The sequence below is a fragment of the Gymnoscopelus braueri genome, assembly GCF_963280865.1.
Source record: "Gymnoscopelus braueri genome assembly, chromosome: 20".
Taxonomy (NCBI): Eukaryota; Metazoa; Chordata; class Actinopteri; order Myctophiformes; family Myctophidae; genus Gymnoscopelus; species Gymnoscopelus braueri.
Window position 1 is genome coordinate 41,709,069 of NC_137622.1, and position 144,179 is coordinate 41,853,247.

General features: G+C 43.0%; 7 protein-coding genes across 7 annotated transcripts; 3 read left to right on the forward strand and 4 right to left on the reverse strand.

Moving 5' to 3' along the window:
* Nucleotides 1-10,439: 10,439 nt before the first annotated feature.
* Nucleotides 10,440-20,054, forward strand: LOC308075707 (kelch domain-containing protein 3-like; the record flags this gene model as incomplete). The annotated part of the gene is made up of 2 exons (XM_080415654.1): nt 10,440-11,446; nt 20,012-20,054. 2 exons carry the CDS (start codon nt 10,440-10,442, stop codon nt 20,052-20,054), a joined length of 1,050 nt encoding a protein of 349 aa, XP_080271780.1.
* Nucleotides 20,055-36,664: 16,610 nt separating this feature from the next.
* LOC308075708 (protein cornichon homolog 1-like) lies at nt 36,665-37,105 on the reverse strand (the record flags this gene model as incomplete). Its single annotated transcript, XM_080415655.1, has 1 exon — nt 36,665-37,105. The coding sequence occupies one exon, from the start codon at nt 37,103-37,105 to the stop codon at nt 36,665-36,667; it is 441 nt and encodes a 146-aa protein (XP_080271781.1).
* Nucleotides 37,106-60,604: 23,499 nt separating this feature from the next.
* On the reverse strand, nt 60,605-62,617 carry LOC308075709 (SCAN domain-containing protein 3-like; the record flags this gene model as incomplete). Its single annotated transcript, XM_080415656.1, has 1 exon — nt 60,605-62,617. The coding sequence occupies one exon, from the start codon at nt 62,615-62,617 to the stop codon at nt 60,605-60,607; it is 2,013 nt and encodes a 670-aa protein (XP_080271782.1).
* Nucleotides 62,618-70,312: 7,695 nt separating this feature from the next.
* LOC308075901 (NADH-cytochrome b5 reductase 3-like) lies at nt 70,313-71,215 on the forward strand (the record flags this gene model as incomplete). The annotated part of the gene is made up of 1 exon (XM_080415888.1): nt 70,313-71,215. The coding sequence occupies one exon, from the start codon at nt 70,313-70,315 to the stop codon at nt 71,213-71,215; it is 903 nt and encodes a 300-aa protein (XP_080272014.1).
* Nucleotides 71,216-100,495: 29,280 nt separating this feature from the next.
* Nucleotides 100,496-100,960, reverse strand: LOC308075711 (polyubiquitin-like; the record flags this gene model as incomplete). Its single annotated transcript, XM_080415658.1, has 2 exons — nt 100,496-100,739; nt 100,794-100,960. 2 exons carry the CDS (start codon nt 100,958-100,960, stop codon nt 100,496-100,498), a joined length of 411 nt encoding a protein of 136 aa, XP_080271784.1.
* A 2,519-nt stretch (nt 100,961-103,479) lies between these two features.
* LOC308075712 (polyubiquitin-like) lies at nt 103,480-103,944 on the reverse strand (the record flags this gene model as incomplete). Its single annotated transcript, XM_080415659.1, has 1 exon — nt 103,480-103,944. One exon carries the CDS (start codon nt 103,942-103,944, stop codon nt 103,480-103,482), a length of 465 nt encoding a protein of 154 aa, XP_080271785.1.
* An 11,421-nt stretch (nt 103,945-115,365) lies between these two features.
* On the forward strand, nt 115,366-117,468 carry dcst2 (DC-STAMP domain containing 2; the record flags this gene model as incomplete). Its single annotated transcript, XM_080415660.1, has 1 exon — nt 115,366-117,468. The coding sequence occupies one exon, from the start codon at nt 115,366-115,368 to the stop codon at nt 117,466-117,468; it is 2,103 nt and encodes a 700-aa protein (XP_080271786.1).
* Between the last annotated feature and the right edge of the window lie 26,711 nt (nt 117,469-144,179).

A 144,179-nucleotide genomic window follows, 5' to 3' on the forward strand; every position in this document is an offset into this window, starting at 1 on the left:
TACCCTGTGTGTCTACAAACAGTTGAACACGCGATGGGATTTAGCGAGGTCTGTGGCGAGGTGATAAAGTAAGTGAGCCGTGACGTTCACATGGCGATACATGGTGTTTTTACACTGGGCTGAAGGAGAGAGACTCCGCCCCAATCGGAATGTTTGTTGTCTGAGCGGCGTGCACGACTCGCCTGTGTGTTTAGAAACGATTGGACTTGCGATCATAATGAAAAAAAAAATGTGATTTTTTTTAAAGTTATAAAAACACTAAATCGCTGGCAGTGGGCAAACACAGCCAGAATTAAGTCTGGCAGGGATTGAGTTAAATATTAAAACACTTTGTTTTCACAGAATCAAATGTTTTATGGTCATTATTCACCAGGATCCTGGATGGCTTGATTCTATGCTTAAAATAATTGATATGAATATTTTTGGAAATCTGTATGGGAAAAATGTATGGGGTCTGGAACGATGGAACCAGAACATTTCCTGCCACTGCCATGCTCTAGAGTAGACCTTCAACATCAGAAACAACACAAAAACACTGTAGATTCACATCTGCATTCCATTCAGAAGCCAGAAACAGTCACTGAACATGTTGTCATTGCCACCCAGTCGTTGGGTCCCAAAATGACAGCTTGAATCCCATTAGTAAACACACAGCATACAACACAAGCAGCAGCTGCAGCTGCAGCAAAAAAAAAACGAAACAAAAACACACGGTTCCTACCTTGAGCCGTCTTCTACTTGACGTCATCAGTGATGGCCAGGGTCAAACTGTGGAACCCATGCAGGGTCAAACTGTGGAACCCATGCAGGGTCAAACTGTGGAACCCATGCAGGGTCAAACTGTGGAACCCATGCAGGGTCAAACTGTGGAACCCATGCAGGGTCAAACTGTGGAACCCATGCAGGGTCAAACTGTGGAACCCATGCAGGGTCAAACTGTGGAACCCATGCAGGGTCAAACTGTGGAACCCATGGACGGTCCATTGCCGACGTGGCAGATCTTCTCCTTTGATGACAACGTGTGGGCCCAGCTGACTCCTGCTTCCAGGATGCCTCCATCCATGCTTTTGCAGTGTGGACCAGGGCTTGCGTGGGGGATTGGTAGTACCGGCTCTTGTACCTGTGCACATGGCTCCTATAGGGTCCGGAGTAGGTTGGTAGGAACACCTTTCTTACACCTTGAGTGTAAGAAAGAAAGAAAGAAAGAAAGAAAGAAAGAAAGAAAAAAGAGTTACATACATGTATTATGTACCCTGTCACACAACAACTCACTTCCTTCAACATCAGCCACAACACAACAATATACAGCCTAGTTTATATATTGTATCCTCATACACAGCCTATGTATACTGTATCCTGTCACAACATGCACAGCCATGTATACTGTATCCTGTCACAACATGCATAGCCATGTATACTGTATCCTGTCACAACATGCAGAGCCATGTATACTGTATCCTGTCACAACATGCACAGCCATGTATACTGTATCCTGTCACAACATGCACAGCCATGTATACTGTATCCTGTCACAACATGCACAGCCATGTATACTGTATCCTGTCACAACATGCACAGCCATGTATACTGTATCCTGTCACCACATGCACAGCCATGTATACTGTATCCTGTCACCACATGCACAGCCATGTATACTGTATCCTGTCACAACATACACAGCCTAGTATACGTATACTGTATCCTGTCACAACATACACAGCCTAGTATACGTATACTGTATCCTGTCACAACATACACAGCCTAGTATGTACGTATACTGTATCCTGTCACAACATACACAGCCTAGTATACGTATACTGTATCTTGTCACAACATAGTTTTCCAGATTCAGGTAGAGTCACTGAACATGATTCATTGCCAGACAGTCAATGGGGACGCGGTGAAGTTTATAGTGGAGATGGACAGGAAACAGGGAGAGAGAGAGAGATGGGGAGATACATGTAGTAAAGATCGTCGGGGAACGGGCCTCGAACCCGCGATGCACCGTGTCCCCGGACCTCTTGTTTTGGAGTTGACAGATTCAACCACAGAGCTAAAAAAGTACTACATTATAGTGGTAATTGCTTCTAAACTAAATGGGATAGACGCTAAAAAAAAATCTGCAGGGGGGTGTATTTGAGCACACCCTTTAGAATTATCATAAAAACATATTTGGAATATCTTACATGAATATAGCATGTTTACATTTTATGTTTTTATTACTGTAAATTGTGTAATAATTACTGGTAGAACAGCACTTACAAAATCATATGATCAAACCCAGATTGAGCAAAGCACTTGTTAACATATGTAGATACATTATGTAGGTAGACTTTTCCTTCATGGTCAAGTGACAAGGGTTGTAAAAAATAAAAGCATGCTTTTTCCAGCTCAGAAACATTGCTAAAAATCGAGCCCTTCTTTTTGTAATCATTTGCATAATTTTCACCTTGAAAAAGCCCTTCATGGTTTAATTTCATCAAACAAATAAGTAGTATAATTTTGGAAGTTTACCATGCCACTGACACCACATCCCCACACCCACATTCAACACAGTAGCCATAGGCATCATGCTAAAGACAGTTTGGCAGTGGTGGAAACAATATTTTTCAAGTATCTCAAATATTTTACTTAAGTAAAAGTACCAATACTGCAATGTAGAAAAACTCATGTTAGGGCGCGCTCCCACCGCACTTTCATTTTACCTCTGGGGCAGAATCTACCAATGCTTTGTCAATGCAAATGCGTGGATTCTTGGAAAAAATCCGCAAGCCCAGGAATCCACGCATTTGTATTGACAAAGCATTGGCAGATTCTGCCCCAGAGGTAAAATAAAAGTGCGGTGGGAAAAGTGCCCTTAGGGCGCGCTCCCACCAAGAGTTGGCTGGCCGCTGTTTGCAGAATCTGCCAATGCATTGTCAATGCAAATGCGTTGATTCACGCAAGAGCAGATTTTTCCGCTTGTCGCGCAGACCTTGCATTTATCTGCTCTCCGCGACTAAGCATAAAACTGCTGGAGGCAGGAGCCGATTTTATCCCTCTGTCCAATCGGGTGAGTGGAAGGCGGACTGTCTCAAGACTCAGGAAGCAACATGGTGCTCAAGGCAGCAGGCACAGGCGGTGCGGTCTGCGGGGAGGGTCCTGAAAGTGAGTGACAGGCGCGACACTCCCGTTTTTTAGAATCCGCTGGCTGCAAAAAACTGTGGCCGCGCACAACCTGCGTTTAACAGCGGCCAGCCAACTCTTGGTGGGAGCGCGCCCTTACAAGTAAACATTCAGAATAAAAAATGTACTTGAGTAAAAGTACACAAGTATTGGTATCAAAAGTAAAAGCACTTCTTACGCAGAATGTCCTGTTGCACAAGTTTTCAAATGTACAGTATAAAATTCATAAAAATCCTTTGAAAATAGCAGATCTACAAGCTATCAATGTGTCGCATCGCGACGCATTGTGATCTTGTAGATCGGCTATTTTCAAATGGCCGAAATGCATATAGGGCTGAAGTGGTTAATGTATGTTTTGTAATAATAATCCAAATCTACAAAATAACTAGTAACTATTGTCGTGGAGTAAAGGTACAATTTGTGCCTCTGAGATGTAGTGGAGTAGAAGTAAAAGTATTGAAAATTGGATATACTCAAGTAAAGTAAAAATATGTCAACATTTTACTTAAGTACAGTACTTGAGTATATATTTACACCACTGCAGTTTGGTGGGTGCACACACACACACTGGGCCAGCCGCAAGCAACTTAGGTGCTATAAATGTTACCTGCATCTAAGTTGCAATACCCTCCCCCTTGACAGCCCATTCATGAGACAGAAAAATACCCATCTGAAAATCACTCAACGCCCTGCGTACGCCACTTGTTAGGAAAATAGCACACATGGACGTGGAGTGATATAAAACAAAGAGGATAACCCTGGCTATCCATACAACCTGCAATATTGGTTGGTTTATCATGGTTTAAAGGAGTTCACCCAAAAAATGACTTATTTTCTATCAATTGCACACCCCATGAAGCCTTGAATTCATGGATTTATTTTTGTTTTTGTGGCATTCCTAAGCCAATAATTTGATGACCGGGTGTGTATTCGGTAGGAGACACAAATAATCTACTTTGTGTCTCCTACCGGATACATTAGCCGGTAGGAGACGGGAATCAAATTATTGGCTTAGGAATGCCACAAAAAAAAAAAAAAAAAATCCATGGATTCAAGGCTTCATGAGGTGTGCAATTGATAGAAAATACGTAATTTTTTTGGGTGAACTACTCCTTTAATACTGTCAGATAGGACTTCTCTGTTTGATGAATGGACTGTCAATGAAGGGTCTTGGAACCTTGATGCAGATAACATTAATTAATTGAATTTAGGTCGCTTGCGGCTGCTTTGCAAAACTACATCACCACTCACATTCAACACAGTAGCCAGGCAGCATGCAGTGGTGGAAAAAGTACTCAAATTCGTTACTTAAAGGTAGGGTAAGTGATATTTTTGGGTTAAAACAAAAAGTATTTTTTTTAAAGGTTAAAGCACTATATTCTGATAGTACTCATTGCTATAGAGTGTTTGTTCAGTAACAGGAGTCTCCCCGTCTCTCCAGCTCTTTAATAAACAGAAAATACATTTTCTGGTAGGTGTCAAAATCTCAGCCAATCAGAAGAAAGTACCCATTTTTAAGCTTTATTTTTTATAGTGTTCCAGTTCTAATTTTGCCTGCTCTTTACTTAGTGTCATCACTTCCAATTTAACTTGTTTAATCTATATCCTGATTGAGTTCTCTATCCTGATTGGATAAAATTGGAAATGAAACTGCTGAAACGAAAATGCATTTTCTGTTTTATAAAGAGCTGGAGAGACATGGAGACTCCTTATATGGACAGGACACTCTATAGTAACGAGCACTATCAGAACATAGACCCATTTTGCAATTATTTGAATAATTGCAAATCACTTACCCTACCTTTAAGTAAAAGTACTAATACTGCAATATAGAAATACTCTGTTACAAGTAAAAGTACATAATAACAAATTTACTTCAATAAAAGTACAAAAGTATCGGCATAAAAATGTACTTAAAGTACCAAAAGTAACAGTACTAAAAATATTTGAAAAAAAATATTGTAGATCGGCTATTTTCAAATGGTACTTAGGTACAGTACTCAAGTAAATGTACTTACTTACTTTCCACCACTGATGGTAGCCCTGAAACATGACTGTCATTATATTATATGACAGTCATGACGAAACCTGAACCTGGTGTTTGCACTTTCTCCATTTAAATCTACATAAACGTTCAGATTTCAAATATAAAGTGGCCCCATGGCCACGGATGTTCCAATTCTGTACCTTCCAATATTGTTCAATAAAAGGCATTAATCGGATCATTAATCGGTGGCCATTTTCCCATAGAGTTATAATGTATCAGAGTGCAGTACACCTCCCAACCAATAGGGTTGCATGGTTGAAAGCATAATGGAGGAAATATGGAGAAAATGGCCACCCACCGGATTAAAATGCTTTTTATTCAACAATATGGAAGATACGGGTACTTATGAGGGCCCTTACAGAATTCAGAAATACAGAAAAGCACTTTATATTTCGCCATGACGGTCGTGACAGAGGGCCATAGTGTGATCCATGGCTACTTGGTGGGTGCACACACTGGTCATACATTAAACAACATTTAGTATGTTTCCTGTTGTTTGTTTTCCCATAAGGTATAACAGAAATGATGTCACACAACACATATGGTTGAAGTTTGGAATCAAACCTTTTATTATTCAAGTGTTGCAGTGTTGACAATGTTTGACTCTGTTCTTACCACAGTGCTTCCTGGGTTCTGGGCAGTGGGAAAGGACCCGATTGTGAGGTCAGGCTGCTCTTTATAGTGCCTGTCTGAAAGTATAGGATCAGTGGTGGAAAAAGTAGTCAAATGTTTTCCTTTAAAAAGTATCAATACTACGGTGTAGAAATACTCAGTTACAAGTAAAAGTCTGGGATTCAAGATTTAATTGAGTCAAAGTACAAAAGTATTAGTATCAAAATATAAAATATAAATAATATATATAATAATATATATAATATAATAAAGTATAAAAGTTTAAAGTACTCTTTATGCAGAGAGTCCCATGTCCCAAGTTTTTAAATGTATAAAATGTATAAAAATCTAGCCAATTTACAAAAAAATAGCCAATTCAAAACAAAAATAGCCAATCCACAAGCTCACAATGCGTCGCATCATTGCGACGCATTGTGAGCTTAATATCGCAAATATTTGAATTTTTCTTTGTACATAAATCTTCTCTTCTTGGGGTCCCTGGCACACAACATTTTCAGACTGGGGTCCGCGGCCAAATATAAATCAATTTGGGGATCCTTGACTTGAAAAGGTTTGAAAAACCTCTGAGGTAGGGGGCATTCATTGCCGAAATACTTGAAATATGGAGGTATACTGTAGGTGGTTTCTGCCTCATAGCAGTGATCGTGCATTCAGCTCATATATAGGGCATCTCTGCTACCAGAGAACAACACTATCTACAGGTATGACGGGAACTTCCCAAGCATTATGAAGAATCACAGGCACTCACACAAAATGTTCTCATAGGGTATCTATTGTTTAGATAGGCACAGGCATAGCATACTTACAGTGGTGTAAAGTAACTAAGTACATGTTCTCAAGTACTGTACTTAAAGGAGAGTTCCGGTCATTTTAGCTTGTATGTTTGATGTGTCGCTAATCACTCACCAACATACAAAGGAACGTTGAATAATTCCAGATATGCCCCTGTTGTCCATTCTGCAGACCCCTTGCAGCGGCATAATGGGAGAGTGTGTAAGAGTGAAAATCGCCTATTTTAACATTTTAACTGGTTGTTTGTTTCTCTCACAGAACCTGGCGTCTGTGAGAGAAACAAGCAACCAGCATCATGTCGTTCTGCATTAGCGTTAGCTCATGGGGGACATTCACCGCATGTTTGAGTATCATGAGACTCCACAATGAGTACTAGGAGAAGAAAAACAGACTTTGCATTTGTTAAAATAGGCGATTTTCACTCTTACACACTCTCCCAATATGCCGCTGCAAGGGGTCTGCAGAATGGACAACAGGGGCATATCTGGAATTATTCAACGTTCCTTTGTATGTTGGTGAGTGATTAGCGACACATCAAACATACAACCTAAAATGACCGGAACTCTCCTACAGTTCACTTCTGTACACTTCTGAGGAATTTTTACTTTATCTGACTATTTCCCATTTCAGTACATTTATTTCTACTCCACTACATCTCTGAGGCAAATATTGTACTTTTACTCCACTACAATGTTTTGAAAACTTTAGTTACTAGTTACTTTGCATATATAAATTGTTATATTATGAAACATACATTAACCACTTTAGCCCTATTTTCTCACAACACGTCGCAATGCGACGCGTTGTGAGCTTGTAGATCTGCTATTTTCAAACCTTTTAGTCCTTTTACTTTTGGTACTTTAAGTACATTTTGATACCAATACCTTTGTACTTTTACTCAAGCACATTTTGAATTCCGGACTTTTACTTGTAACAGAGTACTTCTACATTGCAGTATTGATACTTTTACCTTAGTAAAACATTTGAGTACTTTTTCCATCACTGGACATGAGGCATATATACGGCATCTCTGCTACCAGAGAACAACACTATCAACAGGTATGAAGGGAACTTCACACGCATTATGAAGAATCACCGGCACTCACAAAAAATGTCCTCATAGGGTATCTTGTGTTTAGACAGGCAAAGGCATAGCATACTTATACAAGCAAACTTCGTGCTCGGAAATGACCCTTCTGAACCGTGCCTACGTCCTGCTCCTCCCTCCCAGCCTCAGCGGGCCCAACACTCCCTGCTGACAGGCTATGCCCCCACCCTGTAAGAGCAGTGTTGATTTTATCGACAAAAACTATGACGAAAACGAAATATATAAAAAGAATATTCGCAATTCTGGGAAATTTCAAAGTGTGGTTGCGCCGACGCCAGTCGCGTGTCGCGGTCAAAAAAAGCAGATATACAAGCTCAAAGCGCGGCACGTTGCGACGTGTCGTGAGCTTGTAAGTCTGACATTGTCAACGCGCAACACCGCCATACGGCGAAGCACAAATGAAGCTTTACACAGCGGACTGTCTGTGAGGTTGAGGCACAGCAGCAGCGGGCTGTCGAGAATGAACCCACACTGACACTGTCAGATCATGATAAAAAACTTTAAATGATTATGATAGGTTTTAATGGTAGTACTACTTTATCCAAATAATAATATTAATAATAGGTTTAAATGCTAAAGTAGCCTGTTAACATCATTTTCCCAACCGGCCACGGTGGCCGGTGATGTTTATAATTAACGGCCAATTAAACATTTTATATATATATATATATATATATATATATATATATATATATATATATATATATATATATATATATACACACACGTTTTATTGTCTTCCAAAGTTTGCATGATTGGTAAGTTTTGAACTAAATTGAATCATGAATTCAAGCGATTTCCTTGAAATTTTGTACGCACATTCCCACTAGGCAGAGGAAGAAATAGATCAGCCTCATGGTGGCTCTATAACAGGCCAATTTGCGTTTATAGCTTTAAAGGAGTAGTTCACCCCAAAAATTACTTATTTCCTATCAATTACACATACCATGAAGCTTTGAATTCATGGAGATTTTTTTAGTTTTTGTCGCATTCCTAAGCCAATAATTTGATTACCGGCGGAAAGATGCTAATGTATCCGGTAGGAGACATTAGCATCAAAGAGACTCAAAGAAGTCTCTTTGAGTCTCCTACCAGAAATACACACGGTCATCAAATTATTGGCTCAGGAATGCGTCAATACAAAAAAATCTCCATGAATTCAAGGGTTCATGGGGTGTGTAACTGATAGAAAAGAAGTAATTTTTTGGGTGAACTATTCCTTTAACTGCACCGATCTGCGTGAAACTTTGCACACAAGCTCCCTAGAGGCCAAGTACAAACCTCTGCCCTGCGTTATCAGCATTTTATAGGCACAGGAGGCAGATTTTTGCAAAACGTGTTTTGCTAATTTTTTTCAAAGAAATATATATTTTATATTACTCCTACAAAATGTGTCCAAACATCACACAAATCGGTACACATTATCTCTATAGTCATGTGATCAACACAGATCTGTCTGCCTTTTCTCATTCCATCTTGATTGGCTAAGATTGGCATCTAAATATTGCAGGGATGGCTCGTCTTGAACAAAATGCCTGAAATTGTAAGGAAGAAATTCCATCCTTTTCACATGTTCCTGTTATAGCGCCACCAGCACCGCCAACACATTGTTTTTATATTCATCCTACAAATTGGTACACAAATTGGCACACATAATCTGTATAGTCATGTGATCAAGTCGAATATGTCCGGATTGTCATATTCCACCCTGATTGGCAAATTTCGAACATTGCTGGCCTACAATAACCTACCTGACCTGGAGGAGACCTGTGCTCCGAGGAGCACCTTTTCTAGTTAATTCTAGTTCATTTCTCAATAATGACCTGCTTTCCATGATTATCGTTTGCAAAATACTGATATTATGAAGCTTGAATTACAATGTCTGCTGATCTGTTTTATCCTGTTAGGGAAGACCTACAGGCATTGGCCTTTGTGATTGGCCAATCCGACCGATGGACGTAAGGATTGGGCGAGCTTTGTGTGACAGTCTTGCCGTACCAATGAAAGTGGCAGCATGCACAATGGAACTGCATGCTGATAAATACCATCACACAACAAGATATTATTATTACAGAGACAGACGGACGGACGGACGGACGGACGGACGGACGGACGGACGGACGGACGGACGGACGGACGGACGGACGGACGGACGGACGGACGGACGGACGGACGGACGGACAGACAGACAGACAGACAGACAGACAGACAGACAGACAGACAGACAGACAGACAGACAGACAGACAGACAGACAGACAGGCAGGCAGACAGACAGGCAGGCAGGCAGGCAGGCAGGCAGACAGACAGACAGACAGACAGACAGACAGGCAGGCAGGCAGTTAGGCAGATATTGACCCCGCATGGAACATTCAGTTGCAGGAGGCAGCACAGCAGTTAGAGTTACAGTTAGAGAGGACGAAGTAGATACAGTAACGAGTAGCGAGAAAGGACAACTGAGAATTAAAATATCAATGAGTATCAACAACAGGAAAGTACATACCGAACCCCCCTCCCCTCTTACTCACTGGGAGCGACAGTAAGTGAAATAGTGTGAACACAATTCACCCATATAGTCTCGAACACGAGCACCTCTGCAACACGGTAGTGTCAAGAAGTGGGGGGGGAACGGTTTACATTTTCAGTGACCTATTAGGGGAGCCAAACGAGTTCGGTCGTCACATCTGTACGACAAAATGTACCACTGGACTGTTGATGTGAACGGAGCACCAGTAGGAGACCACCGTATTGCTGTGGCAGTGGGACAGGAGGTCTACTCCATCGGATGGTTCGTTAACGTTAATGAAAGTATGATGGTCGACATGCAGGTCTTCAACACAGCGTCTTTGCGCTGGACGAAGTTGCCTCCAGTGTCGACCGCGAGAGGAGAATGTCCTCTCGACCCTACTCTCAGGTACTTTCACGACACGGCCGTGTTCATCGGCGATCTCGTCTACATTTCGGGTTTTTTTAGCAACAGGGAAACAATTATCTTTACACTTTATGCGTTCAACGTGGAATCCCACAGATTGTTCAGGCCAGAGGTTTCAGGTAATGGTCCAGAGGTGACACGATGCAAACGTGCGTCCGCCTGTGTCTTGGGGCAGGTCATGTATGTCTGGCTGTCTGGAGGAAACACTAATGAAATCTGCAGGTTGGACACCAACACTATGGTCTGGTCTTTAATTAACGCCAGAGGCTCGCCACCGCCTCCTAACTATATGCGTACATCTGCCAACATCGCCAACATCATCGGGACAAAGATATTTGTAGTTGGGACGGGAGATAAGCTTGGGCACTACATGAAAGTGTTCGACATAGAGACCAACTGCTGGCTGAGCTCGCCTTGTGCAGCATCTTTTGAACCATCTTTTACAGACTCGGACACGTATGAATGCATCGCGTATGAATGCGTCGTTGCCTACAATGGAGAGCTGTACATGTTGGTGAGACGTTATCCGCACTATCTCACAAAAGAACTCTGGAAATGTAATCCGGTCACCTTCTCCTGGAAGAGGATCCAGCCCAAGGGGAAAGTCCCGTGTACAAGTTTTAGGATGTGCTGCTGTGTTATGGGAGACCGTATCGTCGTCTTTGGAGGAGACCCTAAGTTTCAATGTGCCAGTAGGCTGCACATCTTAGACAAAGACACTAGTCTGAAGACCTTATGTAAGCTATCAGTTATTCACTACGGCCTGGAACAGTCTGAACTTCCACACGACATCAGATGGGAACTGGCAGCCATGAAAACCAAAGAGGAGGAGGGAGAAGATTGATTCTTTTCTACAGCAATGTAGAGCCAAGCATCGCCCCTTGCACAGCTACTGTGGCATCAGCCTGACCTGAACCATCACAACAATGTGCAAACACATGATACTGAGTAGGATACGGCCACCTCAGAGGGGAAAACCACCTTAAACCAGGATCCTTGCCTTAAAGAGCAAGGCCACTTTGGTAGAGGTTTGGGTTGTGTAGTTATATTGCCATGATGTAACTCCAAAGGTGGACAAGAAATAAAACATAAGTGCTCCATTGATTAGAAATTGATCATTCTAAATATGCTCCTCATTGACTTACATTGTACAGTGAAACAGCTCTCAAAGGCACTTTTTTAGCCCGTAAACAAACGCAAACAAAGCTGATTCAGACAATATAGAACATCACCAAACCCAGTACTGTTTTTTTTATATATATAAATGTCAACTTCCTGTTGATTTTGTTATTTTTATTAAGAAGAAAACCCAGACTGGATCCTCGGATCCGGATCCGGATTTTCAAATAGCAAAATCAGCAGGAAGGTAGATTTCTCGTCGGATTCCGCTAAGGTGCAGCCTGCCATTTTCCTACAGAGAACCAGGAGATAACGCGATCCGAAGATTTACTGCTCCATTCATTTCCCGGTTAAATTATTTGGGAAATAACCTGTATCTCGGCTCCTGTGTTTTATTATGTTTGTACGAGCCATGCTATTTTTAACAGCGGATAACAAGCGAACGGAGGGGGTAGCGGTGACATTTTTTGTTTGTTGCAGAAGCACAGTGAAACCCTCTGTGATTAGCAACGATGGGATCGATCATTCTGGGAAGAGACATTGTGAATTCTGTACGTTGAGAACACTTATGCAACGTTTCAAATATAGTCGTGACTCGTGAGAATAGCAGATATACAAGTTAGTCAAAGACTCGTAAGGGTCCATTTGGAACTCCCTCAAAGAACCTCTTTGAGAAATCATTGTAATAAAGGTTAAGGCCCAGAGTACCCCACAACAGTGGCCCGGTCAGTTCACCATCTAAAGTATTTAACTAACAATGTGACCCCGGTCTGCTCAGCAGACGGTTTTCAGAGCCGCTAGAGTTGTCACCTGTCAGACGGATCATACCCCCGCTATGCTAGCATCTGTCCCCTCTGACACACACACACACGCACACGCACACGCACACACGCGCGCACGCACCCGCACCCGCGCACGCACGCACGCACGCACGCACGCACGCACGCACGCACACACACACACACACACACACACACACACACACACACACACACACACACACAGACCGTGCATGTGTGCGCAAAGTCAGTGATGATGTGTGTGTTGATGTCGGTATACAGTAAATAACTGCACTGCCTGGGGCTAAAGTTGTTAATGTATATTTTAAATGTTCTCTTTTTTTTATATCTGCAAAGTAACTAGTTACTAAACAGTTTTCAAATAATTGTAGTGGAGTAAAAGTACAGAGATGTAGTGGAGTAGAAGCAAAAGTATTGAAAATTGGAAATACTCCAGTAAAGTAAAAATCACACCCTGTGTGAAGTGGGCGATGTCTTGCTAGCTAATCACAATACTGAATGGAGTCAACCAATCATGTACAAAAAATAAATACATTTATTGAAAAACACTCTTTATGATGGAAGAAACTCACAGCGCAGGATTTGTTGTACAAATATCCAAACCTCACTTATAGGGGCGGTTTCACCGCCCAAAAACTGGTGCATCAGGTTGACTGAGTCACTGCCATGCACCAGAAAGACCTCAGGTCAAAGGTTGAATCTCCTGTAATGGACTTGGAATGGGCTCACTGCACACAAAGTAAATGACATCTGTGCTCTTTGTCACTGTGACAACTGACACAATACAGCACAGCACAGAACAGCAGCAAACATCTTGTTCCACCACTGTGACCAGTGGTGGAAAATGTACTCATATGTTTTTACTGAAGTAAAATGATCAATAAAGAAATACTCTGTTACAAGCAAAAGTACAAAATGTGTAAAAATCTTTTGAAAATAGCAGATCTACAAGCTCACAATGCGTTGCGATGCTCCATTTTAACCATATTAGATTCATCAGAAACACCCGTCCTTGGTTCTGGTGACTGATATTGTCAGACCCTTTTTTTTTTTGTATTACTTTTTTTTTTTCATTTTTTTTTTGGGAAAATTAAAAAAGAATTATACAATTAAAAAAATAATACAATAAAATTAATGAAAAAAGTTATCGATAAAACACGGCCCCCTCACGTATTAGGAGGGCAGGATGAGTCATCAGAACCAAGGACTGGTGTTTTTGATGAATCTAACATGTTAAAAATTGAGTTTGAAGTTACAATGTGTTTGTATATGAAGGGGGCGTGTCTGAAGTAAAATTTGGGTATTACCAAAATATAAATATACGGGTCTGGTCTGCTAGTTCCTACCAGACCCGCTCGAGTGACTTCCTGGCGCTCAAGGGTCCATTTGCTCATACAGAGCTCGGCAAGGCAGCATTCTCTGTTAGTGCTCCATCTGCTTGGAATGAGCTCCAGAAGTCCCTAAAAATCTGATCACTGCCTTCCTTGGGTCATGTTCAAGACTGTAACTGTTTTAATTAATGTCTGGCCTATCTGTTATAGTTCTTTGAATATGTTTGAGTATTCTCTGTCTTCTGATTCATATATTTAATATTGATGCATATAAATGTATATTCCTGATTGATTATTATGTTCTGCATCTCGGCTACATTGAAAATGAGGGCCTGCCCCTCAACTACTCCGAGTTGAAAAGGTTATGATCAGATAATGATCGCTCCCTCTAGTGTTATGGCTGTCACTGTGTCCCTCACTGTGGAGAAATAGTTAGACAGGTACAGTATGAAGAAATTGAGGGCACTCTCCCTCTTTGACTTGATCTCAACACCGAGTTGCCAGGTTCTGGGAGAGAAACAAGCAACCAGCGTTAGCTCATTCGGCACTAGCGTTAGCTTCTCAGGGACTTTCAGTGCATGTTTGAGTATCATGAGACTCTACAATGAGCAGTAGTAGAGAAAAAAATAACTTTGCATCGGTTATAATAGACGAATTTCACTCATACACGCGCTCCCATTATGCCAACGGAGGGGGTCGAAAAAATGACGACAGGGGAATCGCTGGAAAAACTCAACGCCACTTTCTACGTCGGTGTGTGACTAACGACACATCAAAGATAACACTTAAAATGTCCGGATCTCTCCTTTAAATACCAATACCGTTGATATTTGCTTAAAGGACAACTTTGTTTTGTTACAACCAAGGTTTATGTTTTAGCTTGTAATTAAAGTAAATAAAAGATGAGTGTTAACATTTTTCTTTTACTGCTTTCTATAGTTCTTTTTTACAGTGGGCGGGGGCATTCGAGCAGGTGCCTAAATATGTCTTTTTTTTTACACAATAAAAAAGGTCCCGTGGTCTTTGATGGCCAGATGTGAGTTATTGGGGGCTAGAAGAGATGCTGTACATAATAATAAAGATATTGCCGGGTTATTGTGTAAAAAAATATTTAGCCACCTGCCCGAATGTAAACTGTAAAAAAAGATTGCTAAAACTATAGAAAGCAGTAAATGAAAATGTTTTAACACATTGAATGCCAAAAACGGTCCGGACCGTTTTTGAGGATCCAAACGAGAAGTGCCGAAAACGGTCCGGACCGTTTTTGACCCAATTCTATTTTTATACATGTGGGCCACGTGGGGCGCTAAAACGAAACTTTGACATCACCCAAGGAGTTTCTGAGAAGAAGAGGCTGGATCTGGCTCCATGTCAAAAATCCTTCCGGTCGGCGTTTTCAATGTTATCTCCTTGACTAAAAGCTTAATATCTCCATTTCTTTTTAATGTGGTGGAAACGAGCCGTTTTCGATCGGCGATCACGCTGCAATGGAGGATCGCGTTAGAAATATTATTGTTCCAGGCGTTAGTCGGGACCCTCCGCCGTCTCGCACGCACGCTTTGTTTACATGCACTTCCACGTCGGGGCTTCTCACAGCACGAAACGTATAACGCAAGTGGATGGAAGAAATGCAGGCACTCAACGTATAATATTTTAATAAACCTCTGGCACCCAATGTGTTAACACTAATCTTTTATTTACTTTATTAATTACAAGCTAAAACATAAACCTGAAAAAAAACGTATGTTGCTATATCAAACTTTTTAATGTCAAGGACCAACAAAATTATATGTATTTGGCCTCGGACCCACATTTCAAAATATTTAGTTCCAGGGATCCCAGAAGTAAAGATTTGAGTTAAAAATGTTCGCTTTAAAAAAAATAATATATATATATATATATATTCAAAGATTTGTCACACATTTTCCAGATTTTACAAAAAATAGCAGATCTAAAAACTCATAGCTATGAGCTTGTATATCTGCTATTTTTTGAATATCCAACCAATCTGCTATTTCGATAGCTAAAATCTAAAATGACACAGCTTTCCCGGTTTTGGTGGGTTAACCCTGTCTTCTACCATGAGCCATCCCAATCATAGTCAATGGTGGAAAAAGTACTCAAATTCTTTACTTAAGTAAAAGTACCAATACTGCAATATAAAAATACAAGTGTTACAAGTAAAAGTCCGGAATTACAAAATTTACTTGAGTAAAAGTACAAAAGTATTGGCATCAAAATGTACTTAAAATACCAAAAGTAAAAGTACTAAATATTTGAAAATAGCAGATCTACAAGAAAAAAAATTGGAAATACTAAAATAAAGTACAAATACCTCAAAATTGTACTTAACTACAGTACTTAAGTAAATGTACTTAGTTACTTTCCACCACTGATCATAGTGAATGGGATTGGTGGCGGTCTGTGCTTTCCCTACAATGTCAGTATCAGTGTTACACTGATCCGTCTCTATAAAGAAAACGACATGAAAGACGGTGGATTATCCGCTGTCCTTTAATACCAGCTGCAAAGCTCTCTCACCCAGCGAGTAATGTGGTCAAACAAGACACGTCGTGCACGCTGTGTCCTCTATGTGATCTTGGTGCATCACTCAGCATGCAAACTGCTTGGACTCCTTGAACATGGTCATGTCTATAGGAGCCACTACATCATCTCCTTAAAGACGGGGTGCCGTGATTTTCAGGGATCCCCCCCCCCCCCCCTAAAACATAAGCATCAGGTATTATGGTTATACTAGGAGGAAGATTTTTTTCAAAAAAGTGTACAGATATTGTTAAAATTATGTTTTTATGTGGACACGCCTCCAGTTCATTAAGTATACCTGGTTCTCACCTTAGCACCTCCTCCACCACCTTAGCACCACCCACCTGTCCTAGTCCCTCCTCCTCCTCCTCATGACCTGTTGTGTTATGGTAATGAGGGGGAGGGTACATTTTTACTATGTCACTAAAGCGCTGTTTTTCTATTGGCACGTTTGACCCTCAAGGTTTCAGCCTCCAGGAAGGAACTCAAAATAGTCAGAGAAGACATAAAACACCATAAAAACACCACAAGGGGGCTTAATGAAGTTCTATCAACCTCATAGACACATGAAAAACAGAAAAAGTGCGAAACCATGGCACCACCTCTTTAAAGGGGCATTTCACCGCTGTGAAAGTTTTTCCATTCCCCGCTGTGAGTGACTGCAGTCACTCATCAATGTTAATAGTATGTGTAGTAGATAACAGCATCAACATTTGAAATGTGCACCCTATGGCCAGAAACATTATGAAGTCTGTGTGTTTGACTAGGGTTTGACTGGACTGCTGAATTACTACAATGACCATAATGGAGGTCCCTGGACCGCAGGTTGAGAACCACTCTCTGTGACACTGGGGTCACATGATGAAAGGTGAAAGGTCATTGTGGCCCCCCGGCAGTGGTGTAAAGTAACTAAGTACATTTACTCAAGTACAGTACTTAAGTACAATTTTGAGGTACTTTTACTTTACTGGAGTATTTCCAATTGTCTATACTTTTACTTCTACTCCACTACATCTCACAGGCAAATATTGTACTTTTACTCCACTACAATTATTTGAAAACTTTAGTTACTAGGTACTTTGCAGATATAAATTATTGCATTATAAAACATACATTAACCACTTTAGCCCCGTTTTATATTATTTATACCTAGGCTGTTTTTGAAAATAGCCAATCTACAAGCTCACAACGCGTCGCATTGCGATGATACTAATACTTTTGTACATTTTGAATTCCAGACTTTTACTTTTTAACAGAGTATTTCTACAATGCAGTATTGATACTTTTACTTAAGTAACAAATGTGAGTACTTTTTCCACCACTGCCCCCGACAACGTTAATGCTGCATGAGTGAAGTTTAACATGATTCGTTTTTCTTTAAAACCACGTTTTATCAACATAATTAGTCCTGTTTATTCTACTGAAGACCATATGACTATCATTATGAACTACACACCTCTCTCTCTGTGCGTGTGCGTCTGTGTGCGAGTGCGAGTGCGAGTGCGAGTGCGTGCGTGAGTGCGTGAGTGCGTGAGTGCGTGAGTGCGTGCGTGCGTGCGTGCGTGCGTGCGTGCGTGCGTGCGTGCGTGCGTGCGTGAGTGCGTGCGTGTGCGAGTGCGTGTGCGAGTGCGTGTGCGAGTGCATGCGTGCGTGCGTCTCTCTCATAGTGCTGATTACAGTTTTATTAGGAAACGATCTGGCATTATGAGTTATATTTACATCAGCTGAGCTCGGCGTGTTTAATTCAGGTAAATCACAATTAGCTTTGGTCGTGTGCGTGCGTGCGTGCGTGCGTGCGTGCGTGCGTGCGTGCGTGCGTGCGTGCGTGCGTGCGTGCGTGCGTGCGTGCGTGCGTGCGTGCGTGCGTTAGCTAATCCGTTCGTCCGTACTCTGCATGATGGCCTGTATTCACACTAATGATCTCCATTCCCCTCACATGCAGGCGTTTCTCTTGCACTCAGTGCTCGTTCCAGGCTCTTGACCTACTCTACTGAACTTTATGACTGCATTACCATATTTACTCTATTAACCCGCTAAGACCGGGAACGCATCTGTGTGTCATTGTAAGATTTATTTGGCCATTCAAAAAAAAAGCAGATATACAGGCTCATATAGCGCCCGCGCTATGAACTTGTAAATCATCTATTTTTTTAAAAATTGTTAAGATTTGTGGAAATCTTTGAATATATATATTTTTTCAAGGCAAACATATTTTGTAAAATATGTTGTTCCAGGGACCCCCCAGAAGCAAAGATTTGAGTTACAAATGTACGTTTAAAAAAAAGTAATTTGCACACATTTTCACGATAAAAATAAATAAATAGCAGATCTACAAGCTCAAGCTTGTAGATCTGCTATTTTTGAATGGCCCAACAAAATCTTAAAAAGTGACACACTATGTGTTCCCTTCCCGGGCTTAATGGGTTAACTTTGTTTGTGTTCACTTTAGCCTCTCAGTGCACACATCTCAAGCACCCACTTATTCCACAACATATGCTCCGTCAGCAAGCATAATTAAATTTACACATTACATTTTTCCCGGAGTGCATAAAAGTGATTTATTTTCTTTGAGAGGAAGCGAGGTGACTTGCTTTTCTTATAGCTTTTCCCCCTACACCCCACACCCCCCTTTTTATCGTTTCTTTGTTGTTGTTCTTTGTGCCGAGTCATAATTTCCTCCGATGCCGTGCCACCTCAACGCTCACATTGTTATGCGTAAATTGTGCCAATTTCTTTTTTGCAGATCTACAAGTTGCACAACCCGGTGCGGACGCAACATGTTTCAGCCAAACTTAGTTTAGTAGACTAAAACTAGACTAACAGTAAAACATTTCAGATGACTAAAATATGACTAAAACTAAATGGAAATTGATTCAAAAGACTACAAAAGACAGGTGTTCCTGTCAGCCAAAGCCATACATTATGATTTACCATAGACTGTAACAAATATGGACGAAGGCATTGGTTTCTACTACTCTACTCATGGTAGCTCACTCGTATTGAAGCCACTTTTTTTGGCAAATTCAACCATCCACCATCTTAGAATTTCCGGGCGCAAGAAGCAACCGGAAACGAACAAATGCTATTGGCTGGAAGGGCTGCAAGGAGGGCGGATCTTCACTCAGTAGAGCCAGTAGAAGCCCTAGAAACATTACCCTACTTTATTAATTATTTTCTAAATTAACACATTCATTGCCACGTATTAATTAATGAATTCATCCGTGGTTATACCTTATTTTGACGATCCACAGATTAATTTTTTCACACACACCCATCAAAAGGAAACACAAAACAAAGAAATCAACTCTCTCTTTTTGAGTGGGCCCGAAGCAGCCAGGAAAATGTGCCTGAGCAGGACAGAGTGCTTTCCAGCCCTCATTTACCCCGGAAAGTGTTTTGCATTTTGTAATAAGTACCAAGCACTTTGGCAGGGGTCCCCTCAGCCATCCTCAGAAAGGTTGTGCAACAGAAATGATGCCTGCATGTAAATGAGCTCCTTGTGTAAATGACAAGTCCGTCCCCGTGTGCATCACTGTCTGCAGAAACACAGGCGACACTCTGCTGATGCAGGAACCTTCGCCGTGACCTTTGTTTTTGGTTTGGTTTTGTCACCTATAGTCCAGCGGTTCGAAATTCACCGACAATGATAATATTCCCAAAAGTGGTTGAAAGGTTGAAAGTGGTTAATGGAGGTCTTCATATACGTATCTTTTTCCATTACTAAATATGACTGAGTGTAGACTCAAAAGTAGCATTAAAACAACAACGACTCTATGCTGCTGTCTGAAACCAAGTTACTGTCATGATCACTGGCGAATTCCATCAGTTGAATCCAGCACCATGGACAGAGTCACAGCTAGTCTCAATGCTACAACATGAATTCAGGACCATGGACAGAGTCACAGCTAGTCTCAATGTTATAACATGAATTCAGAACCATGGACAGAGTCACAGCCGTATTTTATTTTGGTAGACAGGGATTTTTTTTGTTGTTGTACATTGTAAAGCAAGAGGGCAATGCGTTTTTGCAGGTAAACACCACCACACTGAGGGAAATGATGGGTACAAAATATTTATATATTTAATTTTGTTGCAACAATGGGGGTCTGCGATGTATTTGAACCACGTTAACAACAAAAGCTCTGCAAGTGGCCCCATGCGCTCTGTGTCGTTATCCTACAGTTGCCAGGTTTAGCGAGAGAAACATGCAACCAGGTTAATGAAAACAACCCCAAAATAATGAAAACAACCCCAAAATAAGCGAGCCCTTCAACAAGTATCATTTGTATTGACAAGGACACATGTATCTCAGCAGCCTATAAGGCCATGTCAACAGGTCACTAGACTCCAAGCTTACACTCAACTGCAAACTGGTCACACTGATACAGAAATAATAAATTAAATCAAATGAATTATAACTTATTCAGATATCCTTAACAGTGCTCCCCTACGGTCCACTACTGCCTGTTTTCCAACGAGCTACTTACTCTTGCTGCTGCCTTGGGGTCGCCATGGCTACCGCGGAAAACAAGTGAATCAAAACGGTAGTCGTGGTAACGGTGGAGCCCACGCATGTCACGACCGACGGCTGCGGCGACGTCAAAAAGCAGCCTTGAGGTTCGCTGTGCGAAAGGAATACTGCACATGACACGCCGTTCACCATGACAACCAACATAATAACACAACACGGCACAGAAAGCTCGTATCTCCGTTCTCCACGTTGCAACTTCTTAGGTATTTTCCCGTAAATAAATGCTCAACTGCGTCATACTGCAGCGTCACGCAAAGGTAGCAAAAAAAGCCGATCTGCAAGCTCGCAACGCAACAGATCTGCTATGTTTTGTTATTTAAAAAGTGTATAAAATAATAATGAAAGTGGTTAGAGCAGCATTATGTAACTTTCCTCTTCTACCCTGAATTTGAACCTGGTTTCTTGCTTAACCCATTAAGACCTGAGGCCGATTCTACTAAATGTATGTTTTTAGAATATCTTCTAAAAACAGTTTTTTGAAAAAACTTATGTTACTATGTCAGTGGTTCTCAAAAGTTTCATGTCAAGGACCCCCACAATGATATGTATTTAGCCAAGGACCCCCATCTCAAAATGTTTTCTTCCAGGGACCCCCAGAAGCAAAGATTTGAGTTACAAATGTTCGCTGGAAAAAATATATATTCGATGATTTGCAAAAAATGGTACGATTTCTCAGAAATAGCAGATCTACAAGCTCATAGCGCGGCACTCGGTGCCGCCCTATGAGCTTGTATATCTGCTATTTTTCAATAGCCAAAGTGTAAAAGAATGCTTTTTTAGCTCAAATCTAAAAATGACACAGATGCTTCTCCAGGAAATAAGAATATTATGGGGATATAATCCTATAGGCTACATCATTTATTGGAAATGTATACTAATCGATAGAAAAAAAGTAATTTTGTGGGTGAACTATCCCTTTAATGGGCAACATTGTTTTCTCAATCAACAGTACACAAACTAACCTACAGTATAAGTGTATATACAGGGTATCTAAACATTTCTAAAGTGACCATTTAAGACCTTTTTAATGCCTCTAAAATAAAAAATAAAAAGAGAGACAGACAGACAGACAGACAGACAGACAGACAGACAGACAGACAGACAGACAGACAGACAGACAGACAGACAGACAGACAGACAGACAGACAGACACAGAGGCAGACAGACAGAGAGACAGACAGACAGACAGATAGACACAGAGGCAGACAGAGAGACAGACAGACAGACAGACAGACAGACAGACAGACAGACAGACAGACAGACAGACAGACAGACAGACAGACAGACAGACAGACAGACAGACAGACAGACAGACAGACACAGAGGCAGACAGACAGACAGACAGACAGACAGACAGACAGACAGACAGACAGACAGACAGACAGACAGACAGACAGACAGACAGACAGACAGACAGACAGACAGAGAGAGGAAGAGAGTTTAGGCGTTGGACAGACGGTTACCAACTGAGCTACAGTTTCCAGTCTTTCAGCGTGTTTCAAAGAGTCTGAATGTCCACAGAGCGGGCCAACAGGACACAGCCTGCCAAGTTAACTGTGGAAGAAAGAAAGAAAGAAAGAAAAAAAAGACAAACAAGCCAATAGTGCTGTGCTACTTTCTCCTTCACAACAGCTGAATGAGGGGAAAAAAATACACGACAACAGCGAACAAACGTTTGGCAACAACAAATCAATGGCAAAGATACAACAAAACCGCTGTGGCTTAGAGTCGTGGGGGGGGGGGGTTGACACAATGATCGCTGCTCAGGTGGATTTGTGTCACTCTTAGAAGAAAATGGTTTCAAAGACCGATAGAGCTGCCAGACTTGTGTTGTGTCACATAACCCCGCTCGCAATGAGGTCTTTTGAGTGGCTGCCGTCGTGGCGGGTGTGCAGTATATATACATACACTGTATTGTTACTGTCACACAGAAACCCTGTATCTCCATATTTTAACTTTTGTGTTTTTCGTAAATTAACACCTTGCTTGATCATACTACAGTGTCACACAAAAGTGGAAGATCGACAAGCTCGAAACTCGACGCGAAACGACACGTGTCGAGTTTGTCGATCTATTTTTTTTTTGTTGTTATTTTTTTAATTTGAATCTTGAAAAGTAACAGTTTTGATCATGCATGGTTTCCACCTGACAGCAATGATACATAACAGTATACACACAGTCTCTTGAGATGCTTGTGGCTTCTAACCCATTAAGGCCTCGAGGTTCCGATTCTACAAAATGTCAGATCTACAAGCAGATCTACAAGCTCAAAGCGCGGCACTCGGTGCCGCGCTATGAGCTTGTAGATCTGCTATTTTTAAATAGCCAAAGTGTAAAATAATGCTATTTTTTTTGCTCAAATCAAAAAGTGACACAGATGCATTCCCGGTCTTAAAGGGCTAAACACAATTCACAGCGACAGAAAAGCGACTCGACTCTGCCTCGACTCTGCCTCATCCTCGCCTTCACCAACAGAGGAAAACCTCTGATCTGCTGTGGTTTTGGAAGGAGCCTCGTCTGCTCTGTGTGTGTGTGTGTGTGTGTCATGTGGCTGTATATTTTATTATATACTTCAGTGGTTTTCGTTCAGTGTTGTTGTGTCTGTCTGCCATTCGCATGCCTTCCTTTCTGCCGTCCCCAGCTATCTGCAGTGGTGGGGAGAAAAGTATTCACATTTTTTACTTAAATAAAAGTAACAATACTGCAATGTATGTACATTTGATTTGATGATGCTCTTTTTATTCTCTTTTTGCTCTCTCTTTACTTTGAATCTTTAACGTTTTCTATCATCATTCTGTTGTTATTACCTATGCTGCTGCATTGTCTGAAGGAAGCCAAACCAAAATAAGTTTGACTTTTATGTACCTGTACACAAGATGTAACAATAAAGGTATTAAAGGCTGACACATCAAGGCCAGTGTGTGGCTCCTCTTCTTTGTTTTTGTTTTCTACATAAAACGGAAACCACCCTTGGGCGCATTAAATGCTCCCAAGGGTGCATCACCACACCTCGAAGTGTCCTTGAGCAAGACACTGAACCGCCTACATTTTAGGCGGTTCAGTGTCTTGCTCAAGGACACTTGGAGGTTTAGGTATGGGGAGAGTCGGGGATCAAACCAGGAATCCTTTCCGGTTCCCAAGCCAGCGAATCCTGAGCAGTGCTGGGTGTACCGCATTACGCTTAACACCGTTACCGTAGTCAGATTACTTTTTCGAGTACGCGTTAGTTTTGCAATTACTTTACTTGGGTTACCCTAGAAAGCCCCAAAATGTCTTTACTTACATTACATTCAAGACCTACATTTCCCTGTTCCTTCTGTTGCCGTACATTCTGATGTGCTGTCTGCAGTGGTGGGAAAAGTAGGCTACTCAAATCTTTTACCTAAGTAAAAGTATCAATACCGCAATGTAGAAGTACTCTGTAACAAGTAAAAGTCCGGAATTCAAGATTGACTTGAGTAAAAGTACAAAAGTATTGGTATCAAAATGTACTTACAAGTACCAACAGTAAAAGTACTAAAATATTCGAAGATAGCAGATCTAAGCTTTTAAAGCGGTCGGGGGATCGAATATACTGGAGATAAATATTCTATGATTGTTCAAAGGTTAGTGGAAACACTTGAAAATCGCTGGCAGTGGCTCTGCAAATTCTGTTTTATTTCTGGCGGTAATATGAGCTAGACTTTTCCTTCAACACTTGACTGTTCCGTTGGGGAGTCTAAATGTAGCTCCTCCGTAAATGTCAGACTCACATAGTAAGACAAACCCTTGTAGCTTCGATAGCATCGCTGTTAGGTGGAAACCTCATTATGTCCAAAACCGATCCTTTTTTTATAATTATTAAAACATATATGACCATATTCTTTGAAGGAGAGACAGTCTTCTCGCTAAAAGCCATTGTTCAGAAAAGCAGAACAAGTCAAACAAATACGTTTCTGTCCATAGTTAATAGCACCGCAAGACTCTTCACATACTACGTCTGACATAAATATCAGAGGTTAAATCGACCCATTGTGACCTTGTAGATCGCCTATTATCACTACTTTTGTGCGACACTCTTGTATGAGGAAGTAATACAAAAAGTTTAAAAAAACGAAAATATAAAGAGATATATGGAGATACAAGGTTTCTGACCAACAACTACGCTATGTCAGTCATACGCAGAGCTAAATGCCAAGTGTAATTGGGTGTTTTAAGCTGTGAAAGAGATGACTATCGGATCGGATCACTGACGATAACCATCGCCATTAGAGGCAATTACCATGACAATTACAATGGTAGGGCAACACTGTGTGTGTGTGTGTGTGTGTGTGTGTGTGTGTGTGTGTGTGTGTGTGTGTGTGTGTGTGTGTGTGTGTGTGTGTGTGTGTGTGTGTGTGTGTGTGTGTGTGTGTGTGTGTGTGTGTGTCTGTGTGTGTGTGTGTGTGTGTGTGTGTGTGTGTGTGTGTGTGTGTGTGTGTGAGAGAGAGAGAGAGAGAGAGAGAGAGGTGTGAAGACTTTTGAAAAATCCGCCGCTATTGTCCCAAAGGTTTTTATACCAAGTGAATGCAAAACATGACTGACATTTGTTTCAAAAGTTTATCCCAAGCTAACCTACCTACCTAGCTCACAACGCGTCGCATCGAGTTGTGAGCTCGTAGATCAGCTATTTTCAAACATTTTAGTACTTCTACTTTTGATACTTTAACTATATTGTGATGCCAATACTGTTGTACTTTTGCTCAAGTATCATTTTAAACACAGGGCTTTTACAGTTTATATTGTGGTATTGCTACTTTTTACCTTTAAGTAAAATATCTGAATACTTCCTCCACCACTGACTGAGAGAGAGAGAGAGAGAGAGAGAGAGAGAGAGAGAGAGAGAGAGAGAGAGAGAGAGAGAGAGAGAGAGAGAGAGAGATTAGATAAGATATGGAGATACAGTGTTGAAACGTTGTGTGACGCACAGATCTAGAGACGGACAATGACTCCAATGTCACTGAGCATGTATGTATGCAGGCTGTGCCTCTAGGGACACATGACATTGGGCGCACACACACAGCTAAATCTGCCTGAATGCATGTCCTCTGACACATACTCTGTATCTCTCACCCTCGTACACTTACTTATATGCGTGTGCGCGCGCGCACACACACACACACACACACACACACACACACACACACACACACACACACACACACACACACACACACACACACACACACACACACACACACACACACACACACACACACACACACACACACACACACACACACACACACACACCTCTGTCTGCAATGCTGACAAAAGCCCATGGCAGATGTCAATCTTTAGCCAGCAGACACGGTGGCCATGTGGGATTTATATAATACCGTATGAGCAGCATGCATAATACATTACAACTGCACAGTGCACACGCACACACACACACCCGCACACGCACACGCGCACACACACACACACGCACACGCACACGCACACGCACACGCACACGCACACGCACACGCACACACACACGCACACAGGAATCTTGATACATGACATTTATTAGGAGAAGATGTGGTGGTGCTGTCACGTTGCTCCTGTCTGAGCGTGTGTTTGCGTGCGTGTGTGTGCGCGCGAGTGTGTGTGCGCTGGAGAGGGGTGTGTGTGTGTGTGTGTGTGTGTGTGTGTGTGTGTGTGTGTGTGTGTGTGTGTGTGTGTGTGTGTGTGTGTGTGTGACATTTGCCTTGGCAGCATGAGGGACCTGCCAAACAGCTCACCTGTGAACAGAATGTTTAATGTAGCCTCAGTAAACATGGATTTCCACAAGTAAAGGACCAATGCTTCATCCAACTAAATTGATTAAAAAAACTAATAATACATTTTATTTGTAACGCACATCATATTTGACACACATCTCACAGTGCTAGATGGCATAAGTATAGAGGCCAAGTATATACGTATATAGGGGTCCTTGACATGAGAACATTTGGGATATTGGCTGTTTAACAATCTACTGTGTGACACACACACACACACACACACACACACACACACACACACACACACACACACACACACACACACACACACACACACACACACACACACACACACACACACACACACACACACACACACACACACACACCCCGCTGTGTCCATAATAATTGCTTCTGGCCTCAAATCCATTGATTATGTTTCCTAACAAGCTGCGAGAGTCGAGGTGCATGTTGCCGTTGTTCCTACGAGATTAAAAAAAAACTATTCTGTCCTCTATAGCAACCTTGTATTGTGGCTTTTACAAGATTAGAGAACATCGTTTTGTTTTGTTTTGCTTAACTGGCACGCCACGGCGTCCCCTGATGATGATGTCAGCAGTTTGAACGCGCCTCTGAGCCTTCGTTGCATGTCGTCAGTGGTGGAAAGTAAACTAAGTACATTTACTCAAATACTCTACTTAAGTACAATGTTGAAGTGTTTTTTCTTTACTTTACTGGAGTATTTCCAATTTTCAGTACTTTCACTTCTACTCTACTACATCTCAAAGGCAAATATTGTACTTTTACTCCACTACAATTATTTGAAAACTTGACTTACTAGTTACTTTGTAGATTTATATTATTATTACAAAACATACATTAACCACTTCAGCCTTCGGCCATTTGAAAATAGCCGATCTACAAGCTCACAATTGTGAGCTTGTAGATCTGCTATTTTCGAAATATTGTTATACATTTTATACATCTGAAAATGGTTTGTGCCAGAGAACCCCCAGTATGTTAACCTTTTGTTTAAATTAATTCCGTACTTTACCATTCTATGTCACACCAAAGTTTTTTTTAATTGGAATCCAGATTTCTTTTTTTTTGTTGCTATTTTTGGATTGGAATCCTGAAAAGTTACATTTTTAGTTAATTTCAAATGCATTTAGTTATACTTATGTTAACTTTATGAACTTAAATACAAATACATTGGACATAAAAATGACAATAGAATGTTAATACTAGTCATTAAGCTACTAAAATAGACTGAAGTAATTAAAGAGGGTCATGTTTGCATGCTTGGAATTGTAACAGCTGAAATCAATAATATATCAGTATTCCGATATTAACCTGCGGGCCTCATGTGGCCCCCGGGCCGCCAGTTGCCCATGTATGGATTAGGCAGACACAGGGATAAGAGAGCAAAGAAGCAGCCAGAAAAACGCTAAATACAAACAGCCAGAGCCAGACAGAGAGAGGAAGTCATCATCCACCTCCTCCGTCATTCCATCTGTGGGCGTTTGGCCTCCCGGGGACCCCTAGCTGGCACATATGATGGCATGCACCCCCTCTGCCCAGGGAATGAAGCACCAAGCTGGGCATAAGATGAAACCATCTACTGCCTTCAGCATGAGGCTCCAGAGCCCGGCTGCTTGTGCGTGCGTGTGTGTGTGTGCGTGTGTGTGTGTGTGTGTGTGTGTATGTGTGTGTGTGTGTGTGTGTGTGTGTGTGTGTGTGTGTGTGTGTGTGTGTGTGTGTGTGTGTGTGTGTGTGTGTGTGCGTGTGTGTGTGTGTGTGTTTGGCTCTGAGGGGAAGCTATTAAGAGAGAGAGAGAGAAAGAGAGAGGAAAAGAGAGAAATGATTATGAAATGGAATGGGGGGTGTGTGTGTGTGTGTGTGTGTGTGTGTGTGTGTGTGTGTGTGTGTGTGTGTGTGTGTGTGTGTGTGTGTGTGTGTGTGTGTGTGTGTGCGTGTGCGTGCGTGCGTGCGTGCGTGCGTGCGTGTGTGAGAGAGAGAGAGAGGAGATGAATCTCCTGACTAGACAGACAGACCTCCAAAGCGAGCGAATATTGTAAAAAAGACAAGACACCTAAAGAGACCACCGCTTATCCCCCTCCACACACACACACACACACACACACACACACACACACACACACACACACACACACACACACACACACACACACACACACACACACACACACACACACACACACACACACAGACCGCAGGCGACCAAGGAGTCGTCATCATCATCAACCAAGCAGCCACTTTGAACGCCAGGCCAGCCAATCAGACGCAGAGGTACATGAACAGACGAGGCAGAGTGGAGTTATATCAGTTCATACATTGGTTTGTTGCTTTTCCTCCTCATGTTAAAAGTACAATGGATCTCACAACTGACTGTGACCCACAAAATAAAAACTAAGCTATGATGACTGAAACTAAGACTAAATATATTGACGATTTCATAAACAAATAAAAACTAGACTAAAATGTCAGTGAGGGATCTAGTGGAGAAGAGATCCAGTAGAACTAAAAGACAAGTCGTTTTATGTTTGGTTGCGCTCGGGTGTTGCATGCTGAAAATAGCAGATCTACAAGCTCACAGCAGCGTCACGCTGCGACGCGTTGTGAGCTTGTACATCGGCTATTTTCAGTTATGTAAAACCAGCCATTACGACGCCATCAAGGCACCGCCAACATACATTTTAGTGTCGACTAAATCAACTGTAGATTTAGTCGACTATAATCTTATGATATTTAGACTGACTAAAGACAGACTAAAACTAGACTAAAACTAAAACATTTCAGATTTCTAAAATAAGACTCAAACAAAATGGATTTTTATTCAAAAGACTATGACTAAAACTAAATCAAAATTTGCTGTCAAAATCAACGCTGGTGTAGACCCAGTGAAACGGACATGGGTTACAACCAAACTTAGGTTTTGTTTTGTCGTTACCCTCCTCCTATAGGCTACTTCATTGCCAATGTTTCAACCTGGTGTCCACCAGTGGTGTAAAAAGGTACTATATTTTTCTACCTAAGTAAAAGTATCAATACTGCGATGTATAAATACTCTATTACAAGTAAAAGTCTGGAATTCTATATGCGCTTGAGTAAAAGTACACACGTATTGGTATCAAAATGTACTTAAAGTAACAAAAGTAAAAGTACTCATTATGCATATATTGCAAGAGTCAGAAGAATTATGTCCAAGCAAGGCCTAGAAACACTTTATACATGCTTTTGTTTCCAGTAGACCGGATTACTGTAATGGTGTGCTCACAGGACTCTCAAGCAAAGCGCTTAGACAACTCCAACTGATTCAGAGTGCTGCTGCTAGAGTCCTGACGAAAACTAGAAAATATGACCATATTACACCAGTCCTAAAATCTTTACATTGGCTACCAGTCCCCCAGAGACTTGATTTTAAAATGTTGTTACTTGTCTATAAATGTCTCTGTGGCTCTGGGCCCAGCTACATCTTAGACATGCTGGATGGAGCCATATGAACCTCCTCTTTTTAAAGTGCATTGTTGCACTTTGTATTATGATTTTTTATTCTGTAAAGCACTTTGAATTGCCCTGTGTATGAAAAGTGCTATATAAATAAAGTTGCCTTGCCTTGCCTATGCAGAATGCCCGATTTCAAGTTTTCAAATGTATACAAATATTTTGATTTATATATTTTGATATATTTTCAGCGCCTGTCAGCTCTCTCTCTCTCTCTCTCTCTCTCTCTCTCTCTCTCTCTCTCTCTCTCTCTCTCTCTCTCTGCTGGACTGGGGAGAGGAGTGGTGGTCCCACGGTGTGTTTAAGACCTGGCGATTTCATCCTTCAGTGGAGCCGTGAAAGCTCTTTAGATTTACATCGTCAACACATTAATCGTGGCGGCAGCCATATTGATTTTGGCCGTTCTGTTATGTATGGCAGCATATGAGCGAGGGAAAGGGGGAGAGAGAGAGAGAGATAAAGTATGAAAGAAAGAGGGGTGGCAGGAGGGAGAGAGAGAGAGAGAGAGAGAGAGAGAGAGAGAGAGAGGGAGAGAGAGAGAGAGGATTCTCCTGACTAGAGACAGACAGACAGACAGACAGACAGACAGAGAGACAGACCTCCAAAGCGAGCGAATATTGTAAAAAAAAAAGTGAGAGCATAGGCGACATAAAAACGAGCTTGTGGATCTACCAATGTTGCTGCTTTGGAATTTGAAAGGAGATTCAGTCAAGAGTTTTTCTAAATAAATAAATTTTGTTACTGAGGACACTGGTGGATTTTTATTGGCTGGCAGCCCGTGAACTCCCGTGAAGTTTTCACCATGATATCTAAGGATATTTTAGTTGGCGTCACACAGTGACAAAGATTTCAGACTTCAAATGATGTGAGATTTTTAGTACCTGAGTAGCTCACGCGTTGTGAGCTTGTAGATCGGCTATTTTCAAATAGCCAAAGTGTATATAGGGCTGAAGTGGCTATAATGTATGTTTTGTAATAATAATCTAAATCTATAAGTAACTAGTATTACAAAACCTTTTCAAATAATTGCAGCAGCACGTTGAAAAAAACGTGTCGCGCAAAATCCAGGGCAAAAACTGTCAACTCAAGATACAGCCGTTTTACTGAGAAAGTTAACGAGGAAGTGGACGGAAGCGGAAATCTTCGAATGACGTTATTTCTCGCCTTTGGGTGAGTGGAAAGTGAAAGTGATCACTCGGATGACAGAGAACAGCGCAATCTTTTATAAAACGATAAAAAAACTAAAAGTCGTAAAAGTCATCCATTGGCAGTGAATGGGTTAAGGCATGGCCTATTAGCCAGGGATCCTCTGAAGAAAGTTCAGATAATGACGAAAAGCTGATACTTGGGCGATAAGTTTGCAAGTTGAAAGTGTCAAATAGTTAAGAGTGTCCTCACTGTTCTCATCACCTCATCATAGAAGCATGAATATGAAGAGGTTTATAATGTTCTCATCACACACACACACACACACACACACACACACACACACACACACACACACACACACACACACACACACACACACACACACACACACACACACACACGTAGAAGCATGAATAAGAATAGGAGGTTATAATTGGATGCTAATGCGTGCCGGAGGCTAAGCGTTGTACACAGGACACGAGTCGAGAGGTGAGTCAGAAAAATCTGCTCCCATCTGCTCCACCACTTCTAGAGGGCACACAGGCTCCTGTGTGTGTGTGTGTGTGTGTGTGTGTGTGTGTGTGTGTGTGTGTGTGTGTGTGTGTGTGTGTGTGTGTGTGTGTGTGTGTGTGTGTGTGTGTGTGTGTGTGTGTGTGTGTGTGTGTGTGTGCGTGCGTGCGTGCGTGCGTGCGTGCGTGCGTGCGTGTGTGTGTGTGTCAGAGGGGACAGATGCTAGCATAGCGGGGGTATGATCCGTCTGACAGGTGACAACTCTAGCGGCTCTGAGAACCTTCTGCTGAGCAGACCGGGGTCACATTGTTAGTTAAATACTTTGTGATCCTCAGGGGCCGTTGATTCGTTTTAACCTCCCTGGCTGTGCCCAGGGGACAATGTTAATTCTATGCTTTTTTTTTTTTTTTAGAACTGGCTGTTCTCCACATTGCGGTCATGAATCATGATAAACGGGCAGCATGTTGAAGGCAGCTCCACCTGTAGCCCTATTAGTCCATGAGCCAGAGCCCCAAAATTGAGCAATGATTATCGAAAGAGTGGGCAAAATCAAACCTATATTAAATTGTTCATAGGGTCAATACGAGTAAATAAATATATGATAACCTTTCCACAGGAGTAGCTTTTTCATAGTTACAGTGGTAGCCAGTTGAGATCATCACGTTGGGTCACACATTTTGTTATTTTCCCCATACGTACATGACAGATGAAAAAATGACAACATTTAAAAAATAGCTATCATAATGAAACATCCCCAGTTGATTACTTACATGAAGACAATGATTTATCGTATTACAAGTTTTCTCATATATTTATTTACTCGTATTGACCCTATGAACAATTTAATATAGGTTTGGTTTTGCCCACTCTTTCGATAATGAAATCTTGTCTGGCTCATGGACTATATAGCATACGTGGGCAACTAGCGGCCCGGGGGCCACAAGCGGCCCCCCACCTTCACTTAATGCGGCCTGCAGGTTATATTATTGATTTCAGCTATTACAATTCCAAACATGCAATTATTATTAGCTATATTAGTAGCTTAATGACTAGTATTAAAATGCTATTGTCTTTTGTATGTATTTGTATTTAAGTTCATAAAGTTAACATAAGTATAACTAAATGCATTTGAAATGAACAAAAAAATCCTACTTTTTAGAATCCCAATTCAAAAGTAGCAAAAATAGCAGATCTACAAGCTCAAAACGTGTCACGCTGCGACGCGCTTTGTGCTTGTAGATCTGCTATTTTGCTATAGAAACACAGAAACACACAGAAAAGTAGCAAAAATAGCAGATCTACAAGCTCAAAACGCGTCGCACTTTTGCTACTTTTGTGTGACATTGAATGGCATTTACGAAAAAATAGTCAAAATACGGAGATAAGAGGTTTCCGCCCGACAACAGCGACATGCACATGCAGTGTGGCCCTCTGGAGTGAGTGTGGAACTATAGTGGCCCTCAACATCCTCAGAGTTGCCCAACCCTGCCCTATATAGCCTGGTAAACCAGCCCGGGTCGCGTGAATTCACATTATCATGTGTCTGCTTCTCAGTGGTGGAAAGTAACTAAGTACATTTACTCAAGTACTGTACTTAAGTACAATTTTGAGGAATTTGTACTTTACTTGAGTATGTTCAATTTCCAATACTTTTACTTCCACTCCGCTACATCTCTAGAGGCAAATATTGTACTTTTACTCCACTACAATTATTTGAAAACTTTAGTTACTAGTTACTTTTTAGATATAAATGATGATATTATGAAACATACATGAACCACTTTAACCCTATTTTATACCTAGGCTATTTGAAAATAGCCGATCTACAAGCTCACAACGTGTCGCATTGCGACGCGTTGTGAGCTTGTAGATCTGCTATTTTCAAACATTTCAGTACTTTTACTTTTGGTACTTTAAGTACATTTTGATACCAATACTTTTGTACTTTGACTCAAGTAAATTTTGAACAACAGCCTTTACTTGTAACAGAGTATTTCTACATAGCAGTATTGATACTTCTACTTAAGTAAAACATTTGAGTACTTTTTTCCACCACAGCTGCTTCTGCAGACCGATCTGGTCCCAAAGCGTTGGGTGGGCGTTTTGCAGAAACCAAAAAGTAGATGAGCCAATCAGCATCTGCACTAGTGTAAAAAAAAATCCTAAGCCCAAAATATATATACAGTTAAAGTGGTTAATGTATGTTTTGTAATAATAATCAAAATCTACAAAGTAACTAGTAACTCAAGTGTTCAAATAAGTGGAGTGGAGTAAAAGTACAATATTTGCCTCTGAGATGTAGTCGAGTAGAGGTAAAAGCACTGACAATTGGAAATACTCCAGTAAAGTAAAAGTACCTCAAAATGGTACTTAAGTACAGTACTTGAGTAATTGCACCTAGTCACTTTACACCACTGCCCATATACGAGCATATTGGTTGGATAACTGGATCTCCATATTTGCCCTATACCTTACTTGAGTGTTTATGGATACTTGTGACTCTCACAGACATATATTGTATTGTTGACTCCAGTACATTTTGTAGGAAGGGGAAAATCCGGCACATTATGAATTAATCACTTAAGCCCTATATCAAATATAGTGACAATAGCAAATCTACAAGCTCACAACATGTCGCGATGCGAGACGTTGGGAGTTTGTGCATCCGTTATATTGACTACAATTTAACTTTTTTTTTTTTTTAATTTGGTGGGCGTCAAAGTTTCATTACATTAATGCATTGATATTACAAAGAAAAACGTACATCGTAATGTGTACCTTTGAATACGTACATTTTAAAAGCATTTACTTTTGAATACTTAAGTATTTATTAACTTGTCGGTTAAACTGGCATCACAGATTGTAAATTTTACAGAATTATCGTCCTTTTTTTAAAATATATTTCCATGCAAAATGTGGTGTCTGTTTGCACCATATAATAATAATAATACTAACACACTTTAATTGTATAGCACCTTTCATAATATGAAATGCAGCTTAAAGTGCTTTACAGAGCAATAATACAATTACAGCAAAAGTACAAATAATTCAACAGTAAAGCAAAAAAGAAAAGCAAAAGCATAAAACAACATTAAGATAATAGCAAAAAAAGGCAGTGAATCGGGCAGAACAGTGAGAACATGAATAACAACACAGATGTTTAAAAAATCAACTAGAAGCAAGAGTGAAGAAATAGGTCTTGACTTGAGTTACTAGTTACTTTGTAGATTTTGATTATTATTAATCCACTTTAGCCCTATATACATTTTGGGCTTGGGATTGTTTTTAACACTAGTGCAGATGGTGATTGGCTGATCTACTTTTTGGTTTCTGCAAAAGGCCCACCCAGCGCTTTGGGACCAGATCGGTCTGCAGAAGAAGACACATGATAATGTGAATTCACGCGACCCGGGATGGTTTCCATGGCACCAGCCACTAAGAGCAGAGTGTTTTGGTTAAAGCAGATCCCTTTTTCCTTTGTTTTCTCTAACCACTTGATCCCCAGCATCCCTATTCTGGGGTGGGCATTATCCAAAGGCATTATCCATTATCTACCAGACCCAGAATGAAGTCCTAGTATGTGACATAATAATGATGTCATGAATAGTTCGTTTTTTGGCTGGGGCCGGGGGACAAAGTGACCATGCCCATGTATGGAGAAAACAGATACAAAGCCTCATGTAAGCCCGACCCCTTGGGTCTGGCAAAAAAAAATAGCAGATCTACAAGCTCTTGCTATAATATTATATGGCAACATATACTTTTTCAGACAACTCTTTTTAGATTTAGAACAGTGGTTTCTGGTTTAGAGCAGAGGTTCTCCAAAATAGCAGACATTGCATGTGCTGTGAGCTTGTACATCTGCTATTTATGAACATTGAAAAAAAATCTTGACAGTGTTTGAATGATTTTTGAATGATGTATATATATTTGCCAGACCCAGGGGGTCAGGCCTACATGTGGCTTTGTCGGTCCCCCTCTCCAAACGTTTTCGTCCTTACATGGGCATAAAAGAGGGGGTCAGGCCTACATGTGGCTTTGTCGGTCCCCCTCTCCAAACGTTTTCGTCCATACATGGGCATAAAAGAGGTCTGTCTTCTGTCCTCTTTTTGATTGGCCAAGCTTAGCGTGACGTCGTGCTCTTATCTTTCAACCACTAGGGGTCTGGCAGTACCAGGTCTCCTGGTTCCCTTGTTTTAACAGACATCTTTTCTTTTTAGGAGGTCACTGGCACAAAAAATTCTCAGATGGGGGTCCGCGGCCAAATGCACATCAATTTGAGGGTCCAAGGCATGGAAAACGTTTGAGAACCACTGAATTTAGAAGGCATTTGTAGAATCGGCCTCAGGTCTTAAGTCATTGGTTCTCAAACTGGGGTCCGGGGACCCCCAGGGTCCTTGAGGGAGTTCCAGGGGGTCCCCAGCAAAATGATAGATACTTAGGAACCAAACTGACGCTTACAGGTATGTAACTCTGAGTATACAAATGGAACCAAATGGACCCTAACGGGTACATTTGGTTCCATTGTAAATTGGGGTCCCAAAGATATAAATGCCATTAAATGGGGGTCCGTAGCCTAATGCATGTCAAACTGGGGGTCCTTGAAATTAAAATGGTTGAAAATCACTGCCAGAGCCGTACGAATCTTCTCTGTGCCAGGAACGGGGGTTCCTGGCACACCTTCTCAAATGGGGGTCCACGGGCTAATGAGTGTCAATTTGGGGGTCCTTGAGAACCACTGTCTTAAGTGGTTAAAAGGGGAGGGGCCAAATAAGACAGCACAGCATTCTTCCCAGATAGTAGAAGAACGACAGCGCGTAGAAGACCGTTTTGTATGACGCCTCCCTCCGGCAGAACGCCAGGACGTCGGCCCTCATGACGGCCGTGGGGTCGTACAGCCCCGCGTGGCTCATGACGGGCCGGCCGCGGTAGCGCCACGCGTGGTAGGCCAGCAGCGGCGCGTTGAGGCCCAGCGTGAGCCACTCCGCCACGCAGAGGAACAGGGCGCACAGGAAGGCGTGGATGCCGTACTCCGGCAGCACGAGGGGATTCAGCGACCGGCACTGTTCGATGGGATTCCTCTGGTGGGACTGGAGCTCGTCGAACGACAGGAACTGGTGGAAGCCGAAGATGATCAGGACCGCCGCCAGCAACAGGGCGAGCATGTAGCAGAAGGCCAACGTGAAAGCCATTTCCTTCTTCCCCGGGAACAAAGCTTGCTTCAGGGACGCACAGAAGTGATTAAAGCACGGGATGGATGACGCTGGAAAGGTGCACTCACTAAACGCTCAATCAGGTGAACTTGAATGCAGACGATAATGAATGAAGGCGGGGTTTAAATAACGCCTCACGAGACAAATGGTGACGTAAACGGTGACGAGACGATCAAAGGGTTCGAGTTTGGGGATCTCCGTATATGGGCAGAAGGCCCATATACGGAGTCCAGCTGAAACAGTGCGACTTGAATATGAAGTTAAAGGGATAGTTCACCCCCAAAATGACTTTTTCTCTATCAATTAGTCACCCCGTGGAGACTTGAATTCATGGATATTCTTTTGTTTTCTAGTGAATGCAGCAGCCTAGAGGGCGGAGCCAAAAGTACACCTTCCGTATGTTACTGATCACATGACCCCAATAATCAATTCTCCAGTTCTAGGCAACATAGAAGGGGAGGGGGGCTTTTTTCTTATTTCCACACAACAGCTCTAAAGGTATATTACGACATGGTTCAATGTTGAAAATGAGTGGTATTTCCCTTTAAATATCTGTGTCCTGTGTGAGAACACAAAGAGACAAGAGAATCTCTCTCTGTCTCTCTCTCTCTCTCTCCCTCTCTCCCTCTCTCTCTCTCTCCATGTCATTGTTTACGGATGTTTCAGAGAAACCTGTTCTCCAGTCTGCCACTAAAAATAGAGCGGTAATTGGACGCAATCAAGGGGAAAAGAACAAGACCTAATCGAACCTCCTCTCCTCCGAAGGAGAGGAGAGGAGAGGAGAGGAGAAGAGAGGAGGGGGTGGGGGGTGGTATGGGTAAAGGGAGTTACTGATGCATAGAAAGGTAGAAGTTGTTTGTGGAAAAAAGAGAACACAGAGAGAGAAACTGAATCGGAAAGAGAAAGAGAGAAAGAGACACAGAGTGACGAGTGTGGAGAAAACAACACACATACAAATGGACCCATTCTTCCACTGAAGGCTTTTCTCCCTCTAGCATAGCATTATTCTCCCTCAAGCATAGCATTATTCTCCCTCTAGCATAGCATTATTCTCCATCTAGCATAGCATTATTCTCCCTCTAGCATAGCATTATTCTCCCTCTAGCATAGCTGTGTAGGCCTCACTAGCTGCAGATGCCAGCTAGCCCACCAGCTAAACATTTCCCAACAAACTCCAGAGAAGGCGTTGTCTTTATGAAGTTTACTGGTTCATTTTGTGAAACTGTAACAACAATACAGACATTTCCAAATTACTGTTACAATACAGAAAACATGTGAGAAACAGAGCTAATCTACAGACAGAAATAACTTTAGCTGCTGTAAAATATATTTGTAAGAATGCAAACACAACATAACATAACCTGCTATCACATAATCAAACATTCAAGTTACTCACAGACGTTGCTTTTAGCAAGAGGGGAGACAAACAACATGTTCACTGGAGCTGGAGACATTGACTACTGACTGCAGGCAGCAAGGGTGTAGTGTATTGTACCTTGATTGAGCAGCACAGGTGTAATATATTGTACCTTAATTGCAGTCACTTGAAGATCAAGAAAATAAGAAACCCTGCACATATACCACAGGGGGGTGCTGTTTCACACAATTATAAACTAAACATGACCACTACAATGTAGGGGGCAGAACACTCCCCGCTTGGGGTCTTCAAGATCCCACACTAATTAACAGAATCAGTCTTTGGAGACAGAAGCAGGACTACTTCTGTAATAGGACGAGAGAAAGTCTTTTTAGTTCCGTCCTTGATGACTTCTGCTTCGACCTTCCGTACCAGTCCATCTCCTCCTGGAAAGGTATTTGTGATGATGGCCATAGGCCATTCATTTCTCTTAGCTTGCTTGTCTTTCAGGAGAATGATGTCCCCTTCTTGGAGGCTTGGCCTTTTCCCTTGCCACTTGTGGCGAAGCTGCAATGTTTTGAGGTATTCGGACCTCCACCTGTTCCAAAAGGTGTCAGCCAGGCTTTGAACCTGTTTCCACTCCTCCTTGAAGAGATCTGCTTCCTCGAACTTGCCTGGAGGGGGAGGAGGTGCAGAGCTTGTTTTGAGGGTAAGGAGCATTGCTGGGGTGAGGATTAGAGGCGACTCTGGATCCGATGACACAGGGATGAGAGGTCTTGCGTTCATGATTGCAGCTACCTCAGCCATGAGTGTAGTCAGGACCTCATGTGTCAGATGGGCTTTTTTCTGTTCGAGCAGCATAAAGTCCAGAATACGCCGGGCAATGCCGATCATGCGTTCCCACGCGCCACCCATGTGGGATGCGTGGGGGGGATTAAACACCCAGGTGCAGTTCTGTGTGCTCAGGTACTTCTCCACACTGTTGCCGCTTGGACCTGCATTGTCCATCCCCAGTTCTCGGGAAGCACCGACAAAGTTTGTACCGCAGTCAGATCGTATCTGTTTTGCAGGCCCCCTGACTGCGAAGAACCTTCTTAAGGCATTGATGAAGCTGCTGGCACTCATTGCCTCAATCACTTCAATATGCACTGCCCGTGAACACATGCACGAAAACATCACGGCCCATCGTTTAGAGTTGGAGTGTCCTCCTCTTGTGCGACGGGAGACGACATCCCACGGCCCAAAGACATCGACACCCACGTAGGTGAAGGGAGGTGCAACTTGGAGACGTTCGGCTGGTAGGTCCGCCATCTGCTGATGTTCCGTTTTTCCCCGTAGCTTCCTACAGGTGACGCATTTGAAAAGTAGGCTGCTGATACAGCGTTTAGCTCCCACAAGCCAGAATCCAGCAGCACGTATGGCACCTTCGGTCAGATGCCGTCCCTGGTGTTTCACGGCTTCGTGGTGTTGGCGTACCAGCAGGGCTGCCAGATGATGTCGGCCGGGGATGATAATAGGGTGAGTCTCGTCTGTGCCCAGACCTGACTGTCCTATGCAACCTCCTACTCGCAGAACCCCATCATGGTCTATGACAGGATGCAACTTCCACAGGCTGCTGGAAGATGGAATGTTGGTCCCTGAGGCTATGCACTTGAGCTCTTCTGCGTAGTACTCGCACTGGACACTCTTCACAATACATACTTTGGCCTTAGTCAGCTCTTCCTCTGTAGGATGACAAATGTGCCAACCTTGACACTTGTCTTGGACATTGCGGGCGAAAGTGTGTGCTACGTGGATCAGGTGTGCCACTGCTGTGAGGAGAGTGCTGTACTTGGAGAAGTGTTCAAAGCGTTGAGGGTCTACAACGTCTCTGGTAACGTGTGTGAGACTTGTCATCACCTGGGGACGTACCTCAGAGTCTGAGGCAGGGTCGATGAGGTTGTAAGCCTCGTCAGGTTCACATGGGTGCATGGATGCTTTCTGGAGAAAGGCTGGGCCTGTGAGCCATGTTGTGCTGCTTAAGAGGGCTGATGGCACAGATCTTGATCCAACATCGGCCGGATTCAGGTCTGAGGGGACGTACTGCCACTGGCTAGGACTTGAGGTTTGATGGATACGCTGCACCCTGTTATGCACGTAAACATAGAATCTCCTTGACTGGTTGTGGAGGTATCCCAGTACAACCTTGCTGTCCGTATAGTATGTAATGCTGTCAAATGTTACATCCATCTCTGCAACGATAAGCTCAGCGATCTCCACAGCGAGTACAGCCGCGCACAGTTCCAGTCTTGGGATGGTCAGATCAGGCTGGGGAGCCAACTTCGTTTCCCCAAAGACAAAGCCGACATCAGACTGTCCTTCGTAGCTTGTCACCTTAATGTAGGCTACAGCAGCAATCGCTTTCACTGATGCGTCTGCGAAGACACAGAGTTCTCTTCTTTGTGCGCCTGTGGTTGAGAAGGATGTGTAAGGGCGTGGTAGCTGGAGTTCCTGTAAGTCTTGGAGTGACTCCCTCCATCTGGTCCACTCCCTTTCCATGTCTTTAGGGAGTGGTGTGTCCCAATCTTCCGCTTGTGTGGTGAGCTCTCTGAGTATTAGCCTTCCTTGGACAGAGACCGGTGCGAGGAACCCAAGGGGGTCGTAGAGGCTATTTACGGCTGACAACACCCCTCTGCGTGTAAAAGGCTTCAAGTCATCCGCAATCTGGAACGTGAAGGTGTCTGTACGCATATTCCAGGATAAACCAAGACTGCGTTGGATGGGCAGGTCGTCAGCAAAGAGATCTAAGTCTTCGATGTCCTTGGAGCGGTCCTCAGGTGGGAATGCCTCAATAACTGCAGGCCGATTCGATGCGATCTTGTGCAACCTGAGGTTAGAAGCTGCAAGCATCTTCTGTGCTCGCCCGAGAACACTGATTGCCTCTTCCTCTGTGTCGAAGGACTTTAGACCGTCATCAACGTAGAACTCACGGTCGATGAATCGCCTTGCATCGCTGCCATAGTCAGCCTCTGCTTCTTTAGCTGCTCTTCGCATACCGTATATGGCCACTGCAGGGGAGGGACTGTTCCCGAAGAGGTGGACTCGCATCCTGTAGTCCACAACATCACAGGTAAGGTCATTGTTCCTATACCACAGGAAACGGAGGAAATCCCTGTGGTCCTCCTTCACTACAAAGCAGTGGAACATGTGTTCGATGTCGGCGGTGATGGCTACTCGTTCCTTCCTGAACCTCATGAGCACTCCTAGCAGGCTGTTATTAAGGTCAGGGCCTGTGAGTAGGACATCATTTAGTGACACTCCTCCACATTGTGCGCTGGAGTCGAAGACCACACAGATCTTATTTGGCTTCTGGGGGTGGTACACGCCGAACAGGGGCAGGTACCAGCACTCCTGTCCTTGCTGTAAGGGTGGTGCGACCTCTGCATGCTTTCTTCTGAACATGTTCTCCATGAACTCTAGGAAGTGGGACTTCATCTGTGGTCGTTTTTCCAGTGTGCGCCGGAGTGAGGCGAGGCGGTCTTGCGCTTGCTTCCGGTTGTTAGGCAGCCGTCGTCTAGTCGACTGGAAAGGTAAAGATCCGACCCAGCTGTTGGAGCTGTCCTGCTGGAACTCAGCCTCCATGATCTGAAGTAACTTAATGTCCTCCATAGAGGGTGCAAGTTTGTGATCGTCAGCAGTATGAGTGAAGATCGTTTGGCCCAGGCTGTCTCCTACAAGTGCCATTGAGCTGTATGTGGAGGTTAATGCTGGATGGTGTTGATGATTAGGTGCTTGACTGAACATCTCCTTCACTTTAATTTGGCTGCTGCACGGTGGCAGATGACTTGTACGCCCGTTCTCTAGGATGCTTGTCTTGTAGCTGCCCACCTGTAGCGGTCTGTGGGCACCACCAAGGCATACTTCCCCAATGACGACCCATCCTAGGTCGAGCCTTTGGGCGAACGGTGCATCGTCCGGTCCACTTATCTGCTCACGGACTTTGTGTACCCTCAGGATATCTCTGCCCAGTAGGAGGAGTATGTTGGCGTCCGGATCGAGCGGTGGTATTTCGTCGGCGATGCGCTTCAGGTGAGTAAGATGACGGGCTGCATTCGGGGTAGGTATCTCGGCGCGGTTGTTAGGGACTTGGTTGCACTCGAGGAGTGTAGGTAGAGGAAAGCTTAGCTTTTGGTCAGCTGACTCCACAGTGTAACCACAGGCTCTTCTCCCCGCAGTCTCTTTGAGTCCAGCACATGTCTTCAGCGTGTATGGGTAGGAGCACCCTGAGATCTTGAAGACATTGAAGAAATCGGACCGTGCAAGAGAGCGGTTGCTCTGTTCGTCCAATATAGCGTACATTCTCTTGGACTCTTCTCTGCGACCGGTTGGATACACACTAACGAGGCATATCTTGGAACATGCTCTCGCACTGAGTCCTTCACCACACACTTGAGTGCATTTGGTAGTGACCTCCTGGGAATCTGCTTTGTCCTCCTCCCCGCCATACTCTGAAGAGGGAGGGGACGACTTAGACTCCCAGGTGGCTGGTCCTGGGTGGAGCGCCGCTACATGGCCGGTGCTCCCACATTCCACACATTTCACCTCAGCTGAGCAGTTCCTGGCAAGATGCTCAGTAGAGGAGCAGCATCGGAAGCAGATGGAGTGTTCTCTCAAGAGCTGTTTGCGTTCTTCTAAACTCTTCTCCCGAAAGCCTCTGCATCTCTTCAGGGGATGTGGTTTTTTATGTATGGGGCAGTGTTTGTTAGGTTTTTCTGTTGAGGACACTTGAGTCTTGTGAACATTCACAGGCGTCTTCACAGGCTTCTCCCACTTGTTCTTTACCTCTGTTGAAGCTTGAGTGAAGAAGTTGAAGCTGGGATCTGTGCGAGCTTTAGCTTCTGTGCGAATGAAATCTACAAATACAGAGAACGGAGGGTAACTGACACGATGTTCACGCTTGAATCTTGACCCAACACTGATCCACTTTTCTTGAATATTGTGCGGGAGTTTCCCGATGATAGGCTTAACCCCCCTGGAGGTGTCAAGGTATGTCAGGCCTGGCAGGTAGCCATCAAGCTTGGCGGCTTCCAGCTCTGACAGCAGGTCTGCTAGGTCCCGAAGTTTCTGTGGATCTTTCATAGTAACTGTGGGAAAGTTCTCGAGCTTGCTGAAGAGAGCCTGCTCAACGGCCTCAGGTGCACCGTATATTTCGTCAAGTCGCTCCCATGCCATCCTCAGTCCAATATGCGGATGTCTGATGTTGACTGCTTTGAGTCTTTTTATCTGTTCTTTAGACTCTTTCCCTAGATACTTGGCTAGCAGGTCAAGTTCTTCTTCGGCAGACAGGTCTAAACCAGCGATGGCACTGTGGAACGATGTCTTCCATGCCCAGTAGTTCATCGGCTGGTCGTCGTAATCAGTGAGTCCTGAGGTCACCAGGTTGCTGCGGGCGAGATATCTTGCAAGGCCACTGGTTTGAAAGTGGTCATAACTTGCTCCATTGGGCGTTCCATGAACAGGCTGATATGTAGGAGATGGGGACTGCTGATTGAAGCTCTGTTGTTGCGGTACCCAACTTTGCTGAGGAGCCTGATGTGCATAACGAGGTGTAGTGGTGACAGGAGCAGCAGCTTGCACATGGCTATGTTGAGGAGCATGTTGAACATGCTGAGGTGTAGAGTACACAGAGGCAGCACCTTGCATTTGGCTGTGCTGGGGAACATATTGTACATGCCGAAGTGCAGTGTACACGGGGGCAGCACCTTGCATTTGGCTGTGCTGAATAGCATGCGGTGCGTGACGAGGTGTAGCGTTGTCGGAGGCAGCGACTTGCATCTGGCTGTGCTGAGGAGCGTGAGGTGCTTGATGAGTTGTAGCATGGACGTAGGCAGCGCTTTGCATTTGGATGGTATTGTGTGACTGTGGTAATGTTTGTGTCACACCATCGCTCGGAGGAGTGCCCTTTGGGATAGCATTGTCAATTTGATCTGTGTCAGACAAATCACCTGTACTCATCCTGCTGGCCTGGTCTTCCACATAGGCAGCGGTGCGATGGTATTGGCTATTTTTCAGCGACCTGGATACCTTACTGCGTACCTCAAATTCCATTTCAAATAAACCAGCCTGCAATGACTTTGCCTCTGCTATGGCAGCATCCTTTTCTTTTTCCTCATCTAATGCTTCAAGAATGGCTTGAATGCGTGCTGACTCAACCTTTAGTGCAACTGTCCTTTCTGAATGTGCTGCTCTGGCTTGTGCTGCTTCAGCTCTTGCATTTGCCATGGCGATTGCTAGATTAGCCTTTGCACTGGACGTTGTGCGACCTGATTGTGAGCCCACAGAGCGAACATCTTCTTTTATTTTGCTTGTGTTGGTTAATTTGTCCATTATGAAGATGTGTTATGAATGACAGAAGGAGCTTTAAAGCTGGCGTGAAGGGTATCGCATGTCCTTTTGTTGGCCACTTAGCTCTTTGGATTGCGTAGCTCCGATTGACGGCTGTCCGGTTCTCCACCGCAGGCTGTGATGCCGTCTTTTCACTGTGTAGGCCTCACTAGCTGCAGATGCCAGCTAGCCTGCAGCTAAACATTTCCCAACAAACTCCACAGAGAAGGCGTTGTCTTTATGAAGTTTACTGGTTCATTTTGTGAAACTGTAACAACAATACAGACATTTCCAAATTACTGTTACAATACAGAAAACATGTGAGAAACAGAGCTAATCTACAGACAGAAATAACTTTAGCTGCTGTAAAATATATTTGTAAGAATGCAAACACAACATAACATAACCTGCTATCACATAATCAAACATTCAAGTTACTCACAGACGTTGCTTTTAGCAAGCGGGGAGACAAACAACATGTTCACTGGAGCTGGAGACATTGACTACTGACTGCAGGCAGCAAGGGTGTAGTGTATTGTACCTTGATTGAGCAGCACAGGTGTAATATATTGTACCTTAATTGCAGTCACTTGAAGATCAAGAAAATAAGAAACCCTGCACATATACCACAGGGGGGTGCTGTTTCACACAATTATAAACTAAACATGGCCACTACAATGTAGTGTAGGGGGCAGAACAAAAAATCTCCCTCTAGCATAGCATTATTCTCCATCTAGCATAGCATTATTCTCCCTCTAGCATAGCATTATTCTCCCTCTAGCATAGCATTATTCTCCCTCTAGCATAGCATTATTCTCCCTCTAGCATAGCATTATTCTCCCTCTAGCATAGCATTATTCTCCCTCTAGCATAGCATTATTCTCCCTCTAGCATAGCATTATTCGGAAGTGGGGACGTCCAAATATGTCATTTTTTGAGAACCACTGATATAGCAACATACAATACATTAAAAAAAAACTGTTAGGATTTAGAAGACATTTGTAGAATCCCGAGAGGCAAAGATTTTAGTTACAAATGATCGCTTTATAAAATACATATTCAAAGACCCACAATTAGTGAGAACTGCCGTGTTGTTAATAGACTTCCTCATTGGCTTTGTTTAAAAAAAAAAAAAAGCAAAAGCATAAAACAACATTAAAATAATAGCAAAAAAGGCAGTGAATCAGGCAAAAACAGTGAGGACATGAGTAACAACACAGAGATTTAAAAATCAACTAAAAGGAAGAGTGCAGAAAAAGGTCTTGAGCCGTGCTTTAAAGCTATCTACAGAGGCTGAAAGGAAGACCAAAGGCCACATGAGAAAGAAAGAATAGGAAACAGTATTGCTTTTTTGACATTTTCCCCAAAATATCTAAGAATTTTCTGATTTGAAAAAAATGCGAGAAAGAGAGAGAGAGAGAGAGACTGACCGATCTCCAGAGAAAACGTTGTCATAGCACGTTTTGCAGAAACGTACAGTGAGAACATTTTTTGTCCCAAAAACGTTACATTTGAACGGGGTGCGTTCAAATGGTGACCATGTAGTGTAGTGTCAATCGGCGATTTTACGTTGCATACTAACGAACCCTAAACCTAACCCTAAACCCTAACCCTAACCTTAACCCTAACCCCAACCCCAACCCCAACCCTAACCCTAAAACTAACCCCTAACCCTAACCCCATAAGAAAAAGGTTGAAATGCAAAGTAAAGTTGAAAAAGTGTTTTTTTTGGGTCCAAAAACGTTATTGAACGTTTCCGGAAAGACGTTCAATAACAAACGTTTTCCCCTGGAGACTGGGTTGGACTGACAGTTCTTGAGAATAAAATGAATGAACTGTTCCCTAGATCCAATTCAACACATCATAAACATACACACACACACACAAGCACGCACGAACACGCACACGCACACGCGCACACGCGCACGCACGCACATGCGCCTCTCTGCCTCTCCCTCTCTCTCTCTGGATTGATTGGAAAGCAGTATGCCTGAGAGGTCTCTGAGTCATGTTTGAGCCTGCTGTCATATCTCATAACATGGAGGCTAACATATACAGCACAGCAGCATGCAAACCAACGGCTCTTTGTTGAAGCACCTCAAACAGACACAATGTGGCAAGAAATCATCTTTGAACAGGAGAGAACGAGAGAGGGGGCGGAGGGGAGGGGGGGGGGGGGCAGAGAGTAGAACAACTGAGAGGAAAAACAAATGGAAGTGAGAGACAGATTGACAAGATGAAACATGTCTGGGGGGGGGGGGGGTTAAACAAAAAAGGGAGAGTGGAGAGAGACCAAAGTGTGTGTGCGTGTGTGTGTGTGTGTGATGATGATGATGAAGTGCTATGTCAGTGGCTGTACTGTATGAAGGGGGTCCAATTTGTACAGTGTCAGTGTGATGGTGGATCTGTCAGAGGTTTTGAATCCATGTGAACGTACAGTAGTGCATCGTTGCTGTAAGCCCAGCAGAACGTGTTAACCCATTCATTCCGGGAACGCATCTGTGTGTCACTTTAGATTTATTTGGCTTTCTCAAAAAATTGCAGATCTACAAGCTCATAGCGCAGCACCGAGTGCCATTTGGGTGGTCCTTGACATGAAAAAGTTTGAGAATATTATTATAGCAATAAACAGTAAGTTAAAACAAACAAACAAAAAACTGTTAGGATTTAGAAGACATTTGTTGAATCCACAGGAGCAAAGATTTGAGTAAAAAAATCACGCTTTTTCGGAATACATTTGCAGATCTACAAGCTCCAAGTGCCACGCTTGTATATCTGCTATTTTTTAATAGCCCAAAGTATAAAATACTTTCCCTGATTGAATGGGTTCATACAGCATCACATGTCAGTGTGATCAGACGTGTTGGCCGCGGAGACGATCGAGATTTATCATCTAAAGTAGTGACCGTTATGTTGTCTAATGCCCCTTTATGGTTAAAGACAATAGGAAATAAAAGCTCATTATTTCATGCTTTAAGTTCCTATTAGGAGGCTATACCTCAAAGACAACAAGGCAATGACACTACTTTATTGAGATAAATAAGCTACAACATTTATTATTGATTAATCACTGCATCATCCCAAGTCTTACGCTCTCATTAAACACACTTAGGACAATTAGTCAGTCTTAGTCTCAGTCAGTGTTAGTCTTGCTTAGCTTGTAGATCTGCTATTTTCACTGCTTTTGTGTGACATTGTTGTATGATGAAGTATGGCATGGAGTGCAGACAGACAGACAGACAGACAGACAGACAGACAGACAGACAGACAGACAGGGTAATTGTGACTGAAAGGTCAGTGAGCTGCTGATGGCTCCATCCATCTCACCTGTCAGCTGACCTCTCTGAGTGGATGTGGGGTCAGAGTGGGTCAGAGAGAAAGAGGAGGAGGGGGGGGGGGTCTGGATGTTCATGAGGACATAAAGGTAGGGTGAGTGATGTTTGTTAGTTCAAATAAGTGTTAAATATCTCTATATTCTGATAGTACTCATTGCTATAGAGTGTTTGTTCAGTAACAATGTTAAATATCTCTATATTCTGATAGTACTCATTGCTATAGAGTGTTTGTTCAGTAACAATGTTAAATATCTCTATATTCTGATATATATATATTGTCAGGTCATGATACATTCTGCTCAGCACAATTGTGTATGGTAGTGCCTGTGTGTGTGTGTGTGTGTGTGTGTGTGTGTGTGTGCCTGTGTGCGTGCGTGCGTGCGTGCGTGCGTGCGTGCGTGCGTGCGTGCGTGCGTGCGTGCGTGCGTGCGTGCGTGCGTGCGTGCGTGCGTGCGTGCGTGTGTGAGTGTGTGTCTTATGACGTCAGTGTCAGAACCTTCACTATGGTGTGAAACGTTAAGTCGGAAACAAACAATAATTGGCCTGAACAGAGGAAACATGCTCCTCGTATTATGTTTACTGATAACAATGCTCACAGTTTGGATACAGAGGCTAATAGGGGATTACAGAGTACAATAATGTGCTGTGGTTCCAGTCTACTTGTCTGACCTTCAGTGCTGAACACAACGCAGTGGTGTAAAGTAACTAATTACATGTGAGGTCTTTTTTTTTACTTTACTGAGTATTTCCAAAGTTCAGTAGCCTACTTTTACTTCTACTCCACTACATCTCGGATCCAAATATTGTACTTTTTTTTTTACTATGTATTTTTGGCAGAGACATGTAATTTTCAAAGGCTTATAAAAGCGAACGGGAGGTCGAGATGACATTTTTTTATTTTTGCGGAAGCACAGTGAAACCCTCAGTGATTAGCAACCATCAGGGGATCGATCATACCGGAGTTAAATAGTCTGTGACTACTTCAAAAGGTAAGAACATTGAAAAAATCTCTGGCAGTGGGTGCACACACAGTGAAAGAGTTAACAGTACAGGTAGCAGAGTCAGGTTATGCAAGACAAAAAGCTCCAGAGGGCTATTTTCCATTGTGGCCCAGTACTCAATGCATCAGTTGTCGGGCAGAAATCTCTTATCTCCATATTTTTGAATATAGCTCTTTCCCACAGTGTGAGAACTGTATAAAGTAAGTGTGAAGCCATTTGTCCATTAGATACATGATGAGAAGTGTGTCTCTGAGGGGAAGTCCTCTGGGTCTGTTATCCATAAGGATAATAAGGATAATAACCACTTGGCAACGAGCAGTGGTGGAAAGTAACTAAGTACATTTACTTAAATACTGTACTTAAGTACAATTTTGAGGTATTTGTACTCCAATACTTTTACTTCTACTCCACTACATCTCAGAGGCAAATATTGTACTTCTACTCCACTACAATTATTTGAAAACTTTAGTTACTAGTTACTTTGCAGATATACATTATTATATTATAAAACATACATTAACCACTTTAATCCTATTTTATACCTAGGCTATTTGAAAATAGCCGATCTACAAGCTCACAACGCGTCGCATCGCGACGCGTTGTGAGCTTGTAGATCTGCTATTTTCAAATATTTAGTACTTTTACTTTTCGTACTTTAAGTACATTTTGATGCCAATACTTTTGTACTTTCACTCAAGTACATTTTTAATTCCGGACTTTTACTTGTAACAGAGTATTTCTATATTGCAGTATTGGTACTTTTACTTAAGTAAAGAATTTGAGTACTTTTTCCACCACTGGCAACGAGGCAACGTGACGTGTTCAGATCAACAATGTGGCTGCCTGGCACTGAGTGGGTGTGATGTTAAGCTTCACTGCAGTGCTTTTCTTTCTGATACAGTACACTTAGAGTCGGCCTCCCGACATAGAAAAGGCATCAAGAGATGTCAGCCTGACATTGACTTTGATGACTTGATGTCATCCTGACATCAAGAGGCCATTCAGTAACTCAGTGACTTCACCAGCGTTCTACTGAAGCCCGGAATCCCCGTGAAGTCAACTTTGTACTTTTACTTAAAGACGGGGTGCCGTGATTTTCAGTGATTTTCCCCCCGCTAAAACATAATCATCAGGTATTATGGTTATACTAGGAGGAAGATTGTTTTCAAAAAAGTGTAGAGAAAGTGTTAAAATTAGGTTTTTATGTGGACACGCCTCCAGTTCATTAAGTATACCTGGTTCTCACCTTAGCAACTCCTCCACCACCTTAGCACCACCCACCTGTCCTAGTCCCTCCTCCTCATCATGCCCACACCTGTTATGATAATGAGGGGGAGGGTATGTTTTTACTATGTCACTAAAGCGCTGTTTCTCTATTGGCACGTTTGACCCTCAAGGTTTCAGCCTCCAGGTAGAAACTCAAAATAGTCAGAGAAGACATAAAACACCATAAAAACACCACCAGGGGGCTTAATGAAGTTCTATCAACCTCATAGACAGAAAAAGTGCAAAACCATGGCACCACCTCTTTAACTCATTCACTGCCAGATTTATTTCTGGCTGTGTTTGCCCACGGCCAGCAATTTTTTTTTTTCTTTTTTACTTTCAACAGGTCACAAAACAATTATATTCATTATGATCGCATGTCCGATCGTTTGTAAACACACAGGGTACGTGTCTGAGTCGCCAAGACAACAAACATTTCCACCGGGTCAGCCCCTTCTCAGGCAGCCCCATGAGAATATACCATTTCTCGCCAAAGATGCACGCTTCTCTTACTCTTTCAGCTCGCCACAGAAAATGTACATCCCTAAAGGTCCTTACACACCGGGGCGATTTTTTTCATGCGAATAATACGTTTTTTCTTAAAACCTTATAAAGTCAATGCAAGCTTCCACACCAGTTTCGCGGAGCGAAAAAAGCGTCTTTTAATTATTCGCCGGTGTGTAACCGCCTTTATGATCGCGTGTCCGACTGTTTGTAAACACGCACGTTACGTGTGTGTGTGTGTGTGTGTGTCGCCCGGAGAAAAAATATTCCATCCGCAACATTTCCTTCTCCTGTAGCCAGGCCCGGATTGGACGGTCTGGCACTTTTCTGGCAGATGCCAGAAAGGCTATGGGCAGTCTGGGGCCACGGCCAAGCCAAGCAACAAAAAAAAAGAAAAACACCCAGCCCTGCACCGGGCTCAACCCCTGGCTTAACGCAGGGGCTGTAGGTGCTGAAGCACAGGGCACCAACCTGGGGGGGGAGGGGGGGGGGGGGGCACCAAATGGCATGGAGAAAGAGAAAGAAGACAGAACTATCGCCGAAAAGCGCCGACATTTAGAAGCAGCGGCTGCTGAAGGAGCGCTGAAACAGTGAAACATGCCGGCGAAGCGTCATTTTGTTCCGCGCTGGCTAAAAGGTTAAATGCTGATAGTACTCATTGCTATATAGAGTGTTTGTTCAGTAACAGGAGTCTCCATGTCTCTCCAGCTGTTTAACACATTGAGTGCCATAAACGAGAATCTCTCGTTTTTTCTATTGTTTTTATTTTTTTTTCCACAAGGGGGCGCTCTAACGCAACTTAGGAATGATCCTATAGGACCCTTTCAAATGGAATGAACGGATGTGTCGTCAGACCAAAAAACTTCTCTTCCCGTCCGCTCCAATGATAGGATTATTTGGGAGAAAAAGGTCCATATCTCCATATCTTTGTGTCATCACATCCAATTTCACTTGTTTAATCCGTATCCTGACTGAGTTCTCGATCACGATTGGATGAAATTGGGATCCCGACCCGAACATGCATTTTCCGTTTAATAAAGAGCTAGAGAGAGACAGGGAGACTCCTGTTACTGAACAAACACTCTATAGCAACCATTACTATCAGAATGTAGAGCTATGTAACACTTGTTTTAATATAATACCACCATGGCTTCTCATCTGCTAATGTCATGGTTATCTGCATTGTGCAATTTGATTGGTCAACATGTTTTCTATGCTCATCTCAATTAGCGCTATAGCAGTGAGCACAGGTTCAATGCTGTCTCTGTCGGGTGGAAACCTCATTATGTTCCAAAGAACTGTTACTGGTGGAAAAAGTACTCAAATGTTTTACTTAAGTAAAAGTATCAATACTGCAATATAGAAATACTCTGTTACGAGTGAAAGTCCCGAATTCAAAATTTACTTGAGTAAAAGTACAATTGGTATCAAAAATATACTTAAAGTACCAAGAGTAAAAGTACTAAAATGTTTGAAAATAGCAGATCTACAAGCTCACAACGCGTCGCATTGCGACGCGTTGTGAGCTTGTAGATCTGCTATTTTCAAATATCCTAGGTATAAAAGAGGGCTAAAGTGGTTAATGTATGTTTTGTATAATAATTGATAATTGCAAAGTAACTAGTAACTAAAGTTTTCAAATAATTAGTAGTGGAGTAAAAGTACAATATTTGCCTCTGAGATGTAATGGAGTAGAAGTAAAAGTATAGAAAATGGGAAATACTCCAGTAAAGTAAAAAATAAAAATCCTCAAAAGTGTACTTAGTTACTTTAGATCACTGCTGTTCAGGATTCAAATAAAAAAACAATAGCAAAAGTAGCATATCTACCAGCTTGAAACGCAGGAGCTTGTGGATCTGATGCTTTTGTGATCAAGTAGCCTATAGGGTGTTCATTTACGGGGGAAAAACACAAAAAGTAAAGAAAATATGGAGATATGAGGTTTCTGTACAAAAAAGTACAAAGAGAGCAATAATGGGACAAGTAGTTTCAGCAGGTGATTAGGCTAATGTGCTTTTAATTGGCAGAGTGTGTGTGTGTGTGTGTGTGTGTGTGTGTGTGTGTGTGTGTGTGTGTGTGTGTGTGTGTGTGTGTGTGTGTGTGTGTGTGTGTGTGTGTGTGTGTGTGTGTGTGCGTGCGCGTGTGTGTGTGTTCTTTTTGCTGAGTTACGCAGATTTGGGTGTGCTGGAGTAAGTGGTGTCTGCTGAAAGAGAACATAAATGTACAGATGTTGTGGTCACAGCTGTCGCTTTGAGGTTACATTCAACTTTATTTTAATGGGGGAAAGTTCAAACTGACTCTCCTTCATAATTCTCATTCAATCGATGCGTCCTGGTTCATTTGGTTGTCACTACCGTATTACAAGAGTCCACTAGATCCACTAGTTCTCAAAGTGGGGTCCAGGGGTCCTTGAGGGAGTTCCAGGGGGTCCCCAGCTAAATGGTTGATAGTTAGGAACCAAATTGACCATTGTGGGTCTGTAACTCTGAGAGTGAACACATGGAACCAAATGGACCGATCTAAAGGCTGCATGTTTGTGTTGGAATGAGACGCATTGCAACACAATGTTATACAATATGTAGTGGGGTGTGGGGGGTCCCTGCTTCTGTGCTAAGGGGTCTGAAAAACGTTGAAGACCACTGGTCTAATTGCTTCCAAACCGTGTATCTTTTTTCTTTTTAGATGAAAGCTGAGATTGGTTTCAGTCTCTAGTGAGCAACGCGTTTAGAGACTGAATAATGCAGACTTACAAACATAATAAATCACAATTACTTTATTTTCCTCAAGCTGACACGCAATTAGCCAAAAAGAAGACATTGATAAGTATATTTCTGCAGTGGGGTAAATGTCTGCTGCAAGGCTGGAGGAACTTCCAGAAGGTGAAAAAATGTTTTACTTAAGTAAAAACATCAATACTGCAATGTAGAAATACTTTACTTGGGTAAGTACAAAACGTACTGGTATCAAAATATACTTCAAGTGCAAAAAAAAACAACTCATTATGCAGAATGTCCCATTTCACAAGTTTTACCGATTTCACCGATTTAGATTTCTCCGATTTAGAAGCATGTAGATCTGCTATCTTTGGCTAATGTCAGCCCCCCTAAAATAAGGATGCTGGGGTTCAAGTAGTTGAAAAAAGACAAAAGGATTCCAAGCCTCATGAGTAACAGTTTGTTGTCTTTTGTTTGTTTTTGTTCTTGTTCTAATCTCTACTGCAGCTGATTGCTCAGCACAACAGTGTCTGCATTGCCTCTGCTACAAAGAAGCTCCCTCCTGCCAATTAAAGCTCCATTAGCCTAATCGCCCCGTTGAAGGAACCCAGCCGTCCAGGCTGCATGGCTTACTGTGGCTGTTCTCTCTGCACTGAGGACGTCCCAGCAGGTCAGCACATTAAGACGGACACCAACATTCTCCATCACAAGCAAAAAGACAAGTCCAGCGCGCTTCAGCCAGTTGAAGGCAGAAGGGGCTCGTCGGTGCTCAACAGTGGTGGAAAAAGTACTCAAATGTTGTGCTTACGTAAAAGTATCAATACTGCAATGTATACATGTAAAAATACTCTGCTACAAGTAAAAGTCCGGAAATTCAAAATGTACTTGAGTAAAAGTGCAAAAGTATTGTTATCAAAATGTACTTAAAGTACCAGAAGTAGAAAGTTCTTAGGCAGAAGGTCCCATTTCACAAGTTTTCAAATATAAAAATCTTTTGAAAATAGCAGATCTACAAGATCTCTCGTTTTTGTAGATCGGCTATTTTCAAATAGCCAAAGTCTAAATAGGGCTGAAGGGGTTAAAGTATGTTTTGTAATAATAATAAAAATCTACAAAGTAACTAAAGTAATCAAATAATTGTAGTGGAGTAAAAGTACAATATTTGGATCCAAGATGGAGAGGTAAAAAAATAATTGGAAATTGGAAATACTCAACTAAAGCACAAATACCTCAAAATTGTACTTAAGTACAGTTACTTTACACCACTGGTGCTCAACAGGGACAGCTTGAATCAGAGAGAGAATAATACCTGGGCACTTCAGGAGAGAGACTACCTAATAAAACACTGGAGCACTCCACTGGACTGCATGTATTTATTATTTTGCAGGGGTGACGGACGTCAAAACAGTCACCCCTGCAAAATACTAAGTATGTGCAGACCAGTCGAGTGCTCCTGTATTTTATTTGGGTATCCTCTGCTGAAGTGCCCAGGTATTATTCTCTCTCTTTCTCCATACCAACACAGGCCTGACAATGACCAGTAAAGAAAGCTCATTTTCTTCAGTACCGTACACAAGTAAATATTTTTGATTGTGTGTACTTTACTCGAGTATTTGTATTCTTTGGATACTTGTGACTTTCACTCCACTACATTTCAAAGACAAATATTGTACTGTCACAGCTTGGCTCTAGGCCGTGACAAACATTGGGGAGGAGACCAGGATGAAGTTATAAAGCAAGTATATATTTATTAAACAAGACCTAATGACAAAGAACTAAGGAAGGGTGAACAGAACATGGTAAGGATCCTATGGGGTGTGGAGTCAGTGAATCAGTAATGTAGATGTGGATGTGTGTAGCATGGTGTGGTGCGAGGTGTGTGGATGGAAAGTAAGAGCATAATCATAATAATAAGGGCATGGAGAATATAGGGGGTTTGAGCTGGTGGAGACAGGTCTGCTCTTCTCAGGCTTCTTCCAGAGACTGACCAGGGTGGGGCTTTTATAGCCTCCTGGAGGCACCGGGCCCAGGTGCTTTCCAATGAGTAATCAGCCCCACCCTGCTCCCCTATGGCAAGAGTTAATGCAAGGCATTCACACCCACAACCACCCAGACTATAATATGGGGCATCGCAGTACTTTTCATTTCAGTCCGTGCGTGCGCGTGCGAGTGTGTGCGTGCGTGCACCTGATTAGTGAAAACAGTTTTGTGCAACTGGAATGATAGATAAACATTGATTTAAATCAGGTTAAAACGTAATCCTTGTTGGTGCAACTGGGCCTGAGAATAGCTGTGACTCTGTCCATGGTGCTGAATTCATGTTGTAGCATTGAGACTAGCTGTGACTCTGTCCATGGTGCTGAATTCATGTTGTAGCATTGAGACTAGCTGTGACTCTGTCCATGGTGCTGAATTCATGTTGTAACAGTGAGACTAGCTGTAACTCTGTCCATGGTGCTGGATTCAACTGCTGGAATTCACCAGTGATATGACAGTAACTTGGTTTCAGACAGCAGCATAGAGTCGGGTTGTTTCAATCCAACTTTTGTTGCTGAACTAAGTCATATTAACTCATTCAGTGCCAATGAAATAAAAGAAATATTGTGAACTGTTCCAGCCAAAAATACATATTTAAAAAAAAGTGCTCAGGAGCCGAGATACAGCCTTTTTCTTTTTCTTTTTTTCAATAATTATTTTGTGCAATGTTTTGGTTTACATTTAGACAACAGACTACAACAATAGACTACAACAGACTCAGACCTACATACGAAACAGTGTACGCACAGAAAATCATGAGCGTAAGACAGAAAACAAGAACGATAAAACAAAAGGTAAAAATAAAAAATATCAAGTGGTAAAGCTTCAGAAGTAGGGGAGTATAGTTATCGGGGGGGCACAGCAAAAATCCGTATCACAGATCCCACCACCCCGATGAGGAAAGGACAGCAATTTGCAGCGAGGAGGGCCCCACGCCCCTGCAGCCCCCCACCCTGGACTGGCGCTGTCGTCCCACACCATCGGACACAAGTCTTATGTCCAATGCTATGGGACGGGGCAGCGCCACCCCACGGCGGAACCGACAGAAGCGACAGGGCACCCCGCCACCCCAGTCCTCCCACATCCGACCAGCGAGACAGGCCAAGGATCTGCGGGGTCCCCTGTATGTGTGTGTGCAAATGAGGGTGGGATGTCTCTTATTACTTCATCAAAGCAACCTAAATAAATATCTTGAACCGGTCTGAATCAATGACTCTCTTCCATGAAGTCCAGAAAGGGGGACCATACCTCCAAAAACACCTCTGCCTTATCCTGCATTTCATATTTAAGCCTCTCCAGAGGTAACAGAGACATTATTTGGGTCATCCACATATGTTCATTTGGGATATTATCGGTCTTCCATAAAATTAGAATACATTTCTTTGCCAAAAATCTAAACACATCAAACAATTTGTGTGTGGAGAGCTCATGATTACGTTTAGGTCAACTCCTAAAAGATACAAAAGAGGAGATTTCCTCACTTTGAATTTAAAAAAGATTTTGATTAAAGCGTGGATTGTATCCCAAAATGGTTTGATTCTTGAACAGAACCAAAACATATGTGAATATGTACCCAAAGTTAATTTACATCTATTGCATAAAGGTGAATACTCCTGGGACATCTTGTTTAAACAAACTGGGGTTAGAAATGTTTTGAAAATGAACTTATAGTTATTATATGTTCCAACACTCTAGGAGAGAGTGTAGGTAGGTTTACCTTTGCACATATCATTGTCCATGTTTCTTGGTCTATAATTATATTTAAATCTTTTTCCCATATCCTTTTCAGAGGTTGGAAGGATGAGGTCACTCTACTATTGAGAACTTTATAGATCTTTGAAGTGAGTTTTAACATAGATTCAGTACTAAAAATACAGCCTTTTTCAGTAATAAGTTAAACAAGAAGTGAATGGAGCAGCACATCTTCAAATGATGATATCTTAGGTTCTGAACGTTTTTTTCCAAAAGCGATGTGACGCCTTACGAGCTTGTAGATTTGCTATTTTAAACATTTTGCCAGCCAAAAATACAGAGTAAAAAGAAAGTGCTCAGGAGACGAGATACAACCTTTTTCAGTAATAAGTTAAACAAGAAGTGAAAGGAGCAGCAAATCTTCAAATTATGATATCTTGGGTCTTTTTTCATATTTTTTCAAAAAAACGTCAAACACGTCATTGGCACCCAGCGCCATTGCGGTAAAACGCGTGAAACGCGTCAATGGCACTCAGTGAGTTAAGTTAACCAGTGGCAGAAGATAAATACCATAAGTATATTAAGACAAATATTAGTAGGTATACATTTCAAATCATACCTACTAATCTGGAGCAAAGACCTTGTAAAAAAAAGTGAATTACTGAAAAACACTCTGAATAAGGCACCGTTGTCAAAGCAATCAACTCAGAATGTTTAGCTGGTAATCTTTCAATGTGTGTCAATATGTGGGGAAAAGCAGATGGCTCTTGGATTTCCAGCCAGGTTCATACTTTACTGTTTTCAAATGGGGAAAAAACATGTGAAGACCAAACATTTAGACAGAACCTGAGTTGTGTTTGTCTCACTGACGTACATAAGACTTACAAAGTGATGGTTTGTGGACACCTCTGAGGTGAGCTGTTTGGAAGATTGGAATATTTAGTTATTTTAGCTTGTTTGTTTGCTTCATCTCTCCCTCAGCTAAGGTGTCCTTGGCCTGAAAGAAATGCAAGACCCCCGGACTAAATAAACAATAAACAACTACACAAATTCACCAAGAGTTCACTGATCCGTTGTGTACTAGGTAACATGTTGTGTTGGGGGGATAATTGACCACTGCAGGGCTCTGGTGAGAGAGCACAGAGACATCAGATATAGATGTCAGCTCAGCTCTTTACTGAAGGATTATGCATTGCAGTATTGGTCCATTGAATAACCAGAAGTTTATCATTAGTGACTTCAGTCTGTGTGCAGTGCAGTGGTGTAAAGTAATATTATCTTGAGGCCTTTTTCCAATTTTCGATCAGAGGCAAATATTGTACTTTTACTCCTCTACAATTATTTGAAAACTTTAGTTACTAGTTACTTTGCAGAGATAAATTATTACAATTATAAAACATACTTTAACCACTTTAGCTCTATTTGAAAATAGCCGATCTACAAGCTCGTGACGCGTTGTGAGCATGTAGATCTGTTATTTTCAAACATTTTCGTACTTTTACTTTTGGTACTTTAAGTATATTTTGATGCCAATAGGCTACTCTTGTTTTTTTTTACTTTAATTTTTTTATCCCACGATTTTGTAACCCTATTTTTTACACCCAGTGCCAATTGTCTATGTAATCCTGGGCACTACCTTCCCTCTGCCAACCTAGGGAGGCCAGGGCCGAGCTCATGCCTCCTTCAATGCATGAGAGCCAACTGACCTTCTTGTCACCTGACAGGGGAGAGTTTCCCTGGTTGGACGTAGCGCGTGGAAGGAACACGTTATTCCAACCAGTTCCCTTCCCCTCCATCAGGCGCCCTGGCTGGCCAGGGGGAGGCAGTATAGTGACCAGGATTACGGCATGTTTTTGTGAGGGTACCTACCCTAGGAGACACGGGGAGAACATGCAAACTCCACACAGAAAGGCCCTTTCGCCAACCCCACCTAGGGAATGGGCACTGATGACGCGGAGGAGAGAACACACCCCCAGCGCCCATAGCGTCCCCTGCGGGAATCGAACCCAGGACCTTCTAGCTGTGAGGCTACAGCACTACCGACTGTGCCACCGTGCCCCCTTAGGCTACTCTTGTACTTTTTACTCAAGTAACATTTTGAACACAGGCCTTTTGCTTGCTTTTCATATTGTGGTATTGTTACTTTTAATTAAGCAAAATATCTGAGTACTGGTGCAGTGCGCCATGACTAACAATCAAACAAGTAACGGGTAGTAAAGTAAACGGCTAATGAAGAAGGAAGAAAGAATGGAAGCATCAGGTATAGCAGGTAAGGCAACCTGATGCTTCAAAATTAGAAAATAAGTCTGTCAAGAGTCTCTGCACAAGAAGTGTTCACAACACGATGATGAAACAAGCACTTTATGACCGGCACTTTATATTTCTGAATGTAGCCTTTTGTCTTATATCTTGCACTAGATGCGCCCAGACTTATGTTTTATGCTATGGTGTTTCATGTCTGTTGTTGTCCTGTTTGTCTGTATGTTTTAAACCAGTGTATATCAACCTTTTGGGTGCTAGGGCACACCTGGCATAGCCAAAATATCCCAGGGCACACCTAGATATACGGTGTGTGTATATATATAGTATATATATATGTATATATATATATATATATATATTATAATTTATATATATATATATATATATATATATATATATATATATATATATATATATATATATATATCAAAATATTTACTCTCATGTACACAAGATGTAATAAAGAAACCTTGAACATTACAAAATGTCTTTGGCCTACAAATATATAAACTTGGGTCAGTGCAATGAATGGAGAAGATGAAAAAAAAGGAAAGAGACAGTGCCTCAGTTTCACTGATTTATTTTTGGAAACATACAACTTGTTTTGCTTTGATGTCATAATAAAGAAACCTTGAACTAAAAAAACAGCACACACATGTTCAATTTGGCCTACAAATATATAAACTTGTCAGTGCAATGAACAGAGGAGTTGGATTCACCTTCCCAGAAAAATACTTTAAAAACTCAAAAAGATTTGAAAAAATATATATAAGAAAAATTGACCACAATAGTCTTAGTGTGAAACTGTTTTAGAAAAAAAAAAAACTTTTTAAGCCAGTACAAATGTCTTTGTTTGAAACTTGAGTCCTTTTTAGAAAAATACTTTAAAACTCAATAAAAAAGATTTGTAAAAAGAAAAGAAAAAATTAGGTCACAATACAACTGTCTTAGTGTGAAACTTGAGCTTGTTTTGCTGAACAGAGAGTTTGTATCCTGGCTGGGACTGATGACAAGCACACACGAAGCTCCTCGTCAACTGCTCTCAGTCTCTCTCTGTGTTTACTTTTTACGTAAGTCAGGGTGGAAAAGCTGAGCTCACACAGGTAGGTTGTTGAAAATGGGAGCAACACTGCCATTGCACTGTCTGAGATGGCTGGAAATTCTTTTCCAACAGTCAACCAAAAACTGTCCAAGCTTAGATCTCTGAATTTCATTTTCAAGCCATGGTTCTCCCTTATTTCCACTAGCTGCTCTTGCTCCTCAAATGGACTGTTCTCGTTTGTTTCGTTGAATGGGTCACGGACCCAGTTGAAGTTTGCCATGGACGTTGAGGGGAAATAAAAGGCAAATTTCTCCTCGAGACTTCTCAAATGCTCAGCAATGACCCCACGCAAAGCACGAGTGATTGTGTGTCCAGTGTTGATGAGGGGAAACATCGCAAACGTGCTCTTATCCACCTGCTGACGCCAGAGTTTCAGTCTCCCCCGAAATCCCGTCAGTTTATCTGTGCTTGTGAGGATAATCTCATCTTTTCCTTGCATTCGCCTGTTCAGTTCGTTCAGATGGGTAAAAATGTCCGCCATGTATGCTAGTCTTGCACACCAGTACTCATCTGCGAACAGGTCTGCATAGTCGGATTGCTCAGCAGCCAGAAAGCTTTGTAATTCCTCCCTCAGTTCATAGACACGGGACAAAACTTTCCCTCTGGAAAGCCACCGTACTTCGGTGTGCAGCAGCAGCGTTTTGTGTTCCGCCCCCATTTCCTCGCACAGGGTGGCGAACAGCCGGCTTTTCAAAGGTCGTGCTTTAATAAAGTTAACGATGCTTACCGCATCATTCAACACAGCTGAGAGGTCTTTTGGTAAAGACTTTGCAACCAGCGCCTCACGGTGTAAAAAGCAATGCGTAACCAGGACGCCAGGATTCTTCTCTTTTACTCTGCTTACAAATCCCTTGTATCGCCCGGTCATAGATGCAGCCCCATCAGTGCACACACTGACACAGCTTTCCCAGCTTAAGTTCCATTGCTCCAAATACTCCGATGTCACCCGGAAAACCTCCTCTCCTGTTGTTTTCCCAGGCAGTTGTTTGCAAAACAGATAATTCTCTCTGATGGCGTCTCCGTCAATGAATCTCACGTTTGCCAACAGCTGTGCGTGTCCACTTATATCTGTTGATTCGTCAAGCTGCAGTGCAAACTTTCCACTAGTCACAATCTTTTCTATGACAGCACTCTCAATGTCTGCAGACATGTCTTCAATGCGTCGGCCAATTGTCATGCTTGAGAGCGGCACCTTATCGAATTCCGCTGCAACATCTGGTCCCGACATTACGTTAGCCAGGATTTTGGCTCCTGCCAACATGTATGTTGCCGCTGCATGTGGCAATTTTAACTTCGCCACAAGCTCTGCAATTTGGTAGCTAGCTTCCAGAGCTCTGTCATTAACCTTGGTGCTGGTGGTACTGCGTAACAATGCAGTTGTCTGTTTTGCGTTCTGTTTCGCCTTAGTAGCTTTCAAACTCACAAAATAGTCTTTGTCCTTTGTGGCGATTTCTCCATGGTGGGTCTCAAGGTGACGTTTCATCTTACTGGGAACCATACCACTGTTTGCAAGCTTGTCTCCGCACACGATGCACAGTGGAATAGCATTAGATGGGTCCCCCATAAAAGTGAAGCCAAACTTCATGTAGTCATCACGGTACCGTCTGTTGGCTCTAGTCGTCTTGCTTGTCGCCGTTGTTGTTCCCGGCGGCACGGCGAGGACGCTGGCGGCGGTGCTGTTGTGTGTGCTGCTGTTGCTGCCCTGTGCGGCCAGCTCGTCGGCAGGTCGAGGTGGCCCGGACACACCGGCAGCTCTGCTTGCAGGAGGATTTGGCGGCGGCAATGTCTTGTTGATGACGGCGAAATTTAGCGTCTTCTGGCCCTGGGTGCATCTCTTCTTTGCTAGTGGGGCTCTCATCATGTAGTAATAATACTGAGTGCCAAAGCATGTACCCCTGTGCCCCTTTATACAGTACCAGGTAGGACAACATATTTGCATTCCTATGGGTGATGGTCGCTACACTGAATGGACTCGGCTCGGGCGTGGCTGAGTGTGAGACGGATGATGGCCGTAACGATTGACGGACGATCGCCGCTCGCTATTGTTCTCGAGGGGCTGAGTTCACACTTACTTCAAACGGCGCGGAACACCTCAGCAGTACTCGCGGACCAAAATGGGTCCGTGTACCAGGGTTGATATTCACTGTTTTAAACCACTACTCCGGCTGTAAACCTATTTGCCCTTTTGGGACACTAAAAAAGACCTTGACCTTGACTACGAGTTGATGACCGCTACCCCCCCCCCCCCCTGCTTTTAAAATGCTGTCAACCATTTAATAGCAGCATCTTGGGTAAGGGAGCTGTCATATTCAACAATGAAACTGAAATGCTGCCGCAGCAATAGGTAAAATCTATTCCACATTAACTTTCTCTTTGGGGCTGTCGACATGCAGCCCATTCCAGGACTTCTACTTGTAACAGAGTATTTCTACATCACAGTATTGATACTTTTACTTAAGTAAAAAAAATGTAGTACTTTTTCCACCACTCTGACCCAACACTATAACCCAACAAGTACCTCGCACTGTCTGTCTTCTCTCTCACCCTCTTTTTTCCATTTCATTGTTGAAGGTTAGTGTTGACAAGACAGGCACCCCCCCCCCCCTTCACCCTAAAGGCCCACAAATCATCTAGCCATGCGATAAAATTAGTTTATGTCCAATTAGCATAATACTCCAATTAGTGTATTACCCTTTTACCCCATTATCGCAAAACTCCTAATGAACAAAAGGCTAATTACAAATTAATCCTCTGTGATTAAACAACTGACCTTTGAATGGTAACAAAGGGTATAAGGCTGGGGGGGGGGGTTTGTGAGGTGAAAAGTAAACGTGCCTCTGGTGTTCACTTTGGTCGCAACTTGTTGTCACAGAAACAGAAAGACAGCATTCACCACTTAGGGCAGTTTGAATGTGGCTTGTTTTCGCCAAAAAGCAACAAAAAGTCCAAAAATGTACTTTTGTAAATCCTTTAACATTAGATCGGACGGGGCTGGGTTTGTTGTGATAACATTATTTACGGGTGTACTGTTCTCCAGAAGTCATAAGATCACTCATAGGTTGGCGAACAGCGCCCTCTAGCGTAAACCATTTAAAACACACACACACACGCGCAAAAAACACACTCGTAAATTTGTCAATGGCAGGCTGAGCCTTGGCAGTGGTGGAAAGTAACTAAGTACATGTACTTAAGTACTGTACTTAAGTACAATTTTGCGCTACTTTTTTACTTTACTGGAGTATTTCCAATTTGCAATACTTGTACTTCTACTCCAGTACATCTCAGAGGCAAATATTGTACTTTTACTCCACTACAATTATTTGAAAACGTTAATTACTAGTTACTTTGCAGATATAAATTACTATTATAAAACATACATTAACCACTTTAGTCAGACATTTAGACATTAGACATTTTATACATAGTCTATTTGAAAATAGCAGATCTACAAGCTCACAACGCGTCGCATCGCGACGCATTGTGAGCTTAGCTGCTATTTTAAAACATTAGTACTTTTACTTTTGGTCCTTTAAGTATATTTTGATGCCAATACTTTTGCACTTTTACTCAGGTAACATTTTGAACACAGACCTTTTACTTGTAACAGAAAGTAACATTTCTGAGTACTTCGTCCACCACCGAGTCTCGGGCCTCGTAGATGGCAACGTCAATGAGTAAACTGCGGTGTTGAGAGTAAGGTTCAGTACACGTTGCATGAGGAGGACACACCACACATACTTCATTAATTAACGTCCACCGGTGTAAGGTTGAGAGTGGAGAGAGGGGTACAAAGGTCACCGTCCACCATGTTAGAGAGCCTCAGAGCGTTCAATACTCTGCACTTAAACCACCGTCAATATGGAGATTCCTCCCACGGAATCCCGATCGCCAATCAATAATGCTAATGAACCCCATGTTTGCCTTAGCAGCATATGTGTACACTCACCACTGCGTGTGTGCGTGTGTGTGTGTGTGTGTGTGTGTGTGTGTGTGTGTGTGTGTGTGTGTGTGTGTGTGTGTGTGTGTGTGTGTGTGTGTGTGTCTGTCTGTCTGTATGTCAGTGGTGTAAAGTAACTAGGTACTTTTAATCAAGTACTGTAAACAGAGTATTTTTATATTGTGGTATTGCTGCTTTTACTTCAGTAAAATATTTGAGGACTTCTTCCACCACTGGTGTGTGTGTGTGTGTGTGTGTGTATGTGTGTGTGTGTGTGTGTGTGTGTGTGTGTGTGTGTGTGTGTGCGTGCGTGCGTGCGTGCGTGCGTGCGTGCGTGCGTGCGTGCGTGCGTGCGTGCGTGCGTGCGTGCGTGCGTGCGTGCGTGCGTGCGTGCGTGCGTGCGTGCGTGCGTGCGTGCGTGCGTGCGTGCAGGCCAAAAAAACCTTGTATCTCCACATTTCAACTAAAATATCACGTTTTTCGTCGCTTGATGCCCTACTTTGTTGCACGAGAGTGCCAACCTAAAGTGGCGAAAACAACCGATCTACAAGCTCACAACGTGAATATTGTTTTTCACTATTTCTGCAAAATGTCAGTTTCGGTTTTCTGAAAAGCAACGGTTACAGACAGACAGACACGTTACAAAGGGTTCTGAAGGTTAGATGTGGTGCAGACAGTAGCAGAGGGTCCTTCAAGGATGTCACAACTATCTGTCAAAGCTGTCACATCCATCTCACCAGACGTAACCTCTCCCCTCAGGGGCCTTTCAAAAAAGTGATTTAGACCAGTGGTGGAAAAAGTACTAAACATTTGTACTTAAGTAAAAGTATCGATACTGCAATATAGAAATAAAAGAATTCAAAATGTACTTGAGTAAAAGTACACAAGTATTGGTATCAAAATGTACTCAAAAGTACAAAAGTAAAAGTACTCATTATGCAGAATGTCCCATTTCACAAGTTTTCACATTTTGAATTTCTTTTGCAAATAGCAGATCCACAAGCTCACAATGTGACGCATTGTGAGCTTGTAGATCTGCTATTTTCAAATGGCCGAAATGTATGTAAGGCTTAAGTGGTTAATGTTTGTTTTGTAAAAATAATCCAAATCTATAAGTAGTAATTAAACGTTTTCAAATAATTGTAGTGGAATAAGTACAATATTTGCCTCTGAGATGTAGTGGAGTAGAAGTAAAAGTACTGGAAATTGGAAATACTCCAGTAAAGTAAAAGTACCTCAAAATTGTACTTAAGTACAGTACTTAAAGGTAGGGTAAGTGATATTTTATTTGTTTTATTAAAAAGGTTAAAGTACTATATTGTGATAGTAATCATTGCTACAGAGCGTTTGTTCGGTCACAGGGGTCTCTCCAGCTCTTTAGTAAACAGAATATAAGTACATTTTCAGGTAGGTGACAACATTTAAGCCAATCAGGAGAGGGCACTGAAAATGCATTTTCTGTTTAATAAAGAGCTGGTGACGATTTTCCACAATGTTCCCAAAAAATAGCCCAAAGAAATCTAAAAAATGACAGAGATGCGTCCTCGGTTTGAATGGGTTAAATTGGGGGTCCTTGAGATTGAGACCCACCTTTGGAATAACAAGTTGTGTCAAGGTGTTCTTTTTTCTCTTTAATTGGTCATTGCTGCTGGGAGCAGGCACATTCCTTTTGAAATACCAACAAGCCAGGAATCAATGAGCGCTGGTAGAGGAATCAGTCTGCTCCTCCCAGCGTCAATGTTTCACACCTACAACACGGTTCAGAGAGGACGTTCACCTACAACACGGTTCAGAGAGGACGTTCACCTACAACACGGTTCAGAGAGGACGTTCACCTACAACACGGTTCAGAGAGGACGTTCACCTACAACACGGTTCAGAGAGGACGTTCACCTACAACACGGTTCAGAGAGGACGTTCACCTACAACACGGTTCAGAGAGGACGTTCACCTACAACACGGTTCAGAGAGGACGTTCACCTACAACACGGTTCAGAGAGGACGTTCACCTACGACACGGTTCAGAGAGGACGTTCACCTACGACACGGTTCAGAGAGGACGTTCACCTACGACACGGTTCAGAGAGGACGTTCACCTACGACACGGTTCAGAGAGGACGTTCACCTACGACACGGTTCAGAGAGGACGTTCACCTACGACACGGTTCAGAGAGGACGTTCACCTACGACACGGTTCAGAGAGGACGTTCACCTACGACACGGTTCAGAGAGGACGTTCACCTACGACACGGTTCAGAGAGGACGTTCACCTACAACACGGTTCAGAGAGGACGTTCACCTACAACACGGTTCAGAGAGGACGTTCACCTACAACACGGTTCAGAGAGGACGTTCACCTACAACACGGTTCAGAGAGGACGTTCACCTACAACACGGTTCAGAGAGGACGTTCACCTACAACACGGTTCAGAGAGGACGTTCACCTACAACACGGTTCAGAGAGGACGTTCACCTACAACACGGTTCAGAGAGGACGTTCACCTACAACACGGTTCAGAGAGGACGTTCACCTACAACACGGTTCAGAGAGGACGTTCACCTACAACACGGTTCAGAGAGGACGTTCACCTACAACACGGTTCAGAGAGGACGTTCACCTACAACACGGTTCAGAGAGGACGTTCACCTACAACACGGTTCAGAGAGGACGTTCACCTACAACACGGTTCAGAGAGGACGTTCACCTACAACACGGTTCAGAGAGGACGTTCACCAACAACACGGTTCAGAGAGGACGTTCACCTACAACACGGTTCAGAGAGGACGTTCACCTACAACACGGTTCAGAGAGGACGTTCACCTACAACACGGTTCAGAGAGGACGTTCGCCTACAACACGGTTCAGAGAGGACGTTCACCTACAACACGGTTCAGAGAGGACGTTCACCTACAACACGGTTCAGAGAGGACGTTCACCTACAACACGGTTCAGAGAGGACGTTCACCTACAACACGGTTCAGAGAGGACGTGCAGATCTACAAGCTCATAGCGCAGCACCAAGTGCCTATGCGCTATGAGCTTGTAGAGCTGATTTTTTTTTTGGTGTAAATCTTTGAATATATTTTTTAAAGCAAACATTTTTAACTCAAATCTTCGTATCGAGCGATATAACAGTTAAGAAAATCACCTACTGCACCTTTAAAGGTAAATCACATTCTGATAATAAGTAATCGTAGGTACAGAGTGTTTGTTCGTGACCAGGGTCTCCTTGTCTGCTTAAAGGGGAATTTACACATCCGTGGACTGGAGTGACCTATACCCTACTGTACGTGAGGGTTATGTGAGTATACAAACATGGCTGCCCATTCAGATGAGCTACCGCCGGCAGAGTTTCACTTTGAAGCAATTAGCATGATGGATATTGAATATCCATCATATGGAGCTGCTTCACCTGACCGGAACCAACCAGGGCCTTTCAGGTGAAAGTCGGATGCATCGGATGCATGCACACATAGCAGCTCTCAGACCGCCCAAAACAAACTGATATGACTATACTTCTCTGCCTTAAGCCCATGACCCACCTATTTCTAACACACTTTGCTAGTTTGGGATGGCCCAGGGTAGTAGACAGGGTTAAGCAAATATCAATGGGGTTGGTAAAGATACTCAGAGGGACAGCGCCCTCAATATGAAAAAAGGTGAGTGCACGCACATCCGTGGCCCAGGAGCGAGACAAACAAAGTATCATAAAAAAAGGAATAGAGTCTGCACACTGGTGAAGTTGCAAAAAGCTCCACTTGGTATTTTATTGCTCGTCAACGTTTCAGCCTGTTTCGGCCTGTTCAGACCTTCATCAGGACTTATACTGTATGTCCTGATGAAGGTCTGAACAGGCCAGGACATATATGTCCTGATGACGTTGACGAGCAATAGAATACCAGGCGGACCTTTTTGCAACTTCACCAGTGTGCAGACTCTATTCCTTTTGTACAGAGCCCTCAATACCCTCATACCAGACTAACTACTTCTCCAAAGTGAGTGACACCCACCGCCACAACACTATGCCTAAAAATACGGAGATCTACGTCAATGGCAGTGAATGTGTTAAAAAGAGCAGATCTACAAGCTCACAATATGTCACATTGTGAAGCTAGACGGCTCACCCCTACACCCCCTACACATGTGCTGATATCAGGTTGCTGTGGTTACCCGATATTTCGGAGTACTTGGTGGCCTGTCTGGGGTCACGGCCGGGGTCACTCTGCTGCTCAGTTTAAAAGCTGATCACACAGAGTGTGAGCAGGGTTGCAAGATCAGCTTATTATAATTTCCCTGCAAGATTAATTTCCCCGTGTCGCATCGCGACGCGTTGTGAGCTTGTAGATCTGCTATTTTCAAATAGCTGATGTATATGTTAAAGTGCTCATGTGGCCCATAGTCGCTTCTTTTGGGCTGGTTTTCCTAGACCTGGTTGCTTGTTTCTCACAGAATCTGGCAACGCTGCGTGTGAGGTGCATTAGCCCCACGATCAGGACAGTAGTTTACAGTAGTTTACAGTAATTTATAGTAGTTTGGGTAATCGTCATTTACTGCCATGTGTTGTCGCATTCATATAGTACCGAAGTCCTGACGTCACGTACATCAGCATCTGTTTGTTTTGGTCTCAGAACCTGCACTGCTATTTATGGAGCACCGAAGTCTGACATCACTGACACTAGAGGCCGCTATCGCCCTGGGTCAGGAAGTGTTTTTTTCATTGAAAATCCCCATAGAGAAATCTTAGATTGCGTCATATAAGAACTGTGTTCCAAAAACAAACATGTTGGCCGGGATATTCCGTCTGGTATGCGACTCTGTGTCGTTTATGATATTGAGTAACATTTGAACAAATATGTATTTTCTTACTGTTTGCATCAATTAGTACTTTTTCACCATCAGTGTTTGCTTCATAAACATTATGAGTAAAATCTCCTGGCTGAGTCGTTTATTTTTGGGCGGTGTAGCCGTGTTGGGATTGGCTGACTCTATTGGCTGACTCTATTCAGCACTGTGATTGGCTAGCGAGACACATGATGACATTAATAACCTATAAATAGGATTATGCACTTCCAAAAAAAAATTTTTTTTGGAAGTGAGCCACTGTGAGCCACTATGATGACCACTGTGATGACCACACCGCTCACTTCACACTGGGTGTGATTTTTGGGCGGTGAAACCGCCCCTATATGTGAGGTTTGGATATTTGCACACCAATTCCTGCGCTGTGATTGGCCAAAAATGTACCCCCTAACCCTGCACCGTGATTGGCCAATCACAGTCTATTCAGGACTGTGATTGGCTAGGGAAACATGACACATGTGCATAGCCCTATACATAGGACTATGCACTTAAAAAAAAACACATTTATGTTTTTTTTTAAGTTATGGTTTCTTCCATCACTTCTTCCATCACTTCTTCCATCACTGTGATGACCACTGTGACCACACCGCCCACTTCACACTGGGTGTGATTTTTGTAATACAAAAGATTATGCAATCCTCTATGGGAATTTCAATTACTCCGTAACCAAGAGGGATAGCGTCCTCTAGTGGCGGTGATGTCAGACTTAGGTGCTCTATAAATAGCACTGCAGGTTCTGAGACAAAAACAGAAAGATGCTGTCGTACGTCGCCGGTCTGTTCCGAAGTACCTTTGACAGCGTCCTTGACCTCGTCTTTAGACTTTTCTCCTCAAAGAGGAGGCCAGCCATCACGTTAGAGGACCCCAATGTCAAAGTCGCCCTGCGGCTGACCGACAAACAGATCGTGAGCCACGACACGAGGAAACTCCGCTTCGCTCTTCCGTCTCCCGAGCACGTTCTGGGACTCCCCGTCGGGCAGCACGTCTACCTGTCCGCCGGAATACACGGAAAGCAGGTCGTTCGCCCGTACACCCCCGTGTCCGGCGACGGCGACAGAGGCCACGTAGACCTGGTGGTGAAGGTTTACTTCAAGGACGTCAATCCCACGTACCCAGAAGGCGGGAAGATGAGTCAGTATCTGGAGAGCCTCGAGATCGACGACACCGTCCACTTCAGAGGGCCCGGCGGCCTGCTGGTCTACGAGGGCAAAGGGACGTTCGCTATCCGAGAGGACCGGAAGTCCCCGGCCGTGATGAAGAAAGCCAAACACGTGGGCATGATCGCCGGCGGGACGGGCATCACCCCCATGCTGCAGATCATCGCGGCGGTCATGAAGGATCCCCGGGACGCCACGGTGTGCCACCTCCTCTTCGCCAACCAGACCGAGAAGGACATCTTGCTTCGGGCGGAGTTGGAGGAGATCGCGGCCGCCAACCCCGACCGCCTCAAGCTGTGGTTCACCCTGGACCGCGCGCCCGCAGAGCGCTGGGGATACGGCCGAGGCTTTGTCGATGAGGACATGGTGCGGAACCACCTGCCTCCGCCCGGCGACCACACGCTCATTCTCCTGTGCGGACCTCCTCCCATGATCACGTTCGCCTGCAACCCCAGTCTGGATAAAGTCGGCCACGCCAACAGCCAGAGATTCCGTTTCTAGAGGTTTTCGACACCAAGCGTCCATTGGGGACGACCTTGGGGGCAAATAATGGGTGCCATTTGGTTTTTAAAAAATAATTTGAATAACGCAAAATAAAGGGTATTTATCAAATATAGTCATATCAATATAATTAAATATTCAGGGAGGGAGGGAGGGAGGGAAGGAAGGAAGGAAGGAAGGAAGGAAGGAAGGAAGGAAGGAAGGAAGGAAGGAAGGAAGGAAGGAAGGAAGGAAGGAAGGAAGGAAGAAAGGGATACACGGAGAACACGTCTGAAAATAATTATCATCTTCCCCAGAGATATGAACACAACTCAGCTGGTAGGAGGAACGTGTGAAGCTGTGAAGCTTGGGACACTTAGGACACTTCTGTTGGTGTTTGACACTCGCTAGTGGCTATATGACAAGATAAGGGAATTCTCATTAACCCATTCAATACCCCCCAATACCCCCAAAATATATCTAAAATAACAGATATGCGTTCGCATCTCTGTTATTTTAGATTTATTTTGGCTATTAAAAAATAGCAGATATACAAGAGCTAGAGTTCCGTGCTATGAGCTTGTAGATCTGCAAATTTTTTTTTTATCGTGAAAAGTTGTGCAAATCTTTCCAGGGACCTCCAGAAGCAAAGATTTGAGTTACAAATGTTTGCTTTAAAAATATTTATATTCAAAGATTTGCACAAATGTGCAATGAAAATAGCAAATCTACAAGCTCATATCGCGGCTATGACCTTGTAGATCTGTAGATCTGAAAATAGCCGATCTACAAGCTCACAACGCGTGCGTCTCTTTGCGATGCGCTGTGAACTTGTAGATCTGCCATTTTCAAACATTTTAGTACTTTGACTGTTGGCACTTTAAGTACATTTTGATACCAATACTTTTGTACCTTTACTCAAGTAACATTTTGAACACAGGCCTTTTCTTGTAACAGACATTGTGGTATTGCTACTTTTACTTAAGTAAAAAATATGAAGTATAAAATCAGCCATAACTCTATAACCACAACACTTAGCCTAACCTCCAACCACAATCTTTTTCCTGATTGTAACCATTAGACAACATTTATCTTGTGAGGACCAGAAAAATACTCCTCGACGATGTCTGTTTCTCAAATTGGACTGTACTTGTGGGAATATTTGGTCCTCACAAGTACTGTAATATTAAACGCACGCACGCACGCACGCACGCGTGTGCACACACACACACACACACACACACACACACACACACACACACACACACACACACACACACACACACACACACACACACACACACACACACACACACACACACTCTCCATGGATCTCAATAGTAATACAGAATTATTCCCACTGTGCTAAGTAGCAACACATACATTTCACATTGAAGCCAAACAAGGATACACACACACACACGGGAGACCAAGCTGAGAGAACAGCCAATTAGCCTGACCATCTGTTATGGACCTTAACTCCTGGTGCATGTCTGCATGCGTGTGCTAAATATATGAGAGAGAGAGAGAGAGAGAGAGAGAGAGAGAGAGAGAGAGAGAGAGAGAGAGAGGGAGCGACAGAGACAGAGACAGAGACAGAGACAGAGACAGAGACAGACAGAGAGAAACAAAAAACAACAAAAATGTGTTTTCAAAAACTAGCTTGTATATCTGCTTTCCTTTATTATCCAACTCAGTGGAACATCACATAAATATGACAGTTAGTGAAAGGAAATATGACTGCACATGTACTCTCTGTATACTGTAAGTGCCTTTGGATACCGTCTGCAGAGAGAGAGAGAGAGAGAGAGAGAGACCTGGTGACTATGGCAACAGCGCTGACAAACGGTGTTCTAAAGTGAGACGTGTCAAGGTCCAACTCCTCTGAATCCTTTGTGTCCCTCTGTGCGTGCGTGCGTCTTATTCCTTCCTCATTAAGACGGTGTTGAACTCAAGCGCCCAGAACCGCGGTAGAAAAGTGCAGCCGCTTTAAAAATGTCGCCGCCTGGTGGCAAAATCTGGGATTGCAAGACTTCCACATTTAAAGACGATACTGCGCCGCCATGCTTCTACCAGTTTAAAACCACGTTCGGCCCCAGCCTCGTAACCAGTGTTGCCAGATTTTGTGAGAGAAACAAGCAACTAGGTCTAGGAAAACCAGCCCAAAAGAAGCGACTATGGGACTATGTGCACTTTAACATATACATCAGCTATTTGAAAATAGCAGATCTACAAGCTCACAACGCGTCGCGATACGACGCGTTGTGAGCTCGTAACCCCCCCCCCCTACCATTTGCATTGCGAGGGGGTGTGGTCTCAAGCCCTGTCTGGACGTTCCACCGTCTCCAAAACGTTTGCCGAGCCTATCAGCGTCCGCGCTCAGGGCTCTGTGATTGACAGCGCACGTTGGCCAGTCAGGGACCGACTGGTGTAGTCGATGACGTGACTACTGGGCGACCGTTTACCATAACAAACATGGTGGAGCTAACTAACTAGCGGTAACTTTAACGTTAGTATGAAAATAGCCGCAAGTTAAGTTATTGCAGATATAAGACTCAATAACAGCAATTAAACAATTCCGATTCAGGCCAAAAGAATAATGGATACGGTACTTTGCTTACTTTGCTGGTTAGTACTTTGCAGTTGCTAATGTTGCTACTTGCTAGCGGCTGGAAGCTGAACGGCGCGTTGAGATGACGTCACATGTTTTAGTTACGCCGATTGGCTGAAAGGGTTGTCTGTCAACGCTACTACTCCCGCCCAGCTCCCGCCCACGGCGAAACGGCCACACAGGGGTATAGGGGGCCAGACTCCCTCGTGAAATCGAATGGCAATGTGATTTCCGGGGGTGTTTTTACGAGGCTAGTGGTGCCCCCACCTGTCTGTCTGTCTGTCTGTCTGTCTAACTACATAAATACCTGGCGTCCTTGGGTCTCTCTGCTCGGTCCTTGGCCATCATTCACAGTGTCAGTAGTGAGAGGAGGATAAAGATGTCCTGTGTCTAAGCAACCAGTCCTCTGTGGTGCTGAGGAGTGTTGATTTTGACGGCACATTTCCATTTAGTTTTAGTCCTTTGAATACAATTCCATTTAGTTTGTCATATTTTAGTCATCTGATTTCTTTTGGTTTTTGTCTAGTTTCTGTGGACTAAATATAAGATTTTAGTGCACTGAAATGTATGTTGGCGGTGCCTTGATGGCGTCGTGATGGCTGATTTTACACTTGGTTGCATGCTGAAAATATCATACATCTCACAACGCGTCGCGCTTGTAGATCTGCTATTTTTCAGAGCGCAACACCCGAGCGCAACCAATCAACAAATTACTTGTCGTTTAGTTCTACTGGATCTCTTCTCCACTAGTCCCTCACTAACATTTTTGTTAAGTTGTAAATGTGTTGTAAATGTGTTGACGAAATTGTTCTTATTGTGAGCTTGTAGATCGGCTATTTTCAAATAGCCTGTGTATAAAATAGGGCTAAAGTGGTTAATGTATGTTTTATAATATAATAATTGATAATTGCAAAGTAATACTAAAGTACAATATTTGCCTCTGAGATGTAGTGGAGTAGAAGTAAAAGTACTGAAAATTGGAAATACTCCAGTAAAGTAAAAAATACCTCAAAAGTGTACTTAAGTACAGTACTTGAGTAAATGTACTTAGTTACTTTACACCACTGCACCGTTACATTAATACAAAGCCCATCTCAGCCTCAGCATTCCAGTCAAGATGTGTGTTGAGTGAAACGCCTCCATTATTAGAGCAATTATTACACCTTGGCGTGACTGGAATACTTTGGAAAAGTTCCCAATGTCACAGAACGGTTGTTGCAAAGCTGTCAACAAGGCAGACACCCCGTGAGACTTCAGAATCAATCAATGTACCGACATGATGCTCAGCACATGAAAAGGTTCAGCACTAAAGTTATCACTTATTTCAGTCCAGACTTTGTGTGAATCAAATGTGTGTATCCCTGCACTGTATACAATAAATGACCTCGGTCAGGGTTGCCAGATCTGCTTATTGTAATTTCCCTGCAAGATTTTATTTGAAAATAGCCGATCTACAAGCTCACAATGCGTCGCATCGCGACACGTTGTGAGCTTGTAGATCGGCTGTTTTCAAATAGCTGATGTATACAGTATGTTAAAGTGCTCATGTGGCCCATAGTTGCTTCTTTTGGGCTGGTTTTCCTAGACCTGGTTGCTTGTTTCTCTCATAGAATCTGGCAACACTGACCTCGGTACATAGAAATACAGTACAACTATCAACTATCTTTAATTACATTTCAATACATTGCTGCTATTTGTCGCGACGGTTTTATACCAGGTGAATGCGAAACACTGAAATACTGCCGTCAACCGTTTCAAAAGTTGTTACTTCCGTCGAATTAGTTAAATTTTCGCCAGAAACAGACTGTATCAAATATAAGTGACTGACTGTCATAAACAATAAAGAGCCACCTCCCTGACAATATCGCAGAGACAGTTTGTTTATTTTTGGACCACAATTCTTATATGAGACGATTCTAAGATGACCCAATGTTATTCTCGATAGAAAAATTACTTTACGACCCAGGGGATGAACGAGTGACGTCAGGACTTCTCTACTCTATAGACGAATCCACAGACGCGGCCTGTAGGCAATCATATCTGCGGTGTCGTGGTGCGGAGCGGCAGCCGCTTGACACCGCACATGGGCAACTGGCGGCCCAGGGGCCACATGCGGCCCCCACCTTCACTTAATGCGGCCCCGCAGGATAATATCAGATTACTGATATATTATTGATTTCAGCTGTTACAATTCCAAACATGCAAACATGACCCGCTTTAATTACAGTCTATATTATTAGCTTAATGACTAGTATAACATTTATATTGTCTATTTTATGTCCAATGTATTTGTATTTAAGTTCATAAAGTTATCATAAGTATAACTAAATGCATTTGAAATTAAATAAAATTGTTACTTTTCAGGATTCCAATTCAAAAATAGCAAAAAGAATAATCTGGATTCCAATAAAAAAATAGCAAAAATAGCAGATCTACAAGCTCAAAACGTGTCGCTGTGCGACACGTTTTGAACTTGTAGATCGGCTATTTTTGCTACTTTTGTGTGACATAGAAATGGCTTGTTTGGTTCCACTTTTTCTTTGGCAATGCAAACGTATGTTTTCTCATGCCGAGAGAGAGAGAGAGAGAGAGAGAGAGAGAGAGAGAGAGAGAGAGAGAGAGAGAGAGAGAGAGAGAGAGAGAGAGGAATAGAGGGGTAAAGGTGGAGAGAGGTTGTGTCCTTCACTAATCTGTCCATACGGTTTGGTGGCAGCCAGCTGGTGTGTGTGTGTGTGTGTGTGTGTGTGTGTGTGTGTGAGAGAGAGAGAGATGAATATGCACTGTTTCCTGTCAAACGTCAGTTTTCCAGCAGGTTGCTGCATGGCCATTAGGACACCACTGGACAGCTAACATGGATCACGCACGCACGCACACACACACACACACACACACACACACACACACACACACACACACACACACACACACACCTACCTGACAGAGTGACAAGTGGAGGTTCAGACTTGGTTCAGGGTCAATACCCCCCTCCCTCTCCCTCTCTCATTCCGCCCCCTCCCTCCCTCTCCCTCTCCCTCTCCCTCTCTCTCTCTCTCTCTCTCTCTCTTTTTTGTGAGCGTTTTACGAGAGTTTGGGATAACAGAGGAGTTGGAGTGTACGTGCCAGCTTGGAGGAGAGAGAGAGAGAGAGAGAGAGAGAGAGAGAGAGAGAGAGAGAGAGAGAGAGAGAGATGAAGGTGAAAGACAGATGAAATAGTGGAGAAGGAGGAGGTTGAGAGGGAGGGGAAGGAGCAGTCTGTCACAGACAGAATGTCACCAGCTCATAGCGCTATGAGCTTGTATAGATCTGCTATTTAAAAAAAATCATGGACATTTCTGCAAATCTTTGAATATAAATATATTTTAAAGCAAACTTTTGTAACTCAAATCTTTGCTTGGTGGGCGGGGGGGTGGGGGGGGAGGGGGGGGGGGGGTGTCCCTGGAACAACATATTTTGCGATGGGGTCTGTGGCCAAATACATATTATTTTGGGGGTCCTTGACATGAAAAAGTTTGAGAAACACTGTCCTAGACTAGAGGTCATTTTGTCACTGATCCAGAGAACTGTAAGAGAGAGTTGGTGAGACGGACCAGAAAGTACAAAGTGCTTCAGGTACTGTAGGAAATGCTTGGAAGATGGAGGTGTGTGTGAGGGGGGGTCTATGGGGGGATTTAACCCATTAAAACCCGAGGCCGATTCTAAAAAATGTTACTTGTTACTATGCCACCACTATGCCAGTAGCCTCGGAAACCCATGCTTTTTTTTTTGTTGCAAAAGAAAAAAAGCCTGGGGGAGCCATGCAGGAACGATGGTCTTAGGACCTTGTTATCTCTTAACCAATCAGAGTACAGAGGGGCGTCGCTCTAAATTTGGTGACGTCAGCGTGCTCCGTGCACAGGCCGGGGGGGGGGGGAGTTTGGATCCGCCCTTCAAGACCATCGATTGAGCTCGTTGCCTCAAAGTGGTTCTCAAACTTTTTCATGTCAAGGACTCCAAAATGATATGTATTTGGTCGCGGACCCCCATCTCAAAATGTGTTGTTCCAGGGACCCCCGCTGAAGCAAAGATTTGATTTACAAATGTTCGCTTTAAAAATATGTATATTCAAAGATTTGCACACATTTTCACGATCTTTCAAAAATAGCAGATCTACAAGCTTGTAGATCTGCTATTTTTGAATAGCCAGAGTGTAAAATAATGCTTTTTAGCTCCAATCAAAAAGTGACACAGATGCGTTCCAGGTCTTAATGGGTTAAGACCCGAGGCCGATTCTAAAAATGTCTTCTAAACACTTTAACAGTTATCTGGAAAAACTCTTGTTGCTATAATCAGTGTTTGTTTCTCAAACGTTTTCATGTCAACACCCCCAAAAATGATATGTATTTGGCCACGGAACCCCCCCCCCCCCCATCTCAAAATGATTTTTTGGAGTGTGAACATGGTTATTTTCTCAAACTCAGTGTCTGTCTGACTGAGCTCCACATTCAGAAACACTTCACAGTCCACCTTGTCTCAGCAGTGGGACACAAACCCTGGGCTGCACTTTTTTAAATCATTAAAAAAAAGTTTGAAACAACCGACATGGATAACTGCCAAAACAGGCAAAACAGGAAAAAAGTGCCGGTTGTTCTAACGCATTCAAACCGGGAACGCATCTGTGTAACCACTTTATCCACATGTGTATAGTTTGTTTGGGCTATTCAACAATTGCAGATATAAAGTCAAGCTCATAGCTCAATCTGCTTCTTTTTTTTTTCTTAATCTTGACCATTTGTGCAAATATTTGAATATATATTTATTTTATTTTTTAAGGGAACATTTGTAAGTCAAATCTTTGCCTCTGCGGGGTCCCTGGAGCAAAATATTTTTTGATGGGGGTTGGCGACCCAAATACAATATAATTTTGTTGGTCCTTGAAATGAAAAAGTTTGAGAACCATATATATTATATATTATAACATACGTTTATTCAGAAAAACTGTTTTAACCGGATTTAGAAGACATTTGTAGAATCCCCCTGAAGCAAAGATTTGAATGACAAATGTTTGCTTATATATATATATATATATATATATATATATATATATATATATATATATATATATATTTTAATAGCAGATCTATTAGCTCGTAGCGCGGCACAGAGTGTCGCGCTACGAGCTTGTAGATCTGCTATTTTTGAACAGCCAAAAAAATGTCAAAATGATACTTTCCCGTTCTAAATGGGTTAATGTGATTTTTTTCTCCTATTCATTATTATTATGATACATAAAGATAATGAGAGGCACAGGCACAGTGAAACAGTAAAGCATCTGCTATGCAGGCATCAGCGGATCTACTGCAGTGGTCCTCAAACTTCCTATCATGTGAAGGACCCCCAAATAAATGGAGAAAAAAAAGCAGATGTACAAGCCCTCAGCGCGGCACAAAGTCAATATGAGGGAATTAGACATTTCCTTTAAAGTTATTTTCTCACAGATATGAGACTTTGCTTTAAATTGTGCCCAGGTGTCATCTACGGTATGAAAGGAATTCGAAGATGCGTGTTCATTACAGGAGAACAAACGTGATAACTTGTATTTTACATATATAAATGTGCTTGACGATATTATACTGTGTATTTCTCCTTGACGTTCTCCTTGACGAGTGTACAGCTATCAACTGATGAAGAGAAATTGGACTTTCCAAATGTCATGGTTTGGATAACGTTCCACAACAACAATAAATGAAATAGGAACTGCAGAGAATAGTTCTCATTGTCAACGCATTAAATCATATCTCCCAACAACATCATATCTACAGGAAAATCTACATCTTCGTCTTAATTAACTATGCTTTTTCTCAGCTACCCGTCTGGAATAAATTACATGTTGTTAAGGATGATCAAATATAAATATATGAATATGAAAACAATTGCTGATCGGAATTTTTTTTTACAATATTCACAATGTGTTGAAATACAGTAGCTCAATACAAATATACTTTTTTTATTTGTTGCAGCAGCTTGTTCATTTTGTTTAATTAACTCTCTTTCTCTCTCTCTCTCTTTCTCTCTCTCTCTCTCTCTCTCTCTCTCAGGATGGAGTGAAGTGGGGAGGGGGGAGAGAGAGAGAGAGAGAGAGAGAGAGAGAGAGAGAGAGAGAGAGAGAGAGAGAGAGAGAGATGATGGATTGGTGAGGTGAAAATAGAGATGGATGAACCAGGACTGTGTGTGTGTGTGTGTGTGTGTGTGTGTGTGTGTGTGTGTGTGTGCGCGTGCGTGCGTGCGTGCGTGCGTGCGTGCGTGCGTGCGTGCGTGCGTGCGTGCGTGCGTGCGTGCGTGCGTGCGTGTGTACAGTGTACAAACTTGTAGGCGTATTGAGTCCAGTAACAATAAGATAAACCAGTGGTCTTCTAACTTTTTCATCTGAGGGACCCTCATCTCAAAAATACTTTTTTTTTTTTTCTTTTTTCTTTTAAAAGCAGATCTACTAGCTCATAGAACGGGCACGGTTAATATGTGCTCTCCTCTGTGTGGACATGAATACATTGTTAAAGAGGTGTTGCCAAGACCATCATGAAACTACATCAGCCACAACACACTGTCGATCCACAACAGTCGTCTGTCTATTCAATGTTGAACATTTTGAAACGACGGCTGTTATGTCAAAGCCAAAAAAAACTCTCGCTTGAACTTACAAGGAAATAGCAAACTCACACATAGGAGAATTGAAGTGACCAAGAGCCACATACACATACACTGTTCCCTGTTACAACTGTCGAAGATGCGCTATATATTGATTTGACCCAAATGTATGGATTGCTAAAGGACTCTGACAATAAAGTGAATTGTTGAGAAAGAAAACCTCGGACTCTGAGCTGTGACTTATTCCCTCCCCGGAAATGGACCCTATTTTCTGCCGGTTGCTTATAGGACCAGATACGACAGAACTCACTACCTTCAACGGCAGACACAACACAACACACAAACTATAGATTCACATCAGCATTCAAAATCCAGAGCCACAAACAGTCACTGAACATGTGTCATTGCCACCCAGTCATTGGGTCCCAAAATGACAGCAATAGTACAATAACTTGAATCACATCAGTATTAATCTCTCAAGAACAGATTCTGCTCTGCCTTTTGAATCTGTCGGTAGCCGTGTTGACAACGCGTGCATATTGGCTACAAGTGGGCGTGCCTTCAGATCAGGAAGCAGGCCGCGCTTTACCCAATCAAATGTAGTGGGCGGGATTTACGTGTGTGCCGTTCGTTCCCCACTGGAAACAAACCGAAACTCATGTACTGTAACAATAGCGTCCTCGAAGCCGACAAGACCACGGAAAGTTTGTAACATTTTAACGTTCTTTCATCATAGAAACAAGTGGGGCTTATAACCAAAACGATCCATGTTCTTTGGGAGAAATGGTGTTAGTGTTCCGTGGAGAAATATTGTTAGTGGGAATGAAAACATATTTATCGCACCACTGGAAGAGGAAGGCTGAGGGCAGACCAAAACCCCGGTTTCCCTGAGCACGGGTCCTCCGTACAGCTCCGCCCAGAGTCAAATGGATAAGTAAAAAACAGCAGAGGGCGCTGTTTTTCCTTTTTATTTGGCGATGGGTTTCCCAGATTGCATAAGTATAAACAAGTAAAAAAACACACAATGTTACCTACCTTGAGCCGTCTTCTACTTGTGTTGATGAGTTGTGTAAGTGGAGTCCAGGGTCAAACTGTGGAACCCATGGATAGAGAGATAGACCCTCTCTCTCTCTCTCTCTCTCTCTAGTTCATCCTCAGATGAGTCCTCCAGCGGTGTCTCCAGTCATCTCCATCCTCCATACATCATGGATAATATCTCTTCACTGTACTTTCCTCCCCTGTTGGGAGAGCTCCCAGGGTCAAAGGCAGAGACCGACCACCGCTGCCATCTTCTCACTCAGCCCTGGTAGCCCCCCATATCCCCCCATATCCCATTAAGACCGGGAACGCATCTTGTGTGTCATTTTTAGATTTATTTGGCTATTCAAAAATAGCAGATATACAAGCTCAAACTTGTATATCTGCTATTTTTGAAAAATCGTGAACATTTGTGGCAAAATCTTGGATAATATATCTTTTAAAGCGAACATTTGTCAAATATTTAGTTCCAGGAACCCCCAGAAGCAAAGATTTGAGTTACAAATGTCTGCAAACAAAAAGAAAAAACATCTAATATTTGCACAACTTTTCATGATTTTTCAAAAATAGCGGATCTACAAGCTCATAGCGCGGCACTCGGTGCCACGCTATGAGCTTGTAGATCTGCTATTTTCGAATAGCCCAACGAAATCTAAAAATGACACACAGATGCGTTCCCGGCCTTAAAGGGTTAGTTCAGATTTTTTGAGTATTTTCTGTAGGAAATACTTACCATTAATGTAGTGGTTGCAAAGGTATTATTTGATTGCCCGAGTCCCATGGTCAGAGTTACGGTCCGGTTCTGATGAATATGAAGTAGTTCCGGTAGATTAGTAGATTTGGTGGGGGCCGCTCATTAAAAATTAATTAATTAAAATTTGTATTGTTGACCTATTTCTACCATATAGAGCAGGTTTCGTTCACTTTCGACCCCTCTGTCACATGGTACTATTTTTTGTGTCATATATTTTGTGCGTGAGTAGGCAGCCGCGGCGCAGTGATTCTGGACACAAACATTAGTACCATGTGACAGAGGGGTCGAAGTTGAACGAAACCTGCTCTACAGTATATGGTAGAAATAGGTCAACAATACAAATGACGCTAGTTTTTTTAATTAATTTATTTTTAATGAGCGGCCCCCACCAAATCTACTAATCTACCGGAACTACTTCATATTTATCAGAACCGGACCATAACTCTGACCATGGGACTCGGGCAATCAATTAGTACCTTTGCAACCACTACATTAATGGTAGGTATTTCCTACAAAAAAGACTCAAAAAACCTGAACTAGCCCTTTAAAGAGATATGTACACAGATGCTTGTTGGCAACATGTTCATGGTTCATCCTGGTTGATATGTAGTGCTGCACATGGGACTTCTGTAGAGCTGTATAGTAGAGCAGACTCAACAGGAATGAGAAGAAGCTGAGTTTCGCTGTTGCCGTGTAGGGGTCATCACCTTGGCTCTGCTACCTGTGTACATGGCTCCTAGGGTCTGGACTAGGCTAGGTTGGGAGAGACACCGTAAGCCTTGAGTGTCAGAAAGAAAGAAAGAAAGAAAGAAAGAAAGAAAGAAGACATTTTTAAACATGCACACATTATAAAAGAGCTCGCTCCAATATCACTTTCAATTAAACCATCAGTGATGGATTCATTTACTGAAACAGCAAGCAGAACTGTGAACTATTTCTATCTCATATTCAATCATTTCCTTTTAACCACAATGAACGTTAGCATCTCTATTCTGGGGTGAACATTCAGTGCGCTGATCCTCTTCATCACTGATATTGTTATCATCAACATCATCATCATCATCATCATCATAATTATCATTATTATTATAATTTTTATTCTTCAGTGAACACATTGCGTCAGTGAGCTGATAAAATCTTGTAAATATTATTATTATTATTATTATTGTGGGATCGCTTTAGCGATCACACTAATGTTATCTTCACTAGTTATTATTATTATTATTCCGCCCGTTTTTGGATTGGTCAAGCTTCACGTGACATCACAATATGTAATATAAATAGGTAAGACAGAATTAATCAGGAACAGTACTTTCTAGTGTGATACTATCAACATTCATCCTTAGCGATCCCACACTGTTTCTTCAGGAACAGTACTTTCTAGTTATTATTATGGGGTGAACGTTCAGTTTGTTCCGGCCGGATCAACAACAACATACCCCCGACGGAAAAGACCGTGGCGGCGAGGCACTAGAGCGGGTCTTCTCGTAAGAACAACAAAACGTGGATATAAACCTGCACTGCCTTCAATCCTGCTAGCGAACGTTAGATCTCTGTGTGAATCAAGAACAGTGACCACTATGGACGACTTACTGGCGCGCGTTAAATACAACGCAGAGACGAGGAGGACCTGTATCGTTGTGCTAACAGAGACGTGGCTAACGGAGTTAGCATCTGATTCTTCTATCACTCCTCCTGGCTTCACCGCGTATAGGAAAGACAGAGACCCTGTACTGAGCGGTAAGCAACGTGGGGGGGGAGTTTGTGCCTTGATCAACAACAACTGGTGCAAAGATGTTAAAATCCTAGACAGTCACTGCTCACCAGACCTTGAACTTTTAATCATAGCCTGCCGTCCTTTCTACCTACCACGCGACTTCAGCATCGTGATTGTAGCCGTTGTTTACATTCATCCTGGAGCTAATAAGGACACAGCTATGAGGGAATTACACCAGGCGATCAGTGCACAAGAAAATCGCCACCCGGACTGCGCAGTCATCTGCCTAGGCGACTTCAACCGGACAGACTTAAAAAAGGTCTTTCCCAAATTCCACCAGCATGTCGCCTGCAGTACCCGTGGTGACAATATTCTTGACCACTGCTACACGCCCTTCAAGGATGGATACAAAGCTCTCCGCCGCCCACCGCTAGGAAGCTCTGACCACGACGCCATCCAGCTGCTACCTGCCTACAAACAGAGGCTAAAAAGGGAGCCGGTCGTTGAGAAGGAAATCCGAATCTGGTCTGAGGACACAGACGCTATGCTACAATCCTGCTTCTACCAGACTGACTGGGGGATGTTTAAGAACGCCGCTGGGAATAACATCAACGAACTCTCAGACTCAGTCACTGGCTTTATCAGCAAGTGCATAGATGACATAGTCCCAAAAAAGACAGTTCGGATCTATCCCAATCAGAAACCATGGATGGACAGCGGAGTACGTGCACATCTGCATGAACGGGACGCTGGTTTCAAATCTGGCGACGTGGAAACGCGCAACACGACGCGCGCGGCCCTAAACAGCGCCATCAGGAAGGCGAAAAAGGCCTACACAAAAAAGATGCAAGACAAACTCAGCAGTGGCGACATCAGGAGCACATGGCAGGCAGTACACACCTTGACAGACTGCAAAACAAGAACCAGAAGCGAGGTGAACCCGCCTGCCTCCCTCCCCAACGAACTGAACACTTTCTACGGCCGGTTTGAGATCAGCTCCAACCGCGGCAGCCAAGCGGGGCCATCAGCAGCACCAGCAGAGGAGAACCCTCCTCTAACCATCTCGGAGAGAGAAGTGCGTACAGCCTTCACACGGGTCAACATCCCGTGCCGTTCGTTCCCCACTGGAAACAAACCGAAACTCATGTACTGTAACAATAGCGTCCTCGAAGCCGACAAGACCACGGAAAGTTTGTAACATTTTAACGTTCTTTCATCATAGAAACAAGTGGGGCTTATAACCAAAACGATCCATGTTCTTTGGGAGAAATGGTGTTAGTGTTCCGTGGAGAAATATTGTTAGTGGGAATGAAAACATATTTATCGCACCACTGGAAGAGGAAGGCTGAGGGCAGACCAAAACCCCGGTTTCCCTGAGCACGGGTCCTCCGTACAGCTCCGCCCAGAGTCAAATGGATAAGTAAAAAACAGCAGAGGGCGCTGTTTTTCCTTTTTATTTGGCGATGGGTTTCCCAGATTGCATAAGTATAAACAAGTAAAAAAACACACAATGTTACCTACCTTGAGCCGTCTTCTACTTGTGTTGATGAGTTGTGTAAGTGGAGTCCAGGGTCAAACTGTGGAACCCATGGATAGAGAGATAGACCCTCTCTCTCTCTCTCTCTCTCTCTAGTTCATCCTCAGATGAGTCCTCCAGCGGTGTCTCCAGTCATCTCCATCCTCCATACATCATGGATAATATCTCTTCACTGTACTTTCCTCCCCTGTTGGGAGAGCTCCCAGGGTCAAAGGCAGAGACCGACCACCGCTGCCATCTTCTCACTCAGCCCTGGTAGCCCCCCATATCCCCCCATATCCCATTAAGACCGGGAACGCATCTTGTGTGTCATTTTTAGATTTATTTGGCTATTCAAAAATAGCAGATATACAAGCTCAAACTTGTATATCTGCTATTTTTGAAAAATCGTGAACATTTGTGGCAAAATCTTGGATAATATATCTTTTAAAGCGAACATTTGTCAAATATTTAGTTCCAGGAACCCCCAGAAGCAAAGATTTGAGTTACAAATGTCTGCAAACAAAAAGAAAAAACATCTAATATTTGCACAACTTTTCATGATTTTTCAAAAATAGCGGATCTACAAGCTCATAGCGCGGCACTCGGTGCCACGCTATGAGCTTGTAGATCTGCTATTTTCGAATAGCCCAACGAAATCTAAAAATGACACACAGATGCGTTCCCGGCCTTAAAGGGTTAGTTCAGATTTTTTGAGTATTTTCTGTAGGAAATACTTACCATTAATGTAGTGGTTGCAAAGGTATTATTTGATTGCCCGAGTCCCATGGTCAGAGTTACGGTCCGGTTCTGATGAATATGAAGTAGTTCCGGTAGATTAGTAGATTTGGTGGGGGCCGCTCATTAAAAATTAATTAATTAAAATTTGTATTGTTGACCTATTTCTACCATATAGAGCAGGTTTCGTTCACTTTCGACCCCTCTGTCACATGGTACTATTTTTTGTGTCATATATTTTGTGCGTGAGTAGGCAGCCGCGGCGCAGTGATTCTGGACACAAACATTAGTACCATGTGACAGAGGGGTCGAAGTTGAACGAAACCTGCTCTACAGTATATGGTAGAAATAGGTCAACAATACAAATGACGCTAGTTTTTTTAATTAATTTATTTTTAATGAGCGGCCCCCACCAAATCTACTAATCTACCGGAACTACTTCATATTTATCAGAACCGGACCATAACTCTGACCATGGGACTCGGGCAATCAATTAGTACCTTTGCAACCACTACATTAATGGTAGGTATTTCCTACAAAAAAGACTCAAAAAACCTGAACTAGCCCTTTAAAGAGATATGTACACAGATGCTTGTTGGCAACATGTTCATGGTTCATCCTGGTTGATATGTAGTGCTGCACATGGGACTTCTGTAGAGCTGTATAGTAGAGCAGACTCAACAGGAATGAGAAGAAGCTGAGTTTCGCTGTTGCCGTGTAGGGGTCATCACCTTGGCTCTGCTACCTGTGTACATGGCTCCTAGGGTCTGGACTAGGCTAGGTTGGGAGAGACACCGTAAGCCTTGAGTGTCAGAAAGAAAGAAAGAAAGAAAGAAAGAAAGAAAGAAGACATTTTTAAACATGCACACATTATAAAAGAGCTCGCTCCAATATCACTTTCAATTAAACCATCAGTGATGGATTCATTTACTGAAACAGCAAGCAGAACTGTGAACTATTTCTATCTCATATTCAATCATTTCCTTTTAACCACAATGAACCTTAGCATCTCTATTCTGGGGTGAACATTCAGTGCGCTGATCCTCTTCATCACTGATATTGTTATCATCAACATCATCATCATCATCATCATCATAATTATCATTATTATTATAATTTTTATTCTTCAGTGAACACATTGCGTCAGTGAGCTGATAAAATCTTGTAAATATTATTATTATTATTATTATTGTGGGATCGCTTTAGCGATCACACTAATGTTATCTTCACTAGTTATTATTATTATTATTCCGCCCGTTTTTGGATTGGTCAAGCTTCACGTGACATCACAATATGTAATATAAATAGGTAAGACAGAATTAATCAGGAACAGTACTTTCTAGTGTGATACTATCAACATTCATCCTTAGCGATCCCACACTGTTTCTTCAGGAACAGTACTTTCTAGTTATTATTATGGGGTGAACGTTCAGTTTGTTCCGGCCGGATCAACAACAACATACCCCCGACGGAAAAGACCGTGGCGGCGAGGCACTAGAGCGGGTCTTCTCGTAAGAACAACAAAACGTGGATATAAACCTGCACTGCCTTCAATCCTGCTAGCGAACGTTAGATCTCTGTGTGAATCAAGAACAGTGACCACTATGGACGACTTACTGGCGCGCGTTAAATACAACGCAGAGACGAGGAGGACCTGTATCGTTGTGCTAACAGAGACGTGGCTAACGGAGTTAGCATCTGATTCTTCTATCACTCCTCCTGGCTTCACCGCGTATAGGAAAGACAGAGACCCTGTACTGAGCGGTAAGCAACGTGGGGGGGGAGTTTGTGCCTTGATCAACAACAACTGGTGCAAAGATGTTAAAATCCTAGACAGTCACTGCTCACCAGACCTTGAACTTTTAATCATAGCCTGCCGTCCTTTCTACCTACCACGCGACTTCAGCATCGTGATTGTAGCCGTTGTTTACATTCATCCTGGAGCTAATAAGGACACAGCTATGAGGGAATTACACCAGGCGATCAGTGCACAAGAAAATCGCCACCCGGACTGCGCAGTCATCTGCCTAGGCGACTTCAACCGGACAGACTTAAAAAAGGTCTTTCCCAAATTCCACCAGCATGTCGCCTGCAGTACCCGTGGTGACAATATTCTTGACCACTGCTACACGCCCTTCAAGGATGGATACAAAGCTCTCCGCCGCCCACCGCTAGGAAGCTCTGACCACGACGCCATCCAGCTGCTACCTGCCTACAAACAGAGGCTAAAAAGGGAGCCGGTCGTTGAGAAGGAAATCCGAATCTGGTCTGAGGACACAGACGCTATGCTACAATCCTGCTTCTACCAGACTGACTGGGGGATGTTTAAGAACGCCGCTGGGAATAACATCAACGAACTCTCAGACTCAGTCACTGGCTTTATCAGCAAGTGCATAGATGACATAGTCCCAAAAAAGACAGTTCGGATCTATCCCAATCAGAAACCATGGATGGACAGCGGAGTACGTGCACATCTGCATGAACGGGACGCTGGTTTCAAATCTGGCGACGTGGAAACGCGCAACACGACGCGCGCGGCCCTAAACAGCGCCATCAGGAAGGCGAAAAAGGCCTACACAAAAAAGATGCAAGACAAACTCAGCAGTGGCGACATCAGGAGCACATGGCAGGCAGTACACACCTTGACAGACTGCAAAACAAGAACCAGAAGCGAGGTGAACCCGCCTGCCTCCCTCCCCAACGAACTGAACACTTTCTACGGCCGGTTTGAGATCAGCTCCAACCGCGGCAGCCAAGCGGGGCCATCAGCAGCACCAGCAGAGGAGAACCCTCCTCTAACCATCTCGGAGAGAGAAGTGCGTACAGCCTTCACACGGGTCAACATCCACAAGGCAGCCGGACCTGATGGGATTCCAGGCCGGGTCCTTAAGACATGTGCAGACCAGCTGGCGGGTGTCTTCGCTGACATCTTTAACCTCTCCCTCTCCCTGGCTGTGGTCCCTGCAGGGTTCAAAATGTCAACCATTGTGCCCATTCCCAAAAAGGCCAAAGTGACATGCCTGAACGACTGGAGACCTGTTGCTCTCACCCCGATCGTCAGCAAGTGTTTCGAGAAACTGGTGAGGGAATACATCAGCTCCACGCTACCTGCCTCGCTGGATCCGTGGCAGTATGCATACCGCAAAAACAGATCCACCGACGACGCTATTGCCATGGCTCTCCACACCGTCCTCTCGCACATGGACAACAAGCTGCTGAAGGACAAATATGTACGTATGCTGTTCGTGGACTACAGCTCAGCATTCAACACCATTGTCCCAGCAATACTTGACAAAAAGCTCAGACACCTAGGGCTACACCCAAGCATGTGCGACTGGATACAGGACTTCTTGTCCAACCGACATCAGGTGGTGAGAATGGGCAGCATCACATCCGACCCCCTGACCCTCAACACCGGAGCACCCCAGGGATGCGTGCTGAGCCCTCTCCTCTACTCCCTGTACACGTATGACTGCATAGCCACACATGTCTCCAACACCATCATAAAGTACGCGGACGACACGACAGTGATAGGCCGAATCGTCAACAACGACGAGTCTGACTACAGAGAGGAGATCAAATCACTGGCACACTGGTGCCGTGAGAACAACCTCTCTCTTAACGTCGACAAGACCAAAGAACTGATCGTGGACTTCAGGAGGCCGCGGAGAGACCATGCGCCCATCCTCATCGACGGTGCTGCAGTGGAAAGGGTCAGCGAGTTCAAGTTCCTCGGAGTACACATCGAGGAGGACCTCAAATGGGAGACGCACTCCACACACGTGAGGAAAAAGGCTCAGCAGCGACTGTACTGGCTCCGCCGCCTGAAGAAGCTCGGAGTAGGACGTCGCATCCTCAGGCTGTACTACAACAGTTCTGTCGAAGGCATCCTAACAGGCTGTGTCACGGCCTGGTACGGGAACTGCACTGCCCGAGAAAAGGTCAGCCTACAACGAGTAGTGCGATCGGCAGAGCGGATAATGGGAATCGAGCTCCCAGCGCTCCAGGAACTGTACAAAAAGCGGTGCGTGGTCAAAGCCAAGCGCATCATCAAGGACAAGCACCACCCAAGTCATAGACTGTTCAACCCCCTACAACGACCGCGACCGGGCAAGGGGCTCTACCGCAGTATCAAGAGTTCCACCACCAGATTTTGGTGTAGTTTCAATCCAGCCGCTGTCAGAATGCTGAATGGGGCATAAGCCTGGATGAGTTCAGCAGCCTGACAGCAGGCGGCGCAGACTTTTCTGGCTCTTCCTGAACACACCTGTGGATTATACCAGGGACAATGACTTGGACTTTAGCCCCCCCCTCGGACACACCTGTGGACTACACCAGGTACAAATGACTTTTTGTTGCACTCCCTCATGGAGCTACATGCGGATTATACTAGGGTCAGTCCACTCTAGGTGGACACGCACTGACCTTTTGCACCTTAATCCCTTGTATAACGCACTGACTTTTTTTGGGTCTTTTTATTGTGCTCCTTAAGCACCTTAACGTCCTTTGTCTATCATGCACAGTATAAGTATAACATGCACAGTACAATACATTGCTGCTATGCTCAGGCACCTTAGTTTAGTTTTTTTTAGTTTTTATTTATTATCTCAGGTAATTTGTAAATATGTAGATAACTTGTCTGGCCTTCTGTTGCTCTCTTGTTCTTGATCTCCTTCCCACCTGCCCCCCACCCTCTCCTTCTCCCCCCCCCCCTCTTCTTTCTATGGAAACTAACGTTGCGATGGGAACGATGTACAAAAAAGAATTTCACCCACTTTTTTACCTTGTAAACCTGTGATGTGACAATAAAACTGATTCTGATCTGATTCTGATTCTGAGCTGATAAGATCCTCTTTATCACTGATATTATTATTATTATTATTATGAGCTGCTGCTCTTATGCAGAGGGTGAGGTTTAGGTACAGGTGAGGGTTTAATAAGTATGAGGTGTCATACAAGGACATTAACATTGCATATTAATTTATATAAAAGAATAGGACCCATGCACACAGCACCTTCAAGCACCTTAATGCTCTGTTCATTTAAACAACTATTGTGAGGAAAAAAGTGATGTCCCGCATGCGATAAACTGTTCTACCGTCTTTTTTAATTATTTTAACAACTTTTGATTAAAATAAAACAAGACGGGAGAGCAGTTTATCGTGTGTGCTGCGGACATTCCTTTTTTCTTCACTTGATAATTTGTGGGTCGTGAAAATGTGTGCAAATCTTTTAATAACATTTACATTTTTTTTTTACTACATTTTTATCCCACGATTTTGTAACCCTATTTTTTACACCCAGTGCCAATTGTCTATGTAATCCTGGGCACTACCTTCCCTCTGCCAACCTAGGGAGGCTAGGGCCGAGCTCATGCCTCCTTCAATGCATGAGAGCCAACTGACCTTCTTGTCACCTGACAGAGGAGAGTTTCCCTGGTTGGACGTAGCGCGTGGAAGGAACACGTTATTCCAACCAGTTCCCTTCCCCTCCATCAGGCGCCCCGGCTGGCCAGGGGGAGGCGGTATAGTGACCAGGATTACTGCATGTTTTTGTGAGGGTATCTACCCTAGGAGACACGGGGAGAACATGCAAACTCCACACAGAAAGGCCCTTTCGCCAACCCCACCTAGGGTATGGGGCACTGATGACGCGGAGGACAGAACACGCCCCCAGCGCCCACAGCGTCCCCTGCGGAAATCGAACCCAGGACCTTCTAGCTGTGAGGCGACAGCACTACCGACTGCGCAACATTTACATTTTTAACTCAAATCTTTGCTCCTGAAACAAAATATTTTCAGATGGGGGTCCGCGGCCAAATACATATAATTTGGGGGGTCCTTGACATGAAAGTTTGAGAACCACTGATATATAATTACTAACAAACAATGACAACAACAACAACAACCCACCTGGAGAATAAAAAGACAGGTTGTCAAGAAGCTCATTAATTAACTTATCTTTCATGTAGTTTTAACAACACTGTGACAACTCTTATCAACGTCCATGTTGTGTAACTTTACATTATAAAGTTGTTTATTTCACTCTTCTTACTTCCACATAAAACGGAGCTTCAGCTTGTGTAAAAAAACAAACACCAGTCTGTCTCACACAGGTGTGTGTGTTAGCAGCGTTGCCAGACTCTGCTAGAGAAAATAAGCAAGGGGGCTGCAGTGTTGCCAGACTTTGCTAGAGAAATAAGCAACTGTACAGTAGGTCTAAGAAAACAAGCCCAAAGTAAGCGACTACTAGGCTAAGTTAATACCACTTTAAATCAGCTAATCCAGTGGCTCTCAAGTAACCTGTGGGTCATTTTTTTTTGGGGGGGGTCCCCACATGATTTCAGGGGAGTCCCCAGATGGTAGTGAAGTGACAATTTAAGACCTTTTCAATAAAAAACTAAATAATTTGAAAAAAAAGTAAATACAAAGACCATTACTGAATCAAAAGTAATCAACAACATATACTATAAAACATTGGCCAAATTGTCAAATAATATAAGAAAGAGGCAAAAAAAATACAAGGCATTGTGAGCTTGTAGATCGGCTATTTTCACAATATTTCTCTGTGGAACGGAGTCAAACAAAATGGGGGGTCCCCTCAACCACTGAGCTAATCGACTTATTTGCAAGCCCAAATAACTGCAGAGAGAGAGAGAGAGAGAGAGAGAGAGAGAGAGAGAGAGAGAGAGAAAGAGAGACAGAGAGAGAGAAAGAGAGAGAGAGAGAGAGAGAGAGAGAGAGAGAGAGAGAGAGAGCGCTAAGTGAATGAATGACAGTTGGGAGAGTTAGGAACCAAATGGACCCTTATTAAGGAGCTGTAACTCAGAGTGTACAAATGGAACCAAATGGACCCATGTGGTCCATTTGGTTCCATGTGTACACTCTCAGAGTCATGGTTGTCCGCGGTACCGTAATTGGGTGTAGGGGTTCTTAAAATGGGGTGTGGGGACCCCCAGGGGTCCTTGACTGGTTTTCCCCACAAAATGTGTTAATATACTGTATATCAAAATCATTTTAACCACTTTAACCCCAGACTATTACATCGGTTATTTTCCAAAAATATATATATATATTTTTTTAAATAAATTAAATATTGTTGACATTTTTAACACCACACATCTTGTATGGGGTCCTTGGCACAAAACGATTTCAGATGGGGGTCCGTGGCCAAATACACGTTATGTTAGGGGTCCTTGAGATGAAAAGGTTTGAGAACCACTGGTGTAAAAGGCCCTGACACATTAAAAGTCAGGGGAGTGTGCGTCCCCCTCTTTAAGTCAAGTCAACTCAAAGTCTAATTTATCTATAAAGCACATTTAAAAACTACCAAAGGCCGACCAAAGTGCTGCACGACATAAAACACAGCACACAGAACATCAAATTTAACAAACAAAAAGCATTGAATACGGAGCATACAAATCCAAACAGGAAGACAAATAGCTGCAGCTTAAAAATAACGTTGGTGTTTACAAAGCACATAAAGTGTCCAACCAAATTCTTCTCCATGTTTTTGTGGTTTTTAACCACTTAAACCCCATCAGCATCCGTATTCGGGGGGAAAATACATTCGTCAAATACATATCCAAAAACATTTCTAAATCCTGTAAACAAACAGTATGTTGCTATATCAGTGGTTCTCCAACTTTTCCATGTCAAGGACCACCCAAAATGACATGTATTTGGCCGCAGACCCCCATCTCAAACTATGTTGTTATAAGTAAAATTTTCCACCATTTTTTCATAGCTATGAGCTTATAGAAATCTTAAAATGACACAGATGCGTTCCCGGTCTTAATGGGTTAAGGCTGTTTACCTCCCTGCAGAGGAACCTTACTGCATATCATCATGGTATCATCATCATGGTATGTGCTCTTACCACCCCACCCCACCCCACCCACCCCTTTTTATTTCATTTAATTTCATTTCATTGATTGAATACTTTATGAACATGTTGAACACAGTGCAGCAAGTACAATTGAACAAGCTATGCTAACAGGATAACACAACAAGTGTTCTGGAGTATCCTGCGTTATCCTGTTATCTGTTTTTTTGTGTTATCCTGTTATCCGTTATCCCCCAAAAAATCCCTCGAGATTAAGCATGCTGTGCCATTTGTTTTGTGACACATCCTACCTGGGTCACGTCCCCCCCCCCCCCCCCCCCGTTCTGAATTCCCATAGACGTGTTTAATATTGCGTCAAATAAGAACTGTGTTCCAAAAATAAACAAACGATCCCGGCGGTTTGACTCTTATGGATATGAAGCATCAACTGATGGTGAGAAAACGCTAATGTTACTTCCGCCGAATTAGTTACATTTTCGCCAGAAACAGACTGTATCAAATATAAGTGACTGACTATCATAAACGATACAGAGCCACCTCCCTGACAATATCGAGAGACAGTTTGTTTATTTTTGGACCACAATTCTTATATGAGACGATTCTATGATGACCCAATGTTATTCTCCATAGAGAAATTACTTTACGAATGTCAAATGACCTGTATCTGTGTAAGATGACCTGTATGACCGGGATATTGTCATTAATGTACTCTGTCAGCTGTCACCCTGTCACAGATAAACCTGCCACATGTCCTATGATATCGAAGGAATAACTTGTTTATGGAACCAAAAGTTGTACACAAGGACACTATAAGATGAACAACAACTTATTATGATGACACCCTGATGCCTGACAGCTCATCAGATATGATCTGACGTCTGAGGGTCTTAACCAATCGTTAGGATCCACCTTATATCTGATGTCCGGACTCCAACTTGTGTATAAATACTATTGCCTGTATTTGTAATATCAGAGAGATATTTTTGCTGTACGGTGCCTCGTGGATTGATTCTTTCTCTTAATACAATGTCAACCTTTTAATTTGAGAACCGGCCTGTGTCTGTCTTTGATTTCGCCTCATCCTTTTTACACTGGGTTTTCAGCGGTTTAACTACAAATAGTTTTAATTAACATAGAGCAGGATTTAAGACCCTTTATCAACTCTATTAATATCCATGACTCCAAATGTCCAACTGAGTGTCAGGGTGGGGGGTCCCCACCCTGACACTCAGTTGGAATTGTAGGAGTCGAGGGCGGCGTTACATTTAATTTGACAATTAATTTGACATTTAATTTGTTCCAGGGATATGGTATTGTGAACAGTGTTGATTTTGTCGACTAAAACTATGACGAAAAATGGTGGTCGACTACCTTTTTTCACTGATGAAAACTAAATAAAGACGAAATAAAAACTAAGCTATGATGACTAAAACTAAGACTAAGTATCTTGACAATTTTTTCCACAAATAAAAACTAGACTAAAATGTTAGGAAGGGGCGAGTGGAGAAGAGATCCAGTAAGAATAACTAAGACAAGTCATTTTATATTTGGTTGCACTGTCGCGCTCTGAAAATAGCAGATCTACAAGCTCACAACGTATCGCAGCGCGGCGCGTTGCGAGCTTGTAGATCTACTATTTTCAGCATGCAACCAAGTGTAAAATCAGCCATTACGACGCCATCAAGGCACCGCCTAAATACATTTTAGTCGACTAAATCAACTTTAGATTTCGTCGACTATAATCTTATGATATTTATTCGACTAAAAATAGAGTAACAGTAAAACATTGAAGATGACTAATACATGACTGAAACTGAATGGAATTTTATTCAAAACACTATGACTAAAACTGAAAATTGCTGTCAAAATCAACACTGCTTGTGAAAATATCTACATATAATATCACAACGCCTCACAGAGCTTGTAGATCAGCTAATTTCAATTTTTGTGCCTCTTATATTATTTGTCAATTTGGCCAATGTTTGACCAGTTTTTATAGTATAGTTTTTTGATTACTTTGATGCAGTATAATGGTTTTTTTTTCACTCCCCATGGGATTCCCAACCCACCGGTTGAGAACCACAGCATTAGAGCATTGACGCGGTTTCTCCCATGTGGATTTTGAGATAGAGTTTATGTATATGTTTTTTTAATTTTATTACAATTTAGTCATTGTAATCTTTCCTCAGATTCCCTGTCATGTTGGTTTCATAACACCTCAGCCCACGTGCATTTACTTAGGGTCATGCACATGTTTTAAGTCACTGTGAGCCACGTAGACAGTATCACAGCTATAGGGTCAAAAGGGTTAAACCTTTACGATGGAATGGTTCAGTGCCCTCCTCCGTCCATGCGCATGACTTGGTGGATGGTGTGGAGGTTCTGGATCTTGTAGTCGGACAGGGTGCGGTGAGCTTCCAGCGGCTTGCCGCCGTAGATCAGCCTCTGCTCTTCGGGGGGAATGCCCTCCTTCTCCTCGATCTTGACCATGACATCCTTGATGTTGTCATGCGGCTCAACCTCCAGGGCGATGGTCTTGTTATCGATGCTCTTGACGAAGATCTGCATTCCTCCCCTCAGACGCAGCACCAGGTGGAGGGTGGATTCCTTCTGGATGTTGTAGTCGGACAGGGTGCGTCCGTCCTCCAGCTGCTTGCCGGCGAAGATCAGCCTCTGCTGGTCAGGGGGGACGCCTTCCTTGTCCTGGATCTTGGCCTTGACGTTCTCGACGTTGTCGCTCGGCTCGACCTCCAGGGTGACGGTCTTGCCGGTGAGGGTCTTCACAAAGATCTGCATGTTTGTAGATGTTTGAAACGCCAACGTGAAGAATGGTCAGGAAATACGCCTCTTCCAAAGATTCTCAATCTAGATTAACCGTACTTAAATTAAACAACCTGCAAACAACACTACACACAAACTCTCTTTTATGTTGGCAGTGATGTCACAGGTAGGTCCGACCTCCCATTGTGATTGGTTAAGAGACATTGTCACTGTCTCCAAATATAGAAGTAGAAAGGGGGGGGTCGGTCCGGGGCTCAGTGGAGCACATGATGATGTAGGTTCCGGATAGGCGTTGTTTTCAAGATGACATCCACAGGCTTGAAATGGCTATAGCTGAATTCCAATACTCAAATTTTTGCCTCCTTGCTTCCTCCGTCATCTGTCCTCCAGCATGGCGGTGTTCCGGGTGAAATTGGTGACCTCCCAAAATATATGACGATCGTGTAGACATCACTTAACGCCAGTGTCCGAACGTAAATCATTGCGGTTTGTTTATTAGCAGAGTTCAACCTATAGCGGTATTTAGACCTCCATGTAAGTTATGTGAAGTCCACAAGATGGTCACATATTTCGGCAGGTCATCAATTTTACCGTAACACCGACACGCTGGAGGACAGCTGACGGAGGAAGCGAGGAGGCAGACATTTGACATCATCTTGGATTTGGCAATGCATAATTCACTTATTATCTGATTCAGTCACATTTCTTGAGCTCCCGGCAGCCATAGTAGACGCCATCTTGAAAATGACGCCTTTCTGGAAGGTGTACCTGGAATTTAGCATTCCAGAGGTACCAGAATCAATGGAAAAATCTTTTGAATCATTTAAAAAGGATTTTGTTTTAATTGAGATATAGCCATTTTAAGCTCCTGGCAGTCAGCTTGGATGCCATCTTGAAAATTACACCTCTCCGGAACATAGATTTTCCTACATTTTAGTATGTTATTTAGCATGCCAAATCCATCCTTTTGTATCAATATTATGGGGATTCATAATTGACCAGTCTACCATAAATATGTATATGTTTTAATGTATTTCATTTCATTTCATTTCATTTCATTAATTTAATTTAATTTAATTTAATTTAATTTAATTTAATTTAATTTAATTTAATTTAATTTAATTTAATTTAATTTAATTTAATTTAATTTAGTTGAACTGTTATTATTATTATTATTATTATTATATTATATATTATAATTATTATTATTATTATCATTGTATCTTTTCAATTTAGAGTACCCATTTATTGTACCTTGTGTTTTCTCCCAATTTAGTTCTCGTATATATTTAAACTGGTTTATGGGTGGGTCCAGATCCGGATTTGATTGGCCAAGATTCGCATTGACTCTTCATGCTCTGGTAAGCACTACTGATCTTCAGGCCTGAAAAATCGAACCTCCTCACACATTTCTGTGTTGCCACACGCTATTGTACCTTACTGGATCACCTGCCACTGTACAGTATTTAGAATATATATGTTTACACAAAGTTAGGTGGCAGCTACTGAAGTAATGCTGTTGGTGTAGTACACAATATACCTTGATTATGCACATGTATTATGCTGATGTTCTCTTTGTTTGCAATTGTTTGCACTTTATTTTTTACATCTTTTTACGGTTTTAATATTATTATTGTTGTTGTTGTTGTCGTTATTATCTATGCTGCTGCATTGTCTGAAGGAAGCCAAACAACAATAAGTTTTACTCTTATGTACCTGTACACAAGATGTAACAATAAAACACAACCTTGAACCTTGAACCCACTGCTATTGTACCCTTCTCCGAGGGTTCCCAAACTTTTCAGGTCGCGACCCCCCCGAAAGAATTATATTTGAAATGGGGACCCCCCACCCTGCAAGTACTTGGAATTGTAGGAGTTGAGGCGTTATATTTACTTTGACTCAGTTCCACAGATACATATTGTGAAAATAGCCGAACTGCAAGCTCGGCTATTTTCTAAATGTTTGCCTCTTAGGTAATATTATGTATTTAATTGTATAGTTTAGTTGGTTACTTTTGATGTCGTAATAGTCTTATTATTATTATCCTACTAATATAATTGAAATGACCTCCAAAAGTATGTCCGGGGTAAAAGTACGTACGATCGCTCCACTTGCCACAGACTGTTGATCAGTGCTCTGGCTAATACTTAGGCTTCTTTCCCCGCCTTTAATGGATTTACATATTGTACAATTAATATAAAGCTACATTTTAACATTTTAGCCACAGCAGCTTTCCATCTTTTTGGCCGCCCTACTCACCCTACTGTGACACCATGATCAGTCATGACCATATAAGGACTTTCCAATGCAGCTACCACTGCCAAATATGGACTGTGTCATCATGGCACCCCACCCTACTGCGCATCTCCATATAAGGCCATATCAGTTGGATCACAGGTGCAACGTAGCTGTGATGTAGCTGATCGGGCCTAGATGTGAGGGCCGCGAAGCGGCCCAAACCTCTAGTTATTATTATTATTATTATACATTTTTATTTTAGAGGTATTAAAAAGGTCTTAAAAGTCATTAAATTGTAACTTTAGAAATGTGCAGATACCATGTATGCACTTATACTGTATGTTGGTTTGTTTACTGTTGAGTGAGTGAGAATGTTTTCTCACTCAACAGTAAACAACAAACCCCCAGTTTGGGGACCGTTGCCCTACTGGATCACCTGCCAGTGGTGAGGAGCGCCTACAGGGAGGATCTAACCGTTAGATCCTCTCGGAAGGCGGTAGATTCTAACGCCTCCGTCCCACCCCTCCCATTCAACAACTGACAGGCGGCACCCCCAGGCCATGGGAATTGCCGGTGCAGCGACCCAAATTGTCCTCCCGACCTTCGCTCAGCTTCCCACGCCCAAATATGGGCCAACGACTGTGTTCATTGATGCTTGGCCGAGCCGGATGCACCACCGTAGATTCAAACCCCTAAGACTCCGTGCCGGTGCATCGGTACCTCATCTTTGCGCCACCCGAGCACCCCCACCTGCCCCTTTTTTATCTTTTTAATTGAATTACATTTTTTAAATCTCTTTTTTAAACCCAGTGGGACCGATAAGCACCAGATGTTTTGTGCACACTGCCAATGAGCCACATGGGTACACACTATCTTCTTACAGTGTGGATCTGGAAGAGGTAGCCATCTATCAGGGGGGGGCACTCTTGTCTGCCTGTCTGTCTGCCTGCCTGCCATCCCTCAGACACAGAACTTAAAGAATGGACACACACACAGTAAAACTACTTAAACCCCCAGCATCCGTAGTGTGGGGGAAAGCTTTCGCGGGAAAATAGCAGATCGACAAGCTCACAACGCGTCGCGCTGCAACGCGTTGTGAGCATCGACGATCCGCCATTTTCGGCGAAGGCTTTTCCCCAAATAACAGGAAACCCAAAATACACTAGCATAGAGCACTGAGGGACTCCGCTTAACCACAAGGAGTTTAAGAGCTCACACACTGGCAGATACGAAATATACAAAGAAAGACACAAAGCTATACACAGTATATTTGTCGCTTTGCATCTGAGGTTGAAGCCAGCTCAACTTATGTGTAGCGGTTCTAGCAGCTACAGACGTCGGATGTATATTCGTATCTTCCAAAAAATTGAAAGTTGAATGGTAGACTGTAAGACTGTGTAGCCGGCGGTGTGAATGCCAACACGAGATCGTGGAATGGTTCACTGCCCTCCTCCGTCCATGCGCATGACTTGGTGGATGGTGTTGAAGTTCTGGATCTTGTAGTCGGACAGGGTGCGGTGAGCTTCCAGCTGCTTGCCGCCGTAGATCAGCCTCTGCTCCTCGGGGGGAATGCCCTCCTTCTCCTCGATCTTGACCATGACGTTCCTGATGTTGTCCCGCGGCTCAACCTCCAGGGCGATGGTCTTGCCGTCGAGGGCCTTGATCAAGATCTGCATTCCTCCCCTCAGACGCAGCACCAGGTGGAGGGTGGATTCCTTCTGGATGTTGTAGTCGGACAGGGTGCGTCCGTCCTCCAGCTGCTTGCCGGCGAAGATCAGCCTCTGCTGGTCAGGGGGAACGCCTTCCTTGTCCTGGATCTTGGCCTTGACGTTCTCGACGTTGTCGCTCGGCTCGACCTCCAGGGTGACGGTCTTGCCGGTGAGGGTCTTCACAAAGATCTGCATGTTTGTAGATGTTTGAGACGCTACTGTGAACAATGGTCAGGAAATAAAGTCCACTTCCAAATATTATCTATCTAGATTATCTATATTTCAATCAAATATTCTGGTAACAACACTACAAACTGCGATGACAGCGAACACACTCTCTATTTTATGTTGGCAGTGATGTCACAGTTAGGTCTGACCTCGCATTGTGATTGGTTAAGAGGCAATGGTTGTAGGCGTCTTTGGTTGGCCTATCAGACACCTTGAGTGGTAGGCGGGGCTCCGTGTGACCTTTGTGCCGGTGTCAAGTCCCCAGAACCGAGAGGGAGCAGTAAAGCGCATTGAACATGGTGGCCAATCATAGGTACTGCAGACTACAGCTTATTACGGCTGGGGCCCAGACACATGAACGAGCTAAAACGGTTTCGACCAATGGGCTCGACTCACGAGCTTGCACACGGGGCTGCGCACGGAGGTGACACTACTGCGGATGTGAGATGACGCGCAGAGTGACCCAAAATACGTCATATAGGCTCCGCCCGTCACATTACCCAACCCGGAAGAAGGGGTGAAAAGGGAGTACGCACTGGGTGAGCAAATCCATATAAGTGAAGTGGATGGGCGGGGATTTCCGGTGACCTCTATTATTTTTAACTCAACTTTTTTAACGCTGGTATAAACCATTCAAAATGCATTATTTTTTTAATAAATACATTTATACCCTCAAAAATAGCTTATCTACAACTTGTAGATCAGCTATGTATGAATAGCCAATGTTTTTTAATGCAGTATTTTTACCGGATGTTTCTGTGCAAAGCCAACTGTCTCGAAATCTATCAGCAGTGGTTCTCAACCTTTTTAGACAGAGTACCACCTCAGAAAGTATTTGTCTCTCCAAGTACCACCATTATGACTGATGTTAAAATACAGTAGCGTAGACGTATACCCCATCCTATTCAGCTATACTGTATATTCACACTTAACACAGGAGACACATTTATTGCTAATAAGAATGTCCTTTACGCAGTTGTGTACATTATGGTAGCACTAAGACAGACAGAGACAGACAGAGACAGACACGCACACGCACACACGCACACACGCACACACACACACACACACACACACACACACACACACACACACACACACACACACACACACACCTAATGACAGAGCTAACTTGCAATGCAGAGGCTGACATTATGCCGCTCGCACGTTATCGGCTGCCATTAGGCTACTTATGTGAGCCTGTAGATAGGATGGCATTATAGGCTACTTATCAATAGCCTTATCAATGCCTTTTCTATACTTTGGCTATTAAAAAATAGACAATGTACAAGCTCACAGCGCGTCATAAAGTGATGCGCTGAAGCTTGCAGATCGACTATTTATGAATATATTACAAAGAATCTTGTTTTTTTAATATATATATTGGATTAGAATGTCCCAATACAATGCATTCTCAATAATCAGTTTCACCAGAGCCCTGTTAGTCAGCATGAACCTGCTTCCACCTCTCACAGCGAGGACGTAGGGTTGGATTTTGAGAGGCAAAAAAATGTTTTTAGTCGGGTCAGAGAGGTCATAGTTCATACAATAGAAATAAGGCGGGCACCTTTAGTGCATATCGCTGCTGTCGGGCAGTAACCTCTCATCTCCATATTCTAACTTTTAGTGTTTTTTATTTCGTAAAACGAACGCCCTACTCGAGCATATACTACAGCGTCACACTGGCCTGATTGTCAGACTGAAGCTGCGCGGAGCTGCAGTCTGACATTGGCTCCAGTGTAGGCGATTACAAGGGGGAGGGGATTAGAATTTCCCTAAACCAATCCTAAAGGATCCCCACCCCCACCTCCGACTCTCATTGGACCCAGGCAAGCGTCACACAGAAGCATCAAAAGTAGCAGATCCACACGTTTTTCCAATCGTTTTGAGCGATCTTGGCGTTGTGAGCTTGCTGGTCCGCTATTTTCACGATCTTTGCCTCTTTCTTATATTATTTGACAATTTGGCCAATGTTTGACCAGTTTTTATAGTATCGTTCGGTGATTACTTTTGATGCAGTAGTGGTCTTTTTCTTTCTTTTTTTCAGGTATTAAAAAGGTCTTCATAGTCCTTAAATTGTCACTTCAACTGTCATCTGGGGACCCCCACCCCCCCCCCAAAAAAAAAAATCATGTAGGCCTACCCACAGGTTGAGAACAGTGTTGCCAAGTCTGCTTATTATAATTTCCCCCCAAGATTTTATTTGAAAATAGCAGATCTACAAGCTCACAACGCGTTGCGTTGTGAGCTTATAGATCTGCTATTTTCAAATAGCTGATGTATGATGTTTAAAGTGCTCATGTGGCCCATAGGCGCCTCTTTTGGGCTTGTTTTCCTAGACCTGGTTGCTTGTTTCTCTCACAGAATCTGGCAACACTGGTTGAGAACCTACTGCTTTACTGCACATCATCTTAGTTACGCAAGCCACGCGACTCGATATGCAGAGTTCGGCGATGCGCGGCAATCGAACCGACCGACGACCGAAGCTACCCGGAGGTCTGACGCATGACGTGGTGGATGGTGTGGCCTTTCTGGATCTTGTAGTCGGACAGGGTGCGGTGAGCTTCCAGCTGCTTGCCGGTGTAGATCAGCCTCTGCTGGTCGGGGGGAATGCCCTCCTTCTCCTCGATCTTGACCATGACGTTCTCGATGCTGTCCCACGGCTCCACGTCCAGGCTGAAGGTCCTGCCGCCGTCCATGCCCTTGACCAAGATCTCCATCCCGCCGCCCCTCAGACGCAGCACCAGGTGGAGGGTGGATTCCTTCTGGATGTTGTAGTCGGACAGGGTGCGTCCGTCTTCCAGCTGCTTGCCGGCGAAGATCAGCCTCTGCTGGTCAGGGGGAATGCCTTCCTTGTCCTGGATCTTGGCCTTGACGTTCTCGATGTTGTCGCTCGGCTCGACCTCCAGGGTGATGGTCTTGCCGGTGAGGGTCTTCACAAAGATCTGCATGTTTGTAGATGTTAATTAGAGACGATAATGTGAGTAAAGGTCAGGAGATATCTCTCTTCAAAATAATGAACTATTTAGATTATCTGTATTTGAATTGAATACTCCGGTAAGAACACTACAAACTTCAAAGCGAGCGAGCGAGCGCTCTGTTTTATGATGCTCTGCAGTGATGTCAGTTAGTTCCGAACCTCGCAATGTGATTGGTTAAGTGGCATTGTCACCGTCTCCAAATATAGAAGTAGAAAGCGTATACCATTTATTTTATCTACTCAGTCTGTGGGGTGCGTTCTGAAATTGCGCACCGGAGCGCACTCCCCTATTAGTTTGTATTGGCCAGTGCGCGTTCAGTGCTGTATTTCCGAACGCACCCTATGTCTCCAAGCTGATAGAAACTAAGTCATTTCTCTACCTGGAATGTTAGCATGCTGAAATAGAAGCCGTTGTTATTGTATTGTTAAAATGACACTTTTTTTTTTAAAGTTTGACATGTTGTTAATCATATATAAATATATAATAATCAAACCTGACTACCGATGAAGTCACCGGCAGGCAGGTCTGAGACAAAAATGGTACCACATTATAATTAGCATTAGTGAGCACCAATAATATGAAGATAGGCTGAAAACTGCTCCCTCTCAGTTCTGGGGGCTCGTCTGCTACGCCCTAGAGAGCATCCTGACATGGGCCACCTCATGTCAAAAATGTACTTTCAGGGCGTCACGTCACGTCATGTCAAAACTTGCAAAATGTGACGCCTTGCGTAGGGCAGGAAGAATGATGAAAGACAGGACATAATGCAGGTGTTTGAGTAGGGCAGGAATTCAATGATGAAAGACAAACATTATCCTAGTAATGGAATGTTTGTGAACGGAATGTGTTTTTTTTTCCTTCGGTTGTTTGGCCGCCGACAGAGCCCTGAATGAGGACATGATCAAAAGAAAAATAAATTAATACATTTTACCCGTATGAGCAAGTGACATATCAATCTTGATTATTGACTTCTCTCTCTCTCTCTCTCTCTCTCTCTCTCTCTCTCTCTCTCTCTCTCTCTCTCTCTCTCTCTCTCTCTCTCTCTCTCTCTCTCTCTCTCTCTCTCTCTCTCTCTCTCTCTCTCTGACTGCAGCACTCTCCAATAACCGCCCCTTCTCTCTAATCCTCAATTTAGAATGCCACTCACTCACTCACACAGCTCTTATCTTTAAGCACACTCTTCCAATCATGAAATAATGGAATAATGGAAGTGAACCCCCCCTGCACGCAACCCCTCTCACACACACACACACACACACACACACACACACACACACACACACACACACACACACACACACACACACACAGTGGTGAGCTGTGGATTTTTGAGCTATGGGGGCTCTATTTTATGACGTCACAACGCACGCATGTGCACGCGAGCGGGCATTTGCTGCATTTGCACATAGCCACTCAGCTCAGTGCTAGTTGAAATACTGTATTCAACATGTGATTATTAATGTAATTATATTTCTTATTATTTTGTTGCATTGTTAATTTGTTGTTTTTATTTTTGTTTCAATTAATTAATTATTTTATTTTCCTTTTAGTTTTATATAAAAGCCCTTTACATAGACTCACCCACACATAAGTAGTTCAAATAATCAGACAACTTGTCTTTGTCTTGTCTCAGAGAACTGGGTCCTCTTCTAAGCGATCCCCTTCACACTCTGCAGTGCAGAGACTGTTGTCTCTCATTGTGAGGGGAATGTAACACATTCAATTCAAGTCCATGGCTTTTCTCGATTAGCCTAATGTTATGCAAAGCAGCCAGGTAGAGGCTATTGAGAACGGCTCGCCACTGACGGCGCGAACCTTGAGAGGCTATTGTTTAAACTTTAAGGTGTTAAAGACCGCCGCTGACGGTGCGTGCTCGCGAGTGCATGTGGATCATGCGTGAGCCCCCAGCCCCATAGTGTCACACACACACACACACACACACACACACACACACACACACACACACACACACACACACACACACACACACACACACACACACACACACATAGATGGTCTCAGGCGCGCGGGAAGTCCTTAATACCTAGGGGGGCTGTGCGTCGGGGGGGACTCCTCTCGCCCGCGCGAAGCGCGGTGTGCGCGATTTTTTTGCGATTTTTTGGGGGTTTTCTGTGTTTTTCCCCACACAAAAAGGCAGAAAGACAGTGTAAACACCAGGTTGAAGTTCATCCATGACCGTAACAGACTGCTATGATCCATAAAATATATATATATTATAAAAAATTAAAAAATAAAAAACTTTTTTTTTTTCTTTTCTTTTTTTCCCATCACCAGGGGGGCTGCTCCCATCACCAGGGGGGCTGCAGCCCCCATAGCCCCCCCCTTCCCGCGCCACTGGATGGTCTGACAGGTAAGTGTTTCACCTCAAACCCAAGAATAAGGATATACAACCCAGTGCACATTCAAATACATCACTTTACAGCAGATCCATTTCAAATTACTCTAGAAACTCCGACTCCCCCACCCCCACACCAGGACCCCACTTTGAGACCCACTATACTAGGACCAACGTCTGGCCTGCATGGGAATAATAATACAGTATTGACCATGCAACTTAATATGCCCTGGACACCATAGCCTTTCCTCTGGCACCATCTTCAGGACAATATGTGCACCGGCAAACAGCATGATCTCAAATCTAATGTGCAGAAAGCCATGGAACTGGGCTGCTGGTCACATGCATGCTGGCTGTACGTATAAGTACATTATGAATTAATCACTTAGGCTACTTATTTCAAATATTGCGAAAATAGCAGATCTACAAACTCACAACACGTCAATATATTTTTACGTTTTTGGTTATAGGTTACATCACTGATGATGTGTTCAGGTGCATCAGAAGATGTATTTCAAGAACTCTACGTTAACAATAAAAGAATAAACCTGCACGCTGCCAACTTGCACGGTACAAGAGAAAAGTTTAATAAAGCGAAGCGACATGTTCGTTAGTGGAGACCTCCCTCAGGCATGTGGGCCCTCATTTATCAACGTGGTGTAGACAAAATAATGGCCGTAAGGCGAGATCGCCGCAGTTTTCGGCATTTATCATTCTATCGGGACTTTGACTTCAGCGTGCGGCCCACTCAGATCTCACGTCAGGTCTGAGGGCGTGTAGACTTTGGCTACACCCGTAGCGACCGTCTGACAGGCATCTGGACACATGTATATCCACTCCAAAATGTATATCTAATATACTAATAAAATAATGTGAAAATATAACATTGTATAAAGTAAACTCATTTAAATAAACTGCTTTAACAGTCATTCAGATATGATTGCAGGTCTGGCTCCATTGGCTATTTTAAAATAGCTGATCTACAAACTCACAACAAGGAGCTTGTGGATCTGCTATTTTCAAAATATACGAGCGCTTATGCGAGAGCATTTTCGGGAGTCGGGACTGGCGCGGCGGCGCCACTGTAATCTTTTCATGGACAGTGAGGTCTCCCAAACCATATATAAAGTAGCGTGTCCTATGTACAACCTAGACATCCGACGCTCCAAACCTTTGCCCAGCGCAGGTGATTCTTCATGCTGTGGATTTATTTGGACCACCGGGAGATCGGAGATTTAACCCTCCCAACACACACCAGCCTTCAACCATTAATCTTTATGCATTCATTCATCAATCACTCCATAAACGTTCAGAGAGTTCCTCTCCAGGCTATCTCTCATTAACGTAGCGGCACGGGACTGACTGCAGCCCGAGTCTCAGGGGAAATACATGACTGCTTTATTTTAGTGTAACTCGAACGCGCACTGCTCGGTATGGGTTAAATAGATTAATATACAAACGTATTCCATTCATATGTGTGTGTGTGTGTGTGTGTGTGTGTGTGTGTGTGTGTGTGTGTGTGTGTGTGTGTGTCTTGACAGGCAGTGAGGCGGGCGGGGGAAACTCTTTTTTATTGGCTTTCCATGCGTTGTCTGGTCGTATTCTGGTTCTTTATGTCGTAAAATCGGGGCATTTATCAAAGCTCCGACCAAATGTACGCTAGGATTGGCTGTATAGGATCCTTTGATAAATCTCACTTGGACGTTGGTCTAAGGGCAAATATAAGGCAAAAAAATAAGCAGTTTTTTACACTCCATTGATAAATGAGGGCCGCTGTCTGCTGCTCTTTGCCTACGTGCCTGCTTTTATACCTAGGTGGTAATCTAGGTGTGCGGAAAGTTTTTCTCATACAAGAACTCTACATTGCGAACTCTACACAACTCTGCATTGCAATACAGCAAGGCAGTGATATTAAAATAAAATGTACTTTGTATTTTGTTCACGTTTTTTAAGCAAGTACTACAGTATTTTAAAGGTAGGGTAAGTGATTTTCTTTGGTTACAATAAGTGTTAAATATCTCTATATTCTGATAGTACTCATTGCTATAGAGTGTTTGTTTAGTAACAGGAGTCTCCAGTCCTTTAATAAACAGAAATACATAAAAAACTAATAATAAAATAAATTAAATAAGTAATCGAAAAAACACGGCCCCCTCATGTTTTAGGAGGGCAGTATGAGTCACCACAACCAAGGACGGGTGTTTTCGATGAATCCATCATGGTTAAAATGGAGTTTGAAGTTACAATGGGTTTGCATAGGAAGGGGGCGTGTCTGACAAAATGAATATCAAATATCCAAATACTGAATCAAGCAACTTAAAAACTGTCTGGGGGGCTCACAAAAGCTTAAGTAGACGACAAAATGACCCAAACATTTTTTTTAAAGTGAAATATCCCTTTAAGAAACAAATTACATTACATTACAGTCATTTAGCAGACGCTTTTATCCAAAGCGACTTACAATAAGTGCATTCAACATAGGTAGGGACACAAAACTACTAATCACCAGAAGTCTTAAGTGCATTTTCTGCTAAAACAAGCAACCAAGAGTACACCTAGCGCTAAGGTAAAAGTGAAATATATCATCTACCTACTTTCTTAAACAGATGAGACAAATAACAAAATCAAATGAGCAAGAGCTAAAACAAATAAGTGTATCGACTAAACAAGATCCAATAAAACAATACAACAATAAAGCAAGAGTTTGTACAACTAGTTAACAACAAGTAGGCAAGGCGAAGAGGAAGGGTAGTGTTTCCTGAAGAGGTGGGTTTTCAGCCTGCGGCGAAAGATTGGGAGTGACTCTGCTGTCCAAATGTGAGTACTTTTTCCACCACTGCTGAAAGGTCGTCTATTATGACATCCCCCAGAAAAGGGTTTGCTAAGGTTGAAGTGGCTAGGAGGAAGTACAACGTCGTTGCCACCCAAGAAACAAAGAAAAAAAACATGTCACTTGTCAGTGGACCGCAGGTGAAACTGGCCAAATGATGACCTGGCTTCAATCATCACGGCCACAATGAGAGCACTGCCAGTTCTAAACAAGTACAGTAGCCTAAGGCAGTGTATATCAACCCTGGCAAACGTCCCAATTTTGGGCCGGGGCTACTGCTGAGGTGTGCCGCGCCGTTTGAAGAAGGTTTTTTTTTTTTTACAAAACAGCCCTGAGGTGAAAAGGGTGACAACATGCTATTTTTTTTCGGGTCAGGTGTCACACTATTTTCCTATTTGGATTCAAAACGGCTAGTGGAAGCTGAAAAGCTACAAGTTTGCATGTCTGAATAATGCAAAAACAGAAATATTTGTTTGCATTTGCTTTTTTTTCTCCCCCATATGATTTCATAATAAAAAAGTGCGTATCGTATCGAAGTTGTGTGCCCAATATCGTATTGTATTGTTTCATGAAATTAGTGTATCGGCACACCCCTAGTGTGTGTGTGTGTGTATATATATATACATATAATTATATATATATATATACCGTATATCTAGGTGTGCCCTGGGATCATTTGGCTATGCCAGGTGTGCCTTGGCACAAAAAAGGTTGATATACACTGGCCTAAGGTACAGTAGCCTAAAGTACAGTAGCTTACCCCACAGCACGACGGGGAGGTTGAAATGAAACCAACCAACGGCCGCTAAGGATCACAAAGTATTTAACGCATTAAGACCGGGAACGCATTTGTGTCATTTTTAGATTTCTTTGGCAAATTCAAAAATAGCAGATGTACTACGAGCTCACTACGAGCTTGTAGATCTGCTGTTTTTTTAAAAAATCGTGAACATTTGTGTTTACAGTTTTTTTTTAAGTATGTTTCTATATCAGTGGTTCTCAAACTTTTTCTGTGTACAACGTTTAGCCTCCGGCATCTCACAACACATTAGCATCCAATTATAACCTCCTATTCATATGCACAGTGGTATAAAGTAACAAAGTACATTTACTTAAGTACTGTACTTAAGTACAATTTTGAGGTATTTGTACTTTAATTGAGTATTTCCAATTTCCAGTACTTTTACTTCTACTCCACTACATCTCAGAGGCAAATATCATACTTTTACTCCACTGCAATTATTTAAAAACGTTAGTTATAGCTACTTTGTAGATTTTGATTATTATTACAAAACACGCATTAACCACTTTATCCCTATATACCTTGGCTATTTGAAAATAGACGATCTACGTCACGATGCGACGCGTTGTGAGCTTGTGTATCTGCTATTTTCAAAAGATTTTTATACATTTTCAACACTTGTGAAACGGGACATTCTGCATAATGAGTACTTTTACTTTTGGTACTTAAGTACATTTTGATGCCAATACTTTTGTACTTTTACTCAAGTAAATTTTGAATACTTGGACTTATACTTACGTATTTCTGCATTGCGGTATTGATTGATACTTTTACTTAAGTAAAACATTTGTGTACTTTTTCCACCACTGTTCATGCTTCTATGTGTGGTAATGAGAACATTATAACCTCCTCTTTATATTCATACTTCTATCCTTATCCTAGGTGGGGTTCGCAAAAGGGCCTTTCTGTGTGGAGTTTGCATGTTCTCCCCGTGTCTCCTAGGGTAGTTACCTCACAAAAAAACATGCAGTAATCCTGGTCTCTTTACTGCCTCCCCCTGGTCAGCCGGGGCGCCTGATGGAGGGCAAAGGAACCGGTTGGAATAACTTCCACGCGCTACCCGTCCTACCGGGGAAACTCCCCCCTGTCAGGTGATAAGAAACAACCTACTCACTCCTCATGCGTTGAAGGAGCTCAGTTCGGAGCTCTCCCCCTGGCTGGCAGAGGGAGAGTAGCGCCCTGAATTACAGCTTAGGCAATTGGCACTGGTTGAAAAAAAAAATGGGTTACAACATTGTGGGATAAAAATCTCTCTCTCTCTCTCTCTCTCTCTCCTCTCTCTCTCTCTCTCTCTCTCATCTCTCTCTCTCTCTCTCTCTCTCTCTCTCTCTCTCTCTCTCTCTCTCTCTCTCTCTCTCTCTCTCTCATTTTGTACTTACTGTAAGTAAAAGTATCAATACTGCAATGTAGAAATACTCCATTACAAGTAAAAGTCCGGAATTTAAAATGTACTTGAGTAAAAGTACAAAAGCATTGGCACAAAAATGTACTTAAAGTACCAAAAGTGAAAGTACTCATTATGCAGAATGTCACATTTCACAAGTTAAAAATAATAACAAGCATTGTGAGCTTATAGATCGGCCATTTTCAAATGGCCAAAATATATAGTGCTGAAGTGGTTAATTTATGTTTTGTAATAATAATCAAAATCTACAAAGTAACTAGTAACTAACGCTTTCAAATAATTGTAGAGGAGTAAAGCACAATATTTGCCTCTGATATGTTGTAAGAAGTGAGAAGTAAAAGTACAGACTATTGGAAATACTCCAATAAAGTAAAAAAAAATCACACCCTGTGTGAAGTGGGCGGTGTCTTGCTAGCTAATCACAATACTGAATGGAGTCAACCAATCATGTACAAAAAATAAATACATTTATTGAAAAACACTCTTTATGATGGAAGAAACCATAACTTAAAAAAAACAAATGTATTGTTTTGTTTAAGTTATGGTTTCTTATATAGAGCTATGCACATGTGTCATGTGACACTGGCCAATCACAGTCCTGAATAGACTGTGATTGGCCAATCACGGTGCAGGGTTAGGGGGGTACACTGGTGGCCAATCACAGCGCAGGATTTGGTGTGCAAATATCCAAAACCTCACATATAGGGCGGTTTCACCGCCCCAAAAAAAAATCACACCCAGTGTGAAGTGGGCGGTGTGGTCATCACAGTGGTCATCACAGTGATGGAAGCTCACTTAAAAAAAACGTTTTTTTTTTTAAGTGCATAGTCCTATTTATAGGTTATCAATTTCATCATGTGTCTCGCTAACCAATCACAGTGCTGAATAGAGTCAGCCAATAGAGTCAGCCAATCACAGTACAGCTAGGGGTGTACTAATGCTAGGGGTGTACTAATTATGAGCCAATCACAGTACAGCGAAGGGTGTTCTAATGAGGTGTCCCGACCCCACTTATAGGGGCGGCTACACCGCCCAAAAATACCTCAAAATACTTAAGTACAGTTATTGAGTAAATGTACTTAGTTAATTTACACCACTGTTCTTCACCACCCCTCTTTCTTTCCTGCTTTCTCTCTCTCTCTCTCTCTCTCTCTCTCTCTCCTTCTTTCCCTCGCTCATATGCTGCCATGCACAACAGAATGTCCAGATCAATATTGTCCGCCCAACACGATTAATGTGTTGGCCAGTGAAGATGTAGATCTAAAGAGCTTTCACGGCTCCACTGAAGGATGAAATCACCCTCCAAGTTCACAGGTCTTAAACACATTGTGGGACCACCATCCCTTTACCCAGAGAGAGAGAGAGAGAGAGAGAGAGAGAGAGAGAGAGAGAGAGAGAGAGAGAGAGAGAGAGAGAGAGAGAGAGAGAGAGAGCGCAAAGTTATTGGTCTTCTTCCAGTACCTATTAGAAATGGGGGGAGAGAGAGAGAGAGAGAGAGAATGAGAGAGAGAGAGAGAGAGAGAGAGAGAGAGAGAGAGAGAGAGAGAGAGAGAGAGAGAGAGAGAGAGAGAGAGAGAGAGAGAGAGGGAGGGAGAGGTCTGAGTTATTGGTCTGAAGTACCTGTATACGGTGGTAGGAAAAGTACTAAAGTGTTTTACTTAAGTAAAAGTATCAATACTGCAATGTAGAAATACTCTGTTACAAGTAAAAGTCCAGAATTCAAAATTTACTCGAGTAAAAATACAAAAGTATTGTTATCAAAATTTACCAGCTTTCAAATGTATAGAATGCAGGGCTGCCAACATTGGACTGTCAGAATCCAGGAGATTGGTTGGGGGCGTGGCTAGCGGGGGTCTGGGGGTCCTCCCCCCAATTTTTTTGAACAGAGTATATGTATTTTCCTGTGTTTTGGTGCATTTTGTGAGTTTGATACTTTTATCAGGCTTGCTTTACTAGCATTGGAAAATAATGGGTACAATTCCATCCATTAAAAAGGTAGGCCTACAGAAATTGATTTGATAACTGAAGCAATGTAAGGCCCATCTTTAATAATAATAACCATTCATTACACATTGATTGCCTAGATCGAATTAATGCGTTTTTTCAAATCCATCGCTTGCGTGCCGCAATTCTGAAGAACCAGAATTAGGCCAGAATAGGGAAAAACACGTTTTTTCACACGGTATAAAAAACGAACGGAGAGCTCCACTATTTTCTATTCTATTTAAGTCTGGGTGACGAACAGTCATCGTCGTCGTGTATCACATCGTACTTAAGCCCGATCAGCCATTGTCGAAAACGTCACATCCGGTTATGACGTATCGACTGTTTGAGCCTGTTTGGGGGGGGTCGAGTGAGTCAGCGAGTGATCAAGGTGTCTATTTACTGCTGGTAGATCTGTCGTATGTGTTTAAAACCGCAGCTAGACAATTTATTTGAACGAAAAATTACAAAATAAATAAATAAAAAAACACGCAAATCGCTGGCACAGGGGTGGGGCTGGCACAAACGATTTAACACTGGTTGCTTGTTTCTCTACCTGGCAACACCAAGTTGCCAGGTTCTGGAAAGAAACAAGCAACCAGTGTTAAATCGTTCGGCATTAGCGGTAGCCTCTCAGGAACTTTCAGCGCATGTTTGACTATCATGAGACTCTACAATGAGTAGTAGTAGAGAAAAAAATAACTTTGCATCGGTTATAATAGACGAATTTCCCTAAGCCACGCGCTCCCATTATGACAACGGAGGGGGTTGAAAAAATGACGACAGGGGAATCTCTGGAAAAAAACAACGCCACTTTTTACGTCGGTAGGTGAGTAACGACACATCAAAGATGACACTTAAAATGTCCGGAATTCTCCTTTAAAAGTTAATATCTCTGGATATGATGGCATGCACTGACCACACCCCCGAACCGGGGGGTCTGGAGGTCCTCCCCCAGAAACTTTTTAACATAGTAGATGTAATTGCCTGTGTTCTGGTGAATTTTGGGAGTTTGATACCAAATCCAGGAGAAAACCAGAAGAAATGACGATCCAGGAGAGAGTCAGGAGACGTGGTCAAAAAACAGGAGACTCATGCGGGATCCAGGAGTGTTGGCAGATCTACAAGATCACAATGTGGTGGTGGAAGAAGTACTCAAATGTTTTACTGAAGTAAAAGTATCAATACTGTAATGTAGAAGTACTCTGTTACAAGTAAAAGTCCGGGATTCAAAATGTACTTGAGTAAAAGTACAAAAGTATTGGTGTCAAAATGTACTTAAAGTACCAAAAGTTAAAGTACATTTTTTTTTGAAAATAGCCGATCTACAAGCTCACAACGCAGATCTGCTATTTTCAAATAGCCTAGGTATAAAAAAAGGCTAAAATGGTTAATGTATGTTTTATAATGAAATAATGTATATCTGCAAAGTAACTAGTAACTAAAGTTTTCAAATAATTGTTGTGGAGTATAAGTATAATATTTGCCTCGAGATGTAGTGGAGTAGAAGTAAAAGTATAGACAATTGGAAATACTCCAGTAAAGTAAAAGTACCTCAAAATTGTACTTAAGTACAGTACTTGAGTAAATATACAGTACTTAGTTACTTTAAACCACTGCTGTTAACGGACAAACTGCTTTGGCGCCTGTGCAAATCGGCGTTGTTAGGCCGGTGCAGATGGTTTGTTTTTGTGTGACATCAGAAGAGAGTTCTGCTCAACTTATGTACAATGTTGTACATACATTCAAGGTCAACTTAGAGAAATAAAGGGGGACACAGAGAAAGAAAGCGAGACGCAGAGAAAGCGAACCAGAGAGACAGGACTGTGTCGGTTACCGACAAGAACATCAGTTCTAAAAGAGAACAATGGAGAACAACACTCGTGACATACATTTGACATTATCCCCGCCAACTAAAAAGAAAGTAGAGCAAAGGACGTGAACCTGGTTCATGTCCTTTGCAGGAAGCCAAAATCTAACAGGACAAGCTCGGGATGCTGAAAATTGGAGTCGTCATGGATTCAGTCTCAGTGTCGACGACAAGCTCAGATCCTTCAGAGCCTCCTAGTTTAGAAGGACCAGACGGACCTGTGCTGGCGGAGGTGCTGAGGAGTTTCGGTGCGTTTTTCTTCGGGATGGGTGTGGTGTCGGTCTACGGCGCCATGGCTCTGTTTGTCCAGAAGCAGGACCCGTGGTTCTGTGCCTTCAGCACCGTGGGCCTGGCTATGCTAGCAGCGTTTGGCATGGGCTTGTCGGTAAACGTACGGACCAACGTCCTCCTCATGCTACCCACGCTCTGCTCGGCGAAGGGCAAGAAGCTGCTGCTGTTCTTCATCGCCACTCGGCTGATGCAGGGCCCTGTGGCCAACACCGTGGACAACTTTGAGCGGGCGGCCGTCAGCCTGGTGTGCGGGAAAGAGCTGGTCGTGAACCAGACCCTGGAGCTGATGAAGCGAGCGACCATGCCCCTTCGTATCATGTTGGACGCCATCAGGGAGATCACCAGGAACGCCCACTCGGTGGCGGGCAGGGTCGAAAACCTCGTCAAAGCCCTGACCGACAACGTCCGTCACATTGCTGGCACGCTGAAGAACGTCCTCCACTTCTTGGTCGTCATCGGCGAGGTGTGCAACGAGAAGATGGGCACGCCGTACCGCAAGTGCAACGTGGCGTTCGACGACGCCATCGACGACTGCGAGCGGCTCCTGGGCGTCTTCGACTTCCTGTGCGACATCGTGGAGATGGCACGCCCCCTCTGCGGGATGGCCCGCGCTCCCGCGCTCTTCTGCGTCTTGCCCTCGTACGTCGCCGAACAGCTCAAGAAAAAGCTTGGAAAACCCACCGCGGAAGTGTTTGAGCGCATCAAGAAGGAGTTTGCGTTCAACATCTCCGCCAACATGACCGTCGACGTGGACATAGACAGCAGCCAGTCCCTGAAGAAGATGTCCCAGCGGATCCTGGGGGAGGTGTCAGAGGAGCTGGGGAAGCTCCGGGTGCTCGGAGGAGGAGGATGGATGGGCGTCATAGGCCTCCTCCTCCTGGCTTACGCGTACTACAAGGCGGTGAAGTACAAACACAAGTACCTCCACCAGGGCGACTTTGACAACATTTACATCACTGTCGAGTTCAAAGAGCTGGACGAGAGAATGAGCCGAGCGGGCAGACCTACGGTGCTGCCACTGACCGACGATGAGGCTAGCACCTACATCGCACCCATGTCGCCGTACCTGACGCCGAGCGAGTGGCTTCTGGTGGTTCGGGGCGTGGTGTCTCTGCTCAGACACCTGGTGCTGGGAGGGCTGATACTGGGACTGGACGTCATGGTGTTCTGGATACTGGACCTGGTGCGGCGGCAGATCCAGGGAGACCTCATCGTCCGGGCTCCGGTCAGGCTCGCGGTTCAAGTGAACGGGACGGGCTACGCGTCCGACATCTTCAGGGACATTGTGACTTCGTTCGACATCCTCCAGAGAGGAAACGTCACCGTCCTCAGCAGGGAGTGTCTCATCGATCCCTCGGAACCGGACTACACCGGCTACGTCATGATCGGCTTCCTGTATGGGCTGGTCCTGCTGGTGTGTCTGGCGGGCTGTCTGGCCCAGCGCTGCAGGAGGCTGATCTGTGCCGGCTACTACCCTGCGAGGGAACGGGAGAGGATCCTGTTCCTCCACGGTCACATTGTGTCCGAGAGGATTCCACTGGGCAGAGCCCTGTGGCTGGCCGTGACCTCCACGGTGAGGAGCAGTCGGGCCGACGGAGGAGGAGACGGGTGGAGGAGCAAGCTCCTCACTCTCCTGCTGCGCGTCCGAGGCGGTTCCTACGTGGCCGGTCTGCTGGGCGTGTCTCCCGTGCGCTGCCTGGCCTGCGGAGACGCCAAGGAGGGCGTGGACCAGGACGGCATGGTCTTCTGCCCGACCTTGCGGTGCGGGGGCCTGTACTGTCGGACGTGCTACCAGAGCCTGGGGAACAGCTGCGCCGTGTGCGGGGGACCGCTGAGCTACGAGGACGACAGCCAGGACGAACTGGACTCCAGCGATGACGATGAGAAGGATTACAGCGCCGATTACATCGAGTCGGAAACGTCCGACCGGGAGGATTCTGACAGTGGTGTAAAGTAAGTAACTAAGTACATTTACTCAAGTACTGTACTTTACTGGAGTATTTCCAATTTTCAATACTTTTACTTCTACTCCACTACATCTCAGAGGCAAATATAGTACTTTTACTCCACTACAATTATTTGAAAACTTTAGTTACAAGTTACTTTGTAGATTTTGAATATTATTACAAAACATACCACTTCAGCCCTATATACATTTCGGCCATTTGAAAATAGCAGATCTACAAGCGATGCGACGCATTGTGAGCTTGTAGATCTGCTATTTCCAAAAGATTGTTACATTTGAAAACTCATTCTGCATAATGATTACTTTTACTTTTGGTACTTTAAGAACATTTTGATGCCAATACTTTTTATACTTTTACTCAAGTACATTTTGATTTTGGGACTTTTACTTGTGACAGAGTATTTTTGCTGTATTGATACCTTTACTTAAAGTTGTACAATGCAGAATCACAAATAACGATTTTTAGCAACCTCTGCTGGTCACTACCGTCACTGCATACAATTTCCGTAGTCCTCGATTACCCAGAATTCCATTCGTTTTCACCGGAAACCGGAAGTGTTTCAAAAAGCGATCTTTTAATTGTTTTATACTATCTACGGATCGTTTCTCTTAGCCAGTGGAGCATTAGTTACCATGAGCTGTGCTTTCTTTTTCTGTTCTTTTTCGATCTTCCAATCCTACATTCTCTTAAAATCAGCGTGAGGTTCCTTTTTGTTATTAGCGCGATAGTTCCTGGCCAAACAGGAAACCGTTGCGGTAGTTCCTGGCCGACGTCATGATGTCGGCCAGGACGTCGGCCACGACGTCATGACGTTGGCCAGGAACGTCATTTTCCCGGGAAAGTCCCCCCCGTCCACGTTCAATAGAAAATATATAAATAAAAGGCTTCCGGGGGTGAAATTCATGGAGTGGGTGTTGTGAAACTTTTGCCACTCACAAAAGATATACAATTTAACTTTAGTTTAGTTGAAAACGTTACCTAGTATGCCTTTAAGTAAAACATTTGAGTACTTTTTCTACAAAGCAACCAAAGGCATGCCACCCCCCCTTATCTTCAAAGCCTGATCCAACCCTACAACCCTTCCCACTCACTCAGATCAGCTAAACATAGGGAAGCTGTCAGAACCTTTCCTAAAACATACTGGGGACAACGCTCCACACGTCCCAGACACTTCTCCCTTCTGGCTCCTAAACTGTGGAACAAACTCCCCATTGCAGTCAAAACTGCAGACTCCAAATATTCCGCCGTAATCTGAAGACTCGCCTCTTCAGACTCCACCTTAGCCCGAAGCAACTTGACCTAGCCTTGACGACTCATGCAAAGGTTAAAATGGGATTTAGATAGCATGTTATTTAGACAGATGCCAGGTCCATTTGTTGACCTGGCCTCCTGTTTGTATAGTTTCAATGTACAGATAATTTATTTGTTGACATTATATTCGTCGCCTTGCTAAACTAATGGCCTATGTCATTTTTTTAAAAGTTTTTCAGGAAAAATAAAAAAACTGATCCAAAACTATATGATATTTCTTAATCATTTCACCCAAAATGTTTATAACAAATGATTATTTAAATAGAAATAACACTGTCTGTCAGTTATGTAACATAAGAGATTTAAATAGCATTTAATCTGACTTAGGCCAAAACAAATTTTTAAAAATGGCCTAAATCGGTAAATGATTTGGCCTAAGTCACAAAACCATGTGACTTAGGCTAAAAAAAAAGGCTATTTTGGCCTAAGTCACACTAGGGAGTTAGGCCATTATACTAAAAGGTGATGGAACAGCATGATCCCTTTCAATTAGGAGATAGGCCATTTTACCAGAGGTGGCCAGTGTCATGAGGAGCTGACTTAGGCAAAAATAACATTTTCCTCAAAAAATGACTTCGGCCATTAGTTTAGCACGGTGATGACACTGTTTCGACTGATAGAGAGAGAGAGAGAGAGAATTATGATAAATACCAATAATATTGCTATTATGCCTGGTTTATAATTGGTCGTGCATTGCGGCGCAAACCGAAAACAGACGGTCTGCAAGCCTAAAAGGTGCCACTGTGCGACGCATTGTGATCTTATTGTGATCTTGTATATCTTCTGTTTTCACCAGCGACACCACAAGTCTAAATAAGGCCCCTCTCTCTCTCTCTCTCTCTCTCTCTCTCTCTCTCTCTCTCTCTCTCTCTCTCTCTCTCTCTCTCTCTCTCTCTCTCTCTCCATGAAGTAGCCCACGGCAATGGAAATGGTCATTAATTCAAGTCTGTTTGTTTGTGACTCATCCTCGTCTCGTTGGCCTATACTGTATATATTAATACTGTATATATTGCTGATGACTAAAAATCACCCAACTCAATTTGCATGATAAAGGGTGTCAGGCCTCTGTATTGATGTTGAAGGAGCTGCGTATGAAGTACCAGGCAAGGGCAGTGAGTGACGGGTAAGTACTCACAAGGCTAATCCTTGGCCTTTGCATCTACAGCTCATCTAAACCCTGCTCTCCTTGCTAGGGTCGGACGGCTCAAGGTTGAGGACAGAATACGGCAACTTGCAATGGGCCTGGTCTACAAGATACACCACAACGTTAAGATACCCATGTACCTGTCAAAGTACTTCAAAAACGTAAACGAAGTCCACAATCACAACACCAGAGGTAGCCCTGCTGATCACGTGCAACCCAGATTTGGCACAAACAAGAGGTTGAATTCGTTCTCCTGCTATGCAACAAAAATGTGGAATGCCATTTACCAAAAGCAGCGAAGGAGAGTAAAACCCTCCTCTCCTTCAAAACTGCCCTAAAAGAGTACCTTCAGAAGGCTGCAATTCAAAACTGGCCCCTGTAAAAGTCATAACCTAACCCCCCCCTCGACCCCCTTTTTTTCTCAAACTTTTAACTGTACATATTCTTGTTTTTCTTATTTTTCATTTTGTAAACTGTTTATATGATGTTCTGCATAGTAGTGTATGTCTGTCTGTCATTTTATGTCACTATGGAGGACCCCATTTGAAACAAGCCATTAGGCTTCCATGGGCTTTTCAATCCTATTTAGTTGACCTTGTATTCAAACTGTACTTTCAAGTGCTTTTTTTCTGCAAACTTCTAGATAAAGTATTCAATCAATCAATCAATCAATCAATCAAAACATGTTTTTACTTAAGTAAAAGTATCAATACTGCAATGTAGAAATACTTTGTTGACAGCTCTAGGAGTTGGTTTGTGTCCTATAGCTGTGACAGCTCATATCCTCTCAAAGGGATTGCATTGGCAGCTGCAGTTCATCGTTCTAACGGACCTTGAGTAGAGGCGCAATCTCAAAAGTGGGCGTGAATTTGTAGGCCTTCCGTGTGTCTCAATAGAGAATAGAAGGATCTGGTTAACAAATACAGTGCAAAGTAGATCTATATGCCTATGGCTTTTTGTGTTATCTTTTTAGCATTATTGTATCCCTCTGTACTTTTTTGCAAACTGATAATAAAGTATTCAATCAATCAAAAAGTATTCAGTCACTGTTTGCTTTCGGATGCCTTTTGTCACCAGTCAGAAATCAGGTGGTGTAGTTTTACAATGAGTCATCTAGATGGTGCACATTGACCACGTTGAATAAGTAAGATAAAAACAGGCCTGTGATACAAACGTTTTCTTCACTTAATGAAGGAAACGTGTATCTGTCAGACTCATCCAAGCTGTCAGACAGCTATGACTTCATCCATGCCTCACCAATGGAAGGTCTAGTATCTGCTGTACTTAAAGTACATTGTGCCTCCCTTATTTCCGAGAAAAATAAAGGGACGCCCAGGAAAAGATAAAATCTCACTGTATAAATGTACGTTTTTTGTATATTATATCAACCACTTGAACCTGGACATCCCTATTGGGGGGGGGGGGGTAGAAGAGGAAAGTTACATAGTGCAGCTTTAACGTCACAAATGCAGATTATTGGCTCTTTTGCTACAGTATAGCCCCACTCTTCCCATTAACACATTATTTGAAATAAATCATTAGCAGACACAGATGTAGACATAAATAATGAAATTGTTGACTGAATGTAGACTACACAGTTGCACCTGTTTTGTTTGAAGATACAGAGCAGGTTGATAAATCAGTCTCTGTTTTTTCTGTCCACACCAAATCTCTTTGCCAAAAGTAGCCGATCGACAAGTATTGTGACACGCCTGTTCATTGGACTATTTGAGGACACAACTTTTAGTTTTCAAATAAGGGACAATTCCCTATTTCAAGGGACGGTTGGCAACCCTAACACACACACACACACACACACACACACACACACACACACACACACACACACACACACACACACACACACACACACACACACACACACACACACACACACACACACACATTGTTGTCTGTCATTGTTTTAGGTACTTCCTCATTCACTTCTCTCCGGTGCCTCTCTGCGGTGCCACCGTGCCAGCTGAGCTGCGGTCAAATACACTTCCTCGCCCAGCTCTCTAAAACGATGCTTCATTCCGCTCAGAGGAACGCACTGGAAGGATGGCTGTCTCTGGGTTTTAGCAGTTCAGGTAGGATTCAACATTTGAATTATTTTGGTACAGAAAGGGAGGGAGGATGACTTAAAGCAGGGGGTTTCAACCTTTTCAGACTGCGACATCCCAAAATAATCATAGTTGAACCGGGGCCCCCCCCCAAAATAATCATATTTGAACAGGGACCCCCCCAAAATAATCATAGTTGAACCGGGACCCCCAAAAAATTATCATAGTTGAACCGGGGCCCCCCCCCCAAAATAATCATATTTGAACCGGGACCCCCCCAAAATAATCATATTTGAACCGGGACCCCCCCCAAAATAATCATAGTTGAACCGGGACCCCCAAAAAATAAACATAGTTGAACCGGGACCCCCCCAAAATAATCATATTTGAACCGGGACCCCCCCAAAATAATCATATTTGAACCGGGACCCCCAAAAAATAAACATAGTTGAACCGGGACCCCCAAAAAATAAACATAGTTGAACCGGGGTCCCCCCCAAAATAATCATATTTGAACCGGGACCCCCCCAAAGTAATCATATTTGAACCGGGACCCCCCCAAAATAATCATAGTTGAACCGGGACCCCCAAAAAATAATCATAGTTGAACCGGGGTCCCCCCCAAAATAATCATACTTGAACCCCCCCCCACCCTGACAAGCACTTAGAATTGTAGCAGTTGAGGCATTATAGTTTGACTCGTTTGCACAGATGAATATTGTGAAAATAGCTGATCTACAAGCTCACAAGCGCTGCGAGGCGTTGTAAACTTGTACTGTAGATTGACTATTTTCACAATTTTTATATTATATTATTTGACAATTTGGCCAATGTTTGACAATTTTAGTATAGTTTGTTGATTACTCATGATGCAGTAATGTATTTTTTTTAGTTTTTTGGTTGAGGTATTGAAAGGGTCTTTTTTTTTTAATAATAATTTGTATCCCTCGATTTTGTAACCCTTTTTTCACCCGGTGCCAATTTGCTAAGTGATCCTGGGCACTACACTCCCCCCACCAGCCTAGGGAGGCCAGGGCCGAGCTCATGCCTCCTTCAATGCATGAGAGCCAACTGACCTTCTTGTCACCTGACAGGGGGGAGTTTCCCTGGTTGGACGTAGCGCATGGAAGGAACACGTTATTCCAACCAGTTCCCTTCCCCTCCATCAGGCGCCCCGGCTGACCAGGCGGAGGCAGTATAGTGACCAGGATTACTACATGTTTTTGTGAGGGTATTAACTACCCTAGGAGACACGGGGAGAACATGCAAAGTCCATACAGAAAGGCCCTTTCGCCAACCCCACCTAGGGTATGGGCGCTGATGACGCGGAGGAAAAGACACGCCCCCAAGCGCCCACAGCGTCCCCGGCGGGAATCAAACCCAGGACCTTCTAGCTGTGAGGCGACAGCGCTACCGACTGCGCCACCCACCGTGCCCCTTATTAAAAGGGTATTAAAAGTCCTTAAATTGTCACTTCACTGTCATCTGGGGACCCCCAAAAAAAACATGTGGGGACCCACAGGTTGAGAACCACTGACTTAAAGGGTAAGAGGGGTAGGGAAAGTGATATATTTTGGTTAAAATGTTCGGTAACAGGGGTCTCCACATCTCTCCAGCTCTTTGATTAACAGAAAATGCATGTTCAGGTGGGTTGTCAATTTCAGCCAAATCAGGAGAGAATACTCATTTATCAGCTTAAATCTTATAGTGTTCCAGTTCCAATTGTGTCTTTGTGTCATCATTTCCAGTTTCACCTGATTATCCTTTATATTCTGCATGAATTCTCTCTCCTGATTGGAGAAGAACACGTATGTTTATTGTTTATATGTTATTGATTGCTCGCTTTAGTTCAGGGTTGTCAAACTCATATTGGGTCACAGGCTGGATTTGGCAGAATTCTACTTCAAACCAGTTGTGCACACGTGAATGTACTGTGCGTGTGCATTCACACATGTTGCTTCCAGTGGTGGAAAGTAACTTCAGTACAATTTTGAGGTATTTTTTACTTTACTGGAGTATTTCCAAATTTACTTCTACTCCACTACATCTCAGAGGCGAATATTGTACTTTTACTCCACTACAATTATTTAAAAACTTTAGTTACTCGTTATCTTGTAGATTTTGATTATTATTATAAAACATACATTAACCACTTCAGCCCTATATACATTTCGGCCATTTGAAATTGCCGATCTACAAACTCACAATGCGTTAAATCCGACACATTGTGAGCTTGTAGATCGGCTAGTTTCAAAGGATTTTACATTTGTATACAATTTTATACATTTGAAAACTTGTGAAATGGGACATTCTGCATAATGAGTCGGTCCTTTCTACTTCTGGTACTTTAAGTACATTTTGATACCAATACTTTTGCACCTTTCTACTCAAGTTAATTTTGAATTCCGGACTTTTACTTGCAACAAAGCATTTCTACATTGCAGTATTTGATACTTTTACTAAGTGTAAATAAAACATTTGAGTACTTTTCGCACCACTGTTGTTTCTGCTCACGTGAGGGTCTTTGCTGTTCTTGTTCAGCCTTGTGTGTGTTACCGTTTCACTTCACTAATTTAAAATATCATGAAGAAGATGATACAGTTTCACTTCACTAATTTAGATTCTCATGAAGAAGATTTTAACTTTACACATTTTGATTCTTGGCTGATGAAATGAACGTCCACAAACTGGACCATGCTAAAAAACTTTACATTATTGGATTAATACCCATAACCACGTTTGAATTACCAGCAATTACCTTGTTTAGAATGTCTTCTTTTAAACACCACCAATGCTACTGTAATAGGAGGGGCAAAAAAAACGGTGTTTTGTGTGTGTGTGTGTGTGTGTGTGTGTGTGTGTGTGTGTGTGTGTGTGTGTGTGTGTGTGTGTGTGTGTGTGTGTGTGTGTGTGTGTGTGTGTGTGTGTGTGTCTGTGCGTCCATGTTCAGTTGTAATTATTGTCACAAAAAAAGTGGAGAGTCCTAAGCCGTGGTGGAAAAAGTACTCCAATGTTTTACTTGGCGGCAATACCACAATATAAAAATACTCCGTTTACACGTAAAAGGCCTGTGTTCAAAATGTTACTTGAGTAAAAGTAAAAAAGTATTGGCATCAAAATATGCTTAAAAGTACCAAAAGTAAAAGTACTAAAATGTTTGAAAATAGCAGATCTACAAGCTCACGAGTCGCATCACGACGCATTGTGAGTACTTAAAGTACCAAAAGTAAAAGTACAAATTATTTTGAAAATAGCAGATCTACAAGCTCACAACGAGTCGCATTGCGACGCATTGTGAGCTTGTAGATCTGCTATTTGATTAATAATTGTAGTGGAGTAAAAGTACAATATTTGCATCAGAGATGTTGTGGAGTAGAAGTAAAAGTATTGAAAATGTAAAATACTCCAGTAAAGTAAAAACACCTCAAAATTGTACTTAAGTACAGTACTTGAGTAAATGTACTTAGTTACTTTATACCACTGGTCCTAGGGTAAACAAAGAGGCAGAACGCCAATGCAAAAACTATAGAGGGAGACCACTGCTAATTTACTGCCTGAGGAAGAGTCATCTTTTTGATCACACAAACGATTGATCACACAATTCTACTACAACGTTTGGAGTACTGGATTGGTTTGTCAGGCACAGCCTTGTCTTGGTTTCACTCTTACCTAACAGGCAGAAGCTATTTTGTCAGTCTAGCTAACTTTGACTCAGACAAACACAACATCTGTTCTGGTATTCCACAGGGCTCAATTCTGGGTCCCTTATTGTTCTCCCTGTATATACTACCGCTGGGAGAACTCATCGCCGATCACGGAGTGAACTTCCATTTCTATGCTGATGATACCCAGCTGTATCTTTCAGTAGCTCCAGACGACCCCTGCGCTCTAGACCCATTGTTGACCTGTCTGTCCAGTATAAAATGCTGGTTGAGTGAGAACTTTCTTAAGCTAAATGAGGATAAAACAGAAGTTCTCATAATTGGCTCCAGTGAGCAGAGAGAATCAATAACAAGTAGACTTGGTAACCTGGCTGTAGAAAGTAACACCAAAGTAAAGAACCTGGGGGCTATTATCGATTCTGAATTGAATTTCAATACACACATTAATCATGTCACCAAGATTGCTTTCTTTCATCTTAGAAATATTGCGCGAATTAGAGACTATCTGTCGTTAGACGATGCAAAAACGCTGATCCACGCTTTTGTTTTCTCTCGGCTTGATTACTGCAACGCACTCTACTCTGGCCTGCCAAAGAAAACAACTGACAGATTACAACTTGTTCAAAATGCGGCAGCCAGAATTTTAACTAAAACTAGGATGAGAGAACATATCACTCCAGTTCTAGCTTCACTACACTGGCTCCCGGTTGTTTTTAGGATTGATTTAAAAATTATTTTAATAGTTTATAAAGCTCTAAATGGTCTGGCACCTTCCTACCTCTCTGACTGCCTAGAGAGATATGTTCCAAACCGGGCCCTCAGGTCTTCAAGTGCTGACCTGCTCGAGGTGCCTACAATGACATATAAAAAATACGGTGAAGCAGCATTCTGCTTTTACGGACCGACAGTGTGGAATAAACTCCCATTACACTTAAGACAGGCAGCCTCTGTCGATAGCTTTAAAGCACAGCTCAAGACCTATTACTTCACTCTTGCTTTTAGCTGATTCTTTGGTTGATTTTTAATTCCTCATTGTATTGCCTATTTTAATGTTGTTTTATGCCTTTGCTTTTATTTTATTTTATTTTTGTTTTCTTTATTGTTAAATTGGTTCTAACTGTAATTGTATTCTTGCTCTGTAAAGCACTTTGAGCTGCATTTCATGTCATGAAAGGTGCTATACAAATAAAGTTTATTATTATTATTATTATTATTATTATTATTATCATACTCAAAACGGGTTGCTGGGTAGTTTGTAAGGTTTTGAGCCTATTGTTTGTTCATTTGCTGAAACAACAAGTTGTTAAATAGCTGTTTGAAGCCATTAAAACTATTTCTGCATTATAGAGTGGTCTCCCTCTCCCTCTGGTATTCCCATTCCATAAGGACAAGCAGAGACAGCAACTAGAAAAAGTGCTCATCGGAGCACAGGTCTCCGCCAGGTCAGGTAGGTTATTTTGGCCTCCTGGTGGCGCTATAATAGGCCAATGTGAAAAGGGTGGCATTTGTTCCTCTGCCTAGTGGGAATGTGAGTGCGAAATTGCACGGAAATCGCACACTGCGTTCATAATTTGAGGTATTTTGTTCAAAACAGATCTATCCTACAAACTTTGTAAGTCAATGTTAGCCAATTAGGATGGAATATGAAATATTGGACACATTTGTCTTGATGTAGACTGTGACTATAGAGATACTGTGTACCGATTTGCGTGATTTTTGGACAGAATCTGAAGGAGTAAGAGCACAACATGTGTTTTCCAAAAGTCGGCCTCCTGGTGGCGCTCTAAAAGGCAGAGGTGAGAAATGCAGGGCAAAGGTTGTTCCTTGGCCTTTAAGGAGTGTGCGTGCAAAGTTTCACGTAGATCGGTGCAGTTATAGGTAAAAACGTGAATCGGCCTGTTATAGCGCCACCATGAGGTTGATTTGAAAGTTTTGAAGTGGCATTTGTTCCTTGGCATAGTGGGAATGTGCGTGCACAATTTCACGGAAATCGCATGCTGCGTTCATGATTTGAGGCATTTTGTTCAAAACGGACCAATCCTGTAAACTTTGGAAGCCAACCTTAGGCAATGAGGATGGAATATGGGAAATTGGATCAGATCCCTGTTGATCACATGACTATAGAGATACTGTGTACCGATTCGCGTGACGTTTGGATAAAATCTGTAGGAGTAATACAAAAAAAAGGGTTTTGCATAAAATCGGCCTCCTGGTGGCGCTATAACAGTCCCATGTCAAAAACGGCCAGAGGTTCTGAATTGGCATCCAGGGAGTGTGTGTGCACAGTTTCGCAGCGACCAGGCCAACGGTGCCGGAGATTAGCTGTTCACAGACAGATGGACGGACGGACACACGGACACACGGACGGACGGACGGGGTGCAAAACATACTCTCTCGCCATGCCTTTCGGCCTGGCGGAGACAATAAGGAGAAATTAACTGCACTGCTCTGGGACAAATGTATTGTCAGTCTTTAGGACTGATGGGGGTTGACGTGCATCTGGTGGGCTTCATGGGGTCATGCCTATGTTCCCTCAGCCCTATGTTCCCTCAACCCTATGTTCCCTCAATCTCTAACAAAAAAAAAACATCCAAATTAGGCCCTATGTTCCCTCAGCACTATATTCCCTCAGTCCTATGTTCCCCCATATCAAATTAGGCCCTATGTTCCCTCAGCACTATATTCCCTCAGTCCTATGTTCCCCCATATCAATTTAGACCCTATGTTCCCTCAGGCTTATTTAAAAAAATAAATAAGGTAAAACCGCTGGCAGTGGCGGATGAATTAATTAATTAATACCTGGCAATGAATGTGTTAATACCTTACATAAAGCCCAAATATTTAAATGTTTAAAAAGTGTCCCACTCCGATCAACTATTAATGTATTAGTCAGAAATCTCGGCCGTCAGTGACACTTATAATCGGGGTTCCTACACATGTTCCATTTCAAAATTCCATACTTTCCAGATTCAAATTTCCAGAATTCTCTATTGATTCTTCAGACCATATTTGACATACAAGTATAATAGCTACATGTAGATGCTTATTATGTAACAAAATAGTTTTAAAATCCAACTTTACTGATGTACCGATATACCTTCAACCCCTACAGTAACAGGTATGTTCATGTACAATTGACCAGTGAACTAGAAAGGAGAACTAAAGTCTATTGACATTGCTTTATTGGCTGTTATAATAAATGACTATAAATAAAGACACTCCTACACAGAAAGTTTGTGTCGATCTAAGGCTAAATGATACCTTTATGGCTTCCTTATCGTTTCCTTTATGGCTGTGTTCGTTAATAGACTGTGACACAGAGCCTTTTTCCCCCAATTCATTTTTGGTTCTTATTTATAAAGACAGAAAGAGAGACAAAATATATGGAGGGGACAATTTTATATATATATATATATATATATATATATATATATATATATATATATATATATATATATATATATATATATATATATATATATATATATATTCAATAGATCATGGGACAATGAGTATACTGTAGGTAGCACTGCGCCGGTTAGTTTGTGTCCTCGGCATAGATGTTTGACCGTGGAAACTCGTCAAACTTTTCTGTGTATGAGTGACTTTATTTATAGTCATTTATTAAACAGTGTTGATATGATTGACCTAATCTAACAGCCAATAAAGCAAAGTAAATAGACTTTAGTTATCCTTTCTAGTTCACTGGTGAATTGTACATGAACATCCCTCCTGTTACTGTAGGGGTAATATAATAATAATGATATAAAGTGCTTACCAGGTGAGCACTTTATATTATTTATGGAGATGTACGGGCCTTAAACACGGAACTCCAAACACTATTTGGGGAAGTGTCCAAGGAAGGCTGTCATAGATACTCAATTGTCATAATCAATAAAAATAAATATATGACAGACTTGATCCAAGGCAGGTTTCCTTTTGCAGAAAAGATTACCTGTTTACTTTTCTCATAATTACATGACTGCATGAATGTTCAAACAAGTTTTAGATTATTTGTGATGCTATGTATATGCAATTGTGCACAGACAATAAGAACAATAAGAATACAATGTAAGCTGATAAATGGGTTTTCTCTCCTGGTAGGGTGAAATTGGTAGCCCACCTGAAAATGTATTTTCTGTTTATTAAAGAGCTGGAGAGATGGGGAGACCCCTGTTACTGAACAAACACTATATCTCATGACAGACAAGAGCAAAAAAATTACCCCATTTTACCAATGAATCTGAGGGAACATAGGGCTGAGGGAACATATGGTCTATTTTGGGATGGGGGAATATAAGGCTGAGGGAACATAAGGCTGAGGGAACATAAGGCTGAGGGAACATAGGGCTGAGGGAGCATAGGGCTGAGGGAGCATAGGGCTGAGGGAACTTGAGTACGCTCCCGGCTTCATTGCATGGGTTTCCTTTAACTAGTGTTGTGACGTTCAGCTTAATTTAAAGCTTTTGCTTAAAAAGAAAAACATTTTCTTTTACATCTTTTCAGGGTCATTGTTATAATGAAGCTTCTTTTATATTTCAGTATCAGGTGAGACTAACAGGAAGAGAATGTCACGGGACAAGTCTGTCCAAACATAGTGGTGATAGACTAGTCCTTTAAAGGAAAGATAAAACATGTGGAATATAGACTGATAATCTATGGAGTTACAGCTCAAATAAAAGGTTCCATCTGTACTGTAACTGTGTTATAGCCTGGTAAACCCTCCCTCCGGAAATCTCATTTGTCATTTATTTCAAGAGTGAGTCTGGCATGATCGCCCATTCTGCAATTTTGGCTGTGGGCTGGAGTTGGGCGGGAGTAATAGCGTTGACTGACAACCCCTTCAGCCAATCAGCAGTGTTCCCCTTCAGCCAATCAGCAGTGCATTTTTACCACCTCCAGACTATTGTGACGCGACGGGACTTTTGAGACGGCCATGCCCAAAATAGGTTGCCTTATTCGGATACATGCGTGTCACTGCCCGCCCCTGTCGGTTCTCTGATTTTGTTTTTTTAAATAGGCTCTGTCATGATTAATTGACCACATATATGAAGTTAAACAATTACATTCTATCCAAAGGATATCTTAAAAGTAAATTCCGTGCCTTTTAAAACCGAAAGTAAGAAGTGAAGACAACGCACAAACAACAATGGCTGCCGTTCATCTTTTGTCGGCTGTACTCAGACTGAACTCGGCTTCATTCGGGCTCACTCGAACTCGCCACCTGATTGGCCAACTGTCGCTGTCAATCACAGAACGATGAGCGACGATGCTGATAGGCTCGTCCATTTGGTGAACGGGCTAGAAACGCCCAGACAAGCCTTCAGGCCAGACTCCTTCCTGAAATCAAATGGATGTGAGATTTTCCGGAGGAAGGGGCTTTACCAGGCTAACTGTGTTACTGTTGTATCCTCTTCAGATCATCAATGCTGAACAGTGTTGTCACCAACCAGTGTCCACAGCAGAATTACTCCACCAAAAGTACCTGACAGTTGACCCTGAAGACAGCCATGATGCTACAGACAGGAAGCTGGCTTTGTTTCTCCTTCTTATTTCTGTTGTTCACGCTTCATCTTAATCCTATACTGGCTTACTTGCTGAAAGACTGCACTATTCTTTACTCTGACAATGTCTCTGCTGGTGTTTCAGTGGAATGCAACAGTCGTCACCTACTTAGCGTACCAGACGACATTCCCAGAGAGGTTATATCATTAACACTTGAAGCTAATGGCATTCAAAGGATAAACAAGACAGATTTTTACAATCTGCTGAGTCTCAGAGATTTGGAACTGATGGAAAATTGTATAACTCATGTAGATGACGGTGCCTTTGTCCCTTTGGTGCATCTTAAAGAGCTCCATATGAACCAAAACAAACTAACAACACTGACAGACAATATGTTTCAGGGACTGTCTAACCTCTTGATACTGAGCTTAGATGGAAACAATATCACATCCATCAACCCTGCTGCCTTCCAGTTACTCACCAGCTTACAGGAACTAAGTCTGACGTCCAACCAGATACATCAAATGACAGAAATCATCACCGTCTTACAACTACCACGCTTACAGAGGCTGAACATCTCAATTTACGAATTAGAGTCTTTTCAGTCAAAAGATCTGCCATTAAACTTGTCCTCTGAGCTCAGGGAGTTGAGAATTAGTTCCGGTTCGATAAAAAAGTTCAGCATCACAACAGCTGTGTTTCCACATCTTGAGTTAATCGACCTGTCATTATGTTGTAACACATCTGGATGGGAGTGGGACATACCAGACGAAGAAGTATTTTCTCAGGAATATAACTAAGGTGTATTTTTATGGTCCTTATATGTCTTTTAACTCCATCAGAAAGTCTCTACAGAGCCTCGATTCACTAGAAAATCTACACCTGCGTTACATGGAGAAGTATGTAAGAGACAGAGGTCTCTTACATAATGCCTGTCAAATACCCACAATGAGGAAACTTTACATACGTTTTAACAACATTGCCGACATAAGTGAAACACTGTCACCTTGTACTCGGCTAACCTACCTGGACCTAGCATTTAATGAGCTGACTGAACTATCTAAAGATTCAATAAAACACATGAAGCAACTGAGTTATTTGAACCTCGCCGGTAACCACCTTCCCAAAGTGCCAGACGTTGTTAATTATCTCCCCATGCTTCAAAACCTAAGCCTGCATCACAATAACATTTATAATTTAAGCTGCTCAGACTTCTTAAATGTAACCAGACTCACACACCTTAATCTAGATAACAACCACATCATTGAACTCAAACAGTGTGTTTTTCAACATCTTAATGAATTAAAGGTTCTAACTATGAGTGACAATCGCATATGGATGTTTGGCGATGCATTCAAGATTGGTCTACAGAAAATAGAATTCTTGGATTTCAGTTGGAATCAAATTTCATTCCTCGGGAAGGGGGATTTTACGAATCTGAAATCGCTCAAACACTTAGTCCTTGAATCAGAGGCACTGTACGAGTGGGACAGCACTGCTTTAGAAGGACTGGATGAACTTGAAACTCAGAACAGCCAGAAATGTTGTGTACTTCTACACAACTTTTCTACCTCTCACTACTTTCAGAATAATGCAGCTTTCAAGTAGTTCACCATGTAGCTGGCATATCAACATAAAAGAGCACAACAGTGCAGTTCATCCATACGGACCATCCATTTGTAACTATTTCTGAGTTTTGAGTGGATGCTGTCAATTACACCAAAGAAATGATTCTCCTTATGCATCCATTAGCTTGTATAAGTTTTGTGTGGATTTTGTCCATCTTCTTCATCCACTTCAAACACACCATAAGAGCTGGTGCTCTTATCACCTGGGTGCTAAAAGCTAAATGAAAAGACCTTTCATTCATACGAACATGTAAACACTTCAACTTGCCAGCCTGCCTCTTATACTCTTCACACAAAGACGCTTCCATGCACAGAACACACTGAAATATCTAGTTCCTATTTTTTTTATATCAAATCTAAGCCCGTGCACTAAGGACTGACACAGATTTTTTCCTATCAAACATCAAAATGCATAAATGTAGTATGAAGCAGGCCCTAATAAGATACCATAATGGACTTAATGTGTCCATTATTGTGTCCTATCGGACCTATAGCACACAACAAACGGTTTTGTTGTCACAGTCTTGTGGTCCCCGTCTTCAAGTCATTTTACAATTGTGGCCCCCTGCCTAATCTAGTTGAATAACCCTGGGATAGGCTTTGAGAAGCACTGCTGCATGGGGAACCATGTTGGCTAAAACTCAGAGCTGTTGAAGATAAACTCTCTGCCCTGTGGCTTTTGGTCACTATAAATAAAACTGTCCATACAACTTGACTGAGTAAATGTCCTCTGGTCTCCTGTGTGCAGCTACCGTCTGTTTGATGAACAGAAGGACGTACTGATCCTGGTGTTTCTGGAGGACATTCCAGCCCACCAGTTGTCTCCCTACTATCACATGAGGAGGCTGGTGAAGAGACACACCTACCTGAGCTGGTCCCAGGCTGGACAGCACCCTGGACTGTTCTGGCAGAACCTACGCAGAGCTCTGGACACACCTCACACTGACCTGTCCTCCTGAACCACCTGAGACCACCAGCATGCCTGTTCTGGAGGGACATGGACCCACAACCTGTCAAAACAAATGCATTACTGTCTGGTTAATTTGTGTATTAGGTAGTGGTGTAAAGTAACTAAGTACATGTACTCAGAGTACTGTACTTAAGTACAATTTTGACATATTTTTGAGCGGTGCAGCCGCTCCTATAAGTGGGGTTGGGAATTCGCAGTGGTGGAAAAAGTACTCAAATTCTTTATTTAAGTAAAAGTACCAATACTGAAATATAAAGATACTCTGTTACAAGTAAAAGTCCAGAATAAAAAAATTACTTGAGTAAAAGTACAAAAGTAGTGGCATCAAAATGTACTTAAAGTACCAAAAGTAAAAGTACTAAATATTTGAAAATAGCAGATCTACAAGCTCACAACGCGTCGCGATGCGACGCGTTGTGAGCTTGTAGATCTGCTATTTTCAAATAGCCTAGGTATAAAATAGGTTTAAAGTGGTTAATGTATGTTTCATTATATCATAATTTATATCTGAAAAGTAACTAGTAACTAAAGTTTTCAAATAATTGTAGTGGAGTAAAAGTACAATATTTGCCTCTGAGATGTAGTGGAGTAGAAGTAAAAGTATTGGAAATTGGAAATACTCAAGTAAAGTCCAAATACCTCAACATTGTACAGTACTTAAGTAAATGTACTTAGTTACTTTCCACCACTGGGAATTCGTCTTTCCCTGTACTGTGATTGGCTGACTCTATTCACACCCTTTTCGCCGTACCGTGATTGGCTGACTCTATTCAGACCCTTTGATTGGCTAGCGAGACGCATGATGAAATAATAACCTATAAATAGCACCACGCACTTCAAAAAAACATTTTTCTTTTAAAGTGAGCTTCCATCACTGTGATGACCACTGTTGTTTCTAAATAACACCGCTCACTTCACACTGGGTGTGATTTTTTACTTTACTTGAATATTTCCAATTTTCAATACTTTACTTCTACTCCACTACATCTCACCGGAAAATATTTTACTTTTACTCCACTGCAATTATTTGAAAACTTTAGATACTAGTTACTTTGTAGATGTAGATTATTATTACAAAACATACATTAACCACTTCAGCTCTATATACATTTCGGCCATTTGAAAATAGCTGATCTACAAGCTCACAATGCGTCACATTACGACGCATTGTGAGCTTGTAGATCGGCTATTTTCACAGGATTTTTATGAATTTGTATACATTTGAAAACTTGTGAAACGGGACATTCTGCCTAACGAGTACTTTTGGTACTTTAAGTAAATTTTGATGCCAATACTTTTGTACTTTTACTCAAGTACATTTTTTATTCCAGACTTTTACGTATTTCTACATTGCAGTATTGGTACTTTTACTTAAACCCAACTTTTTTCTGTGGGGGAGGGGGGGAGACATACCTTAGGAAGGGTGGGAAGGGGGGAAAAAAGAAAAAAGGCACCAAACAAATGTATATAAAAATAAGGAATAAAAAAAGTGGGGGGGGGGATTCCATGTTCTTTTTTCTATTGTTTGTTTACTTAAAAAAAATCTCTGTATATATATATATATACATTGTTTTCTCTCTCTGCTGTTGTACACTGTCTGCGATGCAAACATGGTGCTCAATAAACACAAGTTTAAAAAAAAGGGTAACTGGAACACTGGGCCCCTGAGAACACTGGGCACCATTTTATTTTTAATATTTGTTTACAAATGTGGGGAAAAATACATATCATATATTGTTTTAATTACATTTAAGGCCCAATATTTCTACAAATGCTACAAAACCTCTGATAGCCACTAGCCAGTCATAAACAAGAAGTTGAAGGGTCTAGGTCTGATAATGATGTACCGTGCATGTTAAAATTATTCATGACTATTAATTTTTCAAAGCATACATTTATTCTTTATTGTATACATTTAAGGAAAAAAACTGCCAATTTAACATTGACCAGTGTACCAGTATCTGTGCTGAGTTTGAAATGAATGTCAATAAATCTCTCTCTCTCTTTATGTACTTTGTACTTTTGTCTTTTACTGTTAATGTACTTGATGTGGGATGAAGATTATACCATGACAAAAAAAACTAAGGTTATGTGTAACCTCTTAACACATTCGACTGCCAGGTATTATCTAATTAATTAATTAATTATGTTGCTGCTGCCAGCGTTTTTCACCTTGTTTTGACGATCTGTGGAGCGCTGCAGAAGCCACAACGTGCATGCTGATGTAAATATAAAAGTGTCCGGAGGTTGAAGGAGGGTCTGATCTATCCACTGGAACACTAATCTCTCAAGAACAGATTCTGCTCTGCGTTTGAATCTGTCGGTAGCCGTGTTGACAACCCGTGCACATTGGCTACAAGTGGGCGTGCCATCAGATCAGGAAGCAGGCCACGCTTTACCCAATCAAATGTAGTGGGCGGGATTTACATGTGTGCCTTTCCTTCCCCACTAGAAACAAACCGAAACTCATTTAACAATAGCGTCCTCGAAGCCGACAAGGCCACGGAAAGTTAGTAACATTTTAAATTGCTCTTTCATCATAGAAACAAGTGGGCTTATAACCAAAACGATCCATGTTCTTCAGGAGAATTGGTGTTAGTGTTCCGTGGAGAAATATTGTTAGTGGGAATGAAAACATAGTCGCACCACCGGAAGTGAAAGGCTGAAGGCAGACCAAAAACCCTGGTTTCCTTGCGCACAGGTGCTTCGTTGAGCTCCTCCCAGAGCCAAGTGAATAAGTAAAAAACAGCAGAGGGCACTGTTTTTCCTTTTCATTTGGCGATGGGTTCCCAGATTGCTGGAACACACACACACACACACACACACACACACACACACACACACACACACACACACAATGTGCATAATTTGTTAATACACAAGTAAGACGCGCGAACGCGGGAAGCGAACCCAAACATTTTTAAATAAATATGAAAAAAAAAGATTTAAAAAAAAGTAACCAATAAAAAAAATTAAAAAAAATCTGCGTTAAAAGGAGCATCTTAGAAAAATACAAATTCACTAAAAAAAAACTTTGAATGTTTTTGAACAATTCAACAAAGTGTTTGAAGTGCCTGTTTCACCCACTTCCGGGGGGCGGAGCCAAAATCCGAGCCCGAAGTATTTGTTCGTAGACCCCCACTTAGGGGGGGTAGAAAAAGTTTCTGAGCGATTCGGGCACTTTTCATTTAACATGGGGTTTCAATGGGGAGCTTTTAGGAGCCTTCTCCGGGGCGTGGCTTCCGGGGGAAGGAGCGGGCTTAAACGCAACCTTGACAGGTGTGTTCAGTTTTCAAAGACCTTTCATTTGATGTATGGTACGTCTAAATTGGACATTTACTTATCTCAGAGGAGCTGCAGGCAGGCAGTGCACACAGACACACACACACACACACTCACAAGCCGAGCACGGTTTCATAGTAAGCTCCACTTGCGAAGGCGCGCCTCCTTCCGCTGCGTTCGCAATAATACCATACTGTTGGGCACCGGCCTACTCGGGAACGATGCAAGTTGAGAATGCATTCCCCACCCGGTCATTCAATACCCATTGTACCTGACAGAAAGAAGGTTTGTATGTCAGAAACAGCTGAAAATGCCAACGGTCAAATATGGAGTCAAACATCGTCAATACAGTACATCATAAATGACTGACGTCATAGAACGACCACATGAAGTCTGAGATCCACATGAGAGCCATCTGTCTGTACAGAGCTGAGACCTGTGTGTTGTCACATCTTCACTTCAGCTTGAAGGGTCAACGTCATTTGGTTCTTAAACATGGCCATGTATGTTGGCTGCAGACCCCCATTTGTAAATACTCTCAGATACACGTCCCACCCTCCCCCCATATTTAGGCAAGACAAGATGTCAGCAACACAACAACAGAAATGTACATAGATGAAATGCCATTATCATGCCCGGTCTCGTTTACATACATACTGTATATATGTCCAAAACTGTTACTTGTCAGGATGCAAATTCAAAAATAGCAAAAGTAGTAGTAGTAGATCTACAAGTTCAAATTTGGTTTGTGGATCTGCTTCTTTTGATGCCTTTGTGTGACACTGTAGTATGATCAAGTAGGGCATTAATTTACGAAAGAACACAAAAGGTTAGAACATGGAGATAAGAGGTTTCTGCCCGACAGCGACGATATGTCATAAATGACTGACGTCATTGACTAGGCCACATGAATATCCACATGGAAGCAACGCTGTAATTATAACCCTACCCTGTATCGTATCTAAAAACAGGAAAGGTAGCCCTGGTATTCTACAGATGTCTGCATAGTTCTAATCTCTCAAGAACAGTTTCAGAGCTACGCTACTGAATCTGTCGAGAGCCCCGTTCAGAACGTGTGCGCGTTAGCTTACAAGTGGGCGTGCCTTCATATCAGGAAGCAGGCCGCAATTTACCCAATCAAATGTAGTGGGCGGGATTTACTGTCTATGCGCTACCTTCTCACTGAAAACAAACCGAAACTCATTTAACAATAGCGTCCTTGGAGCAGACAAAACCACGGAAAGATATTCACATTTTAACTTGCTCTTTCATCATAGAAACAAGTGGGCTTATAACCAAAACGATCCATGTTCTCTGGGAGAAGTGGTGTTAGTGTTCCGTGTAGAAATATTGTTAGTGGGAATGAAAACATAAGCGCACCACCGGAAGTGGAGCGCTGAGGGCAGACCAAAACCCTGGTTTCCTTGCGCACGGGTGCTCCATTCAGCTCGTCCCAGAGCCAAGTGAAAGAGTACAATACAGCAGAGGGCGCTGTTTTTCCTTTTTATTTGGCGATGGGTTCCCAGATTGGTAAAGTTCTGATGGTCTGGAAAAAAGTAATCTTGGTTTGAAACAACCTTTTAAAGCAGTTTTTTTTTTACCAGCCTGCCTGTGCCTCCATGTTGAATAGTCTATAGACCACGTTCCTGACCATGATGCATGTTCAACATGGAGGCACGTTCCTGAGCATGTTGAGCCGTCTGCTCCACTCAAAGCCAGGCAGAGCTAAAAAGAAAGTTTCAATGTTGTTGAGGACGTGATTCCTATATCTACTACTTTTCATCATAGTGAGCTACAACAGATGAACATTTAGAGTTGTCGTCCTATGCTGCAGCAACAAGAAAATGTATACATACAATATTGAAGTAACTAGTAAAGTAACCAAGTTACTTTTGAAATCAGTAGCTATAGTAACTAGTTGCTAATTTAATCATCATGTCCTGATTATCAACACCATACAAGCCTGTCTTGGTCAAAACGCCTGACCAAAGTTTCTATCCGGGCCGGTCAGAGACTGGCAGCACTGAGGAGAGTGACCAGTAAACTGTCTACAAGCTACAGGTCCACAGTGTCATGGAGTACCTGCACATTATGATCTTAGTCTACTCAAAGATATACAATTATTAAAGACCAATTGGAGCCACTAGAGGGGGGGAAATGGTAGACAAATCCTACAAATGGTCTCCTAAGAGGGCGCCGTCTGATCTCGCCAACGTCCAATGTTTACTGGTGCTAGATCCCACGAGTTGCTGGGAGAGAGAAAGGTCGATAATGAAGTAGATTTTCTCCTGATTTGTCTCTCTAAAGAAAGCCTGTTTAGTATATGAAAATCTTGGGAATATTGTGTGGCTTTTGACGATCGGGTCCAATATTTAGTTCAGTGACCATGGAGCTAAAGAATGGTTCAGAAGCTGTGTTCACGTTCACTCTTCCATTGGACATAATAGACTCCAACCTGCTTCCGATCTCTGCTTCCCCCCCCCCCCACATGACGTTTGGGGGGTCCCCAGATGACATTAAAGTGACAATTTAACTTTTTTTAATACCTAAAGAAAATAAAAGATTTGAAAAGAAAAAAGACCATTCCTGCATCAAAAGTAATGAAATGATAGTATAAAAACTGGTCAAACATTGGCCAAATTGTCAAATAATATAAGAGAGAGGCAAAACATTGGAAAATAGCTGATCTACAAGCACAAGATGTGCGTTGCGATGCGTTGTGAGCTTGTAGATCGGCTATTTTCACAATATTTATCTGTGGAACCAAGTCAAAGTACATGTAATGCCTCAACTCAATTATGTTTTTTTGGGGGGTCCCCAGTTCAAAGATGATTATTTTGGGGGTGTCCCCAGTTCAAATCGAACCACCAGGCCTATGCACAGCCACACCAGAACATGCTCTGAGCCTACCAGGCTCCAAAACATCTTCACCTTGGACAGAACCTTTCTCCACACTGCTGTCCAGGGTGTGGAACAGCCAACCAGGGACCAAGTGAGGGTCCCCTCACTTCTGTCTCGGGTTGCAACAACAAGGGGGAACCAATGTTTTATTTTTTTTATCATTTAGTTGTTATAATAATTAAATGACAATACATTTTACTTTCTTTTAATATTTTTTTTTAAATATCCGTGATAATGATGTGTCTCGTCTATTACAATGGTTCTCAAAGTGGGGTCCGGGGGACCCCCAGGGCAAGGGTCCTTCTTGAGAGGATTCCAGGGGGTCCCCGGCTAAATGGTTTATAGTATAAGGAACCAAATGGTCTCTTAGAGGTCTGTAACTCTGAGAGTGTATATATGGATCCATTATGTACACTCTCAGAGGTACAGGGGTCTGTGGCCTGATTATGCATAACAACAAACGGAGGTCCTTGAAATTAAAAAGAGAATCAGTGGTCTGTTATATGGACCTACTGTATGTTGGTAACAAGTTAGCATGCTAACTACAGCTTAGCCTAGTAGCACTCGTTAGCACGGAAGCTAACGAGTGGCTAACGAGTGACTCACGAGCGATAGCTGCTAGGCTAGACAACGCTGCGGCTCGGTTAGCCCACAAGCTAATCTTGACTCCACATGTTGCGGCCTACTAGCCACCAAGGCTAGCACCAACGGGAAACTCATGGTTGGCGTCGAAACCTTCCTCAGAGTTTACCCAGCGGCAGGTCAATGCCCAGAGCCGACCTCACTCCCCCCCAGGCCTTAGCTAAAGCCCCAGAGGACGAGCTAACAAGCATGGCGTCCAGGCCGGCCCGTGCACCGTGCACCGTGCACCGTCCCCAGTGTCGAGTTGGGCCTGCACACTGGAGAAGGCGGAGCCAATGGCCGAGGAGGATATGCTACGACGGGCCCTCGACCCCTACAAGGCCATGGATGAATACGACGGAGACGTCCAAGTCTACCACGATTCTCCAGGGGAGGATGACATCCTCTCCCCCTCCTACAGCAGGCACTCCATCCCCTCCATACAGCGGTGGTACACCGCAAAGCCTCTCCCGGCGCCCGATTCTGGCCTAGAGCTTGACGACGCTAGCATGCACAAGCTACTTCACCGAGCGGCGGACTGCACGGTCGTGGTTTGGACCCGTCCAGAGGAAAGGACCGCACCACAGGCCTCCCTCCTCGACAGCATCGGAGGAGCCAGGGCAAAGCGGACGACAAAGGACCTTATTCCCCTTTCGCTCGTCACCCTGGAGGCCCTTCACAAGTCATGGGAGAAGCCATACTCCTCGCCTATCCAGCCTTTTCAAGGCCTCGACTGCCTGAGGGAGCAGGAAGAAGGGCTGAGCCGGCAGGGTCCGTAAGTCTAGCCTGTGGCACAAATTTCTCATCCAAACAGGATAGAGATTTCTCTGCCCTCAACAGAAAGGCGTACACGGTCCTAGGCACGGGGGCACGCATCCTGAATTCCTCCGTGCTCCTGGGGGCCTCGACCACGCAGCTCTTCAAAGCCGCGAAGGACAAGCCTACACCGAAGCAGATGCAGGAGCTACGTAATCTGAGCGATGTGTCCCTACATCTCACCGCTGGGGCCCTGATCGCCATCGGTTGCTCCATGGCGTTTCTCGTCACCACGGAGAGGGCAAGATGGCTGGAGCTCTCCCGCCTCTCCGAGGCGGAGAGAATCAGTGTCCTGGATCAGCCCGTGAAGCAAGAGGGCCTCTTCGGGGACGCCACCGCCATCTTGACGGCCAACTGGAAGTCCAAGCAAGAGCGGGGTAATGCTCTAGAAGACCCCCCTTGGAAGGAGTCTGTGTAGTCGCCACCGGGGGCACCACCGATATCCCCTGGTAGAGGCCCTGGTGGTCTGGCTCGCCCACGGCGAAGCGGCCGCCATGGTCGCCGACCTACTGGGGCAGGGAGCCACCTACGACGGCAGGTACCATGTTCGGTCCCACGCACCACACGTGTATGCACACGGACCGATTACCTGGAGCACACCACCATCACTGTCTCTCGCAGCACCATGCATGGTTGGATCCCGGGCCGTGATGATGGACCTACTGTCCAGGGTGTGGTACCATTGGAGATGGTTTCTACGCCCAGGCGTGAAGAGGCTGCCCGGGGCTCGTTTTTAACGACTGTTTGCTTCAGAAGTCGACGTGAGATGTCGCTCCTACGTCCTAGTGTGGGGAGCAGCTCTGCGGGCCCTGGGCGCGCTATGGCACCAGTGGCCGGTGGTCGGGACCCCCCGCCCGAGCTTGTAGATCGGCTAATTTCAAACATTTTAGTACTTTTACTTTTGGTACTTTAAGTAAATGGTAAATGGTGCATTTATATAGCGCTTTTATCCAAAGCGCTTTACATTGATTGTGCCATTAAACCATTCACACACACACACATTCATACACCGATGGCGGAGGAAACCATGCAAGGCACCAACCTGCTCATCGGGAGCAATTAGGGGTTCAGCTTGCTCAAGGACACTACGACACTAACTCTAGGGGAGCGCCCCAGCCCGGGATCGAACTGGGAACCTTGCGGTTTTCCAGTTCACTCTACCCGGCCACTCTACCCCTGAGCCACTGCCGCCCCAAGTACATTTTGATACCGATACTTTTGTACTTTTACTCAAGTCAATTTTGAATTCCGGACTTTTACTTGTAACAGAGTACTTCCACATTGCAGTATTGATACTTTTACTTAATTTACTTAAGTAAAACATTTGAGTACTTCTTCCACCACTGGACTGATGCTACAGTATAATCTCTCCTGGAACTCTATATATGGAGATAACTGACCTACCTAAGTCTGACATCATAGAATCTCTCTTGGAACTGGGTGCATTTCTCCTTTCCGACATGTCGCCTTTCCGACGTTGACGAACCCTATACCTAACCCTAACCCTAACCATAACCGCACGCGGAAGCCACTAGTCGGAGTGGTGAGATGTCGGAATGGAAGGAGCACCCCCTTGGAACTCTATGGAGATAACTGACATACCAAGCCTGACATCAGAGACCCCCGTCTTAGAGCACCATACATGGAGCTAACAGAAACATCCAAGCCTGACATTATAAACCCTATCTTCGGGCATGACTGATATCGTGGGCTCCATATATGGATATGACTGACATCACCCTAATGACACTAGCACCGCAGCCAAGGGTATATAAGACAACACAATCAACAAGTTTGTTCTGATCCATCGGCGATACCTGAGACAGCAACCTCTAAGAGAGAATTAGTACAGATCCCAGATAGCTAGCCCTTCCAAGGATTCCTTCTTCACTGATTCTCCTACTCCCTAGACTGCCATCTCGGTTTACTTCCTGCTTGGATACACAGGAAGTCTTGAATCAGGTTTGAACCTAATATTTGGTCTTGTATTTGTGTTTTATGTTTTATTCCACTAAGGTCAAAGGTTTCGTTCTGGCGCTGCTGTGATCAACGTGTCCTTGTTATTTCAGAACTCTGCTGGCCTCTGTGCCAGGATGGCTGATATAAGCATAGAACCACTCAATGAAGACCAACAGAAGGATGAAAATGGAGGTGAGCCCTGTTATAATAATATATTAATTAATTAATAATATATTAATTAATTAATGTATATATATATATATATATATATATATATATATATATATATATATATATATATATATATACTGTGTACATACATCTACTGATGCCTAATCTGGACACATCCTCAGTGATGTTCCTGGAATTATAGGACGTTTCGGGTCTCGCAACATCATACGCCCTCCTCCAGGTGACCCAGCCGGGGCTGATCAGACCCCAGCTTGTGTCCAGATGGCTCGCTAGCTACCATGACTCCATGGCTCCCCTCTTTTGAGCCACAGCCATCTTGAGGCCCTCTCTGCCGCATCGGTGGTACTGCGGATGGCTCTACTCTTTCTCTTTCCCTCGATGCCTAAATTACTGAAGGCTGTGACCAAGGAACAGGCTGCAAATCCTCTGCACCCAACTTCCACAGGGAAAAACCTTGCTCTCCAACCAGCCTGCGGACAGTCGCTGACCAGTCCTGCGTACTTGGAGAGCTTCCTTTCAAAGGCTTCTTCCAAGCGATCTTCCCACAGGACTGTCAGCTCCAGCAACACAGCTTGCCTGGTGGACTCAGACACAAGGACAATGTCTGGTTGCAGGGTGGTGACTGCAATGTGGCTGGGGAACTTCAG